The 123,380-nt window shown below is 47.0% G+C and overlaps 3 protein-coding genes across 5 annotated transcripts; 2 read left to right on the top strand and 1 right to left on the bottom strand.

The window, feature by feature from the left end:
* Nucleotides 1–24,922: 24,922 nt before the first annotated feature.
* Nucleotides 24,923–38,828, top strand: ENTPD6 (ectonucleoside triphosphate diphosphohydrolase 6). 2 transcript variants are annotated; one of them, XM_086630601.1, is made up of 13 exons: nt 24,923–25,221; nt 26,578–26,654; nt 27,423–27,566; nt 28,726–28,801; nt 31,682–31,717; nt 32,878–32,966; nt 34,262–34,374; nt 35,276–35,340; nt 35,683–35,784; nt 36,259–36,399; nt 37,281–37,337; nt 38,364–38,476; nt 38,721–38,828. In XM_086630601.1, exons 1-13 carry the CDS (start codon nt 24,963–24,965, stop codon nt 38,808–38,810), a joined length of 1,362 nt encoding a protein of 453 aa, XP_086486727.1. In that variant the 5' UTR covers nt 24,923–24,962; the 3' UTR covers nt 38,811–38,828. The 2 variants fall into 2 exon arrangements, with proteins under 2 accessions (XP_086486727.1, XP_009977653.1); XM_009979351.2 differs by having other exon boundaries at nt 34,295–34,374.
* A 1,896-nt stretch (nt 38,829–40,724) lies between these two features.
* PYGB (glycogen phosphorylase B) lies at nt 40,725–58,405 on the top strand. The gene is given in 26 exon segments (XM_086626390.1): nt 40,725–40,967; nt 43,273–43,374; nt 45,255–45,333; nt 46,204–46,307; nt 47,715–47,846; nt 50,420–50,531; nt 51,589–51,671; nt 52,612–52,644; nt 52,646–52,705; nt 52,707–52,742; nt 53,079–53,102; nt 53,104–53,172; nt 53,300–53,350; nt 53,352–53,417; nt 53,419–53,448; nt 53,579–53,686; nt 53,689–53,744; nt 54,092–54,257; nt 54,970–55,041; nt 55,175–55,319; nt 55,873–55,931; nt 56,272–56,413; nt 56,763–56,970; nt 57,418–57,552; nt 57,742–57,808; nt 58,088–58,405. Coding segments are annotated over 26 exon segments (2,535 nt in total). The 3' UTR covers nt 58,241–58,405.
* A 2,574-nt stretch (nt 58,406–60,979) lies between these two features.
* ABHD12 (abhydrolase domain containing 12, lysophospholipase) lies at nt 60,980–117,321 on the bottom strand. 2 transcript variants are annotated; one of them, XM_086631795.1, is made up of 15 exons: nt 117,179–117,321; nt 116,848–116,882; nt 114,571–114,577; nt 94,963–95,087; nt 81,929–82,034; nt 79,411–79,530; nt 76,878–76,908; nt 67,035–67,080; nt 65,632–65,761; nt 64,072–64,109; nt 63,800–63,879; nt 63,337–63,419; nt 62,582–62,660; nt 62,167–62,294; nt 60,980–61,666 (listed from the first exon to the last, which is right to left on the bottom strand). In XM_086631795.1, exons 1-15 carry the CDS (start codon nt 117,319–117,321, stop codon nt 61,627–61,629), a joined length of 1,191 nt encoding a protein of 396 aa, XP_086487921.1. In that variant the 3' UTR covers nt 60,980–61,626. The 2 variants fall into 2 exon arrangements, with proteins under 2 accessions (XP_086487921.1, XP_086487920.1); XM_086631794.1 differs by lacking the exons at nt 114,571–114,577; nt 116,848–116,882.
* Between the last annotated feature and the right edge of the window lie 6,059 nt (nt 117,322–123,380).

Raw genomic sequence — 123,380 nt, forward strand, 5'->3', positions numbered from 1 at the left:
TCACTATTGTGATATGTACCTGCACACTTGCCTCTCTTCTATCCATAGGCAACTGCTTGTGTCAGCAGGGGCTTGATCTCATTTTTAACCATTGCTTTAAGCAGAGCAAAGAGCATCCCAATTGTGTGTGTCTGCACAGCCATGTCCAGCTGCACCAGGAGCTCCTCAAGCCCTCTAGCACTGGCTTACTTGCTTTCCAGTGTCTCCAACCCATCTCCTTTCACTCCTTTATTCTGCTAAACCACAAAGTGCATCCTGCTCTGCCTAAAACCAGGTAGGTAACTCAGATCTGGGAAAAAAGATCCTCTGCCCAGGTGGAGAAGGTGGGCAGGCCAGCAGCAAGGTGGAAATGGTGGCTCACTGCTGATCCATCTGAGATTTAGCAAACTGCGATGCTGCTCTTGTAGAAGCCTGCTCTAGCCTTGGCAAACACACAGAGAGATAGCCAGAGAGACGCATGAACACACACACGGACACACATACACACAGATGCTTGATCAGAACATCTGTATCCTCTGGAAGTATGTTGTCTTCACAAAACCATTATCTGTTTGGCATCTGTTGCAATGACCTACTCCAGCGACAAGTCGCGCGCACACCATTTCTGACCCACACGCGCACATGAGATATCTGAGTCCCAACACAGCGCAGAGGACAAATAAGGTTGTTTCTCCAAATAGAGCTGGGGGGAAGGGAGGAGCTGGCTGGGGAAAATCTGGCCGTTCACATGCATTCACACATGTCACTACAAGTCCAATCAGTGAAGGAGAAAACATGTTAGGGGGCACTTTGGCAAGCTAGGAGGTGCAGAAAGATGTTAAGGAGGAGGACGGCACCTTGGGAAGCCAAGCCAAGATGGTGTGACCACATCCATTCATGCCATCTCCAAATAGCACCCTTCGGCCCACCTCTGTTCCCCCCTCTCTGTGCACCCCGTGGATTCGGGGGCGATGTCCCACCTCGTCCCAGGACCAAGCACCACAGAAGACATCGTCCCCCGGGCTGCAGTGACCTGGGTGCGCAAGGCAGCTCTTCTGCAAATTGCAAGGAAGTGGGAGGGCAAGATGGTGCCCAAGAGCAAGAGGCCCAAATGGACTTATTTCTACTACCTCTCCTTTAAAAAAATATGAAACCTGCTGTCACTCACTAATCCATCAGCCTGACAGGTCAAGTAAAAGCAGGTTGCCCACTCGCTTTCACTTCTCCCCCAACTTAATCTCTGTGCTAAATTACAAGTTGATAATGGGTTCCCATTAATTATTGATTTTCCAGATAATACTTGTTAAAGTAGAATTAACGCTATTGTTTCTGAACAAATACTGCCCAAATACTGTGTTTAGCGGGCTTGTAATCAGCTTTACCCACTTCTCCGCTAATCTGATTGAAACAGATTTCCTACCAAATCTTTTTTTATCATTTTGTTGATATTAAAAGGTCACATATTTATGGCTGCCCAAAAGTTTAATTTAAGTTACTGCAATTGATTATCGTTACGTGTTCATGTGCGAACAGCAGAGTGCTGATTGATGCCACTTTAATTTAGACTGGGAATGAAGAAGCAGAGAGAAAACCAAGAAGGACAATTTCCATGGTGTTCAGTAAGTGATGTTAGGCATTGTACATTTTAGCTTATTTTCCCAAGCCCTATATTATGATTCTGTTCATCATAATGCCTTTTGACCCGCTGCATTTACTCCATCATAATTATCCTTTAATACTCTTATAAATGAACTTTTAGCTTATCTTCCATTAATTCTCAGAACAAGCAAAGCACACACGTAACAAACAAAGCCATCTAAATAAAGTGTTTAACCCTTATGGTGGCTTTCCCTGATTATTCAAAGGCGGGCTGTGCATTTAAGAGGTAGGTGGCTTAATTACACTTCGTTTAACAAGGTGCAGAGCATGTGATGGCATTTCAGCCCCTCTTCAAGCCAAGCCCCATCGAATGACTCTCTGAAAAGCAATGAATTAAAACCAAAGCAAAACTAGCTGTCAAGAGTATCACAGATCAGCCTGGGATTTCTCAAGTGTCAGGCGGCCGGCCGGCCGTGCATGCCAAACGGCACACAGGACCTGAGATGAGCTAGTTAGAAAGTGAAGGTGGAGGCGACTTGTCTCAAGCACTTGAGAGGCCTCGCTTCCATCTCCAGCACGGCTGTGAGCTCTCACTGAGCCCTTGGAGAACTCAGCTCTCTAGGATGTGGAGGGCATGCCCCTGCCAGGTCTGTCCTGTGTACCTGAACCTTGGAGCAGAGATCGTTTTACACCACACAGCCATCAAAGAGCTCACAGTACTGAACACTATATCATCTTCCAACTTATTTCTCCTCCACGGCTATGCTCAAGCCATGGCAGGAAATGGGAACATTTGTTCCATTTACGGTGTTTCAGAGTTTGGCACATAATCACATCTCAGCTACAGTCTCAACAAAGGTTTCTATAAATACAAAGATTCCAGCAATGCAATATCTGGGGACCACAAAGGCCAACACTTGTTTGCAGCTGTAGCTGGGTGCAGACAAGAAAGACCCTGCAGACTGAACTGGAGATGTCACCTGCCAGCAGAGTCCTTCTTGTCCTTCATAACCCAGGAGAGATGAGAGCCTCCAATACTCCCAGTGCCTTGGACACCTGTCACTGACCTGGCATGTCAGACGCTCTCAAACTCTTCTGCAGATGGCAAAGCTGCAGACCATTTCTGCTGTGACCTGATTTCCCTGATCCACCTTGCAACGAGCACAAGGTAGCCGGCACTGGTCATCGCCTGCCTCCCAAGGCACCCACAGGCACCCAGACAGGCCCCTGGGCACCCACTCCCCAGACAGCCCTGCTGCCCATGCATACCTGAATGTCAGGTAAGATGAAGATCAGTAAGAGATCTGCGGCACAATGAAAGATCACCTCCTCAGCATAAGATGCCTGCTGCTGCTAGCGATGCAATTGCAGCTCCTCCTGCCACGGTCACTCCAGTCTCGTTGTGGTTATTTATTATCAGCATGACAAGTAAAGCAAGAGAAGGTCTCTTTCCCAGAGAGTTTGCTAAACCTGTACATACAAGGGCAGAAAAATGGAGCATTATTCTCCCTCAATGAGCTGGGACACAGAGGTCAAAGACCAGATCCAATACAGGCCTTAGCTGCCCAGGGCTCAGACTTCAGATATCTACATGCAACGCTGCAAACCTTAAAAGTCTTCTAAGAGGCTGGTGAATGGTCAGCCCAAGCAGCCGCACATTGTCCCAGGACACAAGGCAATGAGGTCCTGCAGGAAGAGCAAGGAACGGAGATGAGTGGATGCTTCAACTACCAGGACGTTGTCCTGAAATGGCTCCACATACAGCAGGGACTCATCTGCTTCAGCATTTCCTTCCCCACACGCATCCTGCATCTACTTGTTCTGAAAGAAAACTGCTTTCATTTTCCATCAGTTCATAAGAGAGTATCTCACCTGTGCAATTCAGAGGTAGCTAGAGCACAATCCATTAGAGACAATTCTTAAGATCCTCTTTTATAGACTGGGTAAACTCCACAACTTGCCAGTGAAAATTAAACAGATTTTCAAGGAAATTTGGTGATATTCAGTGAAAAGCTATTAGCATGCATAATGAGAAAATACCTAATTCTCCCAAAGAAGGTTTTATGCCCATAAGTGCACCTACAATAACCTGGAAGGGTTAGATTATAGCTAGTAATGCCACACAGACCTCTAAAGGAGATTAACTCAAGAGTTTTGTTATTAAAGGTGCACAGTTCATGAGTCTAACTCCACTACAGTGACAGATACTAAACAGTACTGAAAAAGGTTAACAGCCCTGAGCGGCAATACAAGACAACTTGCCCACATCAGTGCACGTTCCAACAAAAAAATTTGTCTCAATAAATTTATCTCAATAAATGACAAATGAATCAGCCGTCCTATTTGGTCCCCAGCCCACCTTATTTGCTCTTTAATATTATTTGCCCTCATGAAATCCTTTTATAGTCTTTGCTGGTTTTGCCAGCAAGATGATGATTCTTTCAAAGTCACGGGGCTGGATCCTCAGCTGCTGTGGACTGACCCAGCTTTGTGAGCTATGTTGACTTACATCAGCTGAGAATCTGGTTTCTCCCCTGCTTCACGTGGAATGGACTAACAAGGATTATCAGTTAGCTTTAAGACTATCATTTTTTCATTGTGAAGAAATCACTCTAAAAGCATTTTTCCGTGTTCAGTTTTTAAGAGTCCAATCCTCTGTTGTAGCATAAGGACAAACATTTTCACAATTACCACCAGCAGAGCCAAGACCAACTTGAGAATTTTTTATTTATTTCCTGATAACATAATCCATATTCCACAGAATTTGCCATGTCAAGTATACTCCTGTGTAATATCAAAGTGTTAATGGCACAGAATAAAATCACAAGCTGGTCTGAAATGCAGAGATTTTGAAGGGAAAGATACAAAATCCCATAATGCAGCTCCATAATCATTTGACAATAAATGATCCTTTTATCTGATTATTATTTCAGTTGCATGTCTTTAATAAAATGCAGCAGTTACCCATTCTCCAAAGCATTTGGGTCACAGTTATGACCAAAGAGCGGTCGCCTGTACCAGGAAAGCTGGGTCCTGGTCCTTCATCACCCCATGCGCAGTCTGAGCTCCTTAAATCTTAGGACCATCAATGGGATGAGACATAGGATCACATCATTAATAGCTTTGAACTGCAGTAGTTCCAATGAAACCGCTGCGCCAATGGTTACCGACTGGCAGGCAGGAAATGGTGAGGACCGATATAGGAATAGAAAGACAGCATTGAAAAAGATTGTGACTAATAGAGTCAAAGAAGGTAAGAAGGGAGTCTCTACGTTTACCAAGAGAAAACATATCTCCTGATTATTAGCTAGCTTTCCTACAATAGGCAGCTTGTTAAGCTGCTATTCACAGCTAAGAATAGTTTTCTTTTAGTCAATAAACTTTTGCAGTTTATTGGAACTCCTTGTTTAAGGAAGGAGGCATTGCTCACATCTTTTGGCGATAGCTGCAGGAAACTACCAGCTCCTTAACTTTCCAAGAGGAAGTTCTCCAATACTAATAGATGACTTAATTTGTAAAGAATTTGGGAAAGCTAACACAGCAACAGGGAAGTTGTGCTTTTTATGGTTTCAGAAAAGACAAATGATCCTTTTCCATCAGATTAGAAGTTGGCTCAAAGAATGTAAGCATGTTGATAAAATAATACTACAGCTTCCCAAAGCAATTTTATTTTGTTCTGATTTAAAAAGAAATGAGTGTTACACAATATTGGCTGTGCCCATATTGACGAGTTTTCAGTCTATTTAACTGCTAAATCCTCAAATCAATGCCAGCCTTTTCTCGGCCCAGTAGAGTTTGGTTAAGCACTGGGCTGCAAAGAAACATTAAATGTTACTGAGTTTTCATCACATTTGCAGAGGATTCAAAAATGAGCACTAAAGAGCACAGGGTCAGGTCAGATATGCAGACAAATTTAATCACCTGCAGAAAAACATTATTGTTTTCGAAAAAGCTACAGCCAAAAGCAAGTCTACATCTCCATGGAAAAAGATGGTGACTGGAGACAGTCCTTTGGGATGGTGCCTAAAATAGCTGAAGAAAAGGTTGAATAAAATGCTATTGTTAGAACACATTCTCTCTCTGAAGTGAGATGAATTTGTATAAGAAAGGAGATATTTTTCACCACCGATTCCCTAATGTTACTTACAGCGGCCAAAAAAATGGGCTGTTCTTAACTGTGCCAGCTATGAACTTGGCTGTTCATACATGGTGCCATGTGTACATGGGGTACGGTAAAATTATTCACCCCCAGAAAAGACATTATCAGAAAGTAGGGCATAAATATATGCAGCAGAGATAGATTTTTCTCATTTTGTTTTGTTTTGTTGTTGTTTTCTGGCCCCTGGGGACTGAGCAACAGAAATGTAGAGGGAGATTTGCCGTAGGTAACTCACCTAATCCGTCTTCAAGAAAATACATGTTGAATTTCCAGAGAAGGTCTGAAAAAAACCGCAACTTCTTTTGCCTTCACAAATTCTGTAATTGGAAAGGAAGAGTCCTTGCATTTTGCCTTCCAAATAGTCTAGTGAGAAAAAAAATAGTCCTATAAAATTGCAAAAGCACATGGGAATCATGCAGCCTTGGTCATCCCTTGCTGGCCTCACTCAGCAAGATACTAGCTGTTTGGGAAAACACCAAGTAACCTGGGATGCTTCGCTGCTGTCTACAGACCAGTTACACAGAGCCGTGACATAGGTCCGATTTTCACATGTGCCCCACTCTACCTAATTCCCACTGAAAGCTATGAACGCTGCAGGCTCACAGCACCCCAGAAAATCGGGCACTGTGTATCTGTACAGCAATGCCTGTGGGCTTGTTATGTCTTTTTCTTGTAATAAACAGGCAATGACAAATGCAGTGAAGGAAGACGTGCCACAGCAGAGTTACATGTCAGACAACCAGACACAAGAGCCAGGTTGGACAGGAACGAAGTGGCTGACCTAGTGCAAATGCACAGAGCTTCATAAAAGTCATCCATGACGCCAAATAATTCAAGAGCAAATTCTTGTTATAATAGTATTTTTCAAAGTCTTTACAGCTGTCAAAGATATTTGCAGAGCATTAAGTTGTCTTTCTTTACCCTGATCAACCACTTAAAGCTAGTCCTACAGAGCATCTACGACAGCAGCCTCTGAATGTCCTGGAAGAAATGCAGATGTCCATGTAGCACATTCATGCCTTCTGATCATGACTTGCTTTTCTGTAACTTTTCACAGCTCTCGCAGTAGCCCCTGGGCTGCCAGTAGTCTGGACATGTGGCTGAAATCCAGTAGTCCAGAAGGTGGTGATATACCAGGAGCTGAATAGTTATATTAGGGGCTGCAAGGCATGAAAGGTAAGTAGCTGAGCTAAAAGGCTGCTCAGGAGGGCCCTTCTCCTTCCTTGTGATGGTGGAGAAACATCAGCAGGTTCAAAGCTGGATAACTGAACCCTTAGACACCTGCAGAGATTATCAAAGGTGGTAAGAGCACAAACTCTTTCTCTGGCATGTACAGATTAATTGAAATGTCAGACCAAAATGCCCAAGCACGACAGATAGAGCCACACCTCATCCATATTTTTCTTCTGATGATTAGGTAGCAGTGATCTACAGTTTGGGTTTTTGAACTGGAGAACTAAATGTGGTGCGAACACCGAGCAGGACAGTCCTTCAGTTAGTCTCCTTTCTTTCCAACACGGCTCTCCACCAGCTCCAGCAAATTCAGACCAGAATAGACCTGATGTCGTTAAATCAGGCTGAATATTTTGGTGGCTCTGGTACTTCTTTGGCTGTTGAAATGCCAATACAGGATTTCTCCAGAAATGAAGTAGCAGTACAGTTACAGGATTGGGGTCACATCTCCAAGCACAGAGCATGTGCACCAGCGATGGCAGTACAAGCTGATGGCTGTCATATATTTTCTCTCACCAGAAAAAGTTATTAAATGAGAAAAAAACTTTGCAAAATGCATGCCAACATTACACCAGCATCAACCTAGAGGCTTAGAAACACAGAGAAGCAACAACCCTGGGAACCACTCCTTCTCTCCCAGGGATCCCACCCATTGCCTATCCTCTCCCAGGAGGAGGCAAGAACTTGCTGCATGTGGGGAGAAAGGCGTTTGTCCTAATTACCTTATTTATTCATGGGCCTTCCTTTCTAGAAATGATAAGAATAACAAATCCTGTGGGAGCTATGCGACTAATTCATTCGCGGATGTGCAAATGGACAATTTGCAAACTAATTGCCCCCACACAATAGGCTGTGCAGACAGGTTGTCCCAACGCCGGCTCTGCCTACTTTTTGTAGCGGTGGCTGCCTGGTAAGAGGCGGTTGAAATGCTTTCTGGGCAGACAATGGGCTTGCTCAAGTGTGCAACTATTTCAGAGGGAAGCCATCCCGCCCACCCCGGGTGGCGAAGGTTTGTTCTGCCCGCGTCCAGCTGCCGTGTCCTGCCAGGAAAATACAGGGGCCATGTGTGGGACAAAACAGTTTTGCCTTATTGCCTCTGCCGGCTCAGAAGGACGCAGAGACTATCGGCAGCATATGGGCCTCAGGGGATTTCAGCCATTTAACAAACATTATATGCTCCATAACAAACCAACAATATTTCAGTACTTAGATCAACCAAATAACTAAATTAAATTCCCTAGACAGTAAGGGCTGGTATGCTAATTGGCTTGCCTTGTGGATTTTCTATGTGGCTCCCCAAGAAACAGATTGGCCCATTTTTCAGGCAACTGATTGTTAATTGGAGTAATGAATAGCAGGCTGGAGGGGCCGATCACTTTGCTTGGTAAATTCAAACCCCCGTTATTCATGAGGTCAAGCTAGAGGTGCAGTGGTTTGCATGGGAGGTGGGCAGACGGGCTGGTGCCAGGTCGACCCAAATGCGTTTTTCTTTCCATTTATGCTGGGAACACAATGGAAGGTTTAGCACCTGATTCCTCCATCCCTCTGGGATGCTGTGCTCTTCAAACAACTGAATCGCCCATGAAGAGGGCTTCTTCCATTGACTGCAGAACACTAGCCAGTACCTTTATTGAGCAGGCCTCTTCAGATCTCCTGCTCTGGGTCTGCGGTCCCTAACACAAACAACCTCTCGGAAAGTCCTCAGTTTTGCTATGCTTTGCTTCCCTGGTAGCTCTGATGGGCTAGACAGAAGGGTTTTGAGGGGCAGGGGCAGGCTGGTCCAGCCAGGTCAGCAGGACACAGTTCCGAGGCTTCTCCATTCATTGTCCCAGCTCCTGCATTCTCAGTGAGCCACACAGCCACTGCTCTTTCCCCTTCCCACTCACTCACCAGCAGTGGTTCTGGTTCCCCACCTTCCCAGCTTCTCAAGTTGGTTAAAGGAACACAGCTGGGGTGTGGGGAAGGTGAAGGTTGGGGTCTTGTCTGCTTTTTGATCCAGAAGACCCAGCCTTCAAGCCACACTGGGAAGGATGAGGCTGTTACCTTGTTTCCACCCCGCTCTCCTCCAATGTCTGGCTTGGATTTGAAAGAGAGTGTGAAACGCTGAGCCTCTCTCTGCTCCCGCAAACTTTGCTGCAAGCCAACTCTCGGCACCTCCCCGGGGCCTGAGCAACCCTCTTCAGACCAGGCTCCGTGGAAGCACACAGGACATCTGCATGTTCTCCTGAGCAAGCTTCCTTGCAACCGCTTTCTACACCAAGACCTGAGGTAACAACTGCCTGAAAACCATGGCCAAACTATTGACCAGAGACTAGACTCAGAAAATGTTAGAAATCGGTCCTTTTTAGGGTATTGCAAGTACTATTCTGATGAGCTTGTCAGTTCATCAGCTGTACCAAATATTAGCTTTTCTAAATTCATGGAGTTACACAAACAAAATATTTTAACTTGTTAATACATCGCCTTTCCAGACAACCACAGTTATACATTCTACTCAGAACAGACTCCTGAGGAACACCGCTTGACACTGGTCTCCATGTAGACTTTGAACCATTGACCACAACTCTTTGAACTGTTCTGGGTCCAGTGCTGTTCAACATCTTTGTCAGCGACATGGATGATGGCATTGAGTGCACCCTCAGTAAGTTTGCCAACAACACCAAGCTGTGTGGTGCCGTGGACTCACTTGAGGGAAGAGATGCCATCCAGAGGGACCTTGATAGGCTTGAGAAATGGGCCAGTGCTAAATGCATGAGCTTCAACAAGTCAAAATGCAAGGTCGGGCCAATCCTAGGCACAAACACAAACTGGGCACAGAGTGGGTTGAGAGTAGCCCTGAAGAGAAGGATTTGGGGGTGTTTATAGATGAGAAACTCAACATGAGCCGGCAGTGTGCTCATGCGGCCCTGAAGGCCAGCTGCATCCTGGGATGTATCAGAAGCGTGGTCAGCAGGTCAAGAGAGGTGATTCTCCCCCTTTACTCTGCTCTTGTGAGACCCCACCTCGAATACTGTGTTCTGGTGTCCCCACCATAAGAGAGACATAGATCTGTTGGAGCGTGTTCAGAGGAGGGCCACAAAGATGATCCAGGGGCTGGAGCACCTCTGCTACGAGGACAGGTTGCGGGAGCTGGGATTGTTCAGCCTTGAAAAGAGAAGACTTCGGGGGACCTAATAGCTGCCTTCCAATACCTAAAGGGAACCTACAGGAAGGCTGGGGAGAAACTTTTTAGAAGAGTGTCCACTGATAGGACAAGAGGAAATGGGTTTAAGTTGAAGGAGAAAATATTTAGATTAGATCTTAGGAAGAAATTCTTCAGTACGAGGGTGGTGAGACTTTGGAATAGATTGCCCAGAGAGGTTGTGGATGCCCCCTCCCTGGAGGTGTTCAAGGCCAGGCTGGACAGAGCCTTGAGTAGCCTGATCTAGTTGAGAGGCATCCCTGCCCATGACAGGGAGGTTGGATTAGATAGAATCATAGAATCATAGAATGGTTAGGGCTGGAAGGGACCTTCAAAGGTCATCTAGTCCAACCCCCCTGCAAGGAACAGGGATATCTCCAACTAGATCAGGTTGCTCAGGGCCTCGTCCAACCTGGCCTTGAACGTCTCCAGGGATGGAGCATCCACCACCTCTCTGGGCAACCTGTTCCAGTGTTCTACCACTCTCATAGTAAAAAATTTTTTCCTAATATCCAACCTGAACCTACCTCCCTCTATTTTAAAACCATTACCCCTTGTCCTATCATAACTGGCCCTCCTGAACAGCCTCTCCCCATCTTTCCTGTAGGCCCCCTTGAGGTACTGGAAGACCGCTATAAGGTCACCCGGGAGCCTCCTCTTCTCCAGGCTGAACAGCCCCAACTCTTCAGCCTGTCCTCATAGGAAAGGTGCTCCAGCCCTCTTATCATCTTCGTGGCCCTCCTCTGGACCCTCTCCAACTGGTCCATGTCCTTCTTATGTTGGGGACTCCAGAACTGGACGCAGTACTCCAAGTGAGGTCTCACGAGGGCAGAGTAGAGGGGGAGAATCACCTCCCTCGACCTGCTGGCCACGCTCCTCTTGATGCAGCCCAGGACGCGGTTGGCCTTCTGGGCCGCAAGAGCACATTGCCGGCTCATATTGAGCTTCTCGTCCACCAGTACTCCCAAGTCCTTCTCCTCAGGGCTGCTCTCGATCCAATCACCACCCAGTCTGTATTTATGCCTGGGACTGCCACGACCCAGATGTAGGACCTTGCATTTGGCCTGGTTAAACTTCATGAGGTTGGTACGGGCCCACCTCTCCAGCCTGTCAAGGTCCCTCTGGATGGCATCCCTCCCTTCCAGCGTGTCGACGGCACCACACAGCTTGGTGTCATTGGCGAACTTGCTGAGGGTGCACTCCATGCCACTGTCCACGTCACCGACAAAGATGTTGAAGAGGGCCGGGCCCAACACGGACCCCTGAGGGACGCCACTCGTGACCGGTCTCCACTTGGACATCGAGCCGTTGACCACTACTCTCTGAGTGCGGCCATTGAGCCAATTCCTTATCCACCGAGTGGTCCATCCATCAAACCCATGACTCTCTAATTTAGAGAGAAGAATGTCGTGCGGGACAGTGTCAAAAGCTTTGCACAAGTCCAGGTAGATGACATCCATTGGTCGACCCTTGTCCACCGATGCTGTCACCCCCATCATAAAAGGCCACCAAGTTGGTCAGGCACGATCTGCCTTTGGTGAAGCCATGTTGGCTGTCACCCACCACCTCCTTGCTCTCCATGTGCCTTAGCATGGTTCCCAGGAGAATCTGCTCCATGACCTTGCCAGGCACAGAGGTGAGGCTGACCGGTCTGTAGTTGCCCGGGTCCTCCTTGTTCCCCTTTTTAAAAATGGGGGTTATGTTCCCTCTCTTCCAGTCATCGGGGACCTCGCCAGACCGCCACGACTTCTCGAATACAATAGCCAGTGGCTTGGCAACTTCATCCGCCAGTTCCTTCAGGACCCGCGGATGGATCTCATCAGGTCCCATGGACTTGTGCACCTTCAAGTTCCTCAGATGTTCTCGAACCTGGTCTTCAAGTACAGTGGGCGGTGGTTCATCCTCACAGTCCCTGCTAGTTCTTTCCACAGCTTGGGCAGTAAGACAAGAGGCTTTACCATTGAAGACTGAGGCAAAAAATTCATTGAGTACCTCAGCCTTCTCTATGTCCCGGGTAACCAGAGCACCAGTATCCTTCTGGAGGGGGCCTACATTCTCTTTGGACTTCCTTTTGTCCCCTACATACCTATAGAAGCATTTCTTGTTGCTTTTTATATCCCTTGCCAAATTCAATTCCTTCAGGGCTTTAGCCTTCCTCACTTGATCCCTGGTCACTCTTACAGCTTCTCTGTATTCCTCCCAGGCTATCTGTCTCTGCTTCCACCCTCTGTAGGCTAACCTCTTCATTTTCAGTTGGTCCAGGAGCTCCTTGCTCATCCACGCCGGCCTCCTGGTCTTTTTGCCCGACTTGTTCTTCGTTGGGATGCACCTCTGCTGAGCTTGGAGAAGGTGCTCCTTGAATGTGGACCAACTTTCCTGGGCCCCTTGTCCCTCCAGGGCCACCTCCCACGGCACTTGCCCATCAGGTGCTTCAAGAGGCCGAAGTCCGCCTTCTGAAGTCTAGGGTACAGAGCTTGCTGAATGGTTTCCTTGCTGCCCCATGGATCTTGAACTCCACTGTGTCATGGTCACTGCAGCCAAGGCTATCCTTAAGTTTCACATCGCCCACCAGTCCCTCCCTGTTGGTGAGCACAAGGTCAAGCATGGCACCCCTCCTTGTCGGCTCCTCTATCATCTGCAGGAGGAAGTTGTCATCCACGCATTCCAGGAACCTCCTGGACTGCCCGTGCCCTGCCGTATTGTCTCTCCAACAGATGTCAGGGTGGTTGAAGTCCCCCATGAGGACCAGGGCTTGTGACCGCGAGGCTGCTCCTATCTGGCTATAAAGTGCCTCATCTGCTCTGTCCTCCTGGCCAGGTGGCCTGTAACAGACTCCTACCGTAACATCGCCTATCCGTCCCCGTCCTCTAATCTTGACCCATAAGCTCTCTGTCAGCTCCTCCTCCGACCCCAGGTGAAGCTCCACGCACTCCAGCCGGTTGCTGACGTAGAGAGCAACACCCCCTCCTCGTCTCCCCTTCCTGTCCTTTCTAAAAAGCTTATACCCCTCCATGTTGACACTCCAGTCATGGGAGTCGTCCCACCACGTCTCCGTGATGCCAATAAGGTCGTAGCCCTGCTCATGTACACGCATCTCTAGTTCATCCTGTTTATTTCCCATGCTGCGTGCGTTGGTGTACATACACTTTAGCTGGGCTCCCGACAAAGCCGACTCGCTGGCTGGAGTGACAGGGGTTCTCTTGGGTGGCAGCATAAGTTCATTTGAACATACCTGTGATCCTTCCTCAGCCTCTGGACCCTCGGTGCTGGCACTGGCGCCATGCTGACAGCAGTAGGCTGAACTGTGCTCCCCTTCCCCCAGCAATACTAGTTTAAAGCTCTATGCACAAGTCTGGCAAGCCTTTGTCCAAGCACCTTCTTCCCTTTCTCGGTTAGGTGCACGCCATCTGCCCCTAGCAACCCAGGCTTCTCAAAATTTACCCCATGGTCAAAATACCCAAAGCCCTGGCTATAGCACCAGTCCCTGAGCCATGAGTTAACCTGCCAGATACGTTTGGCCCTTGCAGGTCCCTGCCCCTCGACTGGAAGCACTGATGAGAACACTATCTGTGCCCCAGAGTCCTTGACTGCTGCACCCAGGGCCCTGAAGTCCCTTTTGATGTTTTTCAGATTGCTGACAGCTGTATCATTGGTACCCACATGAAACACCAGTAGTGGGTAATAGTCTGTGGGCCGTATGAGGCTAGGTAATCTCTTGGTAACATCCCTGATACGAGCACCCGGGAGACAGCATACCTCCCGGGACAGCGCATCGGGTCGGCAGATGGGTGCCTCCGTACCTTTTAGGAGGGAGTCACCCACTACCACCACGCGCCTCGTTTTCTTGGTGGCGCTAGTTACCACCCTTGTTGGTTGAGCTGCCTCGTCTTTCTCCAGTACCTCCCCCGAGGTGTTAGGTTTTACTTCTTCGGTCTGCAGAGTGGCAAAGCGGTTCTGCATGGGTATCGTGGGGTTCTGGGGAAGCTGCTGCTTCTTCCTGCTGCGCCTGCTGCGCCGTACAACTTCCCATTTGTTGGCATCTTCTGCCTTCTTACTTACCTTATGTGTCAGTGGAGGGGTTTCTGGTTGGTGCACTGGTTGCTGCGGTTCGGGTGCAGACTGCGCCTGGAACCAAGCATCCAGCTCCCTTTCAGCCTCCCTGATGTCCCTCAGCCTCCTGACAGCCTCTTGCAGTTCAGCCACCTGCCGCAGGAGCTCCTCCACCTGGATGCACCTTCTGCAGTCAGGGCTGGTGCCTGCCCCAGAAGTAGGATCCAGGCACTGCCTGCAGCCCAGGGTCTGCACCGCCGCCTCTCCCCTTGGCTGTTCCGTCTGCACGGAGGCATCGACTGCCGCAGGGGGAGCCGGTGCAGACCTCGCGGCCGAAGCTGCAGCCCTTGCTCTAAGGCGGGTGTTGGCCATGTTATCCTGAGAACCAGGAACAGCAAACGTCCCGGGTCGGCGCCCTCCCTGACGCGCCCTGCCTGCGCAAACTGCCGCGCAAACTGCCGCGCAAACTGCCGCGCAAACTGCCGCGCAAACTGCCGCGCAAACTGCCGCGCCCCTAGTTCTGCCGCGCCACGCCCCTGTTTGCCCGCTCCTGTTCGCTGCGCTCCCCAGGGCCGTTTAAATCTCCCGCGTCAGTTTCCGGGGCCGCCCCCCCAGCGTCAGCAGTCACGTAGGCACTGCCGGAACCGGGACACAGGAGAACCTGGCTCCCCGCCGGCGATGCCGCGCTTTTGCCTCGCTTTTGCCTCGCTTTTGCCTCGCTTTTGCCTCGCTTTTGCCTCGCTTTTGCCTCGCTTATTCCGCCCCAATCCAGCTCCCGGCCGCAGAACTCACCGTCCTTGCCGCCGAGCGTCGCTGAAATGATGATCTCTAAGGTCCCTTCCAGCCTATGCCATTCTATGATTCTATGATTCTACAATTCTAACAAATGAGAGGTTCACAGTGTTTTAGAGAGGAAAAGTGACTTTCTGGATCATTCTTCCTTATGAACTTCTAAGCATTCATCATCAATTTACAGGGTCAGGCAAAACCACATGGAAGACTCAGAGCGGCGAACTCCTCAAAGAGGACTGGGACAGCAGAGTACCTCTGAAAATGTCTCTCAGGGCGCGAGAAGCGACATTCAGTGTAGAAGAAAACAATACTGCACTCGGATCTGATGCAAATATTTAATCTGGGCATGGTCCTCTGGATACAATGCCATATTTTTGAAAGTATCCTAACTTAAAGTCAAGGTTTGTTTCTGATGTGTTCCTCTGCAGCTTCTGAGATAAATACAAGAGCAGCACCTGTAAGCAGCTATTTACATCTCCCTCCGTAAAGCTGTCATGAAAGTTTCATACAGTGAAACCCACAGAGCTGTGTCTCAGACCTCCATGGCTTCAGCTCCTCTTGATGCTCAAGGAAGGTAACGTAAGAGAAGGCTGTGCTGCCTCAGACAGCACTGTCACATTGAAATGGGCCTTCACAGGTCGTTTTTGCTCTCTAATCTGACCCAGTCACATTTTTGTACAACAAATAAACATGTGTGAGGAACTCTTCAGGTCAGATTTAATTTTAAGATTGAATGCTCTGGGTTATATACATAGGGGCAGACAGCGGACAGCTTTATTTCCATATTTCCATTTGTACACATATCAAGCAAGAGAATATTATCAATATTAAGGAAAGACAGACACTTTCAGTATTCTTCATAATTTTAAATTGCTTCTAACATGCTGTATATAATAGTCATTGAAAACATTTTAAGACACAGAGAAAATTCGTCATGAAACTAAACACTATGAAAACAAGTAAGCATGAAGATGCAAATCATTGCACAAACCCCACAACTACTGTCTGTAGTCTGCAGTCTAACTGGAAGCTGATTACTACAGGCATTTTTCAGAGGTCAATACTATCTAGGTTTTTGTTAATGACCTGGAAGATGGGATGCAATGTACTCTTGGCAAGTTTGCACTCTGCACCAAGCTGGGGGCAAGGCTGCTCTTCAGGGGGACCTGAATAGGCTGGAGAAGTGGGCTGACAGGAGCCTCATGAGGTCCAGCAAAGGCACATACCAAGTCCTGCCCCAGGACAGACAGAAATCCCCATGTAAGGGGACAGACTGAGGGCTAGCTCCATGGAAAAGCCCCCAGGGGCCAAGCTGACCAGGATCAGCACCATGCTGTTGCAGTGAAGGCGGCCAACCATGGGCTGTGTTAGCAAATGGGGAGCCAGCAGGAGAGGGAAGAAACCCTACCCCTCCATTCAGTGCTTGTTTGTTCAACTTGGAGAAGGGAAGGCAAAGGGGACAGCTTATTGCTACCTGCAGCTACCTAAAGAAAGGAAGACAGAGCTGGGCTCTTCCCAGAGATCTTCAGTGGCAGCACAAGAAGTGATGGGCGCAAGCTGGAACATGGCAAGTTCCTATTAGGTATCAGGAAACGAATGTCATGGTATGGATGGTTCAGTCCTGGGGCAGGGCCCAGAGAGTCTCTATCCTTGGAGATACTAAAAGCTCAACCGGACAAGGCTTTGAGCAACCTGATCAAACTTCAAATTTGGCCCTAGTTTGAGCTGGGGAACCTCCTGAGGTTCAGTGTGAAACTAAATTATTCTAAGTTTCAAATATCATGCACAAAATGTTTTCTAAAACTAGAACATTTTTCCAAAAGCTGCTTTTTGAACTTTAATGTCATGCATCCTACAGTAATAGCTCTTAAAAGCTCTACAGAAAAGGTTGGGATCAATTTTCTGCAGAGGAAGCAGAATGTATAAGGTGAGAAAAGACTTTCTTCTCCCTCAAAATATTTCCAATTGACTCCAAGATTACGACAAGATCATAAAAATCTTCATTAACAAGAGCCTGGTCAAGGCACAGGCCACCTACGCAGCTAGATAAACCTTGTGCCACTTGACAACCAGTTTAGCTAATGAATAATATACATATTTGAATAAATGCTTTGCCCGCACATTCACTGGTAGAACACACATTTTTGACTGCCTGGAAACCCATTCCTAGCATGAGACACAGGGAACTATTCCTGAAATCGTGAACAGTTAAAAATGGTAGCATTATTTTCACTTTACTCATCCTCCCCACCCATTTTTTCTTCAAAACAAGCCTCTTGAAGGAATTATGGATAATATTCGACACAGCGCTAGGCAACAGCCCACAGATGGACGCATTTCTAATGAATGTGGAGAAGTCAAAAACACACTGATAGCAGACATGAAAAAAAAAAATGGGGAATTCTCCTTAATTAGATTACACTCTGCGCACCCTGTCTGTATGAATGAGGACACGGCAGTGCAAACCGCTTGACAGCATTGTTAATACAACTGGTAGGGCTTGTAGTAGTGGACATCTGTTTTAAAGCCATGATCCAAATCTGCCCCTAGAGGACAATTAGCCAGGCTTTGGACCTCGGTCTAAAATACTAAAAGCAAAAATTCATACTTGATGGGAGCGTGTGCAATTCCATCAAACTCACCACATTACAACATCACCCTAGACTTCGAACAGTTCCTACAGTCTGCAAACGAGGCATAAGCGCAGGGAGAAATAAACCAATTCATTATAAAATGTTCAAATATCAGCAGGGTGCAGTAACACTGTTTCCCAGCCTAGAAATGTGTCTCAACAAGAGTGATGGAGGTCCAAAGCACACTCGGCCCCTACTTGCTGCCCTACAAGCCAAGGGCTTGAAAATTTTGCTGCATTTTCTCCTTCATGCTTAATTTTCTTGATTACAGACATGCATGAGGATATATTTCTTTACCTAGAAGAGCAATAAAAATAGTTTTACTTTTTTTTCTCTGAAAGTAGAATCAATTCCTGTTTTATTGCAATAATCCAAGGCACAGGTCAAACATGGGGGGGGAAAATCTGGAAATGATCCTCCCACACGTCACTGCAGACGACAGGCACACACCTCAGTGTAAATGAATAACCGCTAAGCCATCCCCATTCATGTTTTAATTAGTGCAACCTATTTAGCAAGTAGATACATAATATAGGTCAATTATGTAGGTCATGATAAATTTGTGAAGAACTTCAGCCTGTAGGGCACCAAAAAGACCACGTTGAGGCAGCATTTTCAAAGTTACAGCTCATTTCTGCACATGGCTTGTGAACAGCAGTGAGGAACAGCAGAGATCTGCTCAGTTTTTCTGTTTTGTGCTAGTACGGTCACAACCACCAATGAAAACATCAGTGACATCCCCTCGGAGACACCCTCTGTGATACGATCACGGAATGTGGTGGAGCCTATCTAGCATTTATTCCAGACAAATCCAAGGCAAAGCCACTAAGATCATTTACTACCCTCTACTATACTGCGGAGCAAGTGCAAAATACACTTACTTGTGTATCTATGGTTTGAACTTACTGCCACACAATACCTTTAGCAAAAAAAAAAAAATAATCCTAGGAGACAAAAAGACATATTACTTCAGACCACAGAAATTGTTGGAGCATTATTAGAAAAGCAAAGACAGAGCTAGGAAAGCAAAGCAGTCAGTGGAGGGCCTACATGTAAATATGGCAAAGGTGTGTTTTGATCCCGATTTCCTCAGGACAGGAGGCTTATGTGATTGTTTTGCTCACCTGCTGCCCCTTCAAAACTATTGAACCAGTTACTAGTTTCAGCCACAATTTCCACAAACATAAATGTCTCAAAGACATTTTATTTCTATGAGTTTGTCAAAAACTAGTGGGTATCCAGAGCAGACAGAGAAATATCTTATCTATGCTTTCTCCTTAGGAAAGGAAATGGCAACTTGGCATATATCCGGTACATTTGACCGTGAGACCTCTGACCAGGGACAGATGCACCTCCAGAGAAGCTACAGTACGTGCCAAGTCCTGCCTTGCTAGAAACTTTGGGAGGAATGATGAAGAACCACAGTGGAGGGCATCAGAGAGCAGCAAGTGTCATGTGGGGTTTCAGGTAAGTGACAGGACTGCAGAGCTACCTATCCTGCTCAGAGATATGAGGAAGACGTGGGGATAGAATATCACAGCAAATGCTACAGGTGTGTGGTTCGCAGCAGGGAGATAAAGGGGTTGTGGGACTCAGATCCATAGGGAAACAAGCTTAATGTTCACTGTTCAATGAACATCACATTCTTCTGCTAAAGGGCAGCACTAGTATAATTTGTTCTTTGAGATGAAGGGAGAAAATGGATCTTGGGTGGGAATTTGAGCTGTAGGTTTAGTTGCTGTTACCTTTCCTTAGTATTTCCAAAATATTTTTCTTCTTCAGGCAATCCCAACTCAGCCTGCTGTGGGACAGGACTTCTGACTTCCTGGACTGCTGTTAGCAGAGCAACTCCAAAATCTTCAAGTGAAATATCTCAGGGAGTTACCTGAGGTACTCTTTTGTACGTTAAACATGCAAGAATATTAATAGCATTATTAGTTAAGTGGCTGGGAGCATCAGGGACCCAGGACACAGCTGGGAACTGAGAGGCAGAGCAACAGCAGTTGGGAGGCTGGTGCCTGAGCACCCATGGGCTACTACGCCAGCTTCGGTGGCATCAGCACCAGCCACAGGCAGGGAACAGACTCCTCACCCCTTTGAATTTTCCAAACCTGTGCTGCTGCCTGGAAGATTCAGTCTCCAGGCAGGGCAGAGGTGGCAACACCACGGGAAACATGCTCTGCACAGGGAGATGATTACTGTGCAGCTCTCAGAGGTCAGACATTCAAAACCACCCATGTGCATCCGGGTTCACATATGGCAGTCCGAACTCTATCACTGACCACATGCCAGCTGGCTGAACTGCTATATGCCTCTCTGAGGATGTGAGGAGATGGAGCATTTTGGGTAATTTGGCATATGTTGCACAAAACAACATATCGATCACGTGCAGTTCAAGGGTACACTGTGCCAAAAACACTGACCTTGTATTTATATTTATAATATAATCTTGTTACTGTTTGCAATAATCATGGTTGAACTGGTGGAATAACCTTTTAATTATACAGTTTCTCATATTCGTACAATTTGTCTTCGATCACTATTTATTAATTCTCATTCAGACATCCAACACAATTGTTCTTATAACACTGGAGTGATAGAGATTGTTTCCCAAATAACTGGTTCCAAATAACCTGTATTCCAGCTCAGGTACGACATATATAATACAGCAAGCTAGGAATCTAAATATGCACATAAGTAATATATAGAATATGTAGACATTATACTTCAAAATTTGCTGCAAACCTCGGACTATGTGGCTTGAGCTAATCCTAGGAATGACTGCAGTACTGAGTATGAGAAAGTCTCAGGAACAAATGCAAAACCTTTACACCATCTACATTCCCTCTCAGGGCCTCAGATGACAAGGGGGTTTCCAAGAACAGGCTGAGAACTGTTCCCCATGCACATAAATGGTGCTTTTCACAGGGGGAAAAAAAAACACCAAAACAACCCAGCATTACATTCCCATTCTTTGGGATCTCTAATTCTACCTGCAGCACTGTTTATGAACATATATGCAAGATATTCCAACTATGAGAAATAGATACTGTACTATTTTGCCCCATCCCTGGGGAAATGGTGTTCCTGATAAAATACTGCTCTCTGCTGGCCTGGCCTGCTTTTCCATGAGGGCCTCGCTTCCCACAGCTTTCTGTCTTCCCTAGTGAAAAGGGGAAAGACAACCTTGTTTTGCAGGCTCTTTAATCGCATCTTTTCACAATCAGTGACGGGAGTATCTTTCATTTAGGATTGAAAAAGACTATATTGGACTGACATCCTGTTCTGGGTTTTGGGAAACTTGTTCCTAGGTGGGAATTTTCACAGCAGCCCAAAATCCCAGTGACAACCACAGGATTGACATGAGGCCCCCTGGTCTTTTACTTGAAAGGACAACCCCAGGCCTGGGTAGCTCCCTGGCCCAAAGCTTGTGGCATCTCTACTCCCCATCCCATTTTTTGTTGTTTACCAAAAGGAGATCACTCAGACCAAAGCTAACTGAAAACCAGCTTATTTTGCATTGAATTTACCTTCACACCGCCACTAGGTATTGCTGTGCCACAGCTGGCACAGCAATAACTAACACCTGACAATTTTTAATCTGTCACTGTCTCCTATTTCGGGTCAGAATAAGGGGAATCACCAAGACCAGCCACGCATGCCCAGCTGCAAGCGTCATCCTCCCCTCAGTCCCAGGGATAAACGGTATTGACCCAGCAGTCAGGCTGCATCTTTGCTGAGGTTCTCCTGCCTGTTTTCTTCCTGATGGGTTTACAGTTCCTGGGATGCTGTGATTGACAGGAGTGCTGCAGCAGCAATTTTGGGATTAACACCAACAGGAATTACCAGAGCACTCTCAGCTGTTTTTTTCAAGCTGTCTGCAGACTCTTGACAGGTTTCTGTGGAGAAACCACACTAGGAGGCAAGGTCTCGCTTATGAACTAGGAGGGCTAGAAACTAAATATAGATTCTGTTGCAATCACATCATGGGGGAGCCACAAATCTTCAAGTCTTTGTGCCTTAATCTTCCTTAGCAGATTCTTCCATTAATAGCACGATTTCTTTCAAATATAATTAAACAACATTAAAGCAAGTTAGAAAAATAGTTGGAAGGATCAGTTTCATTTTCCTGAGTGAAACAGACGGAGTTTCATTTGAACATAACTATCTTTTGAAATTCCTCACTGCCGGCTACCCACAGGGCTGGGTAAAAAAAAAAAAAACAACAAATTTACTTTCCAAACACTGCTATGAGCAAGTCATTTACTGGAATAAATAACACCCTGGGAGACTCAGTGCTCATTCCTAGTGGAGTTCTTCAGCCCAGATGTCTGCACCTGCATGGAGCTGTGGGAGCAACTGCGGGGCTTGCCAGGAGGACAGGAGCCTCTTGCATGCAGTCAACACCATCATGGCTTAGACCTCTGCTCTGCGTCTGATTTCCAAACATCTGTCTCCATCTCTTTTCTTCATGCCTCGTGTTTTGCTGCTGAGCACTCCAGCATCCTCACTCGCAACCGCCTCTCCTTCTTCCAAACTGGGTGGAGCAGCAGGCTGCTGCAGGAGTAATTTTAGCTGGTGAAAGACAAAATTATCCAGGTGGGAGAAAAGGAAGTTACTCAAGCAGAAAAACCGCTAGAGGAACATGCAACATGGGGAAAAAACAGAGCAGCTACCAGAGGGTGCCCTTTGTTGCCATCCACCACCGCTTTCTGCCACAGAGCTGGACGAAGCTTGCGGGTGTGGGCTCTCGTCGGGGCTGGATCTCACGAGGGGAGCGGAGGCTGCCAGCGGTCCTGCCCGCCATCTCTCTGGTGACCATACCCCAGGGCCATACGGCCTCTCCCTGCCTTGCACAGGCCCGGTCCGCTCCGCAGCTGCCTCCCGCCGGGCAGCCGCTGCCTGGCACCTCCTTCCCGCTCCTTCTCTCACCTCGGGGACTGCTTCTTGCACACTTTTTCCTCACACCTCCCTGGTTTTGTGGTGTTTTGCCTTTTTAAAGCACGTTTTCTCCGGGGCGCCATCACTCAGAGTCTCCACTGAGCCTTGCGGGGGGCTGCTGCAGAACCAGCCGTCTCCGGCGCCCCGGCCTCTCCTCAAGGAGGAGCCCCCGCCGCCAACGCCTGTCCCGAGCACCGGGCACAACCGCGCGTCCCTTACGGACCGGGACACGGGCGCGGCCCAGCCGTCCGCACCGCGCCTGCGCGCTGGGAGGGGCGCCGCAGCTGCGTCGCCATGGCGGGGCCGTCGGTGGCGTGAGTGCGGGCGGCGGGGCTGGCCGGGAGCTGCGGCGGGCGCGGGGGGCGCGGGGCTCCGTGTGTGAGGGACGCGGCAGCGGGCGGGCGCCCCGCGGGTCGGGCCGTCCCGTCCCGTCCCGTCCCGTCCCGCCGGCGCTGAGGCCGTGGCGCGCCGCGCCGGCCCGGGCTGCCCGTCGGCCTGTGTCGCGGCGGGCACCGGGCTGACGGCCGGTCCCACGGGGCCGTCGCCCGCCCGCGGCCGCGTAGGCGGGAAGCTTTTCCCTTGCAGCAAATCTCAGCGCCCCCTGACAAAGGCAGGGAAGAGTTAATCCCGAGTCTCTTCAGGAAAATGCGGTTAGGGGGTTTATGCTGGCAGGTTGCTGCTCCTCCATCCCCCTCGTCCTTTCAGCCTCCCCTTTCCCGCCATGGAGGCCTCTGTCTCCTCAGAGCATCACCCGGTTCCTGCTGCTTTCCTCCCAGGACATGTTTTTAGTTCTCGTGTAGCTGCAGTTGATGCCTTTCTGGCACCAGTAAAATTGGAGTAATCGCCCTGTGTACGTGTGCAGTAATTGCCACCTACATCTCTGCTGAGGGAAACCAGAAAGACTTTTTTTTTTTTTTTTTTTTTGCAATGGTATCTCTCTGATTTCTGTTTCGTGACAGCCTACGGTTCCTTTTCCCCTACACTGATCTGTTCTTCATTTGTATTTGTGCCTGTGGTTTAACATTTCTCCATTTTTATAAAATTTTGTCTTACCCATCACCTTGAATTTACATTTCTCCCCCTTACACCTTCCGTACACCTCCTAAATTCGTATCTTCAACGGATTGCATATGTGTCAAAACCTTGTTTAAATCAACTTCATCTGTTGGTTTGCTTTCTCTTCTTCATTACGCTATCAAAAAAGGAAAAATAAAATGTGATTTGCTCCCCATAAATCAACGCTGACTGTTGTTTAAGCATCTGGATGGTGTAATGTGAGTACTTGTAGATTTCTTGCTGTGTGTACTTGTGTTTTGCTGTGGTTTCTTTCCTGGTATCAGAGCTGGGGGGCCACTCTTAATTCCATGGATCTTCCTTTTAAACACTGATTTTAAATTGTCCTTGCCCAGTCTTCTGGGACCTCCTTCGCCATCCAGGAACTAGCAAAGATAACTGCAAATGATTTGGGTTGCCCAGAGAGGTTGTGGGATCTCCATCCTTGGAGTTTTTCAAGATGCGGTTGGATATAGCCCTGAGCAACATGGTGGGTCCCCATAGCTGCTTCCCTGGTACTTTGAGCAGGAGGTTGGATAAGAGACCTGAGGTCCCTTCCCACCTCAGTTACTGTATGTAGCTTCTCTGAACTCTCCTTACTCTATTCCTTCTTAGGCCTCAGTAGCACTGAGGAAAAGAAGATTTATGCATCTTCATGTCTTAAAATTAGCTGTCCATCTCAGTGACATGCCGAAGCATGTATATGTTCCTTCTAAACCATTGGGAAAATAGTGTGTGGTCTTGTAGGCATTCAGCAGCCATGGAGGCATTTGATGGTTAGGACCAGCAACATGGGAGAGAGGGTCTTTGCTGCTAGGTCCAGTTTTGCAAGTGATTTGCAGGTGAATCCCAGATTTTTGAATGCAGGATTCTACATTGTCCCACTGGAATAAATGTGAGCATTTGCATGCAGATTTCCCTGGGTTAGTTGAGATAGATTTGAGCACTGAAGACAGTACCTGATATCTCAGACGTACTCCAGATGCTGAAGGAGCTGCATACATAAATCCTTTCACTTGCCAGCAGTAGTCTGTCACTCCCTGTGCATAGTTTTTTTTGCCAGGCTGTTTGTTGCAGTGACTAACTGCTTACTTTGACTATCATGCCTGACTTTCTTATCATAGACCTAAACCAGCTAACAGTTAAGTATTTAACTCAAGTCAAGTTTACTCCTGGAAGTCTCTTATCAAATAACTATCATACTCTTAGATCCTTTCAGCAGGTTTAGAAAATGAAACATTTCTTTTCTGTTGGATATAGGAGTGATGTGGGAACCACTTATTCTGTGTGAAGGACAAGAAATAAAACCTTTGATAAAGGGAAGAAACAAAACATCTGATAAATGGAAGCCATGAAGATATCAAAGCGGTTCTTTGCTTTTGGGATTTTGGCATGCATAGCTATTTATGTCGCATACATAAAATGGCACTTGGATTCCAAACCAGTTATGGGAGGAACAGAAGGAGTTGCTGAAAGCAGGGGAGACAAATTGAACCATCCGGCACTGACCACAGAGCTCTCAATCTTTTATGGAATTATGTTTGACGCAGGAAGCACAGGAACTCGCATCCATATTTTTAAATTTGCACAGCAGCCAAAAGGTACGGCCTGCTCATTGCGTGATAGATTAATTAATCCGTAATTTATAGAGCAGATTATTGATTCGTTTCTAGGGATTGCTTGAATAAACATGCTTCTGCTCTTTCTAGAGAGCCATCAGGAAGTATATTATGGTTCAAGCTTGTGGGTTTGGGTGAAATTGTGAAAACATTCAACAAGGAGAAAATGCTGTAATGTCAGAATGTGAACTAAATAGCAGCTGTACCTTTAGAATAGCGCCTTGAAGAAGAGTGGTTTTTCATCACACTGCTTGGTCGAAGAGAGGATTGTAAATTCAAACTGCCTTATTCCCCCAAATTTTCACCATGAGGTTGTTGGCTGTCTCCAGTTCCTGGCAGGGAGCTGCTTCTGTCTGCGTTGTCTGGTTTAGTGCATCCTTGGCTTCAGTATTGGATTTAAATTGCAAAACTTCACTGTTCGATTCAAATTGCTGTGGATTGCATCTGCACAGAGAGTATTGCTGAGAAGCGAGACAGACGTGTACAAAAAAGCTCCAGTTTTCCCGTAGAGTCATGAGCATCATTTGGTTTGGTGTCATCAGCTCCTATTTGTGAAACTGTTAAAGATGAAAGAACCCATGTGGATGCTGTTAGTAGGTGATGTGAAGATGCTTTTAAGGATTAGCAGTGTGGTGTATGGTGTGATTGGCCTATGAGGAGTACCTTAGGTTTGCGGAGTGGGTTACTGTAAGGCTTAGCTAACAGAGGTGTTAAACAGCAATGATTTCCTTCTTCCAGTGTATTCCCAAATCTTTGCTTCTTCCTTGCCTGCTTCTCTTTAAACACAATTCCAGAATATGTTGCAGGAAACTTTATGGAGTGTAATTGGGTACAGGAGGAGGATGTTGTCAGGCTCATGTTATATCACCTGCAGGTACGTATGATTGTCCATACTGCAGGTTTCCAAAATGCTTAGGTCTGACTCCCTCTGCTGCCCTTGAAAATGGCAGAAAACTTCCACTGAGTTTTGCTGGAGTCAAGTTTAGCCAGAACAGAGCTTGTTGAAACATGGGGTCTTTGTTATCGGTACAGTTTGGAAAGCTGCACATGGCAGGTGTAAGGGCTCAAAGAGAGCTTGCACCCATCTGATGTGCATGAAAGATATGTGTGTAGTGGACACCAGCACCTGAAAAACAGCCATGACTTTTAAAAATGGTTTTCTTGGGAGCTAGTTCCATAGCTGTATTTAAAGGTCGAGTGGCTGTTAATAGTTCATTAGACAAAGGCTTCAATTGACTTCCCTTAGCACATAATGATGTAATTTGTAAAATGGTTTTCTTTTCGTGTATGCGAAATTATTTGTATCATTACTTATTTTGGAATACTGCTTTTGAACAGGGACTCCCAAATTAACCCATGAGACGTTTAAAGCACTGAAGCCAGGTCTGTCTGCATATGCTGATGATGTCGAAAAGGTAATTTGTTCCTGTTACTGTAAAAGTACATGTTTCAAAACCTCCTGTTCTTGAGATGCCCTGCAAATCACATCTAGCTGTAGTACAGTATGCTGAACTGTCTCAGAAGTGTCTCCAAATTATGCAAGCCCACAGCAAAAGCTGGTCAACGTGCAGAGGAGGAAAAAACAGAACACATCTAGTTCCGCTTAGTGATGTTGTTAATTAAGCACAGTGGATGTTTTTCCTATCTCTGCCTTTCGATTAGCTTAAGAAAACGACAAAAGAGCTGTGTTGGATTGGAGCAGAGCCTTCTCCAAAAGTGGCCGGAATTGGATTCTCGGAAAAAATCTAAAATAAACGGGCCAAGTACTAAGTGACTTCTCCCATCTCCCTTACCTTCTGGTTTGCAGGGGTTTAGGGACTTCCTGGGCCAGGCTTACACCCAGCTCATAGTGTTTTACTGGCTCCAAAGGCCTTTTTTTCCCAAGTATTTGTTGTAGTGTCTTCTGAACCTTTTCAGCAAAAGCATGCAGTAGCAGAGAGTTCTGTGTCACTGTTTGAAAAGGTAACTTCCTGTTTTTAACCTGTTGCTGTATAATCCCTATTATATCCCCTAGGTCGCACGTTGCAGGAGGTGATGAGTCCTCCACCTTCTCCTGATCCCTTGTGATATTCACTGTTCCGCATTTACAGTGAATCATACCGCTGATCACCCTTTTTCCCTTCCAAGAAAGGCAAATCTGAAGAGTTTCTAAGACGCCTTTCTTGTTCTTTCTCTGCTCGCAGAGTGGCCAGGGAATAAAAGAGCTCCTGGAGGTGGCAAAGAAGGAAGTTCCTATGGAGCTGTGGAAGTTTACTCCTCTGGTCCTGAAAGCCACAGCTGGCCTACGGTTACTGCCGGGAAAGAAAGCTCAGAAGTTGCTGGATAAGGTACTATTTCTTGTCTTTCAGTTTTGTTTCCAGAAATTTTATGAGAAATTTTGGTCCCTCTGTGTAAGGTTCATACTGCTTTATCTTCATGTACATGAGCCGTTCCTATCATTTAACCCTGAAAGCAGTGCAAAGCCACCTGATCTCAGATGGGACTGGGGGGAGAAACTGTGTGAGTACAAGGGCAGAGGAATGATGACAGCTCCAGATAAGCCTGAGATGACATTTAGCCTAACAAATGTAATGAGGTAATCCTGACAGTCAACACAGGCTTGTTCTTATTGGGCATGTGTGTTGGTGGTTTTGACCAGGATGCTGCTACTTCGAGAAAAGTTCTCTGCTATTCAATTGGTCATGTTATCAGCCTGCTGCTGCAGGTTTGCTCCTTTGTATCTGTTGGAGATAATGTAAATTGTGTTTATCGGCATGTAAAGTATGTTTAATATTTTCAAATAATATAAAAATAAACAACATATTATGTTGTAGACCTTACGGCTGCGGGAAAAGTTTATTAAGTGTGCACTAAGTGTACTCTTTTTCTAAGCAATAATTGGAAGGAAGAAATGTGGTGTAGTTGAGACCAATGCCTGTATTATTCTCTACTGCCTGCAAGCTGGCCGGTTCTTTGCTACACTGAATTTCAACTGGAACTGCTACAGTTGTTACTTTAGAGGACTCTGGAAACTTAGGGCTTTGCTACCTCATGTAGGATGTAGTGTAGAGGACCTCTTAACAGCCAACACGCTCCTGTTAAAATGCAGTTCTCTGGGGCATTCCTGAAAGCCAGGGTGTTCGTCTCTTGCCTCTCCCGTGCATATACAATACCCCGTGGATTGCCAGTTACAGCGAAGTGAACGGGGTTCCGTTCCCTACCCGTGTCCATCCCTTGTTAATGGCATTTCTGAGCAGTCGTCAGGCTTGAAAAACATCCATCTATGTCTCTGCCACAAACTGCAAAGCCAGCATGTAAATCACTGACCTTTCATAGCAAGTCGCAGGCTGATGCATGTTGGGCTCTTGAGCTTCGAACAAAGTGGTGAGCAACGGTCAGCATCTGGCCCAAGAAGTGGAGCAGTTGTGTAAAACTGGAGTTTGAAAAAAAACTTGATTTCCAACTGAAAAAAGATTTCTCTGAGTGTAGCTTTTATTTGAACTACAGGTGAAGGAGATTTTTCAGGCCTCCCCCTTCTTCGTGAGGGACAACTGTGTGTCGATAATGAATGGAACCGATGAAGGTAGGTTAACTTGTAGAGACCCTTTCTACAATCCTGGAGATTTTTGCTGCACTATGACAAGACTCCACTCGCTGTAGTAGGAACCCACAGGCAGCGGGTTTGAACAGTTTTTACGCTGCCTCAGGCAGTGCCTGCCAAAGAGACCTTGTGCTGTGCTTTTCAATTTGAAGTCCTGAACTCTTCCTGATTTTCAAAGCTCTGAGTGCTGGGATCACCAGGAAGCCACTGTGCAGTCAGCCTTTCTGGAAAGGTTTCTGGATATCTGCTTGTTGAGATGGTCTTCAACAACTGGTTTTGCACACTCTGCTCTTGACAATGCTCATCAGAGCTTTCTTGAAGTATTTAGTCATAATGTTAATCGTAACTGATCTAATAGTGTGATTGTGTGTCGTGGGTTAGGCCGATCTGGCAACTAAGCTCCACGCAGCTCTCCCACACCAGTAAAGTGGAGAGGAGAAAAATATAATAAAAGAGCTGAGGGTCGAGACAGGAACAGAAGAGCACCCACCAACCACAGTCCCGGGCAAAAGAGGCTCAATTTCCGTAAAGCAAGACAGTTTATTAACAGCTACCTAAAAAGACAAAAGCAAACAAAAACGGTTACTTGAGAGGATAACAAGAAAACAAGTCCAGAACTTAAAATCAACACCACTCTCCCCCTTTGCCTTTTCTTCCCAGCTCTACCTCCTCCCCCCAGCGGTGTAGGGGACAGGGAATGGGGGAGTGCAGGTCAGTTCATTCCATGCTGTTACTGCCGCTTCTCTTAAAGGAGAAGGAGTCCTTACACTGTTGTCCCTTGCTCCAGTGGATCCCCTACTCACGGCGAAAGCGTGAGTCCTACCCGCAGGAGGCAATCCTTACCCCATTGGAGTGCTCCAAGTGCGGGCTTTACCACAGTCTCGGATTCTTAGGGAGTTGTTGCCACTCGCTCTGTCGTGGGTTGTCATACAGACTTTAAATGCGCTCTGGCGTGGGTCGTCATATTAACCTTAAATGTGTCTCCATACAGACTTAAAATGCATAAATGTGTAAGTGCACCCAGACTTTAGATGCGTAAATGCGTAAATGTGCCTCGGCCTGTGCCCATGATTCACAACAGTCTCAGGCTCAGGCATCTCCTTTAACGAAACACCTCCCAATCGGCGGGGGTCATCTCACGGACTCTGGATACGTACCGTACTCAGGCTCTGGCATCTCCTCTCGACATGGATCTTCCATGGGCTGCGAGTGGGTCTCTGCTTGCTCCACCGAGGGCTGGTTGCAAAGGGGCCGCTTGCAAGGGGACTCAGCTGTGGCACACGTTGTCCTGTTCCATCTTCACTGACCTGCTATCTGTGTGGCTGTTTGTCTCAGATCTCAGTCTTTTCTGGGTGAACTTGGCCCGGTGGGCACCCCGGGAATGGGGCTCTCCCTGAGTTCCCTAAGCGGCTCCACCGCCGCCATCCTCAGCAGGTGGCACCGACCCGGCCTGGGCCACCGGCCCGGCCAGGCTCTGGGAGCGGGGGCTGTGCCCCCCTCCCTTCTCCTTGCTCCTGGGCAAAGGCACACACCTTTCCAGTTCCTTTGTCCCGATGTAAATAGGGCAATTCGCAGAGGCACCGATTGGCTCAAGCCCCGAGGGGGATGGGAGTCGGATCTGATGGGCAGCTTCTGCCACCCAGAACCTCCCCCCCACATCAAACGGTGACATTGTGAAACCAATCTGAAAAAACGTTATATAGAGAAGAAAATACATGCTGAAGTACGTTGTGATGCTCATCAAAAAATGCTGAGGAAAGAACCCAGAATCAATCTTGATTTAAAATAATTTGAAGAAACATTTCTAAATTTTAAATAACCAAGTGTTGAAATGTGTTTTAAATCTGCTTAGAAACCAAACTTTAAAATAGCTGGAGCTGTTTGGAGCTGTTTATGAGTTTATTTTTTACTGCTTAATGGAAGAAAGACATTGTAATTCTTCTTTTTGTTTTGTTTTAAAATCATGAATAACAGTGACAGCCTTGGTTCAGCCAAGAGTTGAACTGGATCGTGTTCCCTAGCATGCCTTGAGTTCTAACCGCATGGATAAATATTTGAATTTGTTAACATAAGGCCCACTAATTAATCTAATTCATGGAGCGAACATTTATAAAACAAGAAGAGGACAGAAACAGTGAAGCTCACAAAAATGCTCAGAGGAAAATAGGAAAAATTAGAACACTGAAAATAGGAAAATTCTTGGTATTCAAAAGGAAAGTCGAGTGCCTGACAGCAAACAAAAGCCTACCAATGGATGTTTTCCTAGAAAATGGACAATGTGAGTGTCAGTCATTTTTCTGTCTTTTAGCGAAGGACTGAAGCCTGTGTGACTTCTCGCCCAAGTTTTTGACCTGTGAAATACAGCATTCTCCAGCCGTTTCATGTATGGGGGTCTCTTCCAAATATCACATGAGCTCTGGTTACAAGGTCATTCTCTCTGTTCAAGGCATCTAATCTTGGTTTTTGACAGCCATTGACAGTTGTTTGGGGCAAGACGGGTCAGGGAAGCTCGGCGGAGCCAGTCCTATTCACCCTTCTTGAAGGTCTGTCTGGCTTAGCTCTCAGCTAGACATCCTTTGGAGACTTTGTATTAGAAGTCCTCCACTTGTGAAAAGGAGACAAGGGAGCTTGTGACAGATCGTCCCTGGTGTCTTAGTCTATTGTTGCATGACAAGCTCTGGTTTGCTGATTATTTTGTTTAGATGGCGCAGTTAAACTATATGAGAAAACTTAAAAATGCCTTCAGCTAAACAGATCCTAAAGCAGGAAGACCTTGTAATACAGCTCACCTCATTAGTTGTTGTCAGATGAAATGAAATGATATGATCTAACAGTGCATCTTCTGAATCTCTTCCTTATTAGGTATTTCAGCCTGGATCACAATAAATTTTTTGACAGGTATGTGTACACGAGCATGTGCATGAAGATGTGACTGATGCTGTGAAGTTCATGCTGTTTTCTGCCCTTGCATGGGATTTGCTCTTTCATTGCACTGGAGTGGGAGAAAGAAGGATCTGGGAATAAGTCAGCAGTTGTTTTTGGCCTGGCCTATTTAAGTTGTTAGGATTTTGGCCATTTACTTGAGAGAACAAGGAGTTTAATCCATTTTCCTAGATATTTAATATAGCATTTCTTTGAATTGCTTGTAGGATACCAGACCATTTTACTCCTTTTTAGAGTCTGCCGCTAGCTCTGCCTAAATTTTTAATGTGCATATTCTGGATGTGCTTGGCAGCTGCACAGAGTGAAAGAAGGTGCTGTGCTACTTCCTTACAGACTTGTAACAGAAATCCCACAATTGTTTACACTGCTGAGTTAGAAAAGAGTAAAGAGAAACTGAGTACTGAAGCCCTCTCTGACAGTAAGTAAAGCAGTCTGCCGTCCAAGCGCCCTGTTCAGCACACACGGTGTGGAGCAATGTGACAAGTGCCTTAAAGGCTTTTTATGCTTACAGGAAATATCAGAAAGGTCAGAGTTCTTCAAACATCAGCTGTCGTGAGGTATACAGAGCTACTTGGCTCAGTGTTGCCAGGAAGGTATACTTGAAGTATCTGAGAAGAACTGGATTTAAATGAGAAGAGAGGTCTGAGCTGGCAGCAGGAAGAATTCCAAGAGAGCTAAGTCTCTTGGGCCAGCTCTTTTCAGTCTGTCATCTCCTTGGCCATAGGAATCTGCAGAATACCACTAAGCGATTGGGCAGAGGTGGCCAAGAAAACACATTCCTCTGTGTTACAAAGTGGTTACCAGAGTAGAATTTGCAAAAGGGTCCTTGCATCCACTGAAAAATGTTCAGGAATCCAATAACTAAAACTGCTGTAATTAGAACATGAACAGCCACCAAAGAAATAAGAGAAACTTTATCACTTGAAGAATTTCAGGTCACTCTGATAAAGCAAAAAATAAGTACCCAGTAGATGATGGTATAATTCAGTGCTGTCTGGAAGCTGACAGATGGAGTTAGATTGTCCTCTTTCTTTACCACTGTACTTCTGGTTTTGTTCCTAGCCAGTTTCTCACAGCGCCCACCATGGCTTTCTCTGTTCTGTCACACATTTCAGGTAGTCTAGACGATCCGCAGAGGAGAAGTGTAGGGATGCTGGATTTGGGTGGTGGATCAACACAGATCACCTTCCTTCCACGCACTGAGGTAATGTGAACATGCACACTGTTGGGAAATGCTTTTGCAGAAGCCAGTAACTGCTCAGACTTTTTTCCCTTGGAAATAGACCAAGAGTTTGTCCGTGTTGACATGAAGCCACGCTTCTGACAGAAAAACCCAGGTTACTTGGTCACATCTGCCTTGCTGTAGTCAGTCACAGAGGCATTCACAACTCTCTGTTGGTCCTCCAGCTCCTTGGGTTGGTGGTGCATGCGGTGAATCTGCCAGGGCTACTTTACCTTGGGGAAAATGCAGTGTTCGCCTGAGCGTCTTAATCCTTGACTCTCAGTTTGTGTTGCTGCTAATGAATTCAAGTCCAACATTTGGCCTATATGGAATTTTAAGAACACAGTAAGGTGCCTTTTCAGTCCTTGTTTCTGGTTTTCCTGAGTTCACTCAGTTGCAACTGAATGCTTTCTAAGGAGCAACCATTATTGCACAGTAAAAAATGGATGCTGATGTTTGCCATTTCAGCTTCCTGTTGTGACATTTTTATAGATGTTCTGTGAGCTGGAAGTGCTGTGGACGTGGAGTCATAAGGCTCTGTCCTGAGCAGAGATACTCCTCATAGTAAAGCTGCACAAAAGCAGAGGGTTGGGATGCTGTGTCTAGTGTCCCAGCCTGGTCTAATCAAGACATTGTGCTCTTACAGCAGAATGACAGGGGATGTGAAGAGTCTAAGATGTGGAAATTCTGGACTTAGTGTTAAGATGTGAGCAACATGAATAGCATCTGGGACTGAGCTTTGCTCCCCAAAGACATGCTAGCACACTTGGGGAAGAGGCTGCAAAGTGCTTTAGATAATTACTCTTTCATTTCTTCAGACTGCAGGCTGATCCTCACTCTGTTCCTTGGCAAGCACAGTGATGTACTTTTCCTCTGGCTGGTAGAAGTTCACAGATGAATTCGCTTGAGTAGGAAGTTAGTGTGTGCCTGACTTTCAGATTGTTTTGCACAGTTTTCCCCAATAGGGATCATGTGAAGAGGCAGTTGCTGCAGCCTCTTGACAAAAGCAGTTAAGAACTGGAATAAGGATTTCTTTTTAATTTATATAATTCTTTTATACACCAATTTGATGTGGATACAAATAGAAATTTAACCAGTTTAGATTCTGTCATGTGAAGACACTGTTTTAGCTGCAGGTTCTGTGGTTGTCTTGTGTGTCAGTGGTCAAATCAAAATCTTGCAAATTCATCTTTTCTCTCTGAACAATGCTACAATTGTTTCACCTTTTTCCTAATATTTTGGAAGACTGTGTTGTTGATGTTTGCTGCTGCTGGCAGAAACTTTGCAGTAACATCTTTTTCTCCTTCCAGGCAACTCTCCAGACATCACCAGCTGGCCATACAACTTCATTTCAGATGTTTAACAACACCTACAAGCTGTATTCATACAGGTTAGTTATGGGGAAGAGACCACGCTGTACAGATAGAAGCTTTCTATGAAACCAGTGAGATCTAGGTGTTTTGCTGAAGTGACGTCCTTGCAAATGAGTACTGGGAAGAAGCGGAGTAACCTGAGCTGTGTCATTGTGGTGGATTGGCCCTGGCCACCTGCCAGGTGCCCACCCAGCTGCTTTGTCCCCTTCCATCAACAGGATGGGGGAAGAAAGTATGACGTGAGTCAAGATAAGGACAGGGAGGTCACTTACCAGTTACTGTCATGGACAAAACAGACTCAACTTAGAGAAGTTAATTTAATTTCTTGCCAATTAAACAGTAGGATAATAAGAATAAAATAAGAAACACCTTCCTCCCACCCCTCTCTTCTTCCCAGGCTCAGCTTCAGTCCCAACTGTTCTGCCTCCTCACCCCTGAGTGGCACAGGAGGATGGGGAATGGAAGTTGCAGTCAGTTCATAGCGCTTCATCTCTGCCATTCCTTCTCCCTCACTGGCTTCTCCCACACCCAGTGTTTTAGGCAGAGGGAAGCAGCTTCTTCTCAGCTATGTTTGCTGTGGGGTGTGTTTGGGCTCAGAAAGAGTCAATTCTGTATGCTAGAGGCTGTGCTGCCTTTGAGGAGGGTAGGAGAAAGGTTAGGGAATGTCTCCAGCATTCCCAGTTCTTCACGAGCCAGATTACAGTTGAGACCTATTGCCTGTGCTTTTTTCAAAGAGAGATTGTTGTGTTGGGTAATACGAGAATGGGTTGTCACGCTGTTCCCATTATGTGCATTAGCTGCTGACTCGAGCCATTCTGCTGGGACCATGTAGGGGAGACCGGCGTGTCCAGCCAAGTTGTCAGTGGAGTACCGGAGGAAAGATGTTTGTTGTTCACAGAGGCTTTTATCCCTTTGCAGTTACCTGGGACTCGGGCTGATGTCAGCAAGGCTCGCCATTTTAGGAGGAGTTGAGGGAAAACCTTGTAAGTTATGGGCATTCCTCAAGTCTTGGCTCTAAGCATAGGGTATGTAGCCCTGTTGTGGGGGAGGAGTTGTCTATCCCCTTCCCACTGGACTCAAGGTCCCTGAGTGGTATGCGGACTCCTGTCACCATGGCTGGGTGCATTTGAGATGAATGCAGGAGGTGACACTGCTAGATCCCAGGAGACCTGTATTCTTGCCAGCCCTGTGGGGCCACAGGACATCTGAACCATGACTGGGGCTTTGCTGAGGCTGTGGGACAGTATGGAGCAGGGCTAGGGGTGAGGGGTCTGAAATTAACTCCTTACATTCTTCCTTAATGTGGCTTTGTTTTACTTCTGCAGTAGGAGAAGGGGAGGAATTGATCAGCCCTTGTTTACCACCTGGCTTCAAATCTGAATGGCAACATGCTGAGATAGTGTACAAAATGAAAGGACAGAAGGCAGGTATAGTGATTTGTCACTCGTCCTATCTAGGCCAGCATGCTGTTAGCAGAGTAAATGATATACTCTCAGCCTCTTGCAAAGACACTGGATGCTCTGTTTGCTGTTCTGTCTGGCTCCTCTTGACGTGCTGTTAAAGAGATTCTGCAGCTCTTTCCTCTTGTGCCATGGTGTGTCTGTCCAGTCAGTAAAGCTGCTAGTAGTAATGCAGATGGAGTTGAGCAATCGCTGAACAAGTCTTTCAAAGTCCTTCTGCCTCAAATGATGATGTCCTTCTCTGATCTCCCTCATACTTAGTCCCAACCTAAGGATGGTAAGTGTTGCCACTGGAAGAAGGTGCAGATTTCAGTTCTCTGTGAAGAGCTTCCAAAGTGCTATTGTGCAAAAGGGAGCCTGTTTCCTGGCACATCCCAAATAAATTGTATGTGTATTTAACTCTCTGCCTATAATATGCAGGGTGTCTTTGCCTTCCTCTAGGTGAGCCTTTGTATGACTCTTGTTCTAACAAAGTGGCAAAGATGCTCTACAAAAAAGTGCATAAAGCTGAGGAAGTGAAGGACTTGGATTTTTACTCTTTCTCCTACTACTATGACCGTGCAGCAGAGGTTGGTCTCATTGGTACGTTTGCTCCTGTTTTTGTTTCATTTTAAATGACAAGTCGTGGAAGAGATGGTGACACTCGCACACGTCACGATGCTTTATCAGCCATGGATCTTAGGTCTTTTGTTACACTGCTGTGCAGCATTGGTCTTGACTGGGTATTGAATAGAGAAGGGACTGGGGTGGTGAACTAGGACCTGCAACTTCTAGTAAAGGTTTTTGAACAAAACGTCTGCATTTCAGAAGTCATTGGTGTCTGATTAACTCCACAATCCAAATAGAAAAAAGCCCTCATAATAATAAACAAATTTCTTGGGCGGTAAAGCAAATCAATCGTGTAATCTTGGGCTGTGTATTTTGCTTCACTGACCTTTTTAGATGGAATGAAGATTTTCAGGTAATTCCACATGTATGCAGAATGCATCCCATCTCTTTTCCAGCGGTATGCTGGTGTACAGAAGGCTGTCGTGTTCAGTGGTAGAAAGCAGATGGTGAGATCTCAAGCTAATATGGACAAACATAGCCCCCTCCCCAGCCACTTTGTTTCACAAATAATTTCAGATTTCATATGCTGCAGAGCACCACTGCCCTGTCAGATCTGGCAAAGGCGTTAACTGTGTTCCGGCATTACAGGGCAGGGCAGCAGCGACATGGGGACAAGGTGAGAGAGTCTGTAAACTAGGTTTCTTTAGGAAACGAGTCTAAAAGTTCTTCATGAAATGAGGCTTTTCAGTCTGTACTAAGAATCTTTTAAAGGTTCTTTTACCTTTAAAGCAAGTGTGAGTTTTGTCATTGGATTCAGTGGCTTAAGGTTTGATTGCCAAACGACTTTTATGACTTGAATCTACAATTGTCTCTAGACAAAAACCATAAAAGGCCATGCATTTTTTTTCTTTTAGATAAAGAAAAAGGAGGAAGCTTAACTGTTGGTGACTTTGAAATTGCAGCTAAATACGGTGAGTAAAATACAATCAAACAGGACTAGTACTTGTGTGTAGATTCATAGCCAGGTGGCACGTGTAGCATGCCAAGAAGCCTGCTTTTTTGTTTTAAGTAAATATTGAGCATCTCTCTTGAGCACTTCTCTCTCCATAGCATCTCACCAACATTTCTGCTTATTTCTGAAAATCTCAGCTATTTTTATAGTAATTCTTGCTTTTGCAGCGCATATAAGACATCTTAAAATACTTAACATTTCAAAGCTCTCTCAAGAATTACTAATAAACCTGCCTGTTAACAGTTGTCCGGAAATCATGCTTTCAAAACAGATGTGGGGCTTCTTATCTTGTTAGCATAACCTGTTCTAATCTGTTTTAATTTTTCTTTTTGTCTCAAGATTTGTTCAGATGCTTGGTTGTTAACTGAAAAAGGGGGAATACCGATTCATAGCTTTTCACTTCATCAGCTGCAGAGAGAACTGCCTGTGCAGATTTACAAATGTAAACTTTCTTAATTCTGCAAACCCAGGCTTTGATCAAACTGACGTGGGGCTTTTTGGTAAACTATGAATGACTGAACAATTGTTGCACATCTGATTTCTGGACTACCGTTTGTGTAATTCGTCCTGAGAAAGGAAGTGGGATTTATTTTGATTTCATCTTTTCTTTTGTCTTTTTTTGTTCTTGATTTTGTCAACATCTGTTGAGTGCTTATGCTCAAGAAATGTAACACACCTAAGGCTGCTCAGATTTTTAAAGGCTTGAAGTAGATAAAAGAAAAGTTGGAGGCCCTTTTCATCTTTTTCTGAAGAGATACAAGAAACTTGGCTGTCTTAGGGGAGAAACAGAATGCCTTCATCTTCCTTCCAGCGTGCCAAAGCTTTTGTGCTCCTGCTAACATGTGCGTGTCATTTCAACTCCATCGTAACAGGTTCCATCACTGCGCTACTCAACTGACGAGGTGTTTCATGGATTCATTTGAGGTTTTTCAAAGCTGGGCTGATGCTAGGCCTGAGCCCTCAGACACTGTTTCTTTCTCCTTAGTGTGTAAGACCATGGAAATCAGCCCTGGAAGCAGCCCTTTTCTCTGCATGGACCTCACGTACATCACCTTCCTCCTGCAGGAACTGGGCTTCCCAAAGAGCCAAGTTTTTAAGGTGATGCACAAAGGGGTTGCTGGGGAGGGTGGGCAGGAGGGTGCCAAACCAGTAGTTGTCATGCCAGTCCTTGATTTGCCTTCTTGCTACAATACATGTTGAAGGTGGAGGGACACTGTCTCCACAGTGGTGATAACCAGTTATCATAACCTTCAGCACTGTACTCACCTTGCATGCTTCTTCTTTCTCCCAAATAATTGTGGCTTAAGTTTTTTGTTTTGTTTTGTTGTTTTTTTTTTACCAGCTTGCCCGGAAAATTGACAATGTTGAAACCAGCTGGGCATTGGGAGCCACTTTTCATTACATCGACTCACTCAATAGACTGCAGTACTAAAGCTCCGTGAAGGTGACTTGTGAGAATCTCAGTTTTTGGAGGCCCAACATGGGACAATCTGTTGAAGGGCCTGCTTTTGGCTTCCAGAGTCCTTTGGGAGGTCATCATAGGCCCCTTTCCTCTCACCCCCTGCCAAGTCCTCTTCGTCACTCTCTCTTTTTTACAGTGCAGAGTGCAGTATCTAAAGAACAAGCCTTCACTTGACAGCATCTGCAGTTTATTTGTTGTAAAAGTTGATGATTGTTGAAGGAAAGCCAAGACTTTGCAGGACATCTATGATCTCTATGAGAAAAATACACCTTTTTGGAATATGGCTGTACTGTTTGCTTGTACTGTGCTGAAGTCGTCACTCCAGAAGGAACTCTTTACTGTCCTGATTTCAGGGTGTTTTTTCCTGTTTGTCAGCAGTTTTCAGTGATGATTTCTATTTTATTACTGTGTTTGAAGGTGACCTTGTGTGTGTGCGCATGCAAAGACAGTGCATTTACACAGATGTGCTGCTGACAGGCAGCAGCTTTGAAAGGCAGTGTGGAATTCTTAGCTCTGCTTTCCACTTGCTGAACTGGCAAAGCTCAGGAGCACTCTAGAAACTGGATATGGACTTAGAGGCAGGAATCAGAGCCTATATGCCCTGTAGGGTTAAAGCCTACAGCCTGAAGTTGGTTCCTTGGCTGTTGGGAGATGGATCGTGGAAGACAACATCAGATTTGCTGGATCTAGACAAGCAAGGCCTAGGAGTTGGGTACAGAGCTAGTGCTGGATTTGACAGTTCTGGAGTCAGTCAAGGTAAGATCGATGAACAAGATACAACCACAAAAATAAACCCTGAGCACGGCTTGTTGGACCTCACAAACATTTGTGCCTTGGTAAGGTTGATGCAGGGCCCGGGATGGGCGTGTTTACATGGTGTTTCGAGTGCCACTTCCTGCAGACGCTGTCACTTTGCCAAATGGGTGTATTGTGGTTGCACGGAGCCATGGCAGGGCAGCTGCAGTGCACCCCTCAGCAGTGTCCTGTACGCGGGCTAGAAGTGGTCTCAGAGGCAACGGGAGCTGGGGAGTAACCTGTGCTATTTGTAACCTGACTGTGGAATTGTAGTGTATTCGTATGGATGTTTAGAGCAGATCCGAGTGGTCTTTTGGGGATGCAAAAGAGCCCAGCCTCCCAAAGAGCCAGCAGCACGTGCCCTGGCTTGTGGGCTCATGGCCACAGCCTCGTCCTTTCCCTGGGCCACCAAGATGTGGTATGGCAGTGTGGGTGCTGCATGGCTGCTGGCTCTGCAGCTGAGTGTACAGGGGACACTTGAACCCCACTGTACTGACAATAAACCCCAATTCAAAATGAAAACATGGTGGTGGTGGTGATGGTGGTGTGACTGTTAGCACCAGAGCCCGCAGGGTGGGTGGGTTGAGAAATGAGTTCCCTGATGCCATGCTTGTCCCCTCATGCCATCCCAGTCCCTTCACCATCCCCATCACCCCTCCACCATCCCCACATGCCATCCCTGTCCCCTCAAGCCATTCCCATGCCCACGCACCATCCCAGCCCCTCATGCCATCCCCGTCCCCTTGCACCATCCCAGCCCTCTATTGCCATCCTCAGCCCTACACGCCATCTCCGTGCCCATCAGCCCGCCCCCGCCGCCACCCCGGTCCCGAGCCAGGGGCGGGCCGACGGTACGGGGCGGGCGGCGGGGTGGTGCCAGCCCCGCCCTTCGCCCGGTGCCGCGGCCCGTCCCGGCGCGGACGGGTCGGACGGGGCGGACGGCCGTTCCCCTCACCGGGGGCCGGGCTGCGCGCCAGCCGTGCGGGGCCCCGCCTCGGCGCGGGGACGCAGGCGCAGGCGCAGTGGCCGCGGCCCCGGCTGCGGCAGAGCCAGAGCCGGCGGCGGAGCTGGTTGGGCGGCGGCGCAGGGATGGCGGCGCCGCTCAGCGACGGGGAGCGGCGGAAGCAGATCAGCGTGCGGGGGATCGCGGGGCTGGGGGACGTGGCGGAGGTGCGCAAGAGCTTCAACCGCCACCTCCACTTCACCCTCGTCAAGGACCGCAACGTCGCCACCCCCCGCGACTACTACTTCGCGCTGGCGCACACGGTGCGCGACCACCTGGTGGGGCGCTGGATCCGCACCCAGCAGCACTACTACGAGCGGGACCCCAAGGTGAGCCCCTCCGGCCCCGCCGCGGGGGGAGCCGGGCCCCGGGGGTGCGGGCGCAGCCGCTGCGCCGTCCCTGCGGGCCCCGCGGGTGTCTTCGTGTCTCCCTGACGGGTGCCGCTGCGGATGCGGCCCGGGGGCATCCCTGCGGTCGTGTCCGTCTCGTGCACCTCGCCGTGGCAGCGTCCCCTTGGGCATCACCGCAGCCGGGGCTCCTTGCCATGGCTGTGTCCCTCGTGCACCTCAGCATGGCTTCGTCCCCGTGGGCATCAGCACAGCCATATCCTTCCCATGCAACCTGCTCTGGCGGTTTTCCCATGGGCATCACCGTGGCTAATTCCCTCACGTGCATCTTGCCATGGCCAAGGCTTCACACACCTCATTATGGCCATGTCCCTGAGGGGTATCACCATGGCGGTGTCCCTTGCTCACACATCTTGCCTTGGCTGCATCCCCATTGCTTCTTTGCAGCCCTGTCTCAATGAGCCTTGCTGCAGCCCTCACTCCCTCGGGCATCCCACGACTGTGACTCCCTGCACCTTGTCATGACCATGTCCCCTGTGATCCCTCTGTGAGTGTGTCCTCACATGGGCCTTGCTGCTGCCAGCTCCTCTGCACCCTTCACCGCAGCCATGTCCTGCACTTGCACCACTGCGGTGGTGTCCCCTGTGGGCATCATCACCTCCATGTCCCAGCACATGCCTCAGCACAGCCATGTCCTGGCTTTGCACCTGCAGAGCCCACAGGTGGCTCAGCTTTGAGGCTGGAGAGGAGTTTCTGGCCTTGTGCAAACCAGGCAAACTCTCCTAGGTCACCAAACCCAGGGAGTCCATGGTTCCCCGGGGGACTTGGAGGCTTGCGTGCCCTCTGGAGCGAAGCAAGGGCCTGCTCCTTCCTTTCCTGCCCACTTGTCAAGTCAGGCCAGTGATGCTGGAGATGTTGGGGGCTGCAGGATGTTATTCAGCCCTAATCCTTTTGAATTAAGAGCTGATCCAGCACTTCACTGGCGAGCCCCGGAGGGAAGGTGTGTACTAGAAAAGGCACGTACTTTCCCAGCGTGCAGGCATCTGCCTCCCCAAGTCATCTCTTTTCTTGGGGTTATGAATATTGCCTTGACAAAAGAAACAAACTCCGCTTTCACGCTGGTACAGCTGCACGCACGCTGGGAGTTACGCCAGTGCGTGGAGCTCTCCCTTTTACCCTTACTCACGTAAATACGGTGTGATCTGTGTTGCTGCGCTAACAGAAGGGATTCTACCGATCCCATAAAGGTTAAGAGGAGCTTGGAGTAGGTTTGCTTGCTGTCCCCTGCACTTAGATTTTCACTTGAAAGACATCCCTGCAGGAGACTCAGAGGAGCAGGGTATTTATGCAATTGTGCGATGTGTTCAGTCTTTCCGATGAGCCCCAAGGAACAGATGGACCTTTCTGGACTCCCAGCAGAGGTGGCAGAGCGGGTAATCCTGCTGCTTAGCATGTCTCAAGGCTATCAGGGAAAGATCCCAGCAATGAAAGAAGTTCAAGGGGAAGCACGATTTAAAGTCAGGCTATTGCTCTGTTAAGAATTCCTGTTTATTTATAGAAAACATCTATAGTGATAAATCTGAGTGAGGGAAGAAGTTTGCATAGCATGCTTCTCATCCTACAAACAGGCTTTCATTAGCATTCGTGGCACAGGCACAGCTCCTCTGGAACTTGGAAGGTCACCGCAGAGCAGCCTGTCTTGCACAGATGTGCTGGGAACCCTGCCACCCATGGGACAGTTTGTTCAACCGAGTGACATGAGTGTGAAAAACTCGGCACAGGGAGGACAGGAGGATCCGTGTGATAGGAGCACTGGAAAATCCCTAGTGGGAAGGGGCCTGGCCCAGAGCCTGGCTGGTGTGTGTGGGGTGGGGGGCTCGCTCTGGGTTTTCAGGAGGGTCTGGATCAGCCTCAGCTCAGCATGGGAAAATTTCAAAAGCCCAGTGTAAGCATCACCTCAAGTGAGCTTGACAGTGTATAAATATACCATTTGGCATCCAAGATAATTCTTGCCCCAAGTTAATTAGGGAAACACTTAACAGGCAACGAGATTTTTCTATAGAAGGCTGTTGGCAGGGAGAGGCGCAGCTGAGGGTTGGCTCACATGCTGCCTGAGATCCTTCTGACAAACAAACTGCCGTGTGTGGTGTTCAGGAGCAGGCACCAAGAGCCTGTTTGGGAAGATGTCCCTGCTCTGGAAAGCATTTGAGTCTACTTTTAATTTGAAGCAACGCTGGTGAAAGCGAAGTGCTGTGCTGTGTGTAAGCATCTTGCTTTGCCTCCCCAGCGCATTTACTACCTGTCCCTGGAGTTCTACATGGGCCGTACCCTGCAGAACACCATGGTGAACCTGGGCCTGCAGAACGCTTGTGACGAAGCCATTTACCAGGTGAAGTCTTGGGGTACCGGGGTTCCCCTGAGGAAGTGGCCAAACTTTTCTACACAGAGGGCTGGGTATCTTTATTTCTCAGGGCTTCTTCCTAAGGATGTTATTTTGACTAAATGAAGTGAGACTTGGCTCTCTGTTAGTGTTTTTCATTCCCTAGAGAAGACCATAGGGAGACCTTGAGGTTCCTTGAGTTTTGGAGTATGGTTTTCTCGAACCATCATATTCCTGTAGTGGCTGGGAAAATCCAGAAAAGTACCCAGAAAGCAACACCCAGTATCCCAAAAGACTCGGGAATCTCAGGCTGCAAATAGCTTTCCATTCCTAGGAGAGATGATGGCTCGTCATGCGATAAGTAGTCTGACGGGGAGGCTCAGCCAGAAGGGGAAACTGGAGCACCAAAACACTAAATTACAGTTCACATATGCAGGTACACAAGGCACTGCAGCAGCGCTGCCAGGTAAAAGTGAATCACTGGGAAGGAAGAAGGGAAGAAATCGTTTTCTTGGGTTAAAATGTCGTCGGATGAGTTCAAACTGGAAAAAGCACAGCAGAGTACCATCAAGGCAAACAAATGCGATGCCATCATTGCTTAAGCTTGCAGCCATCTCTGCAGCAAAACAGTTACCTTTTTGACAGAGTATGAGTTTTTGGGCTTTCTTACCCAAAAGCTTTATTTCCCTCCTCCTCTTCCCTCTCGCACCACCGGATCGATCCGTGTTACACTTTCTAGCAGAAGTTGGGCTCTGTCAGTCTCTTAAAATGAGGAGCTGATTGCTGATGAAATATCCTGGCTGATATTTTCCCTGCCAAGGGACGAGGAAGGATTTCCAAGGAGGGACCTGACACATTTCCTCTCTGAGGTGTCATGCCTTAGAAGGCAGGCTGTTTTTTTTCAAGGAGCATCCTCAAGTCCCTTTGCAAAGCATTTTCCACGTGTTGATTTGGCTCGACATGCAAGCAGAGGCTTCTCTCGCTGTAGCCTCTGATATGTGGAGCTTGTCATGGCCAGTGGCCAGCTGGGATGGGAGGTGTCAGCCAGCATGGCTCTGTCACTGAGAGAATTCACCTTGGTTTTCATGACCATGTCACACTGCATGAGGCTTTCCCAGCTTGTGGTTGCAGACCACTAGAAGCACTGCGAGAGTGGTTTAGGGAGCAGCCATGGTGTGGGCCTGACTCCCCACTGTCTTCCCTGGCACTGAGGTGAGATACTGCTGCCCACCAAGAGGCAGCATCTCTTGACTCCTGGAGAGTCCTTGCTGCTGGCACGCTTAGCCTTCATCCGGCAGCAGCCCTCAGGCTGGAGAACAAATGGCGTTAGAGATGCAGCAGAGGAGACAACCACTTCCAGCCACGGACTCCGGCCAAGGAACTTGGTGGCAGGCTGGGCAGGATGCAGGAAGGCACGGAGTGGAATAGCTAACCAGCTGCCAGTGTGGTCGTGCCCTTCCTCAGGGACTGGGCAGGTGTGAGCAGAGGGGCGATGCACACACCCAGGCAGGGTTCAGCAGTCCCTTGCGTGCCAAGGTGGCTGTTCGCCATCCTGTCTCCAGCAGCGAGTTCAGTAGAAGGGCCTCTTGGCGTGAGGGGCTGCCAGGACACGAGTGTTTTGTTTGAGGTCTCTAAGGAAACCTAGTCCATGGAAGGCAATGTTTGATGGTGGGCTAAATTGTTTTCCCATTAGTTGGGCTGCCCAAGGACCTGAGGCTGATGAGATACTTTGTGGGGAAGGGAGAGTGGGGGCATGTAGCAACCCTCGCAGGTTTAATTTCCTGTGGTGTGGGTTGTTTTGGGATCTGTGTTTTGCCCTCCTCAAAGAGCAGCCCCAGGGTGTGGGCTTCGGGTGCTGACATGTTCTGTTGTGACTCTTTCCCCAATAGCTGGGTTTGGACTTGGAGGAGCTGGAAGAAATCGAAGAAGATGCTGGGCTGGGAAACGGAGGCCTGGGCCGCCTGGCAGGTAATATGGGGAGAGGGGAGCCCCTTCCTCGCGCAGAGCACACAGGGACTGAGGGTGGCGTGCCTGGAGGCTGTCACGTCCTCACTGCCAGCACCGCAGTGGGACAGTGTGCAGACATCAGCCTGCATTTGCCCTGTAGCCCTTCGGCAACATAGTGCCTTCCTGTCTGCTCCTGGCTGGCCAGAAGTGAGCCCCCTCCCCATTGAGAGCATCCAGGAGCCATAGTTGTGTAGTCTGCGGCGCAGGAGGTGGGGCTGCGGCTGAAAGAGGCTGTCTGGAGCCTTTCTCCTCACCTCCCTGCAGAATGTCTCACTTCTCAGCAGCGCTCGAGCAGCTCTCACGTAGGCAGATTTTTTGGCTGCTATTTCAGTCTGCCTGTCCCACGGGACTGCCGGAGACGAGAGCTCCCCAATGCCATGGAAATGCCGGGGATGATCTTTACCAGAGCTTCCCTGGACTGAGGGCTGGAAGAGTTTGCTTTGACAGAGGTAATAGCAAAGTAGCTGGTGGAGCACTGAGTTGAGGTCAGAAGCTGTGCTTTACCAGGCGGGCAGGCTTAGAGCAAGGTATGGGCACCTTGGGCAAGTTTAGAAGAGCTCTCACTGCAACAAGGCTGGATTTGGGTTTTTGGTGACTTGTTCTTGTTACCAGCGACTTTGGGGTGTTCGTGGTGGCTCAGCAGGACATGTGTGGGGTCCTGCTGCAGGCTGTGCCCTCTTTCCCTTCTGCACACAGATTTCCTTTGAGTAATAAATGTTTCCAGCAGCATCAGTGTGGCAGCTCCTCACCCTTGTGCACATCACACCATAGCAGGTGCAACGAGCGACGGGTGCGGTTCCTTGCAGCATGACCATGCCTCTGCTCTTCCAGCTTGCTTCCTAGACTCCATGGCCACACTGGGGCTGGCGGCATATGGTTACGGCATCCGCTACGAGTTCGGTATCTTCAATCAGAAGATCATCGGTGGCTGGCAGGTACATTGGCAAACTCAGGTCACTCCTTCTCCTTCTGTTTCGTGCTGCAGTGGCCGCCTCTGCCTGTGGACAGGGCTTGTCTACACAAACGGTGCTGCGGTGCCTTGGGCTGTTCATAAATTGGGCTTTTGAGCCCATCACCTGGCTGCTGCTAAATGGGCTGTCACTTCATACCGCTTGTGCTGACCCTAAGGCTCAGCATTAGGGGTCTCTCTGCCTGAGCAAAGAGAAATGGTGAGGGCAGTGGGGGACGTGTGTGGCAGGCACTCACCCTGGGACACATGCAAGCTCATCCATGTCAGTGACCAGGCTGGCAAGATGGTGTTGGAACTGCAACAACCTGAGAGAGTCCCATCCGGCCTGGCAGGGAGTGGGCAAGGAGTCAGGCTAAGGATGGAGATGTGGCTGAACACCTAATGAAGGTGTCTGGTGGAGGATGAATTTGAAACATGATGGAACACATGCAAGTGCCTGGGGTGCTGCTGCCCCTGTGGGTTCCCTGGGAGGCTGGCAGTTGGGGCTTACACAGGGATTCTTCTGTAGCATTAATGGTCGTAATATTTTGTGAATGAAAATAAGCTAAAAAACTGCCCCAGCTGGTAGTTTTCCCTAGTGTATGTCTGGAAGTGGTTTCCATTAGGAGACCTGCCTTGCTTCTAAGCATAAAGAACCTTTTTTCCTTTTAAAATATCTCTCCATAAGTCAGGAAGGGTGAGAGGTTTGAGGATTGTTTTTTCCTCCTCCACAAAGAAGCTGTAATGCTAGGCCCTATAAATGGTGAAAATGGGGAAAACAGCATCCACTGTAGTTGGCTTAACGTTACCTAAAAAAGAACAGGGGTGGTGGCGATGCTGGGTTGTGGCTCAGACCTGCCCCCCGCCTGGCAGAGAAATGCCTGCAGGCACAGAGCATCTTTCCAAGTGCCTCAGCCTCTCTGGTTTCTGGTGCCCACCAGCCTTGGTGGCTCTGCTGAACTCGCTTCACTCCCGTTGGTGCTGTTATGAGCAGGGAGGAGGAATCGTCTCTGTCAGAGGGCAGGGAACCTAGCAAGACCTGGGTTACAGGGGGTGGTTTGTGGCCTGGAACATATATTCCACATATCCCGCTGTCATGATCAAACTGGATGTAAAGCCCTCGAGATAGACTGAGTGCACAGGTCTGGGCAGTCTGGGTGGTTTAAACCTGTACAGCTCTGCAAAGTGCAAAGAAGCTGATGTATTTACACCAGCTGGGATGCAGTCATCTGTGTTTCGAGAAGCCCAGTTGTCCTCTAGAGGCCTCTGCACATCCATTTTTAAAGCCAGCTTACTAAAGCTTTGCTTTGAAAATGGCCTCCCTTCTGAGAGTCTAGTTTAGCCTTTACTTGGAGACATGAACCATCACTTGAACCCCGTTTGCCTCTTTTAGGTGGAGGAGGCCGATGACTGGCTACGCTATGGCAATCCCTGGGAGAAAGCTCGGCCAGAGTACATGCTCCCCGTGCACTTCTACGGCCATGTGGATCACACCCCAGAGGGTGTGAAGTGGATCAACACCCAGGTACCAACATCTCACTTAGTGCTGGACTGGGGGAGGACAGGCCAGGGTAGTGTGGAGGGCACAATCTGTCCCCAGGCTCCCTGAGGTGATCAGACTTTGCTTCTCTCCCAGTCTGGCAAAACCCTCTCTACTACCCTTGCAGTTACGAAGGTGACTTCGTTGGCTATGGCTGCAGCAGGATTTGAGGAAAAAGAGAGGTGACATTCAGTCACAGCCATAACTTCAGATCAGTTGGTTCCTCCTTCTCTACTGATCCCCAGGCTGAAGCTCCACAGTCTTGCATGCATTTATGTCAGAGGAGGACTGTATCTCCAGCAGCTGTGCTAGGCTACTTCTGCGCTGCTCCTGGCTACCGCTCACTCAAACCCAGTAGTTTTGTAGGTGGTTTGAGTGAGCGGTAGCCAGGAGTAGCGCTGCTGCTGTGGGTGGAGGTTCATCTCATGGAGTGGCCATGGAGCAATCCCGTGGGTGTTTAACTCCCATGATCAGAGCAAGTTCCTCTTTCCCGCCTGCCTGATGGGTAGAGTGCTGTCGGGGGAGGCTGGAAGCGTGGTTTCAAGTCTTCAGTCTGCCCGGAGGCCTTGTTTTGTGGCCTCATGGAGACCAAACACTTCTTCAACCTCCCACAGCTGGGAGGTGATGCTGTGCTTCAGGAGGACGTGCCTGCTCAGAACACAGGCTGCTGCATCGTGAATGCATTCCAGCCTTACAGCTGAGGGAGGCATTTCAAGAGGCACAGATTTGTTAAGAGGACTGAAGATGTTTCAGCCTCTCCTGTCTAAACACTGGCCAGGATGGAGGAAGGAAGGACTGTGAATTTCTCTGTGATTCAGGGACATGACCTAGCCTTGTTCCCATGATGTTCAAGGGTCTCTCAGCCTGATGAGCCAGCTCTGTCCATCTGAGGAGCACACAGTCATAAAGCCAAGCCATTCTTTTCAGCAGCAAGAGCTGAAGCTCAGTTGCAGAGTCGCCTGGACCCGCTCAGAGGAGAAAGAAACCAGGTCCTTTTCCAGGGACCCTGGTTGTCGAAGGCTGTGCAGTGACCTAGGCTGTTCCCAGAACACATACAGAGCAGGGGTTCGACACCACAGCGTAGAGGCACTGTGCCAGAGCTTTTTGGAAAAGCAGACATCCACCTGGGGAGCGAGTGCCACTGCCTTTCCATGTGCTCCTCTTCTGACCCTGGCAGTAGTCTGGGGTTTCAGGGATCTCAAGCAGTGCAGTGGAAACACTGCTGCCTACAAGGAGGTGAATTTTCAGATAGTGCCTTTAAGCGAACAAGTTGGAAAGGCTCAAAAAAGCCAAAGGCAGAGTCTCCAAATATAGCACCGCTCAGTTCATGTGATGTGTGCCCCAGTCCCATGGCTCAGGAAGGGCAGGCTTTCTGCCTTTTTCCATGTTCGGAGCTGGTAATAGCAGCTGTGAGAGCCTGAGCCCTTGCTGATTCTCCCAGAGGGAGGTGTTGCTGACGCCAGCACAAAGAGGCTGTTCAGGGCCAACGTGCTGATCTGCTTGGGTTTTCCCTGCCCTGTGAGCACAGTTCCTTCAGTTCTCTGCTGCCTCCTGCATCTCTGCGTGGGACAGCCTCTGGCTGTGGGGCTGTCATGCCAGTGCGCACCGACACGTTCAGGAGGATGCCGGCTCCTTTTGCCAGTGTCAGAGAGGTGGCCAGGGCTCCGTGCTGCAGGATCAGGGCCTTGCTCTGCAAGCACGTTCAGCTCTGCTGGCATAAGCCCTCAGCCTCTTTGTTCCACACTGAGGTCTGGGTGCCTTGCCTTGCTGCTTGGCAGGTCTAGAGGCACGAAGATGTTGGCGCAGCAGTGAGCTGGAGCACGCAAGCTTGGAAGCACACCCGTGCCTTGCCTGGCTAGTGTAATCTGAGCTGGGAGCCCCAGCGTTACTCACTGTAGCCGTATGTGCAGCATCCTGAGGCTTAAGCATCATCCATAGACTGCACTAAGAGTTTTGCACTCATGTTCAGTTTGGGTGCTGGAGATCTCAGTGGATTTACCCAGACAGTTTCAACAAACCTTAACCATTGGGTGAATTGCTCTGGGAACGGGTGCTGTGGTAGTAGAGTTTGGTCCTGGCAGGCTGCAGAAAGCTAACAGGCAGTATTCGGGCTGTGGAGTTTAATCCCAGATGCAAACAGAAAGGTCCCAGCTGCCCTGGCCCTATCCCAGCACAGACAGAGTCACAGTGGCCAGCTGAGGATGCTTGCAGTGCTCTGGTGAATAAATAATAGGTATGCCAGTTGGTATAGGAAGGTCATCAGGTTGCTTGCATCTCTCTTTTACATTTAATTGAGGGACTTTTAACTCCAGTTTGTCAGTAAAGCTCAAGACAGCTCTACTTCTCCTAGTAGTGCTTTGCCAGTGGGTGCTGGAAGTGCCCATGATAGCAGGGAAGTCTGTGAAGCTCAGCAAGTGTGTTTTAGTGAGGTGAGATCCTTACCACAGCCTGGAGTTGTCACTGTCCTCTGGATTCTTCCTGTAGAGGTTTCAGCCACTTTCCCACCTTCTCTGAGGCCACTGTGCTGCTAACCAGAGGGGAATACTGTCCTTTTGCAGATTGTCCTTGCTATGCCTTATGACACACCAGTGCCAGGATACAAGAACAACACTGTGAACACCATGAGGCTGTGGTCTGCAAAAGCGCCCAATGACTTCAACCTCCAAGAATGTAAGTGCTATCCCTCCGCTGCCTCTCTTCCGGCCAGGCTGGGACACAGTTGTTCCTGTGTGCATAGCACCTGGCACAGCACTCTCCATCTGGCCTGCTTTATCCATACCTCCTGGCTACCTCCAAAACACAGCCCTGTGCGCGCATCCACGGATCACAGTACGTCCAACCACTTTCAGAGCACCAGGTCACCCATCTGTGCTCCTTCCATCCCCATCACACTTACCATGCTCTCAAAAGCTGCCCTATGCCTTGCCCAAGTGATAGACCACCTGCCACTGTGTTTTCCACGTCACCAAATGAGCTTCAAATCCACACTTGCCATGGAGGGTCATGTCTGTGCAGCATCATCCCCCAGTGCTGAAGGAAAAGAGCAGCACAGCCCACTTTACTGTTGGTTTCCTTGGGTTTACCTGTGACCTCTCTGGGGAATTTTTCAGGCTCTAATTGTAGCACTGAAGAGCGACCACAGGGCAACTAACATACTGAGTGCCAGTGCTAGGCTGTACAGAAGAAGAGGTTTTAGACCAGACTGATTGGATTTATTCCTCCATACTGGCAAGTGCAGAGATGTGTGTGCCCAAGCAGCCCTGCCAGGAAAACTTGTGTGAGACAAGGGGTGGTGGCTCTTGAGTCCTCATAATGTCTCCTGAATCCTTGATTCGCAGTGGCAAGCTGGTTTTGGATGAGCCTTTTGTACCCTTTAGGAGTTAGTGTGATTGCAGTTTTGTGCTGCCCCATTTCTCCTTAGTCCTTAAGCAAGATGGCTGGTTACTCGCTTCCTTTTTTGCCTTCTCCAGCTATCTGCTTCAGTTTCTGTCTGTCCTTCCTGATGTGTGGAGAAACTTCATGCAGATGTGCCTTTCTCTTATCCCATCTCCTCCTGTCTCTCTGGTGCTTTTCACACATGTACATTCCCATTCTATTCCATTAATAACAGCCTGAATGTTTCCTGTTACAAATCTTTCTGTGAGAGATGAGGGAAAAGCGCAGTGTCAGGGACCTGCCTGAACCTCTACAGTGCTGCAGTGCTGTGTTTATTTCTCTCTCGCTGCAGTCAACGTAGGTGACTACATTGAGGCGGTGTTGGACAGAAACCTGGCAGAAAATATATCCAGAGTCCTGTACCCCAATGACAACGTGAGTGATCCTCTTGCCTCTCTTTCCTGCTGCTCGGGATCGTCCTTCCTGTAGTTGTATCACCTTGTTTGCAAGCTCTGGAAGGTCATGGCCACCTGATGTTTATTTTTCTGGTTTGAGGATTCTTAATACAACAGGTTGGCCCCGTAATTCTCAGTGAACAGACACAACTCTGCTGGCTCTAGAGAGTCTCAGCTGACTGATGGCAGCTGCGAGTCTGGACCATATTGTATAGCGTGCTGTGTTCCGTGCTGCAAGGGATGGGAAGGCATGTTACTCCTTCAGATTCAAGGCAGTTTCCAATTGCATGACTTAACCTTTTGCAAAAGTGAGTTGTACATTTCAGAGGTGGCCATGAGGGGACACTCTTTTCCAGCCCCAGTTCAAGGGATTTCTCACTGCAGGGACTGTCTCAGGCCATGCACTCACTATGCACTGGATCCGAAAGGGAAGAACCCTCATTATCTAGTCATGGATTAGCATCTGTACTGGAAAAGCTCATCTCCTGCACTTTACCCCCCACTCTCTCATTGCTGCTGGTGTTTTAAAATAGACCAGCGTGATGTGTAGCATGCATGGGAGGCAGCTAGTGTGTCCAGAGACACTGTCTCCCTGGCTGTTGCAGGGAGTCTAAAGTCCTGCAAAGGGTCTTGCAGTGAGGGAGGCAGCTGCACTTTGCTCTGTAGAAGTAGTATGGATGGGACAGGTTCTGTTGCCCTCTGGAGGCAGCCGTTTGGGATGCTGAGCTACTTCTCTAGTCCCTACAGCTGCTGCCTCATCAGAGGCAGTATGAGGAACATCCACATTTGCCCTGATGAGGTCCTGAACCTGTGAGGCCTCTTGGGAAGTGTGTCAGCATGTTTAGGGAGCATCTCCAGGGATTTGGCTGCCAGCTGGGGATGGCAGCTGCTGTTCCCCACTTGCAGTTCTTTGAAGCAAGGAGCTGCGGCTGAAACAGGAGTACTTTGTGGTCGGCTGCTACCCTCCAAGACATCATCCGCCGCTTTAAGTCCTCCAACTTTGGCTGTCGAGACCCCTGTGAGAACATGCTTTGAAACCTTCCCAGACAAGGTGAGTTTGGTGGGTAGAGAGAGTCTGGGGCATTTCAGCCAGACCTGCCTGTCATCAGGGAGAGCAGGATGCTCAGGACCAGATGGGGGCACGTATGCAAAGACCTGGCGATTTGCGTTGAAAAACTGGGTGATCTCTGGGCCTATTTTCCCAGGGAAAAAATTGCAATTTGGGGCAAAACTTACAAAGGTTGAATAGCTCAATTCCTGGGAGGTATTTCTGGGATGCGGCCAGGAGAAGAGGCTTGGGGCTGACCTCACCTCAATCCGATGTGTGCAGGACCACTGTCCTGATCCTATCCCTACCAGGACTGAGCCCAGAAAGTCTGTGTTGCAGGTGGCTATTCAGCTAAATGACACCCCACCCTGCCCTGTCCCATCCCAGAGCTCATGCGGATCTGGTAGATGTGGAGAAGGTGGATTGGGACAAGGTAAGCAAAGCCGGGAAGTCCATGCTGAACCTTGCAAGGGACAGAGCTGCTGTCCTGTCCTCATGTGGGGTTTCCTTTCTCCTCCTGGCCGGGGCACCCAAGCGTTAACCTGCCATCTGTAACGCAGGCCTGGGAGATCACAAAACGGACCTGTGCCTACACCAACCACACTGTGCTGCCCTGAAGCCCTGGAGCGCTGGCCAGTCTCCATGTTTGAAAAGCTGCTGCCACGTCACCTGGAGATCAATTTACGCCCTCAACCAAATGCACCTGGACGTAAGGGACTGGGCTGGTCACACGCTGTGGGAACTCTGGGGTCTTGATCTGGCTGCCTTTAGGATGGGAATGCTCCTGGACTCTGTGGCTGGGTTGCTAATGTCCCTCTTTTCTGCCTGCCCGCCTGCAGCGGGTGGCAGCTCTCTACCCAGGGGACATTGACCGTCTCCGGAGAATGTCGGTGATCGAGGAGGGTGACTGCAAACGTATTAACATGGCGCCTCTCTGCGTGATTGGGCTCCCATGCGGGTCAACGGCGTGGCCCGCATCCACTCAGACATTGTCAAGAACTCAGTGTGAGTTGGGGGGACACCAAGGCACCCACCCTCTCCACTCACTGGGGCTTTGCCTGCAAGCCTGGGGGGCTCCCTGGAGCGACTGGGCATCATGGTCTGCTTTGGTTGCCCTGCTGGGCACGGCAGGCTGGGGAGACTGTCTCATTCTTGTGCGTGCCAAGGTCTAACTCCTCCTCCCTTTGGAGATAGTGAAACGCTCGGCATTATGGCTGAGGAAGGGGTGAGAGGCAGTGTAGAGACTTCACACTGATTACAGGAGATCTGCAGAGACTGCCTTGAGTCAGGAGCACATACAGTGAGGGCCCAGCTGAAGCTCCTGGGTGGTTCAGCTCTCTCTGTTTTTCCAGGTTCAAGGATTTCTATGAGCTGGAGCCAGAGAAGTGTCAGAACAAGACAAATGGGATCACGCCGAGGCGCTGGCTCCTGCTGTGCAACCCAGGTCTGGCTGATGTTATTGCCGAGGTGAGTCGCAAGCGAGGGGCTGAGCATGGTCCGTTCATCTCTGATCACCTCGTGGTGTGGTCTGATCAGCGCTGAGGCTAATGCCTGGAGGGTGTAAGTGAGGACAGCCTGGGAGGAGCACGTGTGTTGCACCACATGGGTGTGAGACTAGCTGAGCTTTAAAGTCAGTGATGCAAGAGTTGGCCAAAATAGTTGCAGGAGTTTGGATGTGGTTCCCTGCCCTTGCAGTGGCTCCACACAGCCTGTTGGGCAGTACCATGGCGTGTGGAATGGGGTGTCTGCAGCGTCACAGGCACGAACAGCTCCCTTGGAGCTCCTGCCCGTGTTCTGCCTCCTTTGTTTACCAGGCCCTTTAGCACAGGTTTTTGCTTCACACTGTGACATGCCATAACTGAATAACATCCTGCAATTAAATGTATCTTTATGTCCTGCCCTTCTGTTTCTCCAGCTGCCAGGAGGCCCTGGTACGTGTGCCACGCATCCTCCCTCTAAAGTTCCTAGACAGGGAAGGATTTGTTTGGGTTTTTCCGAGTGCCCTGTTTCCCATGTACCTTTGAGCTACCCAATGACATAAAGAAGTAACCTTGCCCTAAGAAACTGTGCCCCTTTTCCTGGCCAGAGTGCCTCTTTCTGATTCTCAGTGGGACTGTGTCAGCTCTGTTGGGGGAGTGCAGTTGTGGACTGGATGAGGTGTCTCACGGGGTGACATCCCTCTCTGGTTTGTTCTTTTAGAAAATCGGGGAAGCTTTAACACAGATCTGAGCAGCTGAAGAAGCTACTGGATTTCATCAATAATGAGACTTTTATCAGGGATGTGGCAAAGTCAAACAGGTATGTGCACTGGAGTGGGGTGAGGGGAGTAGACTGAAGGCACCATGCTCCCGGGAACATCCCAGCAGCAAACACTCACTTCTGATGCAAGGCCTTGGAACCCGTGCCTGTTCCTCATCAGTTTTTCTTGCCAGGAGAACAAGCTGAAGTTTGCAGCCTACTTGGAGGAGCAGTACAAGGTCAAGATCAACCCTTCGTCCATGTTCGATGTTCAGGTCAAGCGAATCCATGAGTACAAGCGGCAGCTGCTGAATTGCCTGCATGCTATCACTCTCTACAACCGTAAGTCCCGCCTGGGCTGACAGGCATGGGGTGTCCTCCCAGCCTCTCACTGCCAGGGTTCCCATGTAAAGGTATGCCAGCTGGTGGTGAAGGACTCCTGAGCCTAGCTCTGCCCTCCTGTCATGAGGGGTTTCTCTCCAGGAGGGAAGACAATGTCTGAGGGGTCATGCAGAGCTCTGAGGAAGAGGTCACAGCCCACATCTCCTGCCCAGCTGGGTCCCAGGGCCCAGGTAACCCCCCCACCTGTACTGCAGGTGTTAGGACTGACCTGCAAGTTAAAACTCCACTCCCCAGTTTATGCTTGGGGCCCCTAGCCATTCCCAAAGGGAGACAAGTCATTGGAGCTCTGTGTTGTGCTGGCTTGAGTAGTTCTCCAAGGACTTTGCAGCCTGTTTTTGCTCAGCATAGATCCCGCAGATGCCTGGTTGGGCTTCAGGGTCCTGCAAGTTTGCTGGGTCCATGTGACTTGGGCTGGCATCCCAGCCCACCTCTAATGCATGCAATAAACTCTGTCCAGTTTATCTTCACTTCAGTTGTGTTCCTGCTCTTTCAGGCATCAGAAGCAGTCCATCCAAATCCTTCGTGCCCAGGACTATTATGATTGGAGGAAAGGTAACATGTGCTCCAGACTCTGTGCATGCGTGGCTCAGTGGGGATGTGGGGAAGGTGCTGTCCCCTCTCTGGGGCTTTGCCAGGCCCCCTGTAGGTTAGCCAGCACATGTCTGCTGGCAGGCTCTTCAGGAAACACCTTTGTGGACTACTCAGTCCAAAGAAGGCCCCATGCCCCATCACTCTTTCCCTGTGGCTCAGGAATCCCAGTAGGGTGTTTTTGCTGATCTCTGTGAACAGCAGAGGTGAGGCCGAATCTCCCTGTGGTGAGGATCTGCACTGGCACCCTTCATGTTCTCCCTTCCTTAAAAGCCTTCACCTTTTCTGGGCTGCTCTTCTTCAGGCGGCCCCTGGCTACCACATGGCTAAGATGATCATCAAACTCATCACATCCATCGGTGAGGTCATCAACAACGATCCCTATGTGGGGGACAGGCTCAAGGTCATCTTCCTGGAGAACTACCGGGTATCCTTGGCTGAGAAGGGTACGTCTGGTCTTGTGTAAGCACATATCAGGAACCGGGCATGTCCCCGTTGAGCCCAGAAACTGGCTGGCCTGAGAGGTTATCATGGCAGGTCACCTGGCTCTTCCTTAGGAAGGGCCTGAGGGCTCCACACAGGGCAGGAAGCCAGCTTCGTGCAGGAGTGACAACAGCTGCATGGGGCAGCAGCAGGGCTGAGCCTGGCTCTGGCCCCAGAGCCGCACTGTTTGGGCTGAGGTTGAGGTCAGCAGGGCCACTAGCAGATGCCCAGGGTGTTTTGCTGTCCTGGGCCCAAGTTGTGGGGAGCTGTAGTGTGCCATGGATTAACTCCTATCTCTCTTGCACCCGGCAGTGATCCCAGCAGCGGATCTCTCCCAGCAGATCTCCACAGCTGGCACGGAGGCCTCGGGTACTGGAAACATGAAGTTCATGGTGAACGGGGCCCTCACCATTGGTACCATGGATGGGGCTAATGTGGAGATGGCTGAGGAGGCAGGCGAAGAAAACCTCTTCATCTTTGGCATGCGGGTGGAGGACGTGGAGGCCCTGGATCGCCAAGGGTTGGTGCTGGGGAGAGCCCAATGCATGCTAGGGCTTGTCAGATGGGATACAACTCCCAGCTCTGACAGGGAGAGCCATGAGCTCTGGGAGGAACACCCTTCTCCCTGGGCAGCTCTGGAGCAGGAAAAAGCAGGGGCTGGAGGCAGCCTCCACCCTGGGCTGGTCAGTGGATGGTCCATCAAGGATGTCGCCCAGGCAGCTTGCCCATAGCACAGTGGCTGTGAAGGGGATGTGAGCCTGGGTGCAAAGTGTTTCAGGCACTGCAGATGGTCTTGGACCTGCTAGCAGGGTGCTCTGATGAACACAGGCCCAGGAACAAGGCTCCTCAGGAGCAAACAGGACATCCTGCCTGCCCTCCCTGCCCCAGACATGCCAGGTCCTGCTCTCCGGGTGCTGGGCCCCAGGGCAGAGCATCAGTCCCTACAGCCTGTCTCTGCTGGGTGCAGGTACAACGCGCGGGAGTACTATGAACGCCTGCCAGAGCTGCGACAGGCTATCGACCAGATCAGCAGCGGATTTTTCTCCCCTCGAGACCCTGATTGCTTCAGGGACGTCGTGAACATGCTGATGTACCATGACAGGTGCGTCCTGGCAAGCATCCCCTCTGGTGGGCTGCTTTCAGCCTGCCCAGGCCTCCTTCCCAGGTGGCTGGGGTCCCCTCACGCAGAGGCTAAGCCCTGCCCGCAGGAAGGTGTCTATGCTACCTTGTCCCACCAGGCTGAGACCCTTGAGCAGGCAAAACCCTAACCATACTCTGCTTTGGGTTTCAGGTTTAAGGTGTTTGCCGACTATGAGGCGTACATTAAATGCCAAAGCCAAGTGGACCAGCTCTTCAAGGTAGGAGCTGCCCACTACCAAGGGATGGGGTCCTTGGCCATGGCAGTGCAGTAGGGAAACGGCGGGCAGCTGGGATGAGTGAACTCCTGTGGAGCCCTTTTCATGGACACCCCATCGTGGGGCCATGGGGCAGGGCGAGGCAGTTTTGCTGCTTCAGCAGCCCCACACACCACGGTGTTTAAACCGGCCCAGCGTGCACAGCCAGTGCTCTGCAAGGCTGCGAGGTGGGACAGAGCTGCTTGAGAGACTGACTGCTGACATTGCCTCTCCTCTTCCCAGGACCCCCGGGAGTGGACTAAGAAGGTCATCAGGAACATTGCATGCTCGGGCAAGTTCTCCAGTGACAGGACCATCACAGAGTATGCCCAGGAGATCTGGGGTGTGGAGCCATCTGCCACAAAAATCCCCCCACCCAACCTCCCCCGAGATTGATGTGAGCACAGAAGGAAGGCAGGAGTGATAGGTTCCCAACCCAGGAGGCCCCACCTGCATTTCTGTTTCTGCAGAAACAAGGCCTTTCCCTCAGGGGAATAGAAGGATGCTCTGAGGAGAAGCCCTGACTGAGAAACAGGAGCTGGGGGAGAGGAGAAAGGACCTTCTGTTTGTACCCACATATCCAGCCTGCATGTGCTGCATAGTGCTTTTAGTGAGATGACCTCAGATAAGTCTTCCACAGCTGTGCTGTCTGCTCAACAAGGGCTTTCCAACTAAATCCTTCCCTCTCCCCCTGCATGCAGCCTGGCCTGGCCTTCATGACCCTGCCTCATGAGCAGGTTTAGCCAACGGAGTGCGTCTTGCATCCTCCTCCATCCTCCTCCAGTTGGTCTGCCAGCCCCAAGGGCAAGGGAGGGAGAGGTCACTGTCTGCCCTGCTTGTCACCCCCTTCCCCAGTAACATAGAGAAGATGGAGCTGGCTGTTACAGCAGCTGGCCCCAGTTCAGGCACCAATGTCAAATGCTACGTGCCACAAGGGGAAGGAGAGAGGGCCTGGGATCAGCAACTTCCTTGCCACAGAGCTTCCCCCTAGCCTCTTCCCACACCTCTTTGTTAACTAGAAGCCCAGTAACCAAGCCACTCCAGGGATTTTTAGCCTCCATGTCTGCATAGAGAGGGTTGTACCTGCCACTGCCAGCTGTGGGGCTGACCCTGCTGGGACCATAGGCCCCGAGTAGGCTCTTGGTTCTCCAGGCACAGCTGTATGCTGGGTGCTACCAGGGGGTGAATGGTATCACATCTCTTCCGTCCCTCCACAGCTGGGGCATGCTGCTCCATGTGTCCCTCCCGGTGCTGGGGTCAGAGTTTAACACCTGTAGTGCTGTGTAGCACACCAGTACTCCCCTGTGTGACACCAACTCATTAAAAGAACCAGAACACCTACTGGTTTGACTTTGGGCTGACTGGTGACTACTCCATGCTGGCCTTCCCCAGCTGGGGCTTCATGGGATGTGGTCCCCTGCAGCTGGCATGGTGCAGGCATCGTCATGGGGACAACATGCCCATGGCAGAAAGGTCAGTCATGCCAGCGCATGGGGGGTACAGGAGGAAGCTGGTACCAGAGGCTGCACTGGGCTAGCGTGAGCAAAAGCCATTTACCTGAACCTCTGGTGTGATGAGTATATGCACTGAGACGGGGGTTACAGTGTTGGGTTTGCAAACAGCACACAGGGCTCCTGTGTTAGAAGTCCCACAGGCAGCTCCCATTTCCCCCATCCCCAGTGGGGAAGCAGAGCCTCAGCTGCAGCTGATCTACAGGCACAGACCCACTGGGCTCCAGGAAAGCCGCTCACCCAGAGCTGGCAGCAGGCACAAAGACTTGCCCAGGCCCAGCTGCGAGCTCATCTCCCATGCACAACCCTACTGCAGCCCTGCCACACACCCAGCTGACCTGCCCAACTGGGGAAAAAGTCCCAAAAACTGCCAGGGTGAAGGTGATCAGCAGTCAATGCCTTTATTAAAACTACACCACTTTAGATAAACATTTCAGTTTAAATTTCCAAGCATATCTCTGGCCTGCTAACGGGAATGGCGGTGCTGGGATCACCAACACCAGCGGTTCACATGCTGGACCCTCAGCTCTGTCACAGGGGACAAAGGCAGCCAGCCACCCTCTGGCTCAGGCTTCACTTTGCCCCAAGCCAGCTGCCAGCAGCAACATTAGCTGAAATGCGCACATCACTCTCCAGAGCCAAGTAAGCGTTCCTCTGCTGTCAGTGCAATAAATACAAGTGCATCAAACATAATTTAAAGTGGCACAGTTAGCTTATGAGTATCATGGGTCAGAAACCTCAGTGACAACCACGCTATGGCAGAAGAATCTCAGTACAAGAAAAAGCTACTGTCTGCTTTGCAACTAGTATGAGCCAGCAGGTATAACTTGGATGCATGCTGAGCAGTTTACACTACACTGTACAACCCTGAACAGACCCTTCAGCCCAATTCACTCTGAGCACTAGTGACTACACCTACAGCACCCGGTATTGTCTGCACAGACTGACAGGGGAGGCAGGGCCAGGTCACCAGTCAGACACCACAGAGTCAGCACACAGCCCTTTCCAGCTCAATGCGTAGCTCGTCGGTGGCATGAAACAGCCCCTGTTCTAGCCCCAAGCAGGGCAAGGGCATCCCAGAATCTCTTCCCACTTCCCCCTCCTGGACAATGTGCTCCAACCACAGCTGTGAGATGAGCTGAGAAGTGCTACTGGAAGTGCCTGGGATGCCCAGAGATGGCAGGGCACACAGGCATACCACTGCCTGCTTTTAACTACAGAAAAACAGTGTAGCCACCAGGAACAGGAAAACCTGACCTAAAGAGTTAAAAGGCAGGTGAAGAAAAAAACCTGCCCTTCCCACCCAAAGGAAGCACTTGTCTGTCTGGGTATGTACAGGGAGAATGGAAGACATTCATTCCCACATCCTGGGCCCACGTTGTTCATGGAAGAGGGAGATCAAGCAAAAAAAGTAATGTTATGTTTTCCAGCTTAAACTCCCAAGTCTGCAATTTATCTACAGAAGTCACTCCAGTCCTAATAGGAAGTGCATGTGAAGAAAGGGAGGAGCTCCACAGAGGATAGCAGGGATGGGAACAGAAATTATGCTCAGAAGGAAAAGGGTACAGAAAAGATAAAAGGGCAGTAACCTTTTCCATTAAATAAATGTTTGAAAAGGAAGAACAAAAAAAAAATCTTTCATTTTATTTCCAAATGTGTGCAATTAGCCCAACACTTGCAACACATTGTGACTGAAGAGCTAAATAAAAACACCTCTCACCACCTGGATCTTCCGTGTATTTGTAATTACAGCCACTTAGCAAAAAGGGAAGGCAAAACATGTATTTCCTGGAAAGAGAACACCTCAAACTCAAGCGAGACACCTGTGGTATGGAGACACAGCAAAAGCCATTCGCCTATAAATGAGTCTCTACGTGAGCCAAAAACAGCAGCAGTGATTAAAAGTGAAAGAAACACTCTTGGTCATGACACAACGTGTCCTAGGAATGTCTGTCCTCAGCAGTACCACGCTGGATTGGCCAGGCTCTGTTGTGCTTACATTTTTCATGGTTTGATACCGGCTCCTGTTCTGTTTTCATGCCTCCATCCATGTCAAAAAAGAAGACAACAACTTCTTTCTTCTACCATCACAGATGCTGATGCCAGGAGCTGGAGTTGCCAAGGGTACACAACAGGACCGGAGTGGAAATCCCTGACCTCCTCTAGTGCCAGGGATGGAAGAATGGCAGACTGACCCAGAGGGAGCAGGGAGGAAAAAGAGAGAAAGGAAGGAAAGAAAGGAAAATCTCTGTGCTGCCAAACAGCCAGTCTTCAGTGTTGATGTTCATGTTCAGATTTTCCCAGGAATTCCCTGCAAAAGGAAAAGACACAGCAGTGACCCTCAGCTCTCTGACACTCTGATGCACGCTGCAGCCTGCAGGTCTTCCCGTTCTCCTGGGAAATACTAGGGCTCAAGTGCTTGCAGCTACAGGGAACAGCACTGAGCTTTGCTCTCACCCATCAGTGGCTCCCACCAGAAAGGGCAAGCAGAAGTAGCTGCTCTGCAAACTCCTCCTCCAGAGCATCCAGCTCACAGCAGAGATAAGCCAGAGAAAAGTGCTCCCGGCTTTCTGTGGCTCACCTTTCCAAAACCTGCTTTGCAGGGAGGTGAAGAGCTCTGACTTTGTGCTAAACCAGCCCCAGTATCTCACCCACTCTGGAGACCAAACAGATTTTCAGAAGAGCTGCCCAATACAGGCACCTGTTACACATCTCTCTTGCTCCTGGGCACGTCTCACAATGTGCCCCAAAGCCCCAGGCATCAGCCCCCACCCCTAAGCCAGAGGAGACCCCAGTTAGCTAGGCTGTTACCGCAGTATTCGAGGTAGCTCTGGACTCCTGTAGATGTACTTGTGCCGATAGCCAAGGTCTGTGTGGAAGGGAACAAACTGCACCTTGTAGTCTCGGAAACTCCGTGATGTTGCAGCAATGCTGTACAGCTGAGACCAAGGGGACGCAGGTCAGGGACATGTGTCACTCCAAACGAGTCACCCCTGCCAAGCCAGCACTCCTCTCAGAGGTGGGTTATGGGCCCTGGCTTGACCAGCTTTGCTAGCTCTAGCTCCATTTCACCATTGATTTGCTACCCCCAACACCACAGAATTTGTAGCCCCTTCAGGCTATGCATTTCTACATCTTCCTGTTGCTGACTTTTTGCCTGGCTGGGATGTCATTCTATCCACACCAGTTCCTCCCACCAGATCAGTTTGCAGAGCCACATACATACCTTTTTTCCTAGATGAAATGGTACCACCGGGTCATCCTCAGCATGAAGGATGAGCAGGGAGCAGGAAATGTATTTCAGACTGTAAAAGAAACTACAATGTCACAAAGGTTCAGAGCAATCCCATCACACTCTAACACCAACACCCTTGGATTTTCAAGGAAACTGCAATGACAAACATGTCCTGTAAGTCATTAACTGCAGTTCAGATCTTGAAAACACTATTCTCTGGGCACCATTCATTTGATCTATAGAAAACTTACTAGTGAAAGGCACTAGACCAGAGAAAAGTGGCTGAGCCCACTGCAAAGCATCATCCTCCGAGGTCTGGTTTAGTTTCAGTACTGGAAACCAAACTCACAAATACTCAGGCTCTTGGATGAAAGGGTCAGTGAAAACAGACAATGTTATTACATTAAGCAGCGTGGCTTATGCAAACGCACGGCAGAGAAATCTTCTCAGACCTTCAGTGTCCCAGTGCTACTGTTTAACATGTAACACACTTGAAAAACATGGACCGAATTCGCATATCCCTGAGTACTCTCTGTGCTCACCATTAAAAAAGAAAGAGCCCCACAGTGCAAAGCTGTGTTGCACTCAGGGCTGTGAGAGTAACTGAAATCCTTCCAGCAAGTATAACGCTTCAATGAAAAAAAAAAAAAAAAAGAGCAGAGAGTGCAGGCTGATGTCTATCATCCTTGATGCTTGCCATGGATCACTGCAGCCACAGCTGAAACCCTAGCAAAGAGGGAACTCACTTCTCATCATTTGCAAATTTAATTCCACTTGTCGTGATGGGGTCAAGGAAGAACCAGTCAAACCCAGGGAAGTATCTGTATATCTGAGAGGAAAAATTTGCATTAGTGGCAGGCACCAGCAGGACAGTTATACAAACAGCAGTAAAGGGGCAGGCCATTGCCATCCCAGTAACATCTCTTGGCTGTTGGCTGCACTCCCTGCAGTGAGAGCAGAGCCTGTCTTCCCTTCCCTACATTTACTGCCCTTTCTGATCCCAGTTTCTGTTTTTTTTTTTTTTTAAACAGGTTCTGCACATGGCTCATGCTTATTGTACCGGTGCTCCCAGGAGCTGCCTTCAGTGCAGCTCTTTACCCCAACACTTATAAATATCACCGCTGCCCCACAAGTTATGCAGTTAGCTCAGCTGCATCACTTCTGAAGGTTAGTTTCTAAGCGTATAATTACGTGCCACTGTGTACTTGCCACAGAAAAGGGGTGACTCCGTGCCTCCTCTCGTATGTTGGTGAATGGAGATTCCAGTATCAGAGCATCCGGGGGCGTTTCTGAAAAGCCAAAGGCACTGTGCTGAAATGCAGGGGTGCAGATAGCCCCCAGGGTCAGGGGCTGCCTTATGAGACCATCTGTCACCATGGTGCACCAAGGTCAGCCTTGTCACGACCGTGAACACATGGGTAAATCTGGGACGTGAGAAGAATGTGGGCTGGGTGGAAAGAGCATCCACCTGCCAGACTTACCTCTCTCACAAAGACGCCTTACGAGATTTGTTGCAACCCTGGAAAGAAGAACAACAAATGTTTAATCTGGTGCAAGCTCTCTGCAAAGCACCAGGTTCTAGTGGTAGTAGGTGGCAGAGGTACAACTCAACTGCTGTAATGTTGGCCTTGCACACCGTTTGAGATCTGGGCAGCCAGCCCACAATGACTTGGGTTACCACAGGTGTCCCATATCCAACTGTCTCAAATGGCATCAGGCACCTGCATTAGGTAAGTCAAGTCCAAGGAAGCAGCACACTGTATAGCCACTTGGAAGGACCTCCTTTAAGGTGGCTCTCAGGCTCCCAGCATATCTGCAGCTGTGTGACACAGCCTCCTACCCCCATTCCACAAGGGCTGAGCAAGAAAGAGGGGAATCCAGGCATATGGGCAGAGAGGTGCAGTGTTCCAGGCAGCTGGAGTACAGAGTCCCAGGGTCACACTGCAAGGAGTTTCCATAGCTGGGTCAGAAAGCAGCAAGGTCTCCTCCATGCATCTCCCTAATGGGATATGGATATTTCCAAAGTTGCTGAATCCTTCAAGTACAGTATACTTCAAAAACCTAAAACTTCAGGCTGGCTATGGTCACCAGGGAACTCAGCTGGGGACCAGAGTCCCAGACCACTCAGATTGCGGTACACTGGGAAATGTCATAAGCATGCTCTGACCCCGAAAAGGATCATGAAAACGTGGCAAAAATTTAGAGGAAGAATCCAAGGAAAAGCCTTTGCATTCACTCAAAGCAGGATGTTTAGTATGATAGCAATGAAAAGGCACTATCCTGAAATACCTCCCTGTCCCAGCAACACATTTGTTGGAAAGCAAGGCAAGCTGTTGTGGTCCCAAATAGTATAATCTGCACACTGCTCAATTAAAAGATAACTCTTGTGTTTGCCTTCTGCTCCTCTGCAAATTAAGGGGGTAAGAGCACATGCTGCCTGCTGAACACGACCCACCTCAGACAGAACAGAAAGGCAGGAAGCAGGAAAGGAAAATTAAAAACATGCAGGCAAAGGCACTTGATACTTTGAACTTCCCTGTGCCAGGCATGACCTGTGATGGACAGCAGTGTAGTCATGCAGGCATCTGCATGAGCACTGATTACACATGGCGTGTTTGCCAGGACAGGAGAAAATGGTTTGTAAGGGCAAGTCATGAGCATGTGCGGCTGGTCTGAGATACTCTTTCAGAGTACCAGAGAAGCCTGATGTTCTGCTCTGAAGGACATAAATAGGTTCACCACAGAGAGAGATCAGTGCAGTCCCACTTTCTCTTCCCTTGGTCAATACGCATTATATTATTCCAAGTGTCTTTCTTCCAATGTAACCCTCTGGGCAATGAAGGTTCAAGATCGATTCCTGCATAGTCATTCACTGAAGCCCTTCTCGCTCTGTAGAGTGTGAAGGGGAAGATACTCTGCAGCAATTATGCCACAGACTCCAAGCCAAGCCAGCCTGGAGATTATGGCAAACAGCACCTTCATCCAAGGTCAGTGTTTAGCATTTTGCAGAAGCTAAAGTCCTACTGATATTAGATGCTTACCCTGTGCCCAGAGAGTGTCCCCATATATAGACCGGGTTGTCTCCGCTTCTTGCTTTTATCCAGTCGAAGACATGAAGGGCATCGTAGGTCATCCCCCTCTCTGATGGGCTGCCTATTGAATCACCCCAGCCTGAAACACAAATAGACCCTCTGAGAATTGCACAAACCAGTCAGCAAACCCAGCCAGCTCTTTCCATGCAGCCCATCTGCAAGTGCAAAGGGACCTGAGACATGGACAATTTCTGTTTATTTCCCTGTGCATCCCTACAATTTGGGGCTGAAAGCCCTGATCCATCCAGTCATTTAAGCAAGGTAACTGCTGGCTGCCAAGGAGTTTGTGAACTTAGTCCCCAACAAAAGGAGCTGGATCTCAAACACTGCCATGCTGTGTTCTCGCACCTACCCACCTGCAACAGCCCTGTTCCCAAATCTTAGCTGCTCTTGCGTGCATGTAACCAAGCTGTAAGTGGAGTCTCTAACAGCGTAAGAATTAGATGCCTAGGGTCAAAAACCAAGCACGTTTCACAAAGCTGTTGCAACATCAGTTTGTCCATGCTGTTTGATCAACAGCCTCAAGCAATTTTCCACCCTACTGATTGTTTTGGCTCTATCACTATTGCAACTATTGCTTGCTGCAGCAAGCATCCCACATCCCTTCTGATACCTAATATGCAGTCAGAGAAGCAGCTGCCATCAGGACTGAAAAACAGGGCAAGCTCCTACAAATGAACCTCTCCCAGATGTCTTTCTGATAAAAATGCAACGGATTAATTTCTTTCCTGTATCTCCAGTGGCATTACATTATAGCCATGGCTTAAATACTGAGAAGGAAAAAAAAAAGAGCAGCAGATGCCTGACTGCTGGTGGCACAGAGTTGCAAAATAGTCATGGCTTCTGCTGAGGATGTTATCAATTGTTAGCAAATCAATGTCTTATCTCACCTATCAGCTTTTAAAAAGAAGTGCAAGTTCAGTTCTCTCTGTGTCCTCAGGAAAGTCAATTAGATCATATCCAAGACTACAAATAGGCAGGCTCACTAGTTTCCAGATGTGCACCTTGAGGACACCTGAACTGGATGCTATGACAGCATATGTGCCTGGGTCAGCCTCTGCTCCCTAGCTCCCAAATCAACAAGCCCTGTGCATGAGGGCAGATAGGAGCCAGAGTCCACCGAGCTGGACATCAGGAAGCAGTGCTACACAAGAAGACACTGGAAAGAAATGTCTTGGAAGTTCTTTGGATACCCATGAGGAAAAAAGAAGCAATAGCCACATCTAATTAGCTGGCAGAAAGCATTTATAAAACAACAGCTCCCCTGAGATCCAAAAAGAAGCACAATTTCTTTGCTGCTTCTACACAAAGAGACATCTAAAAGTGTTTCATAATGAAAGAAGCCCACATACCTCGATAATCAAATGTGACCACGTGGTACCCAAGGGAGCTGAGAACCTGGAGGGGAGAGAAACATGCAGAAACCCATCACAGAGACTTGCACAGCAGCCATGCTCTTGCCTCAGGCCAAGGTGTAGGGATCTAATTTACAACATTATCAGCCTGACATGGTGAAGTGACAACTTGCAGTTTTTTGGTGTAGTAGGCACAGAGCTTTTCAAACACTAATCTTCTCCACCTGCTGGCTTTACTCCATTTGTTTCCTGGACCTTGTATCAGGTTTAGATGTTGATACTCCCTTTAACAGCTTTGCTCTTAAGATCCACAAATATCCTATGACTGTTTCCCCTACAAACACTGAGGTTTTCCAGTGATACAGTACTACTGCTTCATTTATATTATTCTAATTGACATAAACGTTATTAGCATAACATATAAGAGCCCATTTCGGGTTTTGGAAGGCTTAAATGTATACGTCCAAAATGTGCAATTACTCTATCATGAAGATTTGTGTTTCAGCCAACTGTAACCCTAACAAAATCTGTTAAAAGCAAGTAAAAATACCCAATGTTAGATCCACTTGCTTGGAAAAAGTGCCTTGGTAAAAACGATGCCAGTTTTCCAAGCTACCATTGCTTGGTATGAACCTAACAGCTTTGTGGTAGATAAAAATCAACCACAAAAAGATTAAAATGTTGTTGCTTTCATAGTCTATGTATGATACATGATTAAAAAAAGCAATCTTACTATTACATTATACTAAGTGGGTGGTGCAGCTGGAGCACTTGCCAGGGAAGACTGAGGCAAAAAAGTAATTGAGAACCTCAGCCTTCTCCATATCCCCAGTAACTAGGTCTCCCGTTTCCTTCCAGAGAGGGCCCACATGTTCCCTAGTCGTCCTTTCATGACTGATGTATCTATAGAAGCTTTTCTTGTTGCCCTTGATGTCTCTGGCCAGATTTAATTCTACCAGGGCTTTAGCTTTCCTAACCTGATCCCTGGCTGCTCGGAAAATTTCTCTGTATTCCTCCCAGGCTACCTGTCCCTGCTTCCACCTTCTGCAGGCTTCCTTTTTGTGTTAGAGTTTGTTCAGTAGCACCTTGTTCAGGCCTCCGCCCGAATTCCTTTTTACTGGAATGCACCACTCCTGAGCTTGGAGGAGGTGATCCTTGAATATTAACCAAATTCTTGGGCCCCTCTTTCCTCCAGGGCTTTATTCCGTGGTTCTCTACTGTGGAAAAATAACAGAAATTGGGAAGGAATGGGAGAACATTGTCCCCCAAAGTTCAGCTTATATCTTCACATAAGCTGCAATATCAGAGCAGCCTTGAGATAAGACACAGTTGCTGCTCCCAGGAACAGAACACACTTGGAATGGACAAGGCCTGCATCTAGTTGAACAGAATGTGCAATATCTGTGATGTGGGGAACAGAGAGGTACGGAGGTACCGTGGCTCATCCCTGTTATCATGGATAAAGTATGTCCGACGAAGATAACCACATAGTTACCATCAAGGAAGATGGATCACAACTGCTGCCTCAGCAGTGATGGTGAAATCATGTTCTGAAGCTGAACTTTGCTCATTATAATGTCAATATAATACTAAAATACACCTCCACCTCAAAAGCTACCCGCCTCCAGGCTGCGATGACTAAAGTCACTCAAGCTCCACCTGAAAGCAAAGAAATAGTATAAAATGGCTAAAGAGAAGGGGGATGTTAGGGAGAAGACCTCCATCGGAATGTCTGGGATCAGTCAACAGGCTGGACCTCTCTTCTTTCCCCACTAGGGACACCTACTGGGTAAGAGCTGTGTTATGCACATTTACTTACTAACATCTTGCTAGCTAGTTAGTATTATCACTGATCAGTTCTGGTTTTATATTGTTCTAAAATCAAATCTGTTTTCGCAGGCAGTCCCTATCACCGGCTATCTTCGAATCTGTATTCTGTCACAAGTATATGTAATAAAATGTATCATATATATATATATATATACACAAATATATAAGTTTCTGGAAACATCATAATTGATGCAGAGCTCCATGCACTCCAGCTGGTCACTGACATAGAGGGCAACACCTCCTCCTTGTCCCCCCTGCCTGTCCTTCCTAAAGAGCCTGTATCCTTCCATTCCAACATTCCAGTCATAGGAGCCATCCCATCATGTCTCTGTGATGCCAATAAGATCACAGCCCTGCAGGTGTGCACACATGTCCGACTCCTCTTGTTTATTCCCCATGCTGCGCACGTTTACATAGAGGCATTTAAGTTGGGCCTCTGATGAAGAGCTGACTTACTGGCTGGAGTGCCATTTTTACATTTAAAAACAGATTTTTGCCATGCTCTACTTCTTCTTAAAAAATATGCTGAGTTTAACGCATACATCGCAATTATGCACACAGGACTAATGTTCCATTTTCAAAGCCAACTGTCTCACAGTTCCACTAGAGACTTTATTACTCAACTATTCCTTTAACTTCTAGCTGCTTAAGTACTGATAAATAATTAACTGATAATGTTCTCAATCCAAACATTTTTTATTTTTGATCTCCATCCTAGATTTCTTTTATGTTTATACTCATGTACACTTTGCACCTATGCTGTCAGGGCTGGTACCCACCTCACTCTAGGCACTCAGCCCCTGCAGCAGGAGAGCATTGCTGTGCACCCAGGTCACTGTTCCCATGGCAGCTCTGCCTTCTTCTACCCAAATATTCACCCTCTCCCCCCCGTTTCCCTTCCTGCAAACAGCCCTTCAGCCCCTGGTCCTCCCCCTGCGTCTACCTCCTCAGACCATCAGTCTGAGCTGCACCAGCCACCACCTGCACCTCATACCTGTTGAGGACCACCAGAGTGGCCTCCAGCTTTCCTTAACCTCAATCTGAGTCTGAACCCTCAGCACAGCCCTGCTCCCAAATCCTGCCACTCAGCACAGCCAAAAGCAGGAGAGAGAGTGACCATGCCTGCAAAGAGTGTGGAGTCTCCTGAAGAGGGACAGGAATGGCATGATGCACCCCCAGCCAAATCCTCCTCTTACCACTGGGAGCCAGGAGCTGCAAGGCTACAAAAAGCAAATGCATCTGGTAGAGAGCAGGAGACGCTGCAACATTCAATCTATCTGGCTCCTGTCCTGGTCACCTGGCAAATGCACCAGCCCTCTCACAGCAACAAGCAATGAGGATGCCCTCAAGACACCCCCAGGTACAGGAAGCAGCAATCTCCATGCTCACCTAAACCTAGGCAGGACCCCTGGCCACCAAGACCTGCCTCCTCACAGCCCAGCATGGCACAAGCTGATGTGCTCAGTTCTCCTCTCCCTAGCAGAGAGCAAGAACAAATTGCTGGGATAAAGATGATGAAGGTCATCTCATGCCTTTACCAAAGGAAGACATCGATGGAGCCTCCCACTCCTGCACCAAACTCATTCAACTCAAAGCCAAGATGCAGGTAAACCACTTGCAGGGGCTAATTCCTCCAAGGACCTGCCAAGCCCCAACCATGGGCACTTCCCTGCTCTTACATTTCAGAGGTGCCTTTCTCCTCCGGGGAAAAGCAGCGATGAGGCTGAGGAGGAATGAGAACAAGCAGGAAAAGCAGCAGAAACTGTCACTACCTCCGCTGCAGCTGCCACAGCTGTAAGGTGCCCACCTCAACCTTCACAATGCAGGGCCCTACACTAATAGCATCCTCTGCTTTAGAGCATGGCTCTGCTATCCGTGGACTTTCCTTCCTACCCTGGCATTGGGCAGCTGCAGCACCCAAACACCCACTTCCCAAGAGGAAAGCAGACGTGCAGAGCAAGGCCAAAGTGCAGCCTACCACAGTGGATATAAAAGAGAAGGAAGAACCTCCACCAGTAACATCCAGCTCCTTCTGGTAAAGGACGTAGCTGATGATGAGCTGTAACACCCCTGCCTGAAGCCCACAACTCTGGAAGCATCTCACAATCCCATGCCCGGCGTTAACAGCCTCTTCTGTTTTAGTCTATTTTAAAAGGTATTTTTCTTTCTTGGTTTTCCCCTTAGAATCAATTCAGAAAAAGTCTCAGATGAAGCTGGTAGGATTTTGATCGGCTTTGCAGATAACAGGCATTTCCTTTGACCCTTAACAGGATGTTTGGCATAACAATGCCAAATGTTTTATTTATAGTAATTACTTATGCCCCTGTAACAATACCTTATTGTTTCATGTGCTGCTATTAAGTTAGGTAATCTCATGTAGCAGGGAAAAAAAACCCTCTGCATCAGCTCTCCACTATCCCAGTATATCAACAACTAAAAGCTTCCCTGCCAAAGCCTCACCGTAGAAATATGAACTGCAGAAGGAGCTTGTGGTAGCCCGTCACTGACAGTCAAGGTAGCTAACGGAGCAGGATTCTTGTCAGTTTTAAAAGGTTTTGAGTTGCTTTATTTAAGCATGAATAATTTGAATAGTGTGCATGACACAGTGACCCTGAATACACTGGTAACTGTGATGTCTGAAAACCAGGCTTCAGCAAAGAATAACTGGATGCTTGCCCAGATTAGAGGAAAGCATGCCCCTTGAAGCGAGTTTTGTATCTGGTTACTGCTCCACTGCTGCTCCTCCTGCTGGCTTCCTCGTGGCTCCTGCTTCTGGTTACTGTCTTCAAACACACATCGACTCCGGCAAGAACGATTTCGGACACCTGCTGCTCAGACTGTGCAGCAGTGACCATCTCAGTTTTCAATGCTGCTGCTGAGAAAAGCTGCTCAAATGAATCAATCACTCAGAAAGAAAGGACAGACACCTCTTACAGTCATTATTTCCCTTCTGAGCCTCTTCTAGAGGGTTTCCCCTGCCGTTTCCAGCCTACCAGCAGTGTCACCAAAAATGAAACAGGCTGGATTGCTGTCCTTCTGCTGGAATAAGCACGAACCTGGATTTTCTTGCACGGTTCTGGTAAACCCATGTATGTTCACATGTGAGTAACCAACTGAAAAAGACTAAGCAACTTGTCTATGTTGTCAGCAGCAAAAGAATTCCAGACCCAGGAATGGAAACCTTGGCTTTTGGTAAACTGTGTTGTTCATAGGTGAACACAACAGAGCTCTGCACGCAGAGTCTTTGAGTATTCTGAAGCACTGCTGCTCTTGCTCAGTGAAAATCCAAAACAACTCCTCTGCCTGTCTTGGCCAGTTCAAAATGCATTGCAGCACAGGCTGGTTCCCAGAAAAATGACCAACTAGATCACCATACTCGACAGTCTCCTCAACCAACTTTCTGCAACTTAGCTCATCCTTTTCTCCTAAAGGAAAAGAAATATCACCTGCCTCCTTGGGGCTGACAAATAGTATTTTCTAAGCAATCTGAATTAAAAACAATTGTGGCAAGGGATCTTGCATAAGGAGTTGCATTGCAATAAAATTTTATGAGTGCCAACATTCTTGATACAAATTACAAAAAGAAGGGAATGATAGCTAAATCCATAGGGAAAACACAGACCCCTCCGAAATGAGCCAGCAAAAATAATTATGGCTCTTTTAGAAACATGTGATATGAGACCCTGAAACTGTGTGTGAGGATTTCAGCCAACAGAGAGTTTAATCAAATAAAAGTCCCGAAGCAGCTGAAGTTGCCTGTTCTCAGGTAACACATCATGGTGCTACATATAGGAAATTCATTGGTTCTCATACAAAGCTTTCAGCACCTGAGGTGGCACCACTAACACAAATGCCCTGTGTCATGGGAAAGGGGGAACGCAGGCTGAACCCACCTGCCTGACAAGTGAAAAAGTAACCCCTTTACTGGCAACACTGAAAATGTTTTATTCCAACAAATTGTTCTGTGCATAGGCAAGTACCAGCTTTGTCACTCCAGCCAACTAACGGACCAACAGGGAGGTTCATACTGGCTCGGCTCAACATTTTGGCATTTAAAAGACCAAACATCACCTTCAAAAGTTTGAAGAGAACAAGGAATATGAGCCGGCCTCAATCCATGTATATTTTCCCAGCAGTTGGTGATGTGTGGCTTCACATATGGCACCCTTGCAACAAAATCTGCATTAAGACCAGCGCTGAGAAGAAACAATGGCAAGTTACGGTTGTTGGTGATGCCCTCCTGTGCAGAACAGGAGCACCCATTTGCAGACTGGACCTACTTTTCAGCGAAGTTTGCTGTCTCCTTAGGTTCTGAATTAGGGGTATCACCACAAGAGTGAAGAGCTTAGTACAACCTTCAGACTACTATCCGTTCCTGCTCCTTCACTAATGATGTCATAACAAAAAGTCTGAGGTCGATCAAAAGAGATTTAAGAATGCTAAATAATTCAGGAACACAGGTAGCATTTTCCTCAGTCCTCCTAGTAACAGGGGGAGACTTTGGAGGAAACAGGCAGCCCAGGATATCAATACCTGGCTCCAGGACTGGTGCCTCTGCCAAAACTTTGGGCTTTTAAACCATGGAAGAGTTTTCAAGACAAAAGGTATGATGGGGCCTGATGTGATCCACCTGTCCTGATGGGGAAAACACGTCTTTGGGTGTAAACTGGCAGGACTGATTGAGAGCACTTTAAACTAGAATTGATGGGGGAATGGGATACCAACAGGATTGCAGTAGGTAAGCCAAGAGTTGGCATGGCATCACTTGAGGGTAGCAATGCTAATGGGAACATTTACACTGCTCCTGGGACCACAGGGGGCTCAGGAGCATATCTGAAATACACCAGCACACACATGATGAGAAACAAACAGGATGAACTGGAAGCATTGGTCAGCTCCCAGAACTATGATATCATTGGTATTAGCAAGACTTGGTGGAATGAATCCCATGATGGGAGTGCTGGGATGGAGGGCTACAGGCTGTTCAGGAGGGATAAGCAGGGCAGGTGAGGTGGAGGTGTTGCACTATATAAAAGGGAGAGGTTTGATTGCACAGCCCTTACAGTTAGTGATGATGTGGTTGAGAGCCTCTGAGTGAGGATTAGGGATATGGAAAAACAAAGGAGATGTTGTAGTGAGTGCCTACTACCAATCACCCAACTAGGATGTAAGCACTGATGAGTTATTCTATAGGCAATTAGGAGAACTTTCTGGATTGGTACCCTTGTCCTTATGGGATATTTCAACTTCCCAGACATCAACTGGGAATATCGCACTGCTGTGATGAGCAGGTCTTGGAAATTCTCGAAGTTTGTAGAAGACAACATCTTGTCACAAGTACTCAGTGAGCCAACTAGGAAAGATGCCTCCTCAGACTTGCTATTTGTGAATAGAGAAGGACTCGTGGCACGTGTGATGGTAGGTGGCTGTCTTGACCACAGTGATCATGAAATGGTTGAGTTTAAAATTTTCAATGTAATGAGAACAAAGGACAGCAGAGTTGCTACCCTGGACTTCAGGAGAGCAAACTTTATGCTACTTGGGAACTATTTAGTAGAGTACCCTGGGTATCTGCTTTTGAGGGCTTAGGAGCCCACAAGTGCTGGTCAGTCTTGAAGAACCACCTTTTAGAAGCACAGGAGCAGGCAGTCTCATTGTGTTCTAAGTCAAGTAAGCAGAGCAGAAGACCAGCTTGGCTGAACAGGGAACGTCTCGTGGAGCTCAAGAGGAAAAAGAAAATTATTGATCTCTGGAAGCAAGGTCAGGGTTCAGAGGAAGAATACAGAGCTGTGGTTTGTACATGCAGGGAGAAGATGCAAAAGGCCAAAGCTCAATTAGAGTTGAAACTGGCTGGTGTTGTTTCAGTTACCAACAAGGGCTTTAAGCACGTTAATAGCGAGAGGAGGTCTAAAGAAAACACTGGATTGAAACTTGTTGAAGAGGGTCATCTAACAGGGATGAAGAAAAAGTGGAGGCATTCGATGCTTTTTTCGCCTCAGCCTTTAATAATACTGATAGATCTTGGGCTGCCTGGTCCCCTAAGTCAGAGGACCGTAAGTGTGGGAACAGTGACTTTCCATTTGTGGACACTGAAATTGTAAAGGATCAACTCTACTAGCTGAATATTCACAAGCCCATGAGGCCAGATGGGACTCATCCCATTAGGATGAGGAGACAGCAGATGTTATGGCAGGACTCCATTCAGTCATCTTGGGAGGTCCCTGATGACTGGACACTAGCCAATGTTATTCTAATTTACAAGAAGGGCATGAGGAAAGACCCAGAGAACTACAGATCTCTGTCTAACCTCAGTTCCTGGAAAAATTATGAAGAAGATTATACTGGGTACTACTGAAAAGCATTTAAAGAACAATGCCATCATCAGGCACAGTCAACACGGGTTCAAGAAGGGAATATCATAACTGATTTGATATCCTTCTTCCATAAGGTCACCCACCTGGTGGATGAAGGGAAGGCCACGGATGTAGTTTCTCTGGATTTCAGTGAGGCTTTTGATCCTGTCCCTCACAGCATCCTTCTGGACAAGATGTCCAACTGTGAGATGAGCAGATACACAGTGTGCTGGGTGAAGAACTAGGTGAAGGGGAGAGCTCAAAGGGTTGGAGTTAATAGGGCTATATCTGGCTAGCAACCAGTCACCAGCAGTGTTCCTCAGGGCTCAATTCTAGGGCCAGTTCTATTCAATATATTTATCAATGATCTGGATGCAGGAGTTGAATGTGCCATGAGCAAGTTTGCTGATGATGCCAAACTGGGAGGTGCTGTTGACTCTCTTGAGAGACAAAACGCCTTGCAGAGAGATCAGAGCATTCAGCGATCATCAATGGGATGAAATTTATCACGAACAAATGCTGGATTCTGCACCTAGGACAGAGTAATGCCAGGCACAAGTATAAGTTGGGAGAGGAGTGGCTGGAGAGCAGCCCAGTAGAAAGGGATCTGGGGGTGCTGATTGACAGCAGGCTCAGTATGAGTCAGCAGTGTGCCCTGGCAGCCAAGGGGGCAAACCGCATCCTGGGGTGCTTCAAACACAGCGTAAACAGCTGGTCAAAAGAGACTGTTATCCCACTATATTTAGTGTTGGTGTGGCCTCACCTTGAATACTGTGTGCAGTTCCTGGCCCCACAATTTAAGAAGGATATGAAGGTCCTTGAATGTGTCCAGAGGAGGGGAACAAAGCTGGTGAAAGGCCTGGAAGGAATGTCCTATGAAGGGCAGCTAAGGACTTTGGGTTTGTCTAGTTCAGAGAAAAGGAGGCTGAGGGGGAATCTCATTGCTCTCTACAGCTTCCTGAGGAGGGGAAGTGGAGAGGGAGGTGCTGACCTCTGGTACCCAGTGATAGGACACATGGGAATGGTTCAAAGCTGTGCCAGGGGAGGTTCAGACTGGACATTAGGAAGCATTTCTTTACCGAGAGGGTGGTCAAACTCTGGAATAGGCTTCCTATAGAAGTGGGCCATGCCCCAAGCCTGTCAGTGCATTTGGACAATGTCCTTAATAACATGTTTTAACTTTTGGTCAGCCCTGAAGTGGTCTCGCAGTTGGACTAGATGATCACTGTAGGTCCCTTGCAAGTGAAAATGTTCTATTCTGTAATGGTAAATATACAGCTATTGGTAATATATGATACCTTATACGGTATCTTAAATTAGTACACTAGTATAATCAAATTATGGCTATGATTAAATAAAGCTTTTAATTTTTCCCATGAACTGTGTTGTGAAAGTATTCCTGGCGAAGAATCTGGTTAGCTCAGTTGGAGCTGACAGTTAACAACAGCAAATAAAATAACTTTAAATATCTTTTAATATGGGGAAGTGTGCTCATGGCTTACAGATCCCTTTTCCCATACACATTTCGTATTTAGAGGAGACTAAAAGCCCTAAACTATCTGCCTGTTGGTAGTAGGCGCTAATGAGCAGTCTTCTCAAGTCTGTGCACATCTGATGTGTTAATGCAATTGCTTGGACAACATGTGCAGCCACTTACCTTGTAAAGCTCCACACGGTGATCCCCTCCTCTGGCAGAAGCGATTCATGAAGACAAGAGGGGAAAACAAACAAACAAAACCACATGTGAACATTCAAGCTTCCAGAAACAGACTTTCCCGATTTCCTCAGGCTTCCAGTTTAACACAAACATGCCGAACATAAGAAACACCGTAACTGCTTTGTCACATGCTTCAACAAGACAGCAAGGCTTTGCAGGACAGTTTTAAAATCAACTTCTCCTTATAAATCTCTTCTCACAGCAGGTAAAGACGAACTTTTCAACCCACCCTCCTATCTGCCTTTTCTAAAGCCTATAATACATCCAAAACAGCCTGTCCCTGTTGGCTTTACAGACCCTGCACTTCTGCCACCAGTGCTGCCCCAGCCAGTAATCCCTGTTCTCCAAGGTGTGATGCTCTCAGCAGAACTCACCACGTTAACCCAAGCAGCTGGCCCTTGGATTTTCTCACCTGGCTCCAAGTACAGGGACAGAAAGACACGTGCAAAAGACTGAGCAGAGAAAATCAGAATTTAACACTGTAAATAAGTCCAGGGGAAGAATCTGCTTTAATTCTTTTTTCATAAATTGAAATCTAGACAATAAAACAGAGAGTGAATGTGCCACCACATGCTTCAAAATTATTATCAACAAAATGATATGGCTAATCCACACTCAAACTTTAGTATTGATGTATGAGTAGATTTACTCCTGCACTCATACAAAAACTCCAGAACGTTCATACTGTGACTGGTTTGGTCAGTGCAGCCTCTAAACCAAAATGCCACTTTCCAGACCTCCAAGAACATATGCACTTGCCAGCCAAAAGCTGCCAGCTCCAACTGTACTACAAAATACCTAATGCAGCCAAAAACACTCGAGGCATTGCTTATAAATCATTTTGAAACATACTAGTCTGAAGAAGAAGATACACTTGTTTGAAAAGTCACCTTTGACGTGCCCACATTGGTGCCTTTTCATGCATTCCTCAAAGTGCAACAGAGGATTCTTTTTTCTAAGGGGATAAGTAAACATAACATTTTTGCCTCAGCTCCAGACCACTCAAGCAAACCAGAAAGCCAAGGCAGTGGTTAATTAACCTTATGGTTAATGCAGCCTGCATCAATAAAGCAGTCTTTTGACAAGAGACTGAATATGCAGTGTAGAAACATACAGCAATACATATTAAAGCTGAAAAGGCAAAGCCAACACACCTCCAGCTTCTCCAAAGCACAGAGTAAAGTGAAATGTAAAATATGTAACCAATCCATAGCTCAGCACTTTATCTCGGTAGCACTTAGGAGAGCCAAGAAGTTAATCTAAATCAATACACGCATAACAGATACTGGTCCCAAATTACCACTATTAAGCTGCAGAATAGCTTCCATTAGTATCATTTGCTACACCCAATAAAGGCAAGAAAACAAGCGAAGCAGTATTCGAAAAATAATGTGACAATTTGATTAAACCTTGTAATACATCAGCACAAGAAGACAAAGTCAGTTTCCAAAGACCTATCTGCTCATGCATTTCCTGGCCCACAGCAAGCATCTTCCACACCATGCCCGTGTTCCAAAAGAGAACACTGCTAAGACAGGAATTCAGGTATAAAAGGGCAACGTTCCTGCAACGTAAAGGCCAGAGAACCTTCACTATCAGCACACTTAAAACAGATTTTGTTTGCTTTATATCACGGAACTTGTATTTCCACAATGTTTCTGTTCTTGCAGAGATCTATGAGAAGATATGAGCTTCAAAAGAACATGTACTGGCACTCAAAACTCAGAATGGGGCTGATGCTCTTTGTAAGATGCTATTAGTAAGGAAAAAGACCATGTTCTAATAACTAACTGAACTAAAGCACTGTATCATGAAGAGCTGTGGCAGTAAGAACATGATTCTGAGAAACATCCAGAAAGTTTCACACTGCTCTAATGGTTTTTAGCATCCAGCAACAAAGTATAGAGATTCAACCCACTTCTTAGCTTATATACATGGTTAACTATAAAATTAAGAATTTTAGAGATGCTCCTGTTCCAGACAAATGTCCTAGATGTATGCAATAGTGAAACAAGACCAGTACATTACCTTCCTCTTTCCTTCTGATTTTCCTTCCTCAGAATCTGTTCTCTAGTAAAATAAGCTCATAAAAGGAACTGGAAAGTTTATTTAATGCGTGCAACATATACGGAAGCACTAATACTACCCCACGTCTTGATTCAGAGACCACTATACTGAAAAGAAATACTTCTCCCTACCTGACCTAATAAGTGTCACACAGCCTCCTGGCTTCTAGCAGGCAGAGGATACAAGGTAAACTACAGTATCAGATATCTCTGGTAACTGCAATAAATCTATTCCGACATTCAATAAATGGAGAGGCGTTGTTTCTTAAAACATACTTTCCTTTTGAAAGAGAGGACAAGCACCAAACTACTCTTAGATTTTCTTTTGGTTTTAATCAATGTGCTGAAACTGTGACAAGCCAGGAAACCACAGCATGAAACAAAGTCGTCACTGGTTAGTGCCTCACCTTGTTCCCGCATTGCCATGCAAGTACAGGATTACAGGATGGCTGGAACCCAAAGCATCTTCAAACCACAACTGGTCCTTCCCTCGGGCATTCTTCCATAAGGCTGCAGGGACTGTGTGCCTGTACAGAAGGAAAAATTACATTGTCCTGTTGCTACTCAGTGTCTGCCACTCAAACCTTGCATTTTTCTGATCAACTCATTTACTCAGGATTACACTTCACACACGCTCTTCACAAAACTGTCACAATTAGCGGACAAATGGCCAAATTTAAAAGGCACTGGCTAGGGTTATTTCTACATTTTCACCTCCATCATCACTGCCTTCAAAATTTAGGGCTGTGCAAGGCATCAGACTTCACAGGCAAACCCAAAGCACAACTATTGAACTTCCTGCTGTTCTGGAGAAAGAATCTCAATTCCTCAGCTTTTATGGCACTTAATTACTTCAATTAACATACTTGTACACCATAAAGAAGATTCACAGCTGGGTCAGCAGATACTCAGAATAATCACCAAAGTCAGCTGTTTTTGGAAACAATGTTCAGTGAGCAAGAAGCATATCTGACTCCGTAAGTCCATTTGAGGAAAATGAGGGAGTCAGAGCCTGATGAGAAGATCATGTATTTTGTTTTCAGACACCAGATTCTTGAAGGTATAACATTTTATCTAGAAAAGCTACAATCTAGAAGAGCTAGGAATTCTTAACTCACAGCTGGTTCTTTTGTAGATAATATAGCTGGGCAGCCTGTTAGAAATAATTCAACACTGGTGGAACAGAAAGACAGGAATAACAGACCAAAGAGAAGACAGGCATTTAAATTGGATAATTAGAAGACAAACACTGAAGGCAAGTACATGCCCACAATCATCACAAATCATTGAGAAGGGAGCCAGCTTTTAGCTGTCAGAAGTAACCTGAGTACTCACATGCCTTTCTCCTTGGAAGAAAGACAAATTCCATCTACTCAACTTCCTCCTAGATGTAAAGTTCAGATGACAAACCAACACAGGGGAAAACAATGCAAAAAAAGTCTACTCGCGTGCATGCAGCCAGTAGACAATGAGTTTTTGAGGTGGAAAAAAGCCCCAGTAACTGTAGGACTCAACTTCTCCAACGGTTCTGCCTCAAGACTTTTGCAAGCTTATGAACAAAGCGGGCTAAGGATTTTGTTTCAGAAGTAGACCGAACACAAGACCTTACACTGGCATGAAAGCAAGGCTCCAAACTTTTGTGAAAACCTATCTTGTAAGTATCAAGACAAATGAAAGGGACTCTGAATTACCACCATATGCTGGAAGTTCTGTTTTAGTAAAGATACACGGTACATTTGCAAGGGAAACAAAAATCTCCAGACTGCAATCGAAACTCGATCAACAGCTTAGTAGGTAGAATTTTAATTGTCCAAGTGAAGACACAAACCATTATTTATCAGCCTACTCTGGAAAGACTGAACTTCCAGCTTCTAAGCATGTCTTTCACCGAAATTCACTTAAAGGGAAGGAACCATCTTTATGTATCAGGATATCACTGTCCCATTCAAAAGGTCACATACCCTTAAGTGAAGAGAAAAACTCTACTGCCTTAGTGGACACATACTGGTTACACACACGTAACTGAAAACTCCAAATCCCACAGCTTACAGATCTGACATCACTGGATGTATTAAGGAATAGCCCATTTCCCTTCACACCTGACACCTTTTTTTCAGGTGTTTGCTGCTCTTGCATATGTATTCAAACTGCAGGCCCTTTTTCTTCAAAGCTAGCAAGAACTTTTCTATGGCTTTGAAACTCCTGATGTTGAGACACAACAGAAAATGATCATGAGAAACTGATGCAGAAGCTGGTTTGAGCTGGTCTAATAATACAGGAAGTACTGAAAGCAGACCTTTTCAGACAGAGAACCAGTCATCTGTGCTGATCAAGGAACTAAAATGGATTGCCCTTGCTTGGGACCAGAAAATCTTCTTCATGAGGAAGGAATGACAAGTGAGCTCTGACATTGTCACTTGCTTTGTTAAGAGCATAAAACTGCATGTTCCTTTCTCACCCACTCTCCAAACCTTACATACGTTTCATACACATAATATTCTTCCTCCTACTCTGAACACTTTGATCCTGTTTTCCTATCTTCCCCCACACCTATTTTGGAAAACAAAATACAAACAGCAGTTGAATGACAAAACTTCTAACTCCTTGGGTCTTGTTTGTTATGGAGGCATGATCGTAGCAATGCAGACCTGTAACCTTTACAATTTCAAATTATGAGGTTTCTCTGAATGCACAGGTTGTCCAATTATGTTTCATGCATTACTGATCTGAGTTCAGATGAGCTACAGAGATTTGCATACTTTTAAACATGAAGTCGGACACTTGGCAGAGGAAAACACAAACATCCACAAATCAGAGCAAGCAATGGTTGTCACATGCACAGCAAAAATACTGGATAGGCAACACTGAGAACAAAAAGAAAGATATAGATGCATGGCACATACTGCAGAGAACAGGCTTCCTTACCAGACTCCAATGGTCACATCCTCCTCTGGCTGCAGGTAATAGTTACAGGTGTGGTTCAAACCTTGATCCTGTGGTCTTTTCAAGTCAATGAAATATGGGACCCTCACTGAAATAAAAAAAAAAAAAAGAAGGAAAAAAAAAAGAAAAAACAGAATACGAAACCTTTTAATTTTTATTTTCTTACAAAACTGCTTTACTAAGGCACTAGAGAGTTGTACAAACTGGTCCACTGTGCTGGGAAGACCTTATTCTTTTGGTGTGGAAGGATGAACTGGCTACAGCTGTAACTAAAATATGAACATCAAAGAGAGCAAGGTAAGAAGACACAAGCAACCATCAAAAAAACAAGTAGCAGGCTAAAATTAAGAGGTGGGGGAGACAAACAAACCTTCCTGTGACACACATTTAACCATCTCTGCCCAGTCTGCTTTGTAAATCTCCCAAACACAAGATAGTCACTCCTGCTGTGTCAATGGGGTGGCTTAGCTGATTTGACAAGCCTTTTACTGTTCATGTTGTAGCTGTAACAGAAGTTACTGATGGGACAAACTCCCTGGGACAAAGGGTGCATCCCACAGCTGTAACGTGTGGTTTCAGGATGACATGTCGTTTCAGCCTCTATTAACACAACAATCTACAGGAGATATTGCATTTTAGTAGCAGACTCTGCATTGCTCTTGTCCTATAAGAGTAAGATAAATTGTGTTAAACACTGTCCTCCTGAGCCATTTAAAGGATATGCAGTGCATTAGCCCGTTCTCCAAAGATTATCAAATAATTGCCATATCACTCAGACACTGCAGCATTTAAAAGAGATCATGTTAGGCTGGAAACTTCATCTCCTCAGGAAGAGATCCCTGAAAACAAAATCATTACACCTCAATTCACTCTTCCAAATGTTTTGTTCCCCAACTTATATAACACGCAGTTGTTTGCTGCTTGTTATATTCAGTGATTCAAAAATGAGCAACAAAAGGAAAGCCAAACATCAAGCATTTTCAGCATTTTGTTCTCCATTGCTTGGTTCACAAGCTACATCTTAGAGACACTGTGCAATGTGCTAAATGAGGGTATGTGCTTAGCCTAACACTTCATTTTCCATCATCAATACTGTATGATCCCTCTAGGCAGCCTCTGACATGTCCAATATCAGGAGAGATGCTATAGAGATCCACTGACAGCATCGAGCAGTTTTAAGGACTCTCTTCTCCCAATGATTCAGGCTTTTCCCGTAAACTCGAGCTCTATTCCAGCAGAACCAGGAAGTCTGTCTCCTTCAAATTTAGTGGCATAACAATTAAGACACCAAGGTTTTTGTGCTATTAACACTCAAAGAAGCTACGATAATGGTGACAGTCAAATCTCACTTCGCTTACCCCAAAATATCACTAAACATTCCATAAACATGAAAAGCACGGCAGACAACCGCCAACGTTAACCTGATGAATCTGGCCCCTTAAGACTGCAAATCTATACCTGTGCAAGCCTGTTTGCTCTTACAAGTCCCAGGCAAAGCATGCGTGCCACCAGAAACCCATTGGGTCACTGTGCAGCCACCGCAGAACTCGATGACACTCCCACAAGGGTGGTGGATCCTCCAAGAGGATGGTAAGTTCTGGGGTCAAGGTCTGGACAGGTGCACAAGTCACTCCTATTAGTGTTCTGGGAAAGCCATTCAACTTTTCTGTGCCTTGATTTTCCCATCTGCCAAATTTGTTACAACTTTCTTGCCAGATTTCCTATTACAAAGATATGAACAGGAACATACCAATGTTGCAGTGATGGGAGCCAGGTAAGCATCTACCTCAAAGCAAGAGAAAAATATAGAAATATAGGCAATTTTTATGTATGGCATTTATCACTGGGATGATCCATCTATTCTACTCACACAAACATTGCCATGATCATCACATAGGCATACTCACATGGATATTTGGCACATCAAAGGTTATTTCAGTGACATATTTCAGGGCTATTTGGTACCACTCACAACACATCACATGACAAAAAGCACATGATCTGTTAATCATGCTGATACACTAAATCTGATCTAGTCTGTATTTACGTTTCTAGAAATCTCAGTTTTCTGAAGACTTCCAGTGGAGACAGCTTGAGATCTCCACCCATACACCCAGGTATCTCATAACCTAGAACAGAAGTCTGTTCACAAGAACAAATCCAGACATTGGAGCTGCACCTGGGGACGGATGAGGTCCCGACTGAGAGCTTATGGGTTAGGATTAAAGGGAAAGCAGGGACAGAGGACGTAGTAGTAGGGGTCTGCTACAGACCACCTGACCAGGAAGACTGGGTGGATGAGGCCCTCTACAGACAGATAGGAGCTGCCTCACGTTCACGAGCCCTGGTCCTCATGGGGGACTTCAACCACCCTGATATCTGTTGGAAGGACAACACAGCAGGGCACAGGCAAGCCAGGAGGTTCCTGGAATGCATGGATAATAACTTCCTTCTCCAAGTGGTAGAGGAACCAACAAGGAGAGGTGCTCTGCTGGACCTTGTTCTCACCAACAATGAAGGGCTGGTGGGGAACGTGACGCTCAAGGACAGCTTTGGCTGCAGCGATCATGAAATGGTAGAATTCAAGATACTTAGAGAAGCAAGGAGGGTGCATAGCAGGCTCACTACTCTGGATTTCAGGAGAGCAGACTTTGGCCTCTTCAGGGATCTCCTTGCTAGAGTACAATGGGATGAGGCCCTAGAGGGAAGAGGGGCACAAGAAAGCTGGTTAATATATAAGAATCACCTCCTCCAAGCTCAGGAGCGGTACATCCCAACAAAGAGAAAGTCAGGTAGGAACACCAGGAGGTCTGCATGGATGAACAAGGAGCTCCTGGACCAACTCAAACACAAAAAGAAGGCCCATAGGGGGTGGAAGCAGGAACAGGTAGCCTGGGAAGAACACAGAGTGATTGTCCGAGCAACCAGAGATCAGGTTAGGAAAGCTAAAGCCCTGACAGAGTTAAATCTGGCCAGGGACATCAAGGGCAACAAGAAAAACTTCTGTAGATACATCAGTGATAAAAAGAGATCTAGAGAAAATGTAGGCTCTCTCCGGAAGGAAACTGGGAACCTGGCTACCCGGGATATGGAGAAGGCTGAGGTTCTCAATGACTTATTTGCCTCAGTCTTCACTGGCAAGAGCTCCAGCTGCACAGCCCAAGTCACAGAAGGCAAAGGCAGGGACTGTGAGAATGAAGAACCACCCACTGTAGGAGAAGATCAGGTCGAAGACCATCTTAAGAACCTGAAGGTGGACAAGTCCATGGGACCAGACGAGGTGCATCCGCGGGTCCTGAGGGAACTGGCGGATGAAGTTGCTAAGCCGCTATTCATCATATTTCAGAAGTCATGGCAATCTGGCGAAGTTCCCAATGACTGGAAAAGGGGAAACATAGCCCCCATCTTTAAAAAGGGGAAAAAAGAATACCCGGGGAACTACATGCCAGTCAGTCTCACCTATGTGCCCGGCAAGATCATGGAGCAGATCCTCCTGGCGACTATGCTAAGGCACATGGAACATAAGGAGGTGACTGGTGACAGCCAACATGGCTTCACTAAGGGCAAATCCTGCCTGACTAATTTGGTGGCCTTCTATGATGAGGTTACAGCATTGATGGATAAGGGAAGAGCAACTGACATCGCCTACCTGGACTTATCCAAAGCATTTGATACTGTCCCACACGACACCCTTGTCTCTAAACTGGAAAGACGTGGTTTTGACGGATGGACCACTCGGTGGATAAGGAATTGGCTGGATGGTCACACTCAAAGAGTTGTGGTCAACAATTCAATGTCCACGTGGAGGCCTGTGACGAGTGGTGTTCCTCAGGGGTCAGTACTGGGGTGTCCCAGTTTTAGCTGGTACCGGGTTAGCTCTTCTTTCTAACAGCTAGAAGAGCTCCGTGTTTTGGTTTTACTCAGAGGCTCACTCTGAGAAGAATGCTGATAGCAAGTTGATGTTTGTGGTTGGATGTGAAACTCCAAGGACTTTTCAGTGTGCCGGAGTGCAGAAGCACGGCAGGATAAGGGGAGAGCATAGTTGGGACAAGGGGGACACGATTCCCCTTGTGATTTGTGGTGGAACTGAAGATTGAGGGCCAAACTGGCCAATTAGCATTCCATATCATGCAGCGTCATGCCCAGTATAAAAGTGAGGGACAGTCAGGAAGAAGGGCTTTTGCGCTTTGGCTCTTTTGCCGCTTTTGCTCTTGCTGCACTGTTGCTCTATTGTTTTTCTTTCTTTTTCTCTCTCCCAGTACTCCCACTCTCGGAGTACTATCTCTCTCTCTGCCCCTCTCTATTTCGGGGCCTCGTGTTCGTCCGGGATTGCAGCTTCGGGACGAGACGGGCTTCGCATACGAGGGGGTGGTGAGCATCCACACTGTGTATTAAATCATCTGTATTAAATTGTCCTTATCTCAACCCACAGGTTTCCCGTTTATCCTTTAATTCTCTCCCTCATTCCTGGGGGTGGGGGAGGGGGAGTGACCGGCTGGGGAGAGGGAGGGGGGGCGGTGTTCAACCTAACCCACGACAGTCCTAATTGGTGCCCAACGTGGGGCCCGAAGGGGTTGAGATACCGATGTTGCTGGCTGGAATGCTGTTTGTTATGCTCGCATAACATGTTACCAGACATTTATAATTTATTGCCTTATTTACCCTATATGATGTTAGGCGGAATGTTTATGTGGTTTTCTGGCTCTGGGTGTTGGACCGGCATGAAAAGTATGTTATCGGTAACTAAGGGCTTTGCTATACTGTACGGTGTAACTCTGATAAGATCATCAGTGCTGGGACCGGCTCAGTCTTTGTATTCGGCGGTGCAGAGGGGGATGGTGATGTGGAGCTCGTTTATTAATTTTGAGCATCACCTGGTGGATATCATCGCCAATTATACCGGTGACTTTTCATTCACAAAAGCTTAAGTTGATTTTGATAATGCCGAACATCATTGGAATAATTTAACTGGTTTGATTGTCCTGCAAGGTCTCCTGAATATATGTTTAATTATCTATATATTCAAAGTCAATCGGCCATTTAGGGGTGTATATCAATTTATTTCTTGGGTTATCGTGCTTGCCATCTCGACTCCCATGACAAGCACTATAGCTACTCAGACTACAACAGTATCAGTTGCCCCCGTAAGTAAAAGAAAATGTATACAAAAGTCAGAAGATGAAGAGGAGCAATCAGGGCCATCACAACAACCAAATGAGGAAGAGCAATCAGGGCCATCAGAGCAACCAGACAAAGAAGAGCAACCAGGGCCATGACAACGATTGGAGGAAGAGCAACCGAGGAAATGTGTGCGAAAGTCAGAACGCAGAGGAGAGGATGATGATGAAGAAGAGCAACCAGGGCCATCACGAGAAATGAAGCAGGAGCGTTCTGTTTCGCCCCAGAGAAAATCTCAATGGAGGAGGAGTGACATCATAGATGAGACGATAACCACCAGATCTCTAAAAATGAGCGAGCTGCGAGATATTCAAAAAGATTATGGCCGTCTTAGAGGTGAGCCCATTGTCTCTTGGTTGCTCAGATGCTGGACATGGGAGCCAATAGTCTGGAGTTAGATGGTAACGAAGCCAGGCAGCTAGGAGCCCTTGCCATGGATGGAGGCATTGATAAAGCAATTGGAAAACAAACACAAGTTCGCAGCCTCTGGAGACGGCTCCTGGCAGCTATAAAGGAAAGGTACCCCTACAAGGACGAAGTGCCATGTAATGTAAGCAAGTGGACCAACACAGAAAAAGCTATTCAGTATCTGAGAGAACTGGACTGTGTGGATTCGGTGGCCTGGCACATCATACCCCAGAAAGTATAAGGCTCTAGTGGATACTGGTGCCCAATGCACCTTGATTACCGTCGAACTTTAGAGGGGCAGAACCCATCTGTATTTCTGGGAGTGACAGGGGGGTCTCAACAACTGACTGTGTTAGAGGCTGAAGTGAGCCTAACTGGAGAGCAGTGGCAAAAACACCCTATTGTAACTGGTCCAGAAGCACCGTGTATCCTTGGCATAGATTATCTTAAGAGAGGGTATTTCAAAGACCAAAAGGGTATCGGTAGGCTTTTGGCATAGCTGCAATAGGAGACAGAAGAAGGCAGCAGCTGTCTACTTTGCCTGGTCTCTCAACGGACCCCTTCTGCTGTGGGATTACTGAGGGTCGAAGAACAACAGGTGCCAATTGCTAATACAACAGTGCACCGACGGCAATATTGTACCAACTGAGACTCTCTAATTCCTATCCATAAGTTGATTCATCAACTGGAAGGTCAAGGAGTCATCACAAAGACGCGCTCACCTTTTAACAGCCCTATATGGCCTATACATAAGTCCAATGGCGAGTGGAGGCTGACGGCAGACTATCATGGCTTGAATGAACTTACACCACCATTGAGTGCTGCCGTGCCGTGCTGCAGGTGCCATACTGCTTGCTGGAACTGCAGTATGAACTGGAGTCAAGGCAGCCGGGCGGTACGCTACAATTGATATCGCTAATGCGTTTTTCTCAATTCTTTGGCACCGGAATGCAGGCCACAGTTTGCTTTCACTTGGAGGGGCATCCAGTACCTGGAATCGACTGCCCAGGGGTGGAAACACAGCCCCACTATTTGCCATGGACTGATCCAGACCACACTGGAACAGGGTGATGCCCCAGAACATTTGCAATATATGATGACATCATTGTATGGGGCAACACAGCAGAAGTTTTTGAGAAGGTGAAAAGATAATCCAAATCCTTCTGAAGCAGGCTTGCCATAAAACAGAGTAACGTCAAGGGACCTGCCCAGGAGATTCAGTTTTTGGGAATAAAATGGCAAGATGGGCAGTCGTCAGATTCCGATGGACGTGATTAATAAATAACAGCTATGTCCCCACCAACCAACAAAATGAAGCACAAGCTTTTCTTAGGCATTGTGGGTTTCTGGCGAATGCATATTCCCGATACAGCCAGATTGTAAAACCCCTCTATCAAATAACCCAGAAGAAGAACAATTTTGAATGGGGCCAGAGCAAAAACCAAGCCTTTGAACAAATTAAAACAAGAATAGTCCATGCGGTAGCCCTGGGACCAGTCCGGACAGGACAAGATGTCAAAAACGTGCTCTACACTGCAGCGGGGAGAATGGTCCTACCTGGAGTCTCTGGCAAAAGCGCCAGGGGAGACGCGAGGTCGCCTCTTGGGTTTTGGAGTCGAGGAATACAAAGGATCCGAAGCCAACTATACTCCAACTGAAAGAGAGATACTGGCAGCATATGAAGGAGTCCGAGCTGCTTCTGAAGTGATTGGTACGGAAGCACAGTTGCTCCTGGCACCCTGATTGCCAGTGCTCGGCTGGATGTTCAAAGGGAGCGTCCCATCTACACACCACGCAACTGATGCCACATGGAGCAAGTGGATCGCACTGATCACACGAAGAGCTCGGATAGGAAACCCCAATCGCCCAGGAATTTTGGAAGTGATCACTAACTGGGCTGAAGGTAAAGACTTTAGAATGTCACCAGAGGAGGAGGAGGCGACACGTGCTGAGGAGGCTCCACCTTATAATGAACTATCAGACAATGAGAAGAAATATGCTCTGTTTACTGACGGATCCTGTTGCCTTGTAGGAAAACATCAAAAATGAAAAGCTGCTGTATGGAGCCCTACTCGACGGGTCGCAAAAGCCACCGAAGCAGAAGGCGAATCAAGTCAGTTCGCAGAGGTGAAAGCCATCCAACTGGCTTTAGACATCGCTGAACGAGAAAAGTGGCCACTGCTCTATCTCTATACCAACTCTTGGATGGTAGCAAATGCCCTGTGGGGATGGCTACGGCAATGGAAGCAGAGCAACTGGCAACGCAGAGGTAAACCCATCTGGGCTGCCCCGTTGTGGAAAGACATTGCTGCTTGAGTAGAGAAGCTGGTTGTAAAAGTATGTCATGTAGATGCCCATGTACCCAAGAGTCGGGCCACAGAAGAACATGAAAACAATCAACAGGTGGATCAGGCTGCCAAGATTAAAGTGGCTCAGGTGTATCTGGACTGGCAACATAAAGGTGAAAAATTTCTAGCTTGTTGGGCCCATGATGCCTCAGGCCATCAAGGAAGGGACGCCACATACAAACGGGATCGCGATCGAGGGGTGGACCTAACTATGGACACTATTGCAGAGGTGATCCATGAATGTGAAACGTGCTGCAATCAAGCAAGCCAAGCGGTTAAAACCTCTTTGGTATGGAGGGCGTTGGTTGAAATATCAGTATGGAGAGGCTTGGCAAATTGATTATGTCACACTTCCACAAACTCGCAGTGGCAAGCGTTATGTGCTCACAATGGTGGAAGTGACCACTGGATGGCTGGAAACTTATGCTGTGCCCCATGCCACTGCCCGGAACACTATCTTGGGCCTTGAAAAGCAAGTCTTGTGGCAGCATGGCACCCCAGAAAGAATTGAGTCAGACAACGGGACTCATTTCCGTAACAATCTTATAGACACTTGGGCCAAAGAGCATGGCATCGAGTGGGTATATCACATCCCCTATCATGCACCAGCTTCTGGGAAGATTGAACGATATAATGGATTGCTAAAAACCACACTGAAAGCAATGGGTGGTGGAACCTTCAAACATTGGGATACGCATTTAGCAAAAGCCACCTGGTTAGTCAACACTAGAGGATCTGCCAATCGAGCTGGTCCTGCCCAATCAGAACTTCTACGTACTGTAGAAGGAGATAAAGTCCCTGTAGTGCACATAAGGAATATACTCGGGAAGACAGTTTGGGTTATTCCTGCCTCGGGTAAAGGTAAACCCATTCGTGGGATTGCTTTTGCTCAGGGACCTGGGTGCACTTGGTGGGTGATGCAGAAGGACGGGGAAGTCCGATGTGTACCTCAAGGGGATTTGATGTTGGGTGAAAATAGATGATAAAATGAATTGAATTGTGTGATATTAATTGCTGAATAACCCTGTCCCTGCATACCATCATTGCTATGGTTGTCATATTGTACTAATGTCATTATAGTAAGAATCATCCAGGTTAATGAAGAATGAACTTCGTCAGAATCAGAACCGATTCCAAACACTCAGCAACTTCTTCAAGATCAACATCTTCAACCTGCAGACAGCGGCTGGATACACCAACTACGAGCTCCAGGCGCCACATGCAACAAAGACTACATGTCATCCGTTCTACCAACTGAGCGAATTCCACGTCATCTTTCCTGCCCTGAGAGACTGCTATAACAGATGAAGACACATTTTGGAGGGAAGACCCATGGCTAAGGGAATAATATATATGTAAGGTTTGAGCATGACGTGCATGGTAAGGAATAAGGGGTGGATACTGTCCCAGTTTTAGCTGGGACCGGGTTAGCTCTTCTTTCTAACAGCTAGAAGAGCTCCGTGTTTTGGTTTTACTCAGAGACTCACTCTGAGAAGAATGCTGATAGCAAGTTGATGTTTGTGGTTGGATGTGAAACTCCAAGGACTTTTCAGTGTGCTGGAGTGCAGAAACACGGCAGGATAAGGGGAGAGCATAGTTGGGACAAGGGGGACACGATTCCCCTTGTGATTTGTGGTGGAACTTAAGATTCAGGGCCAAACTGGCCAATTAGTATTCCATATCATGCAGCGTCATGCCCAGTATAAAAGTGAGGGTCAGCCGGGAAGAAGGGCTTTTGCGCTTTGGCTCTTTTGCGCTTGCTGCACTGTTGCTCTATTGTTTTTCTTTCTTTTTCTCTCTCCCAGTACTCCCACTCTCGGAGTACTATCTCTCTCTCTCTGCTCCTCTCTATTTCGGGGCCTCGCGTCCGTCCGGGATTGCAGCTTCGGGACGAGATGGGCTTCGCATACGAGGGGGTGGTGAGCATCTACACTGTGTATTAAATCATCTGTATTAAATTGTTCTTATCTCAACCCATGGGTTTCCCGTTTATCCTTTAATTCTCTCCCTCATTCCTGGGGGTGGGGGAGGGGGAGTGACCGGCTTGGCGGGGGGAGGGGGAGTTCAACCTAACCCACGACACAGGGCCAGTGCTATTTAACATCTTTGTTGGTGACATGGACAGTGGGATCGAGTGCACCCTCAGCAAGTTTGCAGATGACACCAAGTTGTGTGGTGTTGTGGACACGCTGGATTCATAGATTCATAGATTTCTAGGTTGGAAAAGACCTTAGAGATCATCGAGTCCAACCATCCCTAATCCCCATTAAACCATATCGCTAAGTAGATCATCCACCCTATTCTTAAACACATCCAGGGATGGGGACTCAACCACCTCCCTGGGCAGCCTATTCCAGTGGCTGACAACCCTTTCAGAGAAGAAATACTTCCTAACATCCAACCTGAATCTCCCCTGACTAAGCTTATACCCATTCTCTCTTGTTCTATCACCCAACACTAATGTAAAGAGCCCTCCCCTACCTCCCCACCATCTTTTTCTCAAGTATTTGTAGGCTGTAATCAGGTCTCCCCTCAGCATCCTCTTCTCCAGGCTAAACAGCCTCAACTCCCTCAAGCCGCTCCTCATAAGTTTTATTTTCCAGCCCCTTGAGCAGTTTAGTCGCCCTTCTTTGGACTCGCTCCAGGAGCTCAATATCTCTCTTAAAGCGAGGGGCCCAAAACTGGACACAATATTCCAGGTGCGGCCTCACTAGTGCCGAGTACAGGGGCAGGATCACTTCCCTGTTCCTGCTGGTTACACTATTCTTGATACACGCCAGTATCCCATTGGCCTTTTTGGCCACCTGGGCACACTGCTGGCTCATATCAAGCCGGTAGTCAACCAACACCCCCAAGGGGATGTTGGGATGGAGGGAAGGGATGCCATCCAGAGGGACCTTGACAGGCTGGAGAGGTGGGCCTGTGAGAACCTCATGAAGTTCAACAAGGCCAATTGCAAGGTCCTGCATGTGGGTCGAGACAATCCCAAGCACAAGCACAGGCTGGGCGGAGAATGGATTGAGAGCAGCCCTGAGGAGAAGGACTTGGGAGTGCTGGTGGATGAGAAGCTCAACATGAGCTGGCAATGTGCACTGGCAGCCCAGAAAGCCAACCGTATCCTGGGCTGCATCAAAAGAAGTGTGCCAGCAGGTCAAGGGAAAGTGATTCTGCCCTCTACTCAGCTCTCGTGAGACCCCACCTGGAATACTGTGTTCAGCTCTGTGAGTTCCCCAACACAAGAAGGACATGGAGCTACTGGAATGAGTCCAGAGGAGGCACGAAGATGATCCGAGGGCTGGAGCACCTCTGCTATGAAGACAGGCTAAGAGAGTTGAGGCTGTTCAGCCTGGAGAAGAGAAGGCTCCAGGGTGATCTTATAGCAGCCTTCCAGTACTTAAAGGGGGCCTACAGGAAAGCTGGAGAGGGACTTTTTGCAAGGGCGTGTAGTGATAGGACAAGGGGCAACGGATTTAAACTGAAAGAGGGGAGATTTAGATTAGATATAAGGAAGAAAGTTTTTACAATGAAGGTGGTGAGGCACTGGAACAGCTTGCCCAGAGAAGTTGTGGATGCCCCAATCCCTGGCATTGTTCAAGGCCAGTTTGAATGAGGCTTTGGGCAACCTGGTGTAATGGAGGATTTCTCTGCCCATGGCAGGGGGGTTGGAACTAGAAGATCTTTAAGGTCCCTTCCAACCCTAACCATTCTATGATTCTATGATTGGTTCTGTTGCTAACAGTGGGAGTACAGCTATCAATTGATCTTTAGCTATGTCGAGAAACAAATGGAAGCACTTTCTCCTGAAGCTCCATCCTGCTGTTTTGGAAGCAAATTCCAAACTACACAAAAGGAGGAGAAAAAGATGGTTGAAGAGTATTGATTTATACTCAGAAGGTTAAAAAAGAATACGATAGTGAAAACCCTACACCACCCCTCTGAAGGAGAAACATCACGCTCCAGTGGAGGAGAACTACTCAAACATGCCAATGAGTGTGTTGGAATACACTTTGTATTAAGGAAAACAGTTTTTCACAGGAGTACAGTCACTAGTAAAATCTGACTGCCATTATATAAAGCAGTAGGAACAATGCTGCTGTGATATTAGTGAAAGTATTAACACAAGAAAGCATTACAGGATAATTACTTCAGTCACTCGGGAATGAATAGAGGTAGGAACTTCAGGGAGACCTAACAAAGCTCTGCAAGGGCAAATGCAAATCATCACTTAAAAAGCAAGGTGATGAAAATAGAAGTAACCTGCATTATTCATGTTACCCAGCTGTCAGTTCTGACAATCAAGACACAAGAGCTCACTCGTACACACGCGCACTTCACAATGAGCACAATCCAAGATGTTAGAATGCATGCAGTCAAAATGGTGGAAGTCATATAAAAGCATCATATCCGTAGTTGGCCCTTCTAGCCAGAGGTTCTACAATCAAAGGAAGATATTTTTTAAAACTTCATTACAAAACACAAGTGAGGTTTAAAGACAAATTTAGATCGCAAAAGAAATCTCTCCCACACGGTGATGTTCCATCACTTTCCATCCTGTGGATGCTCAGGCCTCCTTGGGCAACCTGGGAGCTGAGCCAGCTCATCAAACCCACAGTACCACCAGTCTGACCAAATGCAAAGGTTAAACAGACACACGGGAAACATTCAGTCTGACTGCATGAATAGGTGTCTTCTGCCCCAACCAGAATATTCTTCTAAAATGCTTTCTTTCAGGTGAAGAAAACAACTGACTAGATTTAATTTTACTTGCTTGCTGTTTATTCATGCAACTTTGTTGAACCCTTTGGAGAAACGCATCCAACACATTGCTCAGTTTTCCTGAAGCAGACACTTTCAGCTGAAAGTTGGCTTCAGTTTGGTCACTATGTTTATATAAAGACATGCTACGAAGACCATTAGGGCCACAGTGAATGCTTTCCAAACCATAGTTTGGGGAACTTACAACCTGTGAGAGTTCATATCCTTCACAAGCTGTACACATGCAAGGTGAAAGTGACAGCAGACAAATGAAAGATAAAGAGACTCCTTCAACCCTCACCAATCCCAACAGACTGAGTCACTTACCAAAGTTTAGGAAGACCAGCTTCGCCTGAATAGCAGGGCAAAGTTTTACTAGAAATGGAATGGCTATGTACACTCCCAGCAACCAGATTATTAACTTCCGCAACCGAAACCATAATCCGTATCGCCTGTATCAAAGGAAAAAAAAAGAGAGAGAAACACAGACCTGAATACAGTAGGAATTTTACAAAGCAATTTTCACAACAATTGTGTGCTTGGTGTATTTGAAAACTTGGTCATTTACTCTGTAAACAAAACTAACTTTAAACAGTTTAAATAGCCTCAGCTGTTTGAGAGAAGCAGAAGTAACCAAATTGTCAGCTGATATGCAGCTTAGAAAAAGGAAATAGAAACTCCCCACTGATTACATTTTAAAATGCTCTGTAACAAAAGGTTTTTTCTGCTGATTTAATAGATTTCAGGATCTCTAGAAATGCATATCACACGTTTGTCTCCAAAAAGTAGCCTGACTGCACTTCCCATTTACATCACTATCAGCAAAATTTTGTTCAGTCAGGGTGGAGAAATACTGGAACAGGTTGCCCAGAGAAGTTGTAGATGCCCCATCCCTGAAAGTGTTCAAGGCCAGGTTGGATGAGGCTTTGAGCAACCTGATCTAGTGGAAAGTGTCCCTGCCCATGGCAGGGGGTTTGGAACTAGATGATCTTTCAGGTTCCTTCCAACCCAAACCATTCTATGATTCTGTGATTTTCACATGCTTTGAGGAACTATGTGTAAAGAGACTAAGAAAATTACACAATCTCCTCTACAGACTGGAGCAGACATTCTGCCTTGTCCAGCTAAAAGGGTTCATACCTCTCAATGCCCTGGAAAGCAACTCTAAGCTATAAAGCATTATGAAATATCTTCTCTGCGGCATCATTCTTTGAGTCCAGACTGAGAGTGGAATGACTTCCCCACGCTTTATTTCTATTGTCTCCTAAGTATTCTGATTGGGAAGAGTAAGCTACAAAAAACACAAACCAACAACAAAAAATAGATTGAAGGATCACACAGTACAGTTAAGCAATTTCTCTCAAAATACACTTTGTTGCCTCAGAATAATTACCACATACACACTCATATATGTGTGTATATACATACAGGTATATACACATAAAGGTGTACTTCTAATGATCTACGTGATTAACATTTCATTGGCACAAACACTAAGGCCCTCAACTATCACTGTGATTGATCATCAGGAAGTAAAATGCATGTAAACCCTTCAGGCAACACAACTTCCTTTGCTTTCCAGCAGAGAGTCTTGCACGGGAACCACACTGCACGCCAGTGAGCAACCCGTTCTCGGTATCAGGAACTGCTGGCAGCAGAGATCAATTTTTCCAAGAAGAATGAAACTATTAATCTCCCATTTGACAATTTTAGGAGCTGACCCACTGAACTTGCTCCACACTACTGCTGAGAGGGTTTGAACACTGTCAGCTAGCTGAAAATATCAGAGCCTGAAGATCTATTTTTAAACATTTCCTCAAGATATACAAATATACAGGCAGAACTAGGATGGAAATAGTTTAACCGTGTACCAAAATCGTTCAGATCAACAGCTTTTGTAGCCCTAGGTTAAAGCCAAGACTCTCAGGAACAGTTTTTCAGCACAGTGAAAAAGGAGACACCCCAAACCTCTGACCCAGGTAAGATTTTGTCTTGATTGCCAGGGTACTCACAGGGAACAGGTTATCTTCCTATTCATCCAAAACCTGCTTCCACCACACTACTGCCTACCTGCATGTAACTATCTGTCTCCTCTCACTCAGGAAGCATATCCTGGACTTCAGAAACATCTACCATCAAAATTGATGCACTTTTCTTGACAAGCTGAAAGAACTGTGATTCTCCAGGAGGGAAAAAAAAAAAATATACTAAGACATGCCAGCCAGCTCTGGTTGCAACAAGCTCATGTCAAAATGTTCCACTACTTTGATATTACCCATGGCAAATCTTGCAATGAAGAGGTGAAGAAAGCCAGCAAGGCTTCCAGTGACATTTCCGGGCCTCAAGCTCAGTTTCCTAAAGTATTAAGGAAAGCAGAAACAGCAAAGGATTGGCAAAGGAAACAGTACAAAACAAGGACTTTAGAAGAACACACTTAGCGAGTACCAAAGCCTTAGACTGACCACCTCTGCCTTACCGAGAGCAGCAAATAGAGCAGCAGAGGTCCCATGTGCACAAGCAGTAACAAGCAACACAGGGAGTCTGCCTACAGTTGTGGTCTTTGAGGGGATCCCAGGTGACATACTCTGGAGCCAGGGTCTGCAGAACACTCCACTGTGAAATGCGGTAAGGTCGGCTAGCTACACATGCAAACCTCATGACTTTAGGGAAAAAACCACACATTTTCCTTGGGCTAATGACACCTGATCCCAGCTCTCCAGTCCCAAATTAAAACCAGCTTTCCACAACCCCCCCACATAAGCACCTACTGCCTATTTCCATTGCTGAACAGGCTTGTTGAAGAGAGGAAATCACTGAAGAGTTGATGACATTTAGCTGCTGCACAATCAGGACATACTTTAGCTCTCTTCAATCATAGAATGGTTAGCGTTGGAAAGGCCCTCAAAGATCATTTACCTCCCTGCCATGGGCAGGGAAACTCTCCACTACACCAGGTTGCCCAAAGCCTGATCTAACCTGGCCTTGAACATTTCCAGGGATGGGGCATCTACAACTTCTCTGGGCAACCTGTTCCAGTGCCTCACCACCCTCATTGTAAAAAATTTCTTCCTTATATCTAATTTAAATCTGCCCTCTTTCAGTTTAAATCCATTGCCCCTTGTCCTATCACTACATATCCTTGTAAAGAGTCTCTCTCCAGCTTTCCTGTAGGCCCCCTTTAAGTACTGGAAGGAAAGAGTGTCTTTCAATGAGACATTGAATGTCTCTTTCAATGAGAAAGTGTCTCTTTTTTTTAAAACTTTTTGTCTCATCTGGCTGGTTGCTCAGAGTTAACACAACCCTGCAGTTTCCTCTCACCTCACACTGGAGATGTGACTGCCATCACCACCCTCACACTGAGAACAGTAACATGAGTGAGCACCCAGGCAGGATGGAGCTTTCCAGGAAGCTATCCTGCCTGGGTCCCAGATTCCACTGCAGTGAAACACAGCTCTCCTGGGGGACCTTCACCTACGCCAGGATTTCAGTCCTACAGAAAAAAAAACCACGTGTTTAGAAAGGCACCAGAGTCAGGTCTGAACTTCTCTGGAGACAACCAGAGCACACCAAAACACAGGTCCTTCGGATGTCTGGGTTGCAAAAGCACTTTGTGTGACCCAGTGGTGAGCTAGAACCAGGAACAGAAAACGCTGAAGACATCATTGTCCAAGTAATGCTGTCAGAGCTCAGGAATTATTTTAGCTTCCTCTTTTTTGGAGGGTGAATCGAGACACACCTTCCTTTTCTCTGGCACCCCACACCAAATGCTAATCAGTAACATGACATTTACACCTCATCTCCAGGTAGACGTCTACTTAAAATGCAACCAGGGCAATGCCTCTCTATCTGTCAACAGTTTCTCTTCTGCTGATAAATCTAAGATGCTGAAGTATAGACATTATAGAATTATCAGGTAAGTCTTTAGTAAGCAATTTAGCTAAATTAAACTGCTCTTTCTCTACAGAAAAGCTATTTCAGGAAATAAATGTCCTGCACAGGGACCTTTTGGTGTGCTCAGGCAAAAGCAGCAGCAACATACTTTTTATTCCCTTTTCACCAGGTAACTCAGTTGGTCTTAGTTGAAAAATACAAGTGAGTCAGAGAATAAGCAGCTGCAAACTGAAGACACTGAAGAATATAATAAATGGATTTCTGGGAACAATAAAAGTAATGTCTAAAAAAACAAAACCAACAACAACAAAAATCCCACATCAACCTAAAACACCCACCTCCAAGACATCCTAAAAATAAAAAAAAATCCCCACTGACATCACATTTTCTCCCTTCATTCACCAACGGTTTTTGCCCAGCTTCTGGGTTCTGTCCAAACACAGGCAAAGTCTGAAGCAGTTTTTGCATCACACAGGCTTCCAAAGTGGATGTGGAAAACACATTCTCTCTCCAGACATTCTAAAATCTGAAAGAAGAAAGTCTTTCCTGCAATTGTGACATCAGAAATGGAAAGTTTTCCTGGTAATTTACACCTGGACAAAGGTCCTGTATCCACTCAGAAGAAGCATATTTTGCATTTGGGCAGACAACAACAGCATCTGGTCAGCGAGAAAGAGCTGGGGGTCCTCTCATGACAGCTTCTCCTGAGTATGCTATCTTTGCCAGCACTAAGGAAACTGCAGGCACAAACATCCTTCGTCTCACCATGGAAAACTGCTGCCAAAACTAAGATTTAAGGACTGCATCATTGCACAACAGATTTCAACCTGTGGTCCACAATCACAGCATGTCTGCAAAGAGCAACTGAGGCAAGCAAATTCACTACAGGCATCTTTCGATTCACAGTACTGGTGTTCCTGCCTTCTCTCTAGTAAAGTCAGGAGGTTTCTTGAACAGAGTGCCCAACGACCACACTACTGTGGCGCTTTCTGCATATAGATTCAGAGTAAAATAATTTCCCCTGGAAAGCAACTGAATCACTTCTGTGTCAGATGCACGTCAGAAGAGTTTCCATTAGGATCTCCTTATCAGCTGTGCTACAAGGGTGAAAGGGAAGGCCAAGGGTGAAACAAGAGACTGGTATCGTGAGAGCTGCAGTTGAGTAAGAATAGGACAAAATTTATCAGAAACACACACATGCTGCTGGGCTTGCAGGAAAGACCTACACACAAACGCACATACAGATGGCATGGCCTTTGTCATCAGAGGCAATGGTAAAACAAAATGTTCACAGACACCCAGGTACGAGACTCCATCTACATTTGTTCAGCAGGTGCTGTTTCTCTGGCTTGCTCTGGTGTCCCTTGAATCATCAGCTGTTCAAACTGCAAACCGGCAATCCTTTCCCAGCAAGAATTTAGAGCATGGGATGCAGAGAGCCAAGACTGTTTTCATTCTTGGTCACACAAGGTCCCTCCTGATTATCAGGTGACAAAAGCGACTTTAAAAGTGGTAAAGGAATAAATAAATAACATGAATAATGGCATAATGAGAACACGTTCCCCTACACTCCTAACAGAAAATATTTTTTAAAAATCAATACATTCCTCCCCACAAAGATCAAGAGTATAACCATCAGGAGGTAGACAGAGACATGGGTGAAGGATTCACAAAACTGAGGGTCAAAGGGAATTTAAAGGACTGGGATGAATTTCTTTGGGCAAACAGTTGTACCCAAAATGACCTATTCTACAAACTGGAAACTACAGCTGAGCCCCAAGGCACACAGGGGTGTCCAGAAACAACACAGCAGCCACACACAGGGCAGGACAGCCCACATGTCAAGTCATTGGCAAGCCTTCCTTGTTAGCCTTGCTTTAAACAAAGATATTTTCTAGCCCAGGTAGGATCTTCAAGAGCATTCATCTTCCCTTCCTATTGGAAGTCTGGATGGTGGCGTTGCACAGGGCTCCTCCTTCTTACAGGTCCTTCCTGAAAGGATCACCCGATCTTTCTTGTCCCTCCACACAGGCCATCTGAGCCACCCAAGCTGATTAAACTTTTGTTTTGCTTCACTTGCTCCCTGCCAAGAAAATTTAAAAAAACAAACAAACAAAAAAAACGCCACAAAAACAGAAAAAACAGCCTTCCAACTGTCTGAAAGCACATTCAGAGAGAGCCTCTCAGCTCCTGCATGGGAATTCACAGGCAGGTGGTGGGTCTCACCTCTACTCCAAAACGTTACCAGCAGTTTGTGCAGCGACATGCAACAAAGCGGTATTCCACTACGAGATTAATACGGGTCTTTTTCTCCTCTAGTTTGCTGCAAAATCTGCTTTACGTGCAGCCAAATGCAAACTGAAAAGATGCTAATGTCGAAGGGTTTGTCCCCTCCTGATTTCCGTGCACAAAAAAAGCTGCATAGGAAAACAGGCAGCCACGTGATTCTTTTATTTTGGGCCCAGCTATGCAGAATTCTCCTCAATTAAAAGTCTGCAGCCCAGCCTTAATTCTGCTTCACTGGAGGCACTGTATAGAGACCAGGAAGGTTGAATTATAGAAAATTCATCCAATCCTGAAAATAGATCTTTCCCCGAATTCATGAAAGCCAGTGGGAACACAGCAGTTATCTGTCAGAACTCTTAGCATCTGAGCAACTTATCTCTCCCTTTGGCATTAGGATTCTTTTTAACAGGATCAGTTCACTGTAAAACAACTCAAAAAGAAAAATCAAAGGCCCCAAACTCATCTTGCTATTAAGCAATCAACTAAAGAAATCATAAACCCCAATCCTGGAAATAAGACACAAATGTAAGGACATTATTTTTTTTCCAAGCTTGTTTCATAAAACTACTCAAAAAAATCATGGATGTAAACTGCACAGGTAACTGCATCTTCAGCAACTTAGTTTCAATCAATTCCTAAAAACTTTTGTTCTTGGAAAGATCTGAAAAAAAGATCTGAAAATTAGCTCTACCAGATTCCTTTGCCATTTCCATAAAATCTTGAACCTTCGCTCTTTCTGAAGAAATATAAAAAGAATATAAGAAGAATAAATTGCCCAGAGAAGTTGTGGATGCCCCCTCCCTGGAGGTGTTCAAGGCCAGGTTGGACAGAGCCTTGAGTAGCCTGATCTAGTTGAGAGGTGTCCCTGCCCACTACAGGGAGGTTGGATTAGATGATCTCCAAGGTCCCTTCCAGCCTATGTCATTCTATGATTCTATGAAATACGCTAGTCTCACTCTTAAAAACTAAACTGCAGTATAGTATCATCACTTCAGCATTTCTTCAAAAGAATGAAGATACTACATTGCAAAGAGCTGTGCAGGCATATTTTTAAAAGGATGAAGGACTTAACGATTTTGCAAGCGTCCAGCAGCAGAATAAATGCTTACTGACACATGCCATGACTGTGGAGGACACTATTTACTTTTTGATGTTGCAAAAGACAACCTGATCTTTCAGTTATTGGGACGAGACAGAAAAGGTTGGGCGCAGTCTCTATAATTCAAGTACAAATCTAACTGCATATAAAACCAAGCATTAACAGTAAGAGTTGTTAGATGAGTTACCAGAAAGTATGAGTCAATTAACACAAGGTAAATTTCCATTCTATGCCATCAAGGGTACAGAATATGCAACAGGCAAATTCACACCTGACTCTATGGCTTTCATCACTGTAGCATCCCAAGTGTTCATCATTCAACTTAAGAAAAGCATCTGAAATCAAGGACTATTTTAGTCATGTCACAGATACACAAACAGTAAAGAGGCGATAAGAGATCCTGAGAAATCACCCAGTCTGTTCCCTCATCCTACAAAGGACACACTGCCTAAAACAGCGTCTGCTTAATTCCTCCCACAAACTCCTGGCAAAGTGCAACAGCCCACACTTCATGAATGTCCCTCTGGCAATGCAGAGCTGAGCTAGACAGACTGAAGTTCACCAGGTTTGCACAACAAATCAGACTAGCTGACTCCTCACTGAACAGTGATTTTTTCCTCAAAAAAGAGAAGTGTACCAGAGTACTTCAAAAGCTGAATAAAGAGTTACTCAAGCAGGCAGAGATAGAAAAAGCTACTCAAACCTCAAAATCTGGCTAAGCTACTAAACAGTCCTACTTACACCAATGAGAAAGCGGGAGAGGAGGGTGAATAAAACACTAAGCACATCTTCTTAAATATTGGCCTTTTCAAAAAGCCAGGAGGGAGCTAGGCATTCAAGCCTTCACCAGCAGAGATCCAGCCCAGGAAAACCTCCACAGTTCCTACAAGCCTACTTAAGTTTGACTGTACCTAGGAGCAAACAGTTGGGATGTTCTAATACTTCTCTTTCAATTAAAAGACTAATTAAACAGGAATAATAGGCTTAATAAGGCAGTGGAAAGGATTTAAAGCCTACAGGTTTTCACAAAAAAAAAAAGACAGGAAAGAAAGGCAAGCTGAGTTTTTTGAGAACGCTTTCAAAAGCAAGCTCAACCTTCAGGTTCCTCAGAATATTTGACAGCTTATTTTTTAAACAGACACACTACCAACACTGATGAAAAGTGAAGGTGTCCCAACAGAGCCAAAAGCTCAAAAAACAGCATTGACAAGGAAATGTCAGTACACTCATAAAACTTTTTGAGTTAGCATTTGGCAGGAAATTAAAGTTGTTCTAACCATAGAAAAACACTACCAGATACTGGAATTTATTCTTTTCTTTGCTGCTATTATAGCAAAAAATGCTTTCTTCCTGTTTTGTTTTTTTTTTTTTTCTGAATAGTACATTATATTTCTAAAGCACAGCAGAAAGCTATCACAAGCAGTAGCTTATTTCTGTTCATAGCAGTACCACAGAATGACAGTGAAAGCTGCATACACAGCTCCAGAGAAGCGCTGCATGTCAGCAAACAGAACCAGAATATTTTGTCTATATGCTAACCAGCACTTTCATCATCCCACCTCTGACTTCCCATTAACAATGTCCCATGTAACATCACATTCCTACTCGTGCTGCCTTCCATTAGGCCTAATGGATTTCTATCATTAAAAAAATCCCCCTACATCACCTTACACTCAGAAAACCAAGAAACCCAAGTTCATTTTACAAGCTCTACACTGGTCAACTACACAGTTTATCCCACTTTCCTTTCACTTCCATACCTATGCAACCTGAAGCTGGCAAACGTTAACAGGCCACAAAAGAAAATTTATCATAGGAAAGACCTGAGTCTGTATCTGCATCATAGCAGATACATGCAAATACATACAAAATTAGCTTTTCAAATTAATCAATTTGTAGAGATGGTTTAGCAGTCATGGTAGAAGAGTCAGTCCAAAGGAGACACCTCCAGGACCTTTTCTTTTGGCAGTGGCATCAGCTTACAGACACAGTACAACTGCTGCCTTGCACACCTTCCTCTTCAGCAACATCCTTTCCCTCCTTTCATTGCAAACTGTCTACTCCCAAGCTCTTCCCTGAGGCTTCCTCATCCATTTCAGCCCCAAAACAAGCTGCTGCTTCCAGGGCATCTCATTTTGGCTGGGGTAAAAGCTTCAGGTAGTGTTGTTCCAACTATCTGAATGCAGATGAGGTTTGAAACTTTAAGATCCCAAACTCCTCTAGTCCACCACTTTGTCACCTAGCTCTCCTCTTACAGCTCAGACTCTCACTTAGATTGCTCCTGTGCCTCCTTCCAATTAACATCAAGTGATTAAACATTAACTTGATCATCCGAGGGCTAGAACACCTCTCCTATGAAGACAGGCTGAGAGAGTTCAGCCTGGAGAAGAGAAGGCTCTGGGGTGATCTCATAGCAGCCTTCCAGTACCTAAAGGGGGCCTACAGGAAAGCCAGAGAGGGACTTTTTACAAGGGCATGGAGTGATAGGACAAGGGGCAATGGCTTTAAACTGAAAGAGGGGAGATTTAGATTGGATATAAGGAAGAAATTTTTCACTCAGAGGGTGGTGAGGCAGTGGAACAGGTTGCCCAGAGAAGTTGTGGATGCCTCAGTCCCTGGAAGTGTTCAAGGCCAGGTTGGATGAGGCTTTGGGCAACCTGATCTAGCGGAAAGTGTCCCTGCCCATGGCAGGGGGGTTGGAACTAGATGATCTTTGAGGTCCCTTCCAACCCAAACCATTCTATGATTCTATAAACAGCAAGCAGGAAGCTATCTAGCCATTTACAGGAACTCAGGTCTGTCTCTCCAAGAGATAACTGCAAAGGAAAGGAAAGCATCCCAATAAATTGGGTTTTTCAGAAGGGGCCAGCAAGCTCCAGCTATTGAGACCTTAATAATCACATTTCAACTTGTGGAAAAGGGAAAGATCTTGGGTAGGACCTGCAAGAATCAAGACCTCGGTACAGCAAGAAGGGGAAATATGGCATCAGCACTCAAGGTAAGGGGAAGAGGAAGGCACCGCTGATCAGTCGATCGATAGCAATGAGGGTCATGTAAGGACTCAGAGCACAGCAGGAAAAAATATTAAGTCCATAGAGCAAGGGAAAGGCAAGTTAATGTACAATGTTAACAAGCAGAAATAACAGAGCTGCCTTCAGGTAATGTATGGGCCTCTAGCAATGAAACACGTTTGCAAAAAGTAGAGCAAATTAAGTAAGGCAGGGAAAGGCTCACGCAAGCATTTGCACACCCCACAGGACAGCGACACTGGAGCTACATCCAACTTTTTCCCCTCCAGCAACCCATGCCATGCCTTGGGCCCCCCTCTTCACAACCCTCACCTGAGCTGACTGCCCAGAAAGGCAGCAACACCAATGCTTGTCTAATTAAACCACTGTAAGTACTGGCACTTCCTTTGAGGGACAGGAGCTTGGAACATTCCTCTTGATAACTTATATTCTAATTGTGTGAAAGCTACGTGTGTCACAGACCAGGAGACAAGAAGGAGCTGAACACTCCACAATACGGCACTGACTGATTTAAAATGCATACTGACAGCATGGCCCAAGCAACAGCTCTGCTACTTCTCAATATTTAAGTAAAAATGGTATTAGCATTAGTGCGAATTGTGTGACAAGATTAACCTGAAGGCTGTGTTTGAAGAAGAAAGGAATAGATGCTTCTGTTATTTTAAGTATGTAGCAAACAATGAATAATTATACCCTAGGCAATTGAACAATTGACTTTTGGAACAGAAAAGCAGGCTTGGGGATTAGGGTATTAAGGTTGTTGACATGCCTTGAATGCATCTTCTGCAACAGCCACTTAGTTTGCACCAGAACCTTTCCAGAATGAATCATTTGTTTGAATTCTAAGAATACGCTTTCTCCAGAGCTCCCCAGCAATGCTGCTGACACTAATCAAATCTAAAGTCACCCACACTAGATTATAGTCGAGCTTGGCATAGAGATACTACTGTGGTGCAAGTACACCCCCTCCACAGTGTTTATTGAATTCTTGAGTTTTCCACTCATTTCACAGCTGACAGCTGCTTTGTATTAAAGGCACAGCCCTCTCACTTGTACATGAGCTGTCTACAAATGAGAGACCAAAAAACAGAACATAAACATGAAAAGATTGAAACAGCACCGGAAGCGCAAACCAGGAGCTTGAGACCAGCTGAGTCGGATTTTTATTGAAGCAGTACAGCTCATTTCTCTCTACCACACTCTGCTTCAGGAGGAGGAATATTGGGGTGCACAAGCAAAGGTTCAAGAGCAGAATGAATTTAAGCACATAATCCTCCACCGCAGTTCCTAACTGATGTCTAACATAAAGTCACTTGCCTGTACAATGCATACCATGACTGAAAAAAGCATGCAGTACATCCAAGCCAGTTCCCCTACCATCACTTAAAATCTGTTCACATGCTGTAAATCCACCAGACTTCCATGTGTGTGTTATCCTTGAAGCAATAACAGGAACACATAGATTCATACTTTGTTTCTATTGATACACATGCAAGAACATGTCTATTTCTAAGCTGCACAACTTGGCGAACATGAAATCTTTTCACACAACAGTTTTTGGGAGACAGCCACCGGCCACACAGCTTGAGAATTAACACTACTGGCAGGCTCTGGCTCTCTTTTAAACCACCTAAGAAAAAGTCTCATTTGTGTATTGTAGACCTTTTTCCTTTTAAATGCATGAAGATGGTCTTTGTATTTGCACAATAGAGACAGCTCTGCTTTTGCTGGCAAAGATCAGAAGCTTTTGTGTTAGCAGTGATACTGCCACTTTCTAGATGCAGAACACATCATTAGAAATGCGTTTTGATTAGAAGGAACCAACAGTTCCCTGTTAGAAGCATACAAGCAAACAAGAACATTAAACAATGCCAAAACATTACATATGCTGACCGTCAGCTGAGCACAGTTACATTTAGCTGGCAGTCACAGTGCCCTCTGTCATTGCGACCTGTTTAAAAAGGGAGGCTTAACAACAGTGCATGGCCACAAAGCAACAGCCATGGTTAAAGAACAGATGTATGAACGGACACAGAGCTGCTGTCAGCCTCTGACATACCTTGAAGAGGGGGTTATTTTGCATGCAGTCAGGAAGATTAATCCATTCCTTCTTTCCTATGTGCTTTATCGGGAGATTCCAGCTTTAGCTATCATCTTGTTGAGGAAAAAACTCCACAAGGGCAAGGCTTGAAAAATTAATGACAATTAAAACCAGAGCCTTCGCTAATACTACAAAACTCTGAAGAGCCAAGCCAGAAAACACATACTCAAAGAAGGGGAAAAGCAGGTGGTGAAGTGCAGGTGTTGGAGTTTCTACTTAACTGCACAGAGATGAAACATTTTGCAGCATTGTACATCAGCCTGCCACAAAGTTTAAAGTAAAATGTGGTCCCTACTCTCATAGCCAAAAGAGGAAAAGAACCCTTTACTAGAGACAGTACAAAGCAATCAGAAACTGAAATAAAAGGTTATTCACTGCATTTCTGCTGAATTTGCAAGAATAAGAGAATGGGATATTTCCAATGACTGTGTCCAATTCACAGTTTTCACATTCAGCACTATAAAACTGACATTGTCAGCTTTACTCCTGCTTCCTAAAGCTACTCTGAAACCAATCAAATCTTTACAACATGTGAGATAGGACTGCTTTAGGGGAGGAAACAGAGCCAGGCTTCCCTTGCTGGGAATGCCAAGGATGTCTAAAGCTCTATTCAATTCTTAAACACCTTGGACACACTTTCCTCCACAAGCTGAGATGCTGCAACCTGGAAGCGCTGACTCCAAAGCTCCAGTTACATCATTCTCATTTGTGTAGGCTTCTCTATCTCAGAAAAGTGACCCCAGGGAAAGCTTTACTGCCAGGGGAAGGTAAATCAGCCTCTAGACAGAGTAAACGCATTTACTGTTCTCTGTCCCAATTTGCATATGCCACGCTGAAAAGTACTCTTCCAAAAAGGTTTTCTTTTTCAGTTATGCCACATCAAGTCCTTTATTCTGCACACGTTTAGTAACAACAGACAAGGCTCCACATGACCTAATTTCACTTATTATTCAATGGGTTTGTTTTGAACAAGGAAAGGGCAGCAGTGGGACTATCTCCAATATTTTCAAGTGTTTGTGTTTTAAAAGTGTATTTTCTAGTCTAACAATCTTTTTTTATTCCTCTACTACTCAGAGTAAGAGTTACAATGTTGAAATAAATCTGGGTTAAACACACACTTTGATTTGGAAAGTAAACACAGACATCCTTCCTGTTGGTTCAGTTCAATAGTCATACTTTAAATGATCAAGGCACTTAATACAGCCTAAAATTAGGAAATTCTGTTGACAAGTTTAAACTGCCTTCAATAAGGAAGAGGCAGATTTCTGAAGCTGTGTTGCACTGTTTTACCAGCACTTACTGCTTTGAGAAAGTCAGAAGTATGTCAAGCAAGGCAAAACCACAAAGCCTGGATCGCAGCCTTGCTCCTGGATAGGTGTGACTCGTGCCAGGTCTGTGCGAAAGGACACATGGCAGCTCGCAGAGGTGATTACCTAGAACAATTTCACTCTGTCACAGTTCCTGTCCCACCCTTGCAACCTCTACACAGTCCTGCCTTGCAGCCAGCCACATTTAACCTGTGTTCTGGTGAACTTCCAGCTATTTCGCCAGACTGCCAACTGCCCTATTCATCAGCCCTCATCAATTCTCTCCTCCCGGTTTTACCAACAGTAATTGTCTCATCGCCTGGATGCTTGATATACAAAATTACGCACCCTTGAGCCCAAGCATCAATCCCAAGGTAACTCCCCAGTTGTTTCTCTCTCCACTGAGCCAGTTTTCAATACAGATAACATGCTCTCCATTAGCAATGCAAGCCCTTTCAACAAAACAAACAAATTACAGTACAAATTTGAGTGCTTTGAAGAAACAATTTTAAGACCGATGCTTTCATCAGCCAGGCTGTAATCTTGACAAGCCTGTCACATTTTACACTTGAGACCTCCCTTCCACAGGGCAGATCTATTTTCATTAGTATATGTATTTAGCTGCTAAATCTTCTTCCATTAAATCACAAATTAACTCTTACCATTAAAATTGCACAGGCTCCACCTCAGGCTAATTACTTTAACACCTCCTAGGTCTCCTGTTACCCTTTTAATACACCAGAAGTATTTTGTTTTAACCTTCTCGTGGTACCGATTCAGTCACAGCCACATTAACACAGCACTCTCACATTACAGCTTTAGTGAATCTCCCTTGCTCACAATCACTCACTCTTGATGCCAGAAGCTGTCCAATACTGTAACAGCAACATGACACTTACAGTACAGCTACTCCCAGAGTTTCCTAAACCCAGGGGTTTGTAGGGGAATGGCAGTAGAAGTCTATTTACTGATTTCACATCCTGGCATGATTACCAAAATAATCGATCTGCCCTTCAGGGCTGGAAGGCAAAAGTAACTTAGCTGTAGCCTCCCAAAAGGACATCAAGGTGCCTTTCAAAGCAAACTGAACTCAGCAGGCAGGACTTATAATCCACAGCAGAAGTCCTGCTTGGGTATACTGGACCTCTTGCACATACCACAACCGAGGATTCTGGAGAGGAAACGATGCCACCATCATTAGTTTTAAGGAAAACACCACAATGTTGTTTTCACCAAAACAACCCCACATATCTGTTTCATCCTGGAGAAAACGTACAGACTCACTGTGATGACCTGTGACAGCATTTTCAGAGAACTGGATTCCTGGCTCTGCAACTACATGCCATTCATAGCACGAAAGCAAGTCACCCTCAAAAAATTAGCTTGTCGTAAGTAGACCATTGATCCTCTGTGTAAGTGAAAATGGGCTGGAAATAGACACAGGGATACCAGAGGAAAAAAGGATATCTAGAGGGAAAAGCATATATAGCAATCGAGGACTTGTGCTGATGTTAGAAGCTCAGTTTAGCTGGTCATCCTAGAGCACAGCATCACACTGGCTGACAACCCAGCCTACGATTATACTCACTGGTATGCCCAAAAGAACCGGTAGTGACCAGTTGAGAAGAAAGGACAGAAAAGATTGTGACAGCACTGAGAAGACCCTCGTCCCTCTAGTCACCTCTGGAGTGAGGGTGTCTCTGTAAAGTCCTGTTTGTCCCAGGAGTTACCCAGAGCCACCCATATGTTAGGAAGTTTAGGTATATTGAAACAAGCAGAGGTCTGCAATTCATACAGCTCCTAAGCAGAAAAGGACTTTGTAGGAATTCCAAAGTAGTAGCTATTAATAACACTGCAGTAGTTATTAATTCAGGCATAAGCAATCGAAGCAGAGCAACTGAACCCATGGGCATGCACCATGTCAGGAGTATGGCACCACAATGAAATAAGGAATTCAAGGAGATCCCGACACAAAACTCAGTTATAACTAGAGGATAAACTGCCTTCAGTCTGAAGCAAGCATGTTCAAGCAGATCTGTCCATGAGAAATATGGAGATTGGAGAAAACTACTCAGAGAATATGAGACTGTAGGATGACATAGCACAGAGGAGATGCAGCAGAAAAACGCTGTGCTCTATTGCAGAAAATCCAGAGAGACTCATGGGAAAGTTGGATTCAAGGAAAGAAATTTTAGGTCATACAGACAGGCCTGTAGGACAATGATAGGAAACTCGAGAGATGCTTGAGAGAATAAACCAGGCCTCTAACACAAAAACCAAAGTCAGTGATGAGCATGGTGAAAGCAGATAGGCTTTAACAGTAACACACTGAGGCACAGAACTGTCAGGTACACACCAATACCATGGCCTCATACAGCACTAAGACTTTTAAAAAAATAAAAACACACTAATAAAACTAATAACTCCCCAAATTGCAAGGAGTCTTGCTATTTTTATTGAAGAATTATACGTCTTTGAGAAAGAGGGGGGAGAAGATGAGCACAAGGAAAGAGAAATCCGAACACCTAATTCCTCAAACTGAGTAACTTGGGAGCAGTTCAGAGGCACTCACTCAGCCAATAAGCTGCCAAAATGGCTGATAACACAGGAGACAAACATGGAGTTAGAAACAGCCACTGAGCTTCCATTCATAAAAAAAAAAGACAGAGTGTCGGATGCGTGGAAGTAATTATACAATCCCATTTTTGACAGATTTGAGCAAAATATTACTGTGCATCCTCTTCAAGAGAACTGTAACCAAAAAAAAAAATAAAAACAAAACCCACACTACCAAAAAAAAAAAATCCCCACACAGAGCAAGCTGTTGTTACACATTTTACACAAATGAGAAACAGTGTGTTCAACCTGTACTTACTATGGAAAAAAGCACAGGCAAACGGCTGGAAACTTTTTTTTTTTTCACTGCTCCTTTGTGAACTTCGCTCAAGAACAGCTATCAAGAACAACTGAAATAACAGCAGCTGTCCAGTAGGAAGGTGGAATTGGTGAAAAAGCTGCATGACTGATGAAACATCCCTACGGAAGCAGCACCTTTTCTCCTTAAAGAGCACTAACAAATAACTGGTTTAACAGAAGACAGCAACTGAAGAGATACAATGGCATAAAACTCACTTGGAAAAACAAAAATCTTAAGGAAGACACTGATGAAAACTTGCAGAACAATTCAAAAGTTTGTCATCTCTGCTACAGTGAGCAGACTGGAATAATCATAAAAGACTGTGCAAATGCTCCTAGACAAAGTAACACCAGGAAAAAAGAGGCTAGGCCTAGAGATATCAGTGAGGGGAAGACAGATAACAGAGATGACCAAGTTTTCTGTCAGAAGAAAGATACTACTGCTTAAATCCAGAGACACAGGAAAGCATGGAGTGCTTCAGCTGCAAGGGCAGGATGGCACCAAGGGTCACCACACATCGCATTCGACATGCCTGAGCACACTTGCCGTTCCAGTAAAATCCAGCCGCATCAGAGAGAGAGACCAGCGGACTGCTGCAGCCTTTTGCTGTCAGCATCTCACTGTATTTTCACAAAACACCCAGGAAAGGGTACCATAAAAGCAGCCTTCTGCCTTTTAAGAGAAAGCATTAACTGAGAAAGCTGCACACAGTAAGCAAGACAGCAAATATGGCTGACTACAGTGTAACTGAATTTACACCAAACTGTTACATATTCAGACAAAGAGAGATCTAGCTTGTGGGATACACAGGCTGGACAGCCGGGGAGTGGTGCCAAAAACGCACGGTGCCAAAAACGCACCTTGCAGGGACCTGTGCCAGGAACAGGGGGTCGCTAGGAGCGATGATAGCTGAGATAACTTAAGAGACAGCCTGAGGGACAGTAGGCTTCTCCAGAAAAGCAGGAAGACAAAAGTATCAAGGTATACAGCTTACAGACATGGGACTTGCAGCTCTTTACTGCTTCACAGCATGCACAGAGACATAAATAAGTTTTAGCACTGGCGGCAAACAAGTGTTTGTAGGAGAATAAGGAATGGCAAAACTCATACTTCAGGTCCATAGTCTGACTGTTGATTTGGATTAATGAGGCACAGATAAGGACTAGGCCACATACATATGTGACTGTTGCCACCAGGATCAGGGTTCAGCAGAAATGAGATAGGAGAATTTACTTTGATATCAATGCCAGTAGTAAGGTCACTTGATTTTCTTTATTCTCTGAGCTCTCTTATTTTCTGTATCTAAGGCTGCTCAAACACGTTTCTTCAGAACATCAGAGCTACCGACCACAAAAACAAGTCAGAGCAACTACCCAAAACACAATGTCACCTACTAGCATCTAGCACTTGAACACTGTCACATGGAAAATGCATCATAACATAAATATTAGAGGAATGGTCATCCACACAAAACACACATACCAGGAAAATGAAGCACTGTATGCTGCTTCTTTAGTACTGTATTTTTGCATTTAATAGACAAAACACCTTCATTCCTTTAAAAACCAAATCATTCACATACTTTTAAAATAGCTACTGGTAAAGTTCTTAGATAACCATCGTATTGTATTTTAGTGCTACCTATAGAAGAAAACCAGAAACGTCTGTATTTGTTCCCTTCTGTTTGTAAATCACTTAAGAAAAGCCACACCAACTACAGAATGCACTAGCCGAAGCCACATGAATCTTATTTATCAGATATGCATCTCCGTTACATATTTTCTGTTACAGAGCAGTTCAAACACACAGCCACCTCTTCAGAATGAGCTTCAGCTCCTGGATGAATGAGCCCAGTGTGATGACACAATTGAACCAAAACAGAGGGACAAAGACAGTGCTAGTAAAACTCAAAAATACTGCTGCAAGCATAAGCTGGTGTGGGTAAGTCAATACTGTATTCTACAAACATTGCTTGCATTTACCGTTACAGCGCTGTTTGGCCTTTGCTGAGGAACTGGACGTGAGCAGAAAGAGTCCAGCTGAGGAAGTGCACGCACAAACTCTGCTGCTGCTCCAGAGCCCTGGTCACTGCTGCAATTACAAACATCACTGCCTCTGCAGCCCCGGACCCATGGGATCTGCCTCATGACTAGCCCTTGGCCACAGAACTACACAGCCACTTCAGGCCACAGGGGGGGCAGCTTGCTTTTCTAACCAGTGGTTTGCATCATTTAAAAAGAAAAGATGGAAACCCACATACTGAAGCCAAACATACGTGATGTTTTCCCAAGTCTGCAGAGAGACCAAATAACAGCAGCATGAAATGAAGACAGCCTCACCTCCACTGAACACAGAATTCACAGCCATCAGAAGTGCTGATTTTAATTATTTCATCAATGAGCACACTGCTAAGAATAGTCTGCTGTGGTACAAATCCCCAATTCCATATATTATGCCACCTCCACCACCCCAGCAACCTTGCAGCAGAGTTTTCACCTCCTTACACTTTCTGCAAGCTGGGGAGTAAAACTGATGTAACACTCTGAAAACAACAACATAATCAAACACTGATTTTATATCCAGGATGTATAAGGAATGTTGCAATAACAGCATGACTTTGCACATTAAAATATGAAGATCTACACACTCGTACAGCAACTTGTTAGCCACGGTCAGGGTATATCCCCCCAAGGGAGGACCACGATATACATACACTCCTCACGTTCTTCCTTAAACACCCACTGCTGTCTGCAGCCAAAGCGGGGGATACAGAGCTAGAAAGCTGTCTGACCTGACTCAGGATGGTTGTTTTGAACCACAACGCCTTATCTCTGAGCATCGTACCTTCTTCTGCCTGGACCTCCCATTTCTGCATGCTCAGATTCAGACTTGAGAAGTGTATTTGTTATCCCATAGAAAATATAACCAGAAGGTATTGGCAGACCCGGACATCTTGCCTGCAAACCACTGTCTGAAGGCTCACAAGGTGAGGAACTCAAGGAGGTCCATTAAAAGTCAACAAGAAAGGCAGACAACCCGACCCAGGACAGCAGAAAAGAAAAAAAACCAACAGAAGTATGTAAGTGAGTGATTGTTCCACTTTGCACTTTTACACACTTACCAACTGTCCCTATGGCTGAGATAGAATCATAGAATAAATTTTCTGTTCAGAAAAGCTGCACTTCTCAAGTAAGATGCATTTTTACTAAGACTGCAGCACCCGATTGGGTGAGAACAAAGATGGTAAGACACTTTGTTTTAGTTTGTAGCCAGTTGGTATGCAGGTATCCACAGTGATCAAAGACTTTTCAACTTGTTTTTGCTGAGGACCCAGATGTCCTAGAACCTGGTGGGGTCTCGCCAGGGCAATTGACATCTAAATTGGCAAATAGGTATTCCATACCATGGAACATCATGCTCATTATAAATTGGAAAGTTTGTTGGGGGTGGTCTCTCCTTCTTGATGGTCGCCATCCCTGGAGGGTCTTGCCTGTCATTCTGCTCTGAGGCCTACTCCCTCTCCTCTGGGATGGCGGTTTCAGGATTTTCGTGCTCCAGGATCACTAGCCAGGAACAGGCTGAACATTGGTCAAACAGTGGTGAGCAACTGCACTGTACATCACCTGTCTGTATATATTATTATTAGTTTTCATTTTCTTTTATTTCAATTATTAAATAGTTCTTATCTCAACCCATGGGTCTTCCTTCCTTTTCCCAATTCCCTTTCTTGAGTGGGGAGGGGTCATTGGGTAATAGAACAGCTGGCTACTGTTTAACCCTGGTAGGGGCTAAACATAGACACAAACACATCATTTTGGCAATGCTGCACAGGATGATATACAGGACCCTTAAAAAAAAAGAAAATTCTTATGATGTGGAAAAGGGAGTTCCAAATACATAAGGCTCTCCCACAATGTCAAGAGTTTGAGAAACACTGCTGTATGGAATACAGTACCTGACCCCCCCCACACCCCCTCTCTCTCTCTCAAAAAAAAAAAAAAAAAAAAGCAGCCCAAAACACATGTAAGACTTGAGGGATTTGTGAAATAGGCTTCAAAGGCTCAAAATGGAGGAAAATTTGCCTACTGACCACTTTTAAATGCACAAATGGAGAAATAAATAAAAGAAAACTTTCCACAGATGGGATGTGTTTTCCCTGCTTTTAGTTTGCCTGTAACAATACTGTCTATCTAATAGCTGTGCCATGTCTAGTTTCCACAAAGCACCTGCCTGTCAGATCAAGCCTACAGCCTGTGCTATGTGCTCTTAGGGCTCGCTCAGTCCTCATCACTGAAGGCGCATTTGCACTTCAGTAAAAAGTACTTGAACACCATTCGTAATGTTGAAGAAGTTAACAAGCCATCATTTGATTACCACTGATCTTAAAGTTACCCACTTGGACAAACAGAATAAACATTCTGCATTTTTAAATGTTATAGAAGCAGAGCACTGACAGAGTCTGACCTATTGCACAGTCACTGAAATGGAGAGATCAACCCAGCACCATCTTCAATTACCAAAAGCTTGTCATAACACGAACATAGTGCGGACAACATCCCAAAGGTTTACCTCCAGGGTGCAAAACTGAATAGCTATTACCCAATAAGAGAAATAACATTTTAAAACTCTGTCTTTCCACATGAGCAAAATCCATGTCATGAAAAGGAAAAAGTTATTTTCAAATGCTAATTTTGTCTATGAGAACAGAAAAAAATTCAGAAAATTTACCAGAGAAACAGCCACATTCCCTCATTTTCTAGAAATCCACTGAGAAACATGCTTTTTCTTTTTTTTTTTTTTTTTGTAACAGGCTGCTGTATTCCTGAAGCACAGCAATTTGGCTTCAGCTACCCAAGCCACACAGCTATTTTGATCATTAAATATTCTTCACGCTTACAAAACACAGTCAAAGAAAAGCACTGTACTGGAATAGATGAAACCAAAGGTTGCGTCTTTTCCTCCCTAGCCAGGAGTTGGTCTTCATTGTGTATTGCATTCCCCAGAGATCTTGCACGAAGAAGGTTCCAGCCTATAAACACATTCTATTGTTACAAAATTTATTTTTTCACAGAGGAACACGAAATTTTCCCAGCATAAATAAGGTTTAAAACGTTAACATAGATAGCAGAACGCCACAGCTAAACTCTTTTCAGTAGTTATGCACATAAGCTTCTCCTATCGACATCTAAATCGGATTCATTTGTAGGAAAGAGATCACTTTGGCAGGAAGCAGCTTCTTCCAAAAAAAAAAAAAAAAAAGTTCAGACATCCTACCTGCTCCTCCATATACACCCTCTGATGGGAGGTGGTTTTTTGCTAATCGTTTTTTTTTCGGGCAAACGCCTGCCTGTACCAAAGGAGGCTGGACAAAGGAACGCTCAGGAATGAAAAAACAAATCCTTCCGTCCTTTGCTGCCCAGATTTGGGTCTGCAGGACCCGCTACCACCTCATTCTCTAATTAGTTCTTTGCACCGAGAGCTCGAAAGCATCCGAGGGGATGGCAGCCCCTCACCCAGGACACAGAAGACAGGGAAGTGTAACCGAGGTGGGAAACATCCCGAATTCCCACGTACCCGTCTGCCCCCGTGGGCTCTTCGGCCATCGGCTGCTGCGGTGCTGGGAGCGGGGAGGGAGGGAGGGCGCGGGGGGAAGGCCCTTTCCCTCTCCTTGCGAAACACAGCCCCGCTACCACCGCCTCCCCGCCGCCCCCGCCACCGGGCTTAGGAGATGTCGAGGCCCCACTCGCCGGCAGAACCCCGCTGAGGAGGGGGCAGACGGTGCAGCGGCCGCCGCGGATGGCGAGGGGGCCGAGGCCGGGGGTCCCTCCTGCACAGGGCGGCGCGCTCAGCAGCGGCTGGAGACGCGGGGGGCAACAAAGCCGGGCGCGGGGACGCCACTGCGACCGCGCTCACCTGCCTAGCGGTCGCTTCATGCCCGTGTCGGCGGCGGCGGGCAGGCGCAGGCTGTGCCTCAGGCTGCAGCCCTTGTCGAGGGGCGCGGGCGCGGCGGCGGCGCGCTCATGCTCCACCGTGACCGACTCGTTGCGCTTCCTCATGCCGAGGCGGCGGCGGCGACCAGGAGCGGCGGAGACGGCAGGAGCGGCGCCGCGCTCAGCCCCCCCTCGCCCTGCCCTACGCTGCTGCTGCTGCCGCTGCCGCTGCCGCCGCCGCGCCGCGCCGCGCCCCGCCCTGCCCTGCCCCGCCAGTCCCCGCCTCCGGAACGGATCGCAACAAGGGCGCCGCTCGCCCGCACTTCAAAGGGGCCGCGGCGCCATCTTTACCGCGGGCAAAGCGCTGGCTGCCATTTTGTCGGCGGCCGGAAGCGAGGCGGGGGTACGCGTGCAAGAGGCGGCAGCGGGTGACCGTGTGCCCCTCTCTCCGGGGCGGGAGAGCGTCGGCGGTGCACGCAAGGACCGTGCGGCGCACCTCGGGTCATCGGTCCTGATGGGGCTGCTGTGGCACAGTGGGTGCGGAGCACAGGACAAAGCAGGGGCACGTCGGAGCCGTGTGTGAGGTGCCGTGCTCGAGTGTGTCCCAGTGCAGAAACCTGGGAGGTATTCCCTCTGGTGTCATGGATCTGCACGTGACTGCAACTGTTGGCACCAGCACTTGGAATGGACACCCGGCTTGCTGAGGTGCCAATTGCCAGGGGTAGCAGGAGGATGAGGCTGGCATCAGTAAGCTATTTCCATGATGTGAAGAGCCGTCGGGACACAAGGAAACGGGGCAGTTGTGAATGAAAGAACACCAGCTGACCTGCACGGGCCTGGAGGGGCTGTGAGACCCTGCCCAGGGCTAGAGGCTAATCCACAGCACACTCTGGAGCATGAAGAAGTGGCATGGCTGGTAGCAGGATGAGAGACTAGCAGTAGCCTTGGCTGTTAGACTCAGCAGTGGGGGCAGGAATGAGACACAGATAATCTTAGCCTCGAACCCTGAATAGCCAGAGATCATCGCCTTCCACTATTTTGTCTTTCAAAACTTTCTCTGAAGCAGAAGGCAGACATATCAAAGTTCTGGATGTGATTGCCCCCCTCCCATTCGCTCTGTAGCCTTCTGGGGATGTTACAATACCACCTGGGAAAGCATGCCCTCCTTGGGTCATCTGTACGGGTGCACACAGGCAAGGCTAGCTTGCTACAGAGCTTCCTTAGCAGTGTGGGGGTCCTACACTGGAAACAAGTGGTGACAAATACAGAACAAATAAAACAGCCTCTCCAGTATGAGCAATATCTGGTGACTGCGCTGTCCATACCACTGGGGAGCAGAACAGCAATGCACTGCAGAAAGCAGCCACGCTCATGTGTTTTGACTTCCACTGCTCCTGCTGGGTTGATCTATTGGGGTACCTTCTGTGTTCCTCTGAGTTGAAAAAGTGAAGCAATTCCTGCAAAATGGCTCTTTGGACAAGTGATCGCACCTGTCTTGCGTCCATTTCTTCTGACTTGCTGCTGACTGATTCTGTACCTGATGGAACATGTTGATTCAAGAGAAGTATGGCATTATGAATTAATCCCAGGCAGTGGATGAAAAAGCAGGAAGCAGTTGTTAAAATACAAGCCTCAACTATCTCAGCAGTTATGGATAGCTAGCAGAAAGTACTGTGTAATGCGCTGATATGTGCTCTGTCATGTCTCTGGAAGCTTCTCCTAACATTTGAGACCTTTTCTCTTGGCCAAATCATAATTGCTAAAATTTTCAGCAAGCTTTTCGAAAGACTTTTTTCTCTTGCATGCTTTGAACAGCAAAGACTGTTCTTGTCCCTCTGATTTTGTTTTGTTTCCTACATCTTATTGGGAAGACTGAGTGCTGCAATTGGGGATTGTTAGCCATGTGTTAGGAGCTTTTCCTGGTAACAATATGTCATGGGTGGTAGTCACTCCAAGAGCAGGCTCTGCAAAGGCTGTATGGGGCTCCTTGGGAGTGACAGTGCAATCCTGCGAAGAGGGAATTGCAAGCTGCCCAACAGGCTTTGATACAAGGGGAACAGACTCGGGCATCATAAATCCTCTGAGATGCCTCCAGTTGAAGTTAATTGCTGAGAAGGATGACTAAGGAAAATTACTTAAGTCTGTCTTTGTGGCATGGGTCTTAACACCAGTTGGCTTTTTGTCTGTGCTAGAAAGAAGACATGTAAGTATTTTCTTGTGGTGACCTTAAGCTATTCTCAGCATTTCTAGAGGCTTCTCTTCCTTAACTATGTATGAGTATAAACAGGTGCTTGTTTGGTCTCTCCCATGATATCAGGTTTTTAAGATTCAGAAATCACCACATCATCTTTCTTTTTTTTTTTTTATGTAATATTCTCTGTGCTGCTATTATATATTTTATAATTTATAAAATATGAAGAGGTTCTCTCATTTGAGATCGGTACTTGCCCTTCTTCCCTATTGAAAGAGATGGGTGCTGCCTCAGAAATTTGCCTTGACATGGTTGATCTCAGCCAGCAGCTAAGCTACCAGGAGGTCACTCACTCAGTCCTCCCCCTCAGTGAGGTGGAGAGGAGAATAACGTAAGAAAAAGCCTGAAGGTGGAGATAAGAACAGGGACCAGGTCCCAGGCAAAACAGACTTGGCTTGAGGACAAATCACAGAATCACAGAATGTAAATCAATTTAAGCGATTACCAGTTACTTGAGAGGATAACAAGAAGCAAAGCCAGATCTTAAAAAAGTCTTACCCCCACCCCTCCCTTCTTCCCGGCTCTACCTCCTCCCCAGTGGTGCAGGGGGACAGGGAATGGGGAGCTGCAGGTCAGTTCATCACACGCTGTTTCTGCTGCTTCTTTTCTTAAAGGAGGAGGAGTCCTACCACACTCTTTTCCCCTGCTCCAGTGGATCCCCTCCTCATGGGACAGTCCACAGACTTCTCCAGAGTGAGTCCTTCCCACAGGATGCAATCCTGACCCATCAGATTGCTCCGGCGCAGGCTTTTCCCACAGAGTCACGGCTTCTTAGGGAGCTGTTGCATGCTCTGGTGTGGGGCTCTGCATGGACTTCAGATACATCTCTGCTTCATTGTCAGTCTCCAGCAGTGTGGGGGAGGTCCCTCCCTTCCCACAGAGACCATTCCCTATGACCTCTCACTGGGACAAATCCCTCTGTGCAGCCCGCTAAGTCAGAGGGAGTTTGTCTAACCTATTCAGGGACCTCACAGGCAGCACACCAGGCCAAATCCCTTATATCCCCTGTATCAATTATGAAGTTTCCGGAAACTTGTATTTGTGTATATATATATATATATATATATATATGACAAATTTTATTATTTATGTTCATGACAGGATACAGATTTGAAGATAGCCAGTGATAGGAACTGACTGCAAAAACACAACTTATCAATACCAACTAGCTAGCACGATGTTAGTAACTAAGCGCGTATAACACAGAGCTCTTACCCAATAGGCGTCCCAATGGGAGAGAGAAGAGAGGTCCAGCCCATCGACTGATCCCAGACATTCCGATGGAGGTCTTCCCCCAACACCCATTTTTTATACTTAAAGCCATTTTTTATACTTTCAGGTGGAGCTCGAGTGACTCTAGTCAACTGTATCTTTGTCAGGATTGCTGTAAATTTTCCTCGCTTTGATTCAAAGGCATAGACAAGCAGAAATTCAGGGTGCATGCTCAGTGAGGGGCGGTCGCAGCCCGGAGGTGGGTAGCTTTTGGGATGGAGGTGTGTTTTGGTATTATGATGATATTATAATGAGCAAAGTTCATCTAAAGGACAAGAATATTGCAACTTGTTAAACATTAACATGGCCAAATTGCCCAGGTAAATGCCTGGCTAGGTCTTGGCATCCTAACTCTGTTCACCACCTTGTTGAGGCAACAGTTGCGATCTGTCTTTTTTGACAGCCGTGCAGTTCCTTTTGCCAACCATTCTCTATCCCTCAACCAGGGATGAGCTGTGGTACCCTAGTACTACTCTGCTCCCCATTTCAAGGATACTGTACGTTCTGTTCGGCCAGGGCAGGCCTTGTCCATGTCAACCACATTCCTGGGAACAGCAACTGTGTCTCGCCTCAAAGCTGCTTTAATATTACAGCTTGTGAGCTGAACTTTGCAGAGCAGTGTTCTTCCATTCCCCCCATCTTGGTTATTTTTCCACAAAGGGTCCACTACAAACCATACTTCTGCTGCCGTTATAGGCAAACCATCTGCAGTCACCAAATACTTAATCTGAATAACGCAAAACAGCTTAGGGAATGTGCTGCCACAGGATTTCTTAGCAGTCAGTAACTCCATGTGGTTCTACAAAGAGAGTATATACAGGAAGAACAGGAATATCTAGTAAGAGTAAATGTTGGGAAAGAATTTGAGATTTCTTAGCTCAAGGCATGAGCAAAGATTATGGTAGAGCAATAGTAGAAACTATCCCTGTGGGCAAGGACACCTTCCGTAGGGTTTCTGTGTGTCTGGAATGATCTGAAGAGATCTAGAGACAGGCCATGGGGCAAGGACACAGCCTGCTGGACTCCATCGATGGCAATCTCCTCCCCACCCTGTGTTCTCCAGAGGCAGCTACACCTGAACTCACCTGCCTTGCCTGGAGGTGACGAAGACAGATGAAAAGCAAAGGACAGCAAGTGAGTACAGATCCTAAGTAGCATTATCCCTAAGAGAAGGGATGAGAGTTGTGTTTGGCTGAGCTCAACCAAGTCTCCCAAAGTACAGAATCAAGAGCAGGAGACACTGAAGGAACCCAAAAAAGCCAAGAGAAAGTATTGGTTAGGAAAGCACTGGAAGATAAGTCTCTGGAGAGCACAAGGATATTCAAAGCAGCAGAGAAATCAGAAAAGGCAAGGGCAGGGCCACCTCCTTTGAGGAGGTGCTTGAAAGGGCGGCAAAAGCCAAGAAGAAGTGACTCAGAACACAGCAAGAGACTGCACCCTGCCGAGGAAGGCAGCGGTACCTCTGGAAATGCAGAGAGGCCTGCTACGAGGGCAGTTACCCACAGCTTTCTGTTTCTCAAATTGCTCCTCTCCAACAGGAGGAAGAGGGAAACCTGATGCTACAAGCAAATAATGCTCTTTGCCTAGCCACCAATCATGGCACAAATTCTACAGCTTAAGTTGGTGGCACATGTTTGTGCTTGATGGGCAGCACAGAGCTCCCCAGTGGGTCGAGCACTCCTCCAGTTGCTGCCTTTGCAGCACAGCACTGTGGGCTGAAAGAAGCCCACAGTTCTGCCTACCCAGCTGTCCTCAAGTTGAACCATGTAGAGGAAATTATGGAGAGCTCAGATGCAGGAGATTGTGGAGCCATGCTGACTTCCTGAAGACAGGGAAATCCATATTACTAAGGGTAGAGCCAGCTTTGGAAAGATTGGTCCTGCAATGCTCCTATTGACGACTCAGAGAAGTGTCGCTTGCTGATGTTCTCTCTACCTGCTACCTGCTAGTTTTCCTAGTCAACAGCAGAGAGCTGGACAGAATTTCAGTGTGTGCTAGTGCTCCAGTCTGCTATGCAGGGGCTGAGCCAAGCCTCTCCAGCAAAGCTAGAGTGCTCCCACCACTCTCCTGATCCCTCCTTGGCTGTAGCTAAGACAGTTTCTTAAAGCCCTGTGTTGAAATGACTAGCGTTTCTTAGATTACAGAGTTGTCAGTTAAGAAGTAAAGCATTTCTACTCACACCTGCATGCCTGGGTGATTCTTCACCACTGTGTCTGAAGGTCTGCAAAAAAGGAGTCTCTCCCCAGTTTTCTCCATGACAGTGGCCTGAAACTGGCAGAAAACAAGTGTCACTGCTGTCTTCAAGGAGGGCAAGCAGGATGCAGGGAACTACAGGTGATAATGCTGAAACAACCTGCTACAGTACATGCCAGAAGCTGACTGACCAGCTGGAAAGCAACTTGGCAGAGAAGGCCCTGGAGGTCTCCTGGTGGAAGCCAAGAGGTAGCAGTGCACCCTTGGGGCAACAACGGCCAAGAGCCTTCTAGGCTGCATTAGGGAGAGTGCTGCCAGCAGGTGGAGGGAGGTGATCATTCCTCTCTCCTCGGCCCTGGTGAGGCCACCTCTGAAGTGCCATGTCCAGTTCTGGGCCACCCAGTACAAGAGAGACAGACATACTGGAGCAAGTGTTGCAAAGGGCCATAAAGAGGACGAAGAGGATGGA

The sequence above is a fragment of the Tauraco erythrolophus genome, chromosome 2 (genome assembly GCF_009769465.1).
Source record: "Tauraco erythrolophus isolate bTauEry1 chromosome 2, bTauEry1.pri, whole genome shotgun sequence".
NCBI classification, from domain to species: domain Eukaryota; kingdom Metazoa; phylum Chordata; class Aves; order Musophagiformes; family Musophagidae; genus Tauraco; species Tauraco erythrolophus.

What these genes read in the sequence shown, in the direction of transcription:
- ABHD12 (XM_086631795.1), bottom strand. Translation starts at nt 117,321, where the DNA reads ATGAGGAAGCGCAACGAGTCGGTCACGGTGGAGCATGAGCGCGCCGCC. An exon ending in GGTCACATTTGATTATCGAG is followed by an intron (nt 65,762 to 67,034) that starts GTATGTGGGCTT and finishes TTTGTGTTTCAG; the next exon opens with GCTGGGGTGATTCAATAGGC. An exon ending in CATTTCATCTAGGAAAAAAG is followed by an intron (nt 62,295 to 62,581) that starts GTATGTATGTGG and finishes CCTTGGTCTCAG; the next exon opens with CTGTACAGCATTGCTGCAAC.
- ENTPD6 (XM_086630601.1), top strand. Translation starts at nt 24,963, where the DNA reads ATGGAAGCCATGAAGATATCAAAGCGGTTCTTTGCTTTTGGGATTTTG. An exon ending in ATTTGCACAGCAGCCAAAAG is followed by an intron (nt 25,222 to 26,577) that starts GTACGGCCTGCT and finishes GCTTTTGAACAG; the next exon opens with GGACTCCCAAATTAACCCAT. An exon ending in AATGAAAGGACAGAAGGCAG is followed by an intron (nt 35,785 to 36,258) that starts GTATAGTGATTT and finishes GCCTTCCTCTAG; the next exon opens with GTGAGCCTTTGTATGACTCT.